The sequence below is a fragment of the Phoenix dactylifera genome, chromosome 5 (assembly GCF_051530095.1).
Source record: "Phoenix dactylifera cultivar Ajwa chromosome 5, Ajwa_hap1_PhDact_Kaust_v1.1, whole genome shotgun sequence".
NCBI classification, from domain to species: domain Eukaryota; kingdom Viridiplantae; phylum Streptophyta; class Magnoliopsida; order Arecales; family Arecaceae; genus Phoenix; species Phoenix dactylifera.
The window spans coordinates 8,240,486-8,384,664 of NC_143194.1; the positions used below are offsets into that span (position 1 = coordinate 8,240,486).

General features: G+C 38.3%; 5 protein-coding genes and 1 long non-coding RNA gene across 14 annotated transcripts in view; 4 read left to right on the forward strand and 2 right to left on the reverse strand.

The window, feature by feature from the left end:
* Positions 1 to 1,099: 1,099 nt before the first annotated feature.
* LOC103697716 (RING-H2 finger protein ATL60-like) lies at positions 1,100 to 2,679 on the forward strand. The gene has a single exon (XM_008779632.6). It carries the CDS (start codon positions 1,276 to 1,278, stop codon positions 2,212 to 2,214), a length of 939 nt encoding a protein of 312 aa, XP_008777854.4. The 5' UTR covers positions 1,100 to 1,275; the 3' UTR covers positions 2,215 to 2,679.
* A 17,102-nt stretch (positions 2,680 to 19,781) lies between these two features.
* LOC103716941 (uncharacterized) lies at positions 19,782 to 28,827 on the forward strand. 4 transcript variants are annotated; one of them, XM_008805148.5, is made up of 6 exons: positions 19,782 to 20,918; positions 26,691 to 26,788; positions 26,959 to 26,983; positions 27,147 to 27,267; positions 27,387 to 27,521; positions 28,443 to 28,827. In XM_008805148.5, exons 1-6 carry the CDS (start codon positions 20,468 to 20,470, stop codon positions 28,645 to 28,647), a joined length of 1,035 nt encoding a protein of 344 aa, XP_008803370.3. In that variant the 5' UTR covers positions 19,782 to 20,467; the 3' UTR covers positions 28,648 to 28,827. The 4 variants fall into 4 exon arrangements, with proteins under 4 accessions (XP_008803370.3, XP_008803368.3, XP_038972257.2 ...); XM_008805146.5 differs by having other exon boundaries at positions 19,790 to 20,918; positions 26,959 to 27,028; XM_039116329.2 differs by having other exon boundaries at positions 19,790 to 20,918; positions 27,457 to 27,521.
* A 5,089-nt stretch (positions 28,828 to 33,916) lies between these two features.
* LOC103716942 (lysine-ketoglutarate reductase/saccharopine dehydrogenase bifunctional enzyme) lies at positions 33,917 to 103,092 on the reverse strand. 5 transcript variants are annotated; one of them, XM_008805152.5, is made up of 27 exons: positions 102,835 to 103,092; positions 102,486 to 102,558; positions 101,718 to 101,781; positions 101,347 to 101,607; positions 101,160 to 101,246; positions 100,942 to 101,071; positions 100,576 to 100,749; positions 91,417 to 91,499; positions 88,875 to 88,991; positions 87,144 to 87,219; positions 82,483 to 82,654; positions 81,111 to 81,207; positions 80,814 to 80,977; positions 62,373 to 62,430; positions 62,084 to 62,224; positions 60,927 to 61,268; positions 60,377 to 60,457; positions 50,842 to 50,907; positions 49,411 to 49,528; positions 40,499 to 40,628; positions 36,682 to 36,761; positions 35,962 to 36,120; positions 35,635 to 35,890; positions 35,441 to 35,549; positions 34,503 to 34,664; positions 34,346 to 34,415; positions 33,917 to 34,258 (listed from the first exon to the last, which is right to left on the reverse strand). In XM_008805152.5, exons 3-27 carry the CDS (start codon positions 101,736 to 101,738, stop codon positions 34,200 to 34,202), a joined length of 3,213 nt encoding a protein of 1,070 aa, XP_008803374.1. In that variant the 5' UTR covers positions 101,739 to 101,781; positions 102,486 to 102,558; positions 102,835 to 103,092; the 3' UTR covers positions 33,917 to 34,199. The 5 variants fall into 5 exon arrangements, with proteins under 5 accessions (XP_008803374.1, XP_038972255.1, XP_088577700.1 ...); XM_039116327.2 differs by having other exon boundaries at positions 102,963 to 103,018; XM_088721574.1 differs by having other exon boundaries at positions 102,825 to 102,984.
* Positions 103,093 to 116,361: 13,269 nt separating this feature from the next.
* Positions 116,362 to 124,964, reverse strand: LOC103716943 (ubiquitin-conjugating enzyme E2 34-like). Of its 2 annotated transcripts, XM_008805159.5 has the most exons (11): positions 124,819 to 124,964; positions 124,170 to 124,223; positions 123,762 to 123,913; positions 123,275 to 123,329; positions 119,506 to 119,544; positions 119,237 to 119,300; positions 119,075 to 119,136; positions 118,956 to 118,995; positions 118,619 to 118,646; positions 117,668 to 117,759; positions 116,362 to 116,901 (listed from the first exon to the last, which is right to left on the reverse strand). In XM_008805159.5, the coding sequence occupies exons 3-11, from the start codon at positions 123,816 to 123,818 to the stop codon at positions 116,622 to 116,624; spliced, it is 717 nt and encodes a 238-aa protein (XP_008803381.1). In that variant the 5' UTR covers positions 123,819 to 123,913; positions 124,170 to 124,223; positions 124,819 to 124,964; the 3' UTR covers positions 116,362 to 116,621. The 2 variants fall into 2 exon arrangements, with proteins under 2 accessions (XP_008803381.1, XP_008803382.1); XM_008805160.6 differs by lacking the exon at positions 124,170 to 124,223 and having other exon boundaries at positions 124,819 to 124,944.
* Positions 124,965 to 125,061: 97 nt separating this feature from the next.
* LOC103716944 (uncharacterized) lies at positions 125,062 to 131,437 on the forward strand. The gene is made up of 2 exons (XR_605625.4): positions 125,062 to 125,522; positions 128,887 to 131,437. It is a non-coding gene; the product is annotated as an uncharacterized LOC103716944 (long non-coding RNA).
* Positions 131,438 to 141,588: 10,151 nt separating this feature from the next.
* The window catches only part of LOC103716945 (pectinesterase/pectinesterase inhibitor PPE8B), a 4,358-nt gene continuing 1,767 nt past the window's right edge, over positions 141,589 to 144,179 (forward strand). The window contains exon 1 of the mRNA XM_008805161.5: positions 141,589 to 142,659. Coding sequence (XP_008803383.2) covers positions 141,759 to 142,659 — 901 coding nt within the window. The 5' untranslated portion in view covers positions 141,589 to 141,758. The remainder of the gene's footprint in view (positions 142,660 to 144,179) is intronic.

Sequence of the window (144,179 nt, forward strand, 5' to 3'; positions counted from 1 at the left end):
AAGGTGGACATAATACAACATCCTCTGATGATGATGATATAAACACTACTGAAGACTGAAGACTGAAGACTGAAGAGTGAATACTGATTCACTGAATCACTGATGATTAGTAAGATTTCTTAATTTTTTATAATTGTACATTTTTATTGTATTCTGGAGGTCAGACCAAGGTCCAAACCTCGGCCCTTTCTTATTGTATTCTGGAGGTCAGACCAAGGTCCAAACCTCCCTTCATGTACCATTTTGATTTAAATTAATAAACTGGTAGGGGTCTATGCCAAACCCCCCACCAATGGTGGCTTTATATTCATAAATCCTTAGTTTTCAATATTTATTAATTTATTAAAAAAAATTTATGAAGCATTAATTTTTATCGGGCCGGGCCGGGCCCAGGCCTGGACCGTGCCAGGCCCGCGGGCCTAGACCGGGCCGTGCCGGCCCAGGCCCGAAGTGGGCCGTGCCGGGCTCGGCCCGCGGGCCAGTACCCTGTGACCCAGCACGGCCCTCTCAAATGGGCCGTGCCAGGCACGGCCCGGCACTGTAGCGGGCGGGCCGTGCCAGGCACGACCCGCTTCGTGCAGGGCCGTGCCGGGCCGTGGGCGGCCCGGCCCAGTGCCCAACTCTAGTTTCACCCTGCGAGCCGTGTCAAAGGCTCAAAATGCCCCACCAAACTCTCGTTATGGGAACTAACGAGACGAGAGAGAAAAAAAAATTATTTTAGGTGGCATATATATATATATATATATATATATATACACCGAAGGATGGACAGAATGGTAGATTGTTTCCTATGTTACGGTAGACTAGATTGTTTCCTATGTTACTTGCCACTCCGAAGAATTTATGTAGACTTGTGTCGCTAGGCTTTCTTCTCCATTGTATCATTGTATTTATTTATTTTTTTATTTTTTATTTGGTAGGCTGTACCTTCGTAAAAGCGAAATGCTGTTTAGAAAAAAATAGAAAAAAAAAAAAACCGAACGAACGAAAAGAAACTTTGAAAAATATGCCACTCGTCTCCAAGGTGGCTGCTTCGGTCGTCGCAGCCCCGTGGAACTTTGACGAGCACTACTCCTGTCACTCTCCATGGCCTCACCTTCCTCCCCGGTGCTGCCCTCCCCGATCCCTCCTAATCCCTTAAAACCCTCCATTAAGTCAGGCGTATCGTCACCTCTCCTCTATATTAAAACTCCTCTCCAACCAAACCCTTCCGCCCTCTCACCTTTATTACTTCTCTTGATCCTGTTCCAAAGAAACATCCAATTCTTGTTACCGATGTCGCAGCCGGGGCAGCCTTCGATGGGCAGCGATGGCGGCGGCCCCGTGACGATAAGCAGCGAGATCTTGGTAGCAGCGATCATCTTCCTCTTCATGGTCGTCGTCTGCGTCATCTTTCTCTATCTCTACGCCAGGCACTACTGGGGCGCCAACCCCGCCCTCCGCCGCTCCCGCGCCCACTTCATCTTCGCCCCCGCCGATGCTGGCCCCTTGCCGCACCGCGGCCTCGATCCCCAAGTGCTGAAAGCTCTCCCCGTCACCGTCTACCGGGCGGCGGACTTCAAGGAGGGCCTCGAGTGCGCCGTCTGCCTCTCCGAGCTCGCCGACGGAGAGGCGGCCCGGCTGCTGCCCAAATGTAACCACGGGTTCCATCTTAAGTGTATCGATATGTGGTTCCATTCTCACTCGACCTGCCCGCTCTGCCGGTGTCCCGTAGGCCCGGAGCCGGCGGGGCATTCGGATTCCGGTGCGGAGTTGGCCGGAATTCCGTCTCTCAACACTGCTCCGGCCGATGCCCATTCGTCGGAATCCCCGCAGTTCCCGACGAATGTTTTGTTCTGGGGAACACAGGACAGGGTTAATACTGGCGCCGCGGCGGCGGCGGCGGCCGCAGCTGGTTCGCAAGACGGGGCTTCGAGTTCTTCGAGGTCGAGGAAACCGGAGGGCATGCTGGTGATCGAGATTCCAAGCCGGGTGGTGGAGGGGTTCCCTCCGCCTATATCGCCACTGCCGTCGAGTAGTTTCCCGGTGGAGGAGATGAAATCACCGGCGTCGGCAAGGTTGAGATCACTGAGGAGGCTGCTGAGCCAGGGGAAGCGAGCGGTTGGTTCTTCTTGTAGCCCCAGGGAAGGTGACATCGAGAAGGGATTGGTAGGATGTGGAGGAGCTTCAGGAGAGGGGCGTGCTCGGACTCCGAAAACTCCAAGGAATTCATGAATTCAAGCTGTGTGACGGAGGATTAGTGTGAAAGAATTGAATTCAAGCAGATGGGTGATATCGTTCAGAATGGAATTTCAGTTGAAATGTTCAGGTTGAGTCTATAGGGATGCTAGTTTCAGCTTCCAAGATGTATTTGGTCGCTTGCCAATCATCGGAAGGTGTTTAGTTCTCAGTTTCTTGACCCATATGAAAGCAAACCAGCTGCAGCTGGTTCAGAGATGAACTTGTACAGATAGATTCTTTGTTTGTTCTATTGAGGAAATGGGAAATCTTTCATGTTCTTTAAAGTAGGTCCTTTGTTGAAAATGTTCCGAACTTGATCCTGGTCTGTTGATTCGTTAAAAAAAAAAATTGTTGCATAGGTCTGTTTTCAGAGGATGGAGAATGGATGTCCTTTGTACGTAAACATGTTTTGCTTTTGTATTTGATTCATTGAGTTAATTGAGTTATATTATTGTGAAATCTTGCTTTATTCCTGTTATACCGTGCGGCAAGATCCTAGGATATAATGTTGTTATTCAAATTTTATCTGCACAAGCTTTAAAATCTCATGCATGAGTATCAAATAACTGGTTTATGAAGGGGAAAACAAAATCTTTGCAATGGGCTGAGAGTTGTTCTTTGTTGGTGTCTTCTCTCTGTCAGCATGTTAATATTTGATGCTCTATTTTGTCTTTCTTATCCCAGCTTTAGGTTTTTGACATGCTTTTGTGAACATGCTCCTGGAAGGAAAGTTCCTCGGTTCAATTCATCATCAATGTCAAACAAATGGTCAGCCTAAACAAGTATAAGATGTTGATATTTTTATCTAAGTCCAAGAAAATCACCCAACTTGATAAGCATATAAATTAAGAAAAACCTGTTAGTTTCTGATAAGAGTGGCAATGAGAGGCACGGAATGAGAGAAGTTTTCTATATATTATTCATATAGTATGAATAGCTATATATAAAATAAAAGAAAGAGAACGAATCTCACAGAATATGCATCAAGAATGGAAAATATAGATTGAGTGTAACTATACAGAATCAAATCTATATATAGGACAATAGAAGAAAAAGAAGCTTTAGCGATGCTTTTTTTGGCTTTTATCGACGTTCATAAGCGTCGGTAATTTTCTTTCCGACACTTTTAAAAGCGTCGCCAAAGTATTGCCTATATTAGAGTGGAGTATTAAATTGCCGACGCTTTCGAAAAACGTCGGCAAAAATTAGAGCTTGGCCGACACTTTAAAGCGTCGACAAAAATAGGAGCTTTGCCGATGCTTTAAAGCGTCGTCAGAATTATTTTTTTAAAAAAAATAAAAAAACCTAATTCATTTTTTGGAGAAAAAAATTTGTAGAAAAAGATTAATAAGAAATTCGTTATCCAGTCTCCTTTTGATTCTGCTTCTTCTAATAGCACAAGATATAATAGTAAAAAGAATAAAATTAGAAAAAAATAACACAGAAACAACAGCAAATGCTCAATTTATTGATATTTTTCTTACAAATTACAATAGAAATAACATAGGAAGCATAATTACAAATTACAAATTAAAAATTACAGTAGAAATGGAAGCATCCCTTGTCCTTCATCTTCATCTTCATCTTATTTCTTTTCAATTCCATTAAATGCTAGCTCCCAGAAAATCTATCAAAAGCGAATTAAAGCCCAAAAAGAGGATATCCTGAGAGCGAGAAGATATATAGAGTCACAAAAAGGCGAAAAGAAAAACTCAGCTCGTTTTCAAAAGCTAAGAACTCACCCAAAATCCAACGGTCGATACATAAAAGTTGGAGCTTACCCTAGCCGAACACCCTCGGGAGGAGGAAAAGGCTCTCCGACGCGGGGAGGTCAGCCAGAAGGAGGAGAAAGAGGAGGAAGAGGGAGAGGAGAAGAACGAGGCTTGGAGGTGGTGGATGTTTTGGGTCTTGGTGGGGAAGGAGAAGGCGTCACGATCGCAGGCGAAGGGGAGGCATGATGCGGCAGATACCGAAGAGCTCGGCCTGGGGACGGATCTTGTCCTTGAACTCCAAGGGGCCTGGGAGAGGGCGGCGGTGGAGGGGGAAGGGGATCGAGGCGCCGTAATTGTGCCCTAGAACGCCCTTCTCAATGGTGCGAGGTTATCCTCGAAGCTCGGTGGGGGGTTTGGGGGGAGAGGGGTAGCCAAGTTGGATCAGGGAGGATGGAGGGGGGAGGGGGGTGAGGTGGGATGATGGCGGCTGGGTGAAGGGGTTAGGATTTGTTCTCCGTGCGCGTGAGAGCGAGAGAGAGAGAGGGTTGGGATCAAGGAGGAAGAGAGGGGGGGACTATTGTTCTCCGACGATGCTTTAGAAAGCGTCGTCTTAGTTCCCATTAGGCCTCCGAAGACATTTGTTAAAGTGTCGTTTATAAGGCTGCAAATGGGTCGGGTCGACCCCGACCCGAATTTTAGGACCCGCAGGTCCGATTTGGGTGCTAAAATTGAACCCGAACCATTTATTGGGTCGGGTCTGGGTTTACCGACCCGACCCGACCCAACCCGAATGGACCCGAAGAGAATGAACAAATCAGAAAGAAACCCAAACGCCGAGTTCTTAGGCTTTTGGTTTAACTTGGGACAGGTATAGCAGCAAGAAAGCCAGAGAAGCAGACCCAAGATGGTTCCTTTAATGAATGGGAGCTATCTCAGATATGTTCTTGTGCCAGAAGAAGAAGAAGACAGGAGCTCCACACAGCTGTGCTCTGCTTCAGAATCTCTTGGGCCCAGGAGAGAGAGCGAGAGAGAGAGAGAGAGGACTGCTGGTTTGAGTTGGAAAGAAGGTGTGTTGTTTAAGGACCAGAAATGATGCTAAGTAGGTGGCTTTAACAGCACTGAGTTGGTGGTAATGGAAACAGAAAAAGAGAAACGAAATCAGGATAAAGGCTGCACAAAGCCACCTAAAATCCAGCAAAAGCTCAGAGAAATGAGTTTGCTTTGTGACAACAAGCAAGAGAGTCTCTTCTTTTTTTGGTGTGGGTGGTGGTACTATTGGTCGTTTTTAAGTGAATTTATGGCGGATTTTCAAGGCAGACAGGAAGGAGATATGGGTTTCTAAGGAGCTTGTTAGCTTGCTTCCATGGCCTTATTATTCTCTAAGGGATGGGAAATGCCAGCCAATGAGGAGGAAAAGCCCTAAGGGGAGTAGGGTTCAAGTGTGGAAGGATAGCAACAAGCGTAGGTTCACAGAATCCAAAGGAACCTCGGCCCGTCAGGATTCTCTCTCGATCTATTACACTGTTGATACCTCGGGTGTCTCGGTGGCTGGCTCTTTTTTTTTTCCTTCTGTTTTTTGGTTTTTGTTTCTTTTAACTTTTGAAGGGAGAAAGTGAGGGAACACTGAACTAAATATGGGTCATGTACTCGTGCCAGTTTTCTGCAATGGTCCGATGGAATTGGATTTTGGAAGAAGGTCTGGGATTTTTTTTGTCCTCCTGAGAGGGGAGCTGGGAGACGCCAAGTTCCCTTCAATCAGTCATATAGATAAAAAGTAGTGTGATATGAAATTTGGCTTGTAGGCCGACTTACTTAGTAAGTCATGGGTCATCTGTTCTGACTGGAGGTCAATTGCAAGTCTTTCAAGCCAGAGGTCACCCGGCACCTCATAATTATGATATGACCACATTAGATTTGCCCAAATTGTTTTCCTAAAGCAGACCCGACCCGACCCAGTTGAAGGCCTAACCCGACCCGACCAATTTGCACCCCTAGTGAGGGGTAGAACTGTAGAAGTCAACATATCTAATCCATCCTAATAAGACTTGAGAGTCGTGTAGTATGTAGAGATGGATATGGTATTATACTCAAGGTACAGATGTCTCACTTCAATTTGAAGATGCAAGGATTGTCGCTTTGCGAAAAACAAGCTTCAAGATGAGGACTATCAAGACAATTAAGATTGTTGACAAGAGTTTTATTAATGGAATTAAGGATCCATGATAAAATCATGTCATTGCAATGATCCCAAGTTGGATATCAACGAGAGAGCCAGTCGGTTTGTTGAGTGTGCCATCAATGAGGCCTAGTTTGTTTTTGGCATTGAGTGCCATTTTCATAGCCTGTTTCCAAGTGGGATAATTATCTCCCTTAACTGGAGTTGAGACCAAAATAGCACCCGGGTGATTTGCTGAGTGAAGAAAATAGGGAGATGAGACATCCGTGACTAGTTAGGATGTCTTATTGAAAACAGGAGGATTGTCGGACTTGGCAGATGTGGAAGATGATGATTTGGTGTTGGACATGACAGTAGCTGGAGGATCATATACACTCTGATACTATAATAAGAGTAGTAACGAGAGGCACCAAAAGAGAGAAGTTTTCTGTATATTATTCATGCAGCATAAACAACCGTACATAATACAAAGGAAAGGGAACAAATCCCACACAATATACATCAAGAATGGAAAATACAAATGAGTATAACATTACTGAATCAAATCTATATATAGGAGCAAGATATGCGTAGTTGATGGTGTAAGGCATGATATTCGTAAGATGCCACACAATATGCATCAAGAATGGAAAATACAGATTGCATGTAATTGTACATAATCAAATCTATACATAGGAGTAAGATATGTGCAGTTAATGGTGCAAGGCTTGATATCTGTAAGAGTTTGTATCTCACCTTTGGTTAGCAGGAAAGGCTCACCTGGCTAGATCATGCTTGCTTGGTCGACCTCTCCTGATTTATCTGTCAGTAATGGAAGCATCTATGGGTTGTGTCCTTGGTTAACACGATGGAGGAGTGAGCCTAGTGCTTTGTTTGATGGAAGCATGAGGTAACGGGGACTTAATTTTTGTATTTATAACTTCTGAAAACTTTTACCACCCTGTTCTATAGTAATCTGAGTAAATTTGAGAAAAAAGTAGATGTTGATAGAAAATTTCCATTGCTTCTCACCATTAGTTTTAATTCAGATATGGGCGCATTTGCTTGTCTACTATCATTTTGTCAAATCATACCATATGGTTTTCTATTACCACAGGAAGTCTTCTAAAGATAGATAGCAACATATGTATTAAGATATTTGATTGGCTAGATTGCCAAATGAGTTTTACTACTGTCAAATTAGCACATTTGGCTTAACGAGAAACTAAAGGAAATCATTTTATGCAAGCAGATTTACAGCGACAAACAGAATGGTAGGTCATCTCTATATAGTGTATTTTGTCTGTGATGAATCTAGTCATTCTTTTGTTATCATTCTAGAAGAAGCAGAGAAAGGCAGCTTGATTAATATTAGTCATATGGTGCTCAATTAACAGGCAATAAAAATCACAGCTTTAGCACCATTTTCTGTTGCTTTGAGTGTCTGAAGGGCTTGTTTTTTATAAAAGAATCTTCTTCTTAAGAATTTATAGGCTACCATTCCACAACTTCTAAATTATCCTATCTTTGACAGTTCTTATCGATAGTTGTCCTAATCTCAATAACTGAATGATCATTAATTTTTTTTGTAGTTTATTATATCTTTAATAAGAATTTGGGAGAGGAATCTACTGGTGCCCGTAAAAATTGAGATTAGTGAGCTTCAGAATGAACAGCTGAGTTATGTGCAAGAATTCAAACTCTGTATTATCACATTCATGTGAACAATCAATACTAAGAACTTATGGTGTAAATCTTACCATTTTCATATCCAGCTAACAATCGCTCAATCTTGAAGCTTCCAAGTTCTGAGTGCTAGAAAGATGCTCAGTTTTATGAAAGTAAAACCTCTTATTTGCCAGGTCAATGTATCTTTGCTCCATATGCGTAATGAAATTAATAGGAGGGAAACTTCTGTCAACACCATGTTAGCCAGCCTGTTTCCTCTTCTCCTTTGATGCATTTATTGTAGAACTGTAAATGTAGTCACTATCTCAGCATTGCTTCAAATACAGTATCAGATCTTACTCTGGAGGCCATTGAATGTCTGAGAGGAGCATACAAGTCCACATCTAAAAATCTAATCTGAACATGTTCCTCTTTACCTCTGTATAACTTGCTTCTTTTGTATCGTTATATTAAACTTTGACCACATTATTTACAAGTTATTTACATGTTATTTTCCAAAAAAATTAATGGGTTGATAAGGGTTCAAATGGACTAGTTCTCTCTAATAGGTTACAGAGTCTAGCTAGGATAAGGTTTTCGGATCACTACAGAACCTGAAAAATAACTTTCATTGGAGAGATTTAACTGACTCTAAGCAGTCAAGCCATGACTTCAATAGCTTCTGGTTCTTTCATGAGTTAAACCTACAAGGAACCATGGTCAGCTTCACACTGGCCCAATCTGTGGGCATAGCCTGCCTGAAACCAGTCAGCAACAACTTATCTGGCTCTGATTCAAGAATGTGAAATCATGGGCCAGTTTTGGCTTTAATGTCTCAGATATTAAATGGTATGTGCAGGTAGTTGTTTCTTTTGCCTCTTGGTATCACAGTCAGCAATAACGTTCCCTTTCCTTGTATTTTTCTTATTTAATTGTAGTGATGCCTTAACCCATTAAGCCATTGATTTCTTTTGAAGTTTTTCCCCCCTTTTCCCCCTTTTGTTAAAAGTTTTCTCAAAGAGGTGACCTTGTTCCTTTGGTATGTAGGTTTGCCATGTAGGTATGTGACCTCTGGATAATGCTACGCTATAAAGATCATCATGCTAAATCTGGGTACATTTTTGCCAGAACTGATGCAGATTATGCACAAAAGTGTCATCCAGGTTGTATCTGTTGTCTGTGTGTATTGTGAATTTGTAAAATAAATTAAATAATAAATATATGAATAAATAAATCTGACCTCAAATGAAGATTCAACTATGTTAGATCAAGGCTAGTGTTTGACACTATGTCCTTAAGACAGATTTCGCCCTCCACACAGGTGCTTTGGATCTCGTGAGCGTCTGCCTCCCAGGATACAATGATCTTCACAAACAAAAGGAGCACACCAATTTGTTTGTACGGCGAACAAAAACTGAGTTTTTGTACTCTCTTTGAATGAACTCACTTATGCTCTCTAAGAACTCTAGAATGAGAGAATTAGATGAATTGAAAAAATTCCATTTTTTGAATGGTTGGAGGAAGGCTCTATTTATAGAGTTCATGGTGACTTTTCAGAATAGACACCAAGTGAAGAGACATGTCTTTTCTATTCAAATGAATAGACACATCCCTATGAATAGTTATGTCTTTCATGCTAATAGTCATGTCTTTTAAATGAAAAGATGCATCCATACAAAGATGCAATGAAAAGATGCATCCATACAAAGATGCAATGAAAAGATGCAACTCTTTTGAAGAGACATACCTCTTCTAAGAAGCACCCTTTCAAGTGGGTCATTTTGCAGCCTATTTTCTCATTCACCTATTATAGTCTAACAATCCCCCACATGAATAGAAAATTGGCTGAATGCATGTAAATGTTAATGCAGACACTTAAGAGAGTACATTGCGAAAAGATTCTGCATCGAGATAGGTAGCTTTTGGCCTTGAACCTTCTCTAGTGAAAGGCTATCGGATTTACTGGCTAAATAGTGAACAAGATGTCTTGAACTATTCAGCTGATTAAGTAAATCGAATCAAATAGACTTCACACAGTCTCTTTTCTAACACAGTTAGTTCTCATGATTGTGTTCATTTTGGCCCTGAACAACTCCTGGTATTCATGAGTGCTCTAGAGAATTCAGCCTTATAAAAAATTCTCATAGAAGCGGCCCCTTCACACTCATATAGGTGACTCTTATTAGGAATATCCTGCTATATTCCACTTAGATTTTCAAGATATAAGAGTTCATTAAAAGCGAAGCTTACCCTTAATTATAAACGTTGCAGGCAGCACTAGTTAATCTTAGGAATAGGTTGGAGATTTTGTCTCCCTAGTGCTTATGTTAAGCCACACATAATTCGGTTGTCCCTTTGAACATAGATCTTGGGATCTCCAGTCAACTAGGTTGGGTTGCCATTATGATGACTCTTTAATTATAGGCTTTAATCCCATTCCCCTCGATGTGCAATTTACTTGCTCTCTAGTTAAACCTTTAGTAAGCGGATCCGCAAGATTCTCTTTAGACTTTATATAGTCTATCGATATAATTCCATTTGAGAGCAATTGTCTTATGGTATTATGTCTTCGACGGATATGTCGAGATTTACCATTATACATATTACTCTGTGCCCTTCCTATTGCTGATTGGCTATCACAATGTATACATATTGCTGGCACAGGTTTTGGCCATATTGGAATATCCTCTAGAAAATATCGAAGCCACTCTGCTTCTTCTCCTGCTTTATCTAAAGCAATGAATTCAGATTCCATTGTGGATCTTGCAATACATGTTTGCTTAGAAGATTTCCAAGACACGGCACCACCACCAAGTGTAAATACATAACCACTTGTGGATTTTGTATCTTTGGTATCAGATATCCAGTTTCCATCACTGTATCCCTCAAGTACAGCTGGATATCTTGTATAGTGCAAACCAAAGTTTAGAGTGTATCTCAAATATCTAAGCACTCTAATAATTGCCTTCCAATGATCAACTCCAGGATTACTCGTATATCTACTCAATTTGCTAACTGAGTATGCTATATCGGGTCTAGTGCAATTCATGACATACATTAGACTACCAATTATACGAGAGTATTCCACTTGAGAAATGCACTCTCCAGTATTTTTGGCTAAATGAAGATTTATGTCAACAGGAGTTCTAGCTACATTGTTATCTTCTTTGTTGAACTTTTCAAGTATTTTCTCAATGTAGTGAGATTGAGATAATATAAGTCCATCAGATGTTTTAGAAATCTTAATTCCTAATATAACATCTGCAACACCTAAATCCTTCATGTCAAACTTATTGGATAGCATTCTCTTGGTAGTTTTAATGATTTCATTATTACTACCCAGAATGATCATATCATCCACATAGAGGCAAACAATGACATAGGCTTGGCTATCATTTTTGACATAAACACATTTATCACATTCATTGATTTTAAATCCATTTGTGATCATGTGTTTGTCAAATTTCTCATGCCATTGCTTAGGTGCTTGTTTTAATCCATACAGGGATTTAACAAGTTTGCACACTTTCTTTTCTTGTCCTGGAACAATGGTACCTTCAGGTTGTTCCATATAAATCTCCTCATTTAAATCACCATTTAGAAAAGCTGTTTTAACATCCATTTGATGTATTTCAAGGTTATACAATGCTGCAATAGCAATTAGCATACGAATGGATGTTATTCTCGTAACAGGCGAGTAGGTATCGAAATAATCAATACCTTCCTTTTGCTTGTAACCCTTTGCCACAAGTCTAGCCTTGTATTTATCAATTGATCCATCAGCTTTCATTTTTCTCTTGAAAATCCATTTACTACTCAAAGGTTTACTTCCAGGTGGAAGATCTACCAATTCCCAGGTGTGATTTTGCATAATGGATTCAATTTCACTATTAACAGCTTCTTTCCAAAAAGGTGCTTCAGGAGTGGACATTGCTTCTTTGAAGCTTTGAGGCTCATTTTCTAATAAATATGTTAGAAAATCGGGACCAAATGACTTTGCAGTCTTTGCCCTCTTACTGCGTCTAATTTCATTGCCTCTTTCTTTTTCAATGGATTCATGATCCATATCACTAGTTGCAACATCATAAGTTCTTTTATGAGAACTCGTATCACTTATATTTTTGCATGGAAAAATATTCTCAAAAAATGATGCATTTCTAGATTCAATAATTGTATTGACATGTATTTCAGAAATATTAGATTTATGCACAAGAAATCTATAAGCACTACTATTATTTGCATATCCAATAAATATGCAATCAATGGTTTTAGGTCCTATTTTGCTCTTTTTGGGAGTAGGAACTAATACCTTAGCCAAACACCCCCACACTTTTAAATATTTGTAGGAAGGTCTTCTACCTTTCCATGCTTCATAAGGGATTTTGTTTGTTTTCTTATGGGGTAACTTATTGAGTATGTAATTTGCAGAAAGCAAAGCTTCCCCCCACAAATTCTGAGGTAATCCTGAACTTATCAACATAGCATTCATCATCTCTTTTAGAGTTCTATTCTTTCTTTCAGCAACACCGTTTTGCTGAGGTGAATAAGGCACAGTAGTTTGGTGAATAATGCCATGTTCTTGACAGAACTTATTAAACGGTGCATCATATTCACCACCTCTATCACTTCTAATTGCCTTAATTCTTTTGCTAAGTTGATTTTCAACTTCATCCTTATATTGGACAAACATATCTAATGCCTCATCTTTGCTTCTAAGTAAATACACATAGCAGTACCTTGTGCAATCATCAATAAAAGTAATAAAATACTTTTTTCCTCCTCTAGTTTGAACATTTTTCAAATCACATATGTCAGTATGTATCAATTCTAAAGGTTCAGTACTCCTTTCAATTGAATGAAAAGAGGATCTTGTTAGTTTTGATTCTATACAAGTCTCACATTTATTACTAGTATTAATATCAAATTTAGGCAATAAATCTAAACTTACCAATCTACGCATAGTATCAAAGTTAACATGTCCTAATCTACCATGCCACACATTTGAGGACTCAATAATATAAGCAGAAGATAAATTCTTATTATTAATAGATGGTACAATAGTCATTATATTCATCTTAAAGAGCCCTTCGCTCATGTACCCTTTGCCTAAATAAATTCCACTTTTAGTGAGTACAAATTTGTCAGACTCAAAAACCAACTTAAAGCCATTTTTGCTCAACAATGACCCAGACACGAGGTTCTTTCTAATATCAGGCACGTGCAGCACTTCGTTTAGAGTAAGTTCTTTTTCCGAAGTCATCTTCAATATAACCTTGCCCTTGCCTTCAACTTTTGAAGTGGCAGAATTACCCATGAATAGTTTTTCACCACTAACTGTTTCATAGGAGGTGAACATGTTCTTATCAGAACATATGTGTCGAGTAGCCCCAGTGTCTACCCACCATGTCTTGGTATTGGAAACCAAATTTGCTTCAGATATGACAGCAGAAAAATTTAATTCTGCAACATTCGAAGCTAGCTTATCCGCCTCGGTTATATTAGCTTGTGGAGATTTTTTCTTGAAATTCTCGTGTGCCTTTCGGTAGCGACAATCCTTAGCACGATGGCCAGGTTTGTTGCACACATAGCAATTTCCCTTGAACCTCTTTCTATTGCCACTCTTGGTATCTTGTTGATCATTATTCTTTCTTTTTCTTTTGTTGGTCTTGTGTCCCTCTTCCACCACATGAGCCTTGGACTCCATGAAATGGTTTCCAATCTTTTTCTCAGAATTTCGATTGTCTTCTTCAATTCTCAATCTAACAATCAAGTCTTCAAGTTTCATCTCCTTGCGCTTATGCTTGAGATAATTTTTGAAATCCTTCCAAAGTGGTGGTAATTTTTCAATAATTGCAGCCACTTGAAAAGATTCACTTAGTATCATCCCTTCAGCATGAATGTCATGGATGATCACTTGGAGATCTTGAACTTGACTTATGACATCCTTGGAGTCGACCATTTTGTAGTCTAAGAATTTGCCCACAACGAACTTCTTTGTTCCAGCATCTTCCGTTTTGTACTTCTTGTCCAAGGATTCCCATAGTTCCTTTGCCGACTTGAGAGAACTATACACATTATATAATGTGTTGTCCAATCCATTGAGAATGTAGTTTTTACATAGAAAGTCAGAATGCTTCCATGCTTCTACAGCAGCCATAGTTTGAGCACTCTCTTCACCCTCGGCAAGAATAGGAGCCTCTTCACGAAGAACCTTCACAAGATTCAACGTTGTGAGATAGAACAACATTTTTTTGTTGCCATCTTTTGAAATCGTTCCCATTGAACTTTTCGGGCTTCTCTCCATGGCTCACATGTGAGGCAATGGGAATGGCGGTAGGCACCACATTGCTTGAACTTAAAGCCATCTCTAATTACTAAATAAATGAATAATCTCAAATTAGAATGAGTAATATCAAAATTTAGTTTGTCAAGTGAATGCAAACCAACAATGAACAAATTTTGCAAACAGAATTAAAAAGTGTATATATAAAACTATTTGCAAAAAATTAAATAAATACAAAATCACAATATACACAATATAAAAAGTGGAAATCTGTCTTAAGATTGTTGTCTGTGTGTATTGTGAATTTGTAAAATAAATTAAATAATAAATATATGAATAAATAAATCTGACCTCAAATGAAGATTCAACTATGTTAGATCAAGGCTAGTGTTTGACACTATGTCCTTAAGACAGATTTCGCCCTCCACACAGGTGCTTTGGATCTCGTGAGCGTCTGCCTCCCAGGATACAATGATCTTCACAAACAAAAGGAGCACACCAATTTGTTTGTACGGCGAACAAAAACTGAGTTTTTGTACTCTCTTTGAATGAACTCACTTATGCTCTCTAAGAACTCTAGAATGAGAGAATTAGATGAATTGGAAAAATTCCATTTTTTGAATGGTTGGAGGAAGGCTCTATTTATAGAGTTCATGGTGACTTTTCAGAATAGACACCAAGTGAAGAGACATGTCTTTTCTATTCAAATGAATAGACACATCCCTATGAATAGTTATGTCTTTCATGCTAATAGTCATGTCTTTTAAATGAAAAGATGCATCCATACAAAGATGCAATGAAAAGATGCATCCATACAAAGATGCAATGAAAAGATGCAACTCTTTTGAAGAGACATACCTCTTCTAAGAAGCACCCTTTCAAGTGGGTCATTTTGCAGCCTATTTTCTCATTCACCTATTATAGTCTAACAGTATCCAGTTTAAGATCATGGTTGCATCGGTGCTTTTCTTCCTCTATATAAAGCTTGTGTTGACAGAGTATATAGTCGTTCACAATAGTGAACAGAAATAAGAATTTATGAAGCTCAGCCTTTGTTTGTGGCGTATCTTGGTTATTGTACAAACTTTGTCATCATTCATGCCCATATCGTTTCACAGAAATTTATAGCACTCCATATAGTTTTTATTTAACTTTTTTATCAGACTATCTTATTGATTTTTTTTTTCTCATCTCATCTATCTGTTTCATGTTTGTGAAAAAAAAAAATCTCTTTTGGATTAGATTGAATATTTTCCAAATTTCTTCCTTCTGCTAGCTACGATTTTCATGGTATTATTTTGGCATGTGTTACTGAGGAGTATCTAGAGCTCATTAAGCTAGGAACTGATGACAAAAACTGATTGTCAACTTGTTTGTGCACATTGCCTTTGCTATTCTTCTGGAAGAGTACAAGCCATCTGAAAGGGGTTTTGGGAATTCTGTGATCAGAATGACACCATTTTTCCTTCAACTTCAACTGATAATAGGAACTCACATTGTCATTATTGTTGCATGAAATGTTATAGTGGTTTAAAAAGGAAATCATGGATGTTTTAATGCTGAATTACTGTCTGTTCCATTTTCTTCCCTAAAGAAAACATATCAACTTGGAAGTTATGCATATTAGTGAATTCTGATATATAGATAGTAAAAGTTTGCATACAATCGAAAGTGTTTCCTATATTTTTGGTTTCTTGTTATCATATTCGTTCTGTTTTTGTCCCATGTGTGATTCACTTTCTTTAAAAAAAAAAAAAATCACATCTGCCCCTTGCCTTTGACAATAGAAGGGTTTACCTCCATTGAGAAATATGCTGCATTTCTTTGTTAAGTCACCAATCTGGAGAACCATCAGCAAACTAAGCAACTATCTAATGGTATAGTGATCAAGTCATTCAATTACTTGATCAGAACTGGTTGGTCGATGCTGAACGGGATAATTTAGGTCTGGTCTCATGAAGAATTGAAAATTTGATCAGAAAGTTTCGAACAACATTTTTTGTTCCTAAACATAAAGGTTGGATGATTTAATCCATTAGCTCAATATTATTCAATTTTCAAGGCCAGGCCAGAATGCCGTGATTGCGATTGGTGGCTGTTGCAAATACCAGAATCTTCAAAATTCCAGCATATTGGCTCACAGAGCTGATAAGGTTTCTTGTTGTGTCTATGCCATGTTCAATCCTCTTCAATACTAAATCTGATCATACTCCTATTTAGCTTCTTCCCTCTCTCTCTCTCTCTCTCTCTCTCTCTCTCTCTCTCTCTCTCTCTCTCTCTCTCTCTCTATCTGTGTGTGTGTGTGTGTGTGTGTGTGTGTGTGAAACAGGGACTTGTCAAACAATGACTTGATCTGCCTGCAAGCCCAATAATGTAATAATAATTATTATTATATAAAGAGATTTCTTATCATTATTTTTGTTAAGACTTCGAAAAGATAGATTTCTTATCATTATTTTTGTTAAGCTGATATATTTCGTTGACACTTCCTATACCTATCTAATTTTTGGAACCAGTTAACATGGTATCAGAGCAAAGCTCGAGCTCGGGCGAGTTGAAACTCATGAATTTGAATCACTTCCGTGATGGCTATCATTTTACCTCCGTCATAGACTCCACATATGTGATCGAACATATCTGGTTTAATGGTGAGCAAAATGAAAATTATCTCGAGTCACCTTCCCATTAGTGCATCTTAGGCAAGTTGGTCCAAGGCAACGGTGGACTTGGCTTGACCGGATTCATTGGAGACCCAGCGCAAGCTTAACTTGAGCTCTACTGAGCCAGCAATTTTGGCTTCAACGCAGCCCAGTGTGTTATTAATGAGCTTAAGCTAAAATTTGTCTAGCCAATTATGGATTTCAATTTACAAATGATTTTTGGACGAGATAATCATTCTCTTCATGATCCAATACTAGTCCTCTCTTCGGTCGTAACACTATGTGATACCAAAAATTAGGGTTTCCTTTTTTTTCCAGTACATAGGGTTTCATTTAATTTAAAATGATACAGTGTCTCATGTATACAATTTGAAATACATGGTGCAAGTACCCTAAAATGCATATATTATGCTCTTATAAATTGAGGACCAGGCAAGGCTGGGCTATGGAGCTTCCAAATTACTGACCCAACCGGAGCCAAACCCAATTTTAAACTAATCTTGAAGCTTGTGACCCAAGATCAATACAGCTCATTAAAAATATTAGCTCAGCTCCAGGTCCAGGTCAAGCGAACCATAGGCTGCACCCCCTATCGCGCATCCCTGTAACTCCACTTTTCTTCTCTCTCTTTTTTCCATCTCCAAATAAAAGATACCTGCGGGGCCTTTTTACAAAGCTAATAGGGTTGCTTTTAAAACAAATAGTTAATTCTCTTAGGAAATTATGTGGTTACAAATAGTATACTCAAGTCAAACTAAAGCCATTCTCCTGGAGCAACCGGATACCAAACCACCAACCTTGTCTTTTCTTTATCACGAACACTGAAAGCAAAGCAAAACTATATATCGTAACGTCAAGAATGTCAACTTTGAAATGTGAATTAATGATGACGGGGGGTCAGAAGAAGATATCCTCCAGTAGTCTTGGATAATATTCCTTCATAGCTGGTGCGACGAACTATGGAACAAGAGAATATGGATTGCATATAAAATTGGAAAAAAAAAAAACAGTTGACCCTTGGGACCAGCATTGGAGTTTCAAATTTGGTATTACATTTGCCTATCGATGCACGAAGATTTAACATTAATCTGTGAAAAATCATGCATCTGTATTCTGTAATCTCACATGCTCTCTAATTATCTTATTGTCAAAAATCCAAAAGCTGAATTTGTATGGTGCACTTGATTTCTAAAATTGTACTATAGTGGCGTTTGGTGAGCCAAATAAGATCACCAAAATGATCTTAGATTCTTAATAATTATTATCCTAAGATAATTCGATCATCAATGATCTAAGATTACCGCATTTGGTTTGCTATGTTTTAGTAATTAAAAATTTCCATATATTCATAAGTAATTTATTTGGTATTCTATGGAAATCCAAAATCACTGACCATATAATATCAAAACTTCCACTAATATATTTTATAAAAATATTTTTACTAATCACATAAAATATATTATAGTAAAAATTAATATATTTCATAAAAATATATTTAGTAGTCCTATAAATTACTAGTCCTATAAAGATATATTAATTAGTATTATAGAATTAATATTTTTATTTGTATTTATAATATTTTTTTTGATATTAATGTTTATTTTGATTAAGAAAATAAGGCAAATAGAAGTAATATATTATATAATTTCATTGTGTAAATATAAAATGCAATAATATATTTCTACTATGATTTCAAATTATCATTGAATACTAATATGACAATATTATGTTTAATAATATATTATAGGATAAATTATCACTAATACAATGTATAATATCAACATAATATAATATATAATTATATATTATATATTATATATTATAGTAATATGCTATTTTTTTGCTGGAGTAAGGAATATTTTTATCCTCAAATTTCAGCCCAAGATCATCACTTTAGAATAATTTTGGATACTCGATCTCAAAAATGTGTGTCCTATCACTGGATTGGATGGTGATTTGAGAAGTAGAGATTTAGGATCAATGCTATATAAGATTATGGTAATGCAACTAAACATAGCGATCTCATTATCTACGCCTATATGACTTTTGATCTTAAAAAGATCTTCTATAACAAACACCCCCCCTGAATGTCGATTCTTTCGATTTTGCTTAAAATAAAATGTATCATCCAAATTGTACTGTGGGGATCAATAATGGCGTATATCATTTATCACACATCTTTTGTATGGCTATGACTATACAATAAAACTCGTGGGAATCTTCAACAAAAAGGCTTCCTTGAAATATCTAAAACAATGACGTGTGACTAGGGTCAAAATCTTTTCCAAAAGCAGAAACTAGATTCAAGAAATCCAAATATATTTGATTGCTAAAAAAATTATGTAAAAAGCTTAACTTTTTTGAAAATTAATAAATTAAAAAAATCTATTATAGTATTTAATATTTTCTTAATTTTTTGCTTTTTCTTTTCCATATATTTTCTTAAGTCAAATGTAAATTTCAATTTAATCTCTATAATTAAGCATTAAAGAGTATCATATCATATGCCCTTTGAACTATAAAATATACTATGTTAATGTTCTCATTTTCTCATGTGTAATGACTGATAAAATTTCGGTAGAGGTTTTTGACGGTAGGATTATGCTTGAAATATTGAATTAAAAAATTTGAAAGTTGGTATCAACCAAAGCGAAACCCAAAAAGTTTACTTTTCAAAATAATAGTCAAAAAGCTATTAGTGACATGTGGAATCTACTTGCCAGCACCGGCTAATCTAATTAGGATTTTAAAAAGTTCATTAATCAAGTATTTTTTTTGCCTTTGTCTATTTTTTTTTCTTTTACTTAATTTTATAATTCGAATTCTTATTTTTATTTTCGTGCTTTTTTTTAAAAAAAATGGTTTTTATCTAGGATTGGGATCCTTTTTGGTCTCCGCCAATTCCATGTCAATCAACAACCTGCAGGGACCACTTGAATCAGAACTGCATACCTCAGCCTCTCCGGCCGATCCTGACCGTTGGATTTGCTGTGCAGACAGGTGACCCCGTGCATCGTACGGTCTAGATCGTCCTCCAGGCGGCCCAACCATCCTCTCTCTTTCCAAAAACAAAAAAAACCACCGTCCCGGAACGAGCACAAGATCGAAATTTACGGAGAAATTCTCTCCAAAACCATTCACAAAAATAACTCCCCAAAACCCTAAAAAATAGGCAAAGATAAAGGGAGATCTCTCCGATTTCCGAACTTCTCTGGGAGCGAGAATTCTTCCTCCAGAGGAGTTGCAGCCCCTCAATTCCGCGTCTCTAACTAGAAATTTATCCTTTTCCCGTTTTTGATATTGTTTTCTTGTGATATTTTTGTTTCCGGGGTGTCTCCGGTGTTGCCACATTGTGGGATTTTGCGTTTTTACGGCACCAACCAATCCTATTTCTCTTTATATCTGTCATGGAAGAGAAGTTTTTTTTCAATTGGGTGTCGAATTTTTTCCATCGTCTGAAGCAATATTGATTCGATTCTGGCGGTGGACGGTTGGTGCTTTCAGGATAGAAATTGTGGATTTTTGAAAGGGTAGCAGGGTTTTTTTTTTTAAAAAAAAAATTTGATTCAAGCCGCCGTTTTTGATTCATACATTGTTGCTTTGCCTTTTAGGTCCCTTAGCGTTTTGATTCTTTGGTATTTTTTGCAAAAAAGTTATTGATTTTATGATGAATTGTGATTGATTTTTTGTTGGGGATTTTCTGTTCTAGAGATTTGGGCTGTAGTTATTGTTTGAAGGGTTTGGATTTCGCTGGAATGTGTGCACAGTGATGATAAAGAGAGAAGCTTTGCGATTATTCTCTTGTCAATTCCAGACTCTTTGGAGTATTCGTGGTTCTATGGCTTTAACTAAGCATCCCTTTTCTGCAACCTTCTGTGGGTTTAGTCAGTTGAGTGAATCTTACGAGCAGGGTAGATTCCGTAGTCGGGCTTGGGTTGATATGAGAATTAGTTTCAGAAAAATTTCGTCTAATACCTTGAGATTGAGAAGCTGTATGGGTCGCCATGATGATGTTTTTAGAAGAGTCGATGATGAAAGAGGAAAGGCTCATGCCGTGGCACCTTATTGCGAATCCCTTCGTAATTCTGAAGTAGTCTTTGGAGAGGAGGTGGGTGCAAAATTGGTGAATGGAAATGGAGCATGCATACATGGAAATCCCCTTGGATTTTCTGACCATTCATTGCCCGAGAAATTGGTGGTTGCTGTTGATGTTGATGAAGGTATCTGTTATAAGCCCTTAGTATGCATTAGTATATTTGCTTCTATGGCATGTGTTCGATTATTGTTATCACTGATATTATTCCTGTTTATATGAGGCTTTCATTGTACATTGTTGGTTGAGGAAGAGGGATGCGGTTGTTTTTCAATGATAAACTTTTTATTGATGGCATGTACCAATATCTGTGGAAGCTTTAGTAAGCATTAAGTATTTTATCTTTATATAAAGTTCCCTAGTTCTAGCTTGCATGCAACTTGCTATACATACAACATCTTCTTTACATATTAAGTTCTGTTTGATGCTTGGAACTTGTAAGGATTTTTAGAAAAGAATGATTCCTTGCCACATTATATATTTGCAAAAGAGATTACTGTTACCCTGTGGAGCATTATGCCCTTGTGCTGAAATAGGCTGCACCAACCTGGGATTGACTTGTTCTTGTCTTCAATTATTATTTTAGAGAATACTGTCTATAGATGCTCCAACTAGAATAGCTCTTATATACGTTCTGAAGTAGTTTCTGGTTGGTGGTGATGCACAATTAATCTTCTGAAAGCTGCAACTTTTTCTTTTTTAAATCGGATTAGTTTGGAGAGGGTAGAGACATTCATTGTTATTGTCACCATTGATTGCAATTTTATGTCTTGTGTGAGTTGTGATTATACATTGGTTTCAAAACTGCTACCAAGTTTGGGGTTTTAATGGAGGAAGACGAAAATCTAAGAGATTTTTTTTGCAGTTCATCAATGTAAAGATAACAGGAAGAAACGAAAAAGAAAAGGAAACAAAAAAAGGATAAGAAATTTAGTAGAAAGATGTTGAGTGGGATTTCCTTCACCTTATGTTGCAGCACTGGATTTTGGAATATAAAAAAATGTAGGTTTTGGGATCTTCTTGACTCAGGCATCTAATGTGGTCAATAGGATACCTTTCAGCTTATTTGAATGATTTCTTGACATCTAGAAGGTGGACCTATTTCACGGTTTCTTTTAATTGTTGTTTTCAGAAGTGGTAGTACATATGCTTTTCAGAAAGTAGGAAGCTTAACTCTAGCCTAAAATTCATCAAAACACTACTATCTCCTTACATCCTTTCAGGTGAGCAACATTTCTTCTTTTTTTTTTTTTTTGCTTAAAGCAACATTTCCTCTTTCCACTGCTTTGAAATGGCTTCAGCATTTATGTTAATATAATTAGAACTTCCACTCCTAGAGGAGGAAAAATTCTAAATGGCCAAATTCTCTTTAGCATATCGTGGCCTTGAAAATAGTGGTTGGCGTGATCATATGATATGTGGGTCGGAAGTTTGTTGCTTTAATGGCTGTAGTTCAGTCCTTGTTCTTTTTGTCATCCAAGTTTTGCTTTTTGTTTCCAATATTTCTCTCAGCTAAGCATCATTCTGTTAGGCACAATGTTGTCAAGATCGGGTTTAATTGCAAATCTTATAAGTGGTTAGATCAGACTGGATCACGGATCAAACCACTGATAGGAAGATTTCCCCCTGCTGATTTTCTTTAAGAGTACCCTAGATCACCTCATGATTTTCTTCTAGAAATTTAACAAGATAAGAGACACGTCAAAAGTAAGAATATGCTAAATTACTATCCATTAAATATAAAAATCCGTACATATAGAAAATGGACTTTCACCTGATTGAATATGTAAATAAAAATGGGTTAAGTTACATTCAATGATTAAAGGGATTGTGAGATCCATAATACTGATCTAGATATACAAAAAGGGTTGCCTGATGCACGAGGCTCTGCCACTACGGGGTTTGGGGAGGGTCATAAGATCATAATTGTTTCTGATCAAATGATGAGATCTAGATTATTTGGGGCTATTTTGATCTAGATTATAGTCATAAGATTTTGACAACACTTATTTCACAACCTTGTCTTCTTTATTTAGATCAAGTTTTTCTGTAACGAATCTACCATTCCATAACAGGCAGGCCATATCGATAGGGCATCAATAAAGTATAAGGGCTTGATACGGCATTGTACTAATTACTGATACACGGCACAACTGCTACCTCACCTCTAGCAGTATATCATGTGTTTGTAGGGCTCAAATGTACTGGTGAGGTACTAGTTTGGTGCTCAGTGTCAATGCAATAAACCTCGATTCAGATAAAACTTCTGTTTAACTTTGATGGCAACTGGATGCCAAATTACTTCAATAGGCTTTATTTACAAATAATATGGATGAAAACGATGGTCAAATAAATTATTATTGGAAAATTGACATGCATTTAAAGAGCATCAGTAGGACCTACATGGCACCACTTTAATGTGAATTTGGTTATACATATTGTTTAGAAAACTAAGATGTTAAAGACAAGCAAGAAACATTAATTTATGACTTTAAGGTTTCGTGACCCACATATTGCGCTTCAAATTGAATACTCCACCGAATGCAAACCACTTTTGGTAGATCGTATAAGGCATGCTTGCCAATAATGAAAAGAATCAAATTCATCATATGCATTATTAGTAAGTCTATAGTTATTAAACAGCTAAGGTAATCATACCATCTATCCAAATTGGTCAATGTTGATCTATATTACCGGTATATCTTTACAGACTTGGTTATGATTTTGACGCTTGGCACCTAGTTGCTAATAATAATAGTAGACCCATGACCTTTTATCTATGGATTTACTAGAGAAATGTTGTAAATGATGAACTGCAGTACACAGGTGGCCAAGGGACTGCATAGTGCTTAGGTGAGTAACTAAGTGGACTAAAAACACAAATACACACTATGGAAATATATTAGAAGGATGACATTTATTTTAGGATCTGTTTTAGTCATGACGTATCAATTTGTAGCGATGCAAATTTTTCTTGCATGTCATCCTATAGTTTTAATTGTTTGGCCTAAAAAATGCTCAAGAATTTTAGTTAATGTAGCAAGCAACTCTAACAAATAATGAATAATAAATGCAAAATTTGAAGCAAATAATTAATCAATAATTAATAAAGTTCATGAGTTGTAGCTAAGTAAGATGTTTAGGCATAGGTCATATTACCTCAAATTGCCTTACCTACTACTACATTAGTCGCCTAAAAGATAGTCTAATCCACCTTGGCTGCCTAGGCCTTGGCATGGCGCTTGGACACCCAATATGCAGCTAGCTTGCATGCAGGGAGGTCTAGGTGGTTGGCCCATAAGTTTAGTGGCTAGGAACTGTGTAAGGTCATCTATTTAGTGCTGTAAAATAAACCATCCACCTCTTTCATATCTTAGCATGCTGATGTCTTGCTCTAGATACCTGTGCTGCATCTTGCCATTTTTCTTTTTTATTTTATGGAAAAGGCCCAACTCTGTGCTTGAGCTTCTAATTGGATCCATGTATAGGTGTAAAATCTGGGTGAGATACACTTTTATAGTCGCGTACTTATGTTTGGCAATATATATAAGCATTGTCCCCCCTTCTCTGTAAGTTATAGTTGTGCAGTTAAATGATAGAATTTTTCTAGGAAAAGCTAAATGTGATTTAATGATACTTATGACAACCACGTTTTATCTTTTTTTTTTTGGGTAGGAGATGGCACAATGGTAGACCTCTTTAAAAGATGATTATCATAGATGTCGTAATGCTTGGGATCATAATCCTATTGATATTGCTTTAGCCATATGCTCTTGTAATTCTTATGTCCTTTGACGATCAGTCATGCTTTCTGGTAGGAGATGGCTAAAACTCTCATCTTGGAAGGAAGAATTCATCAAATGGCAATTTCCTGGATATGTCCTTATATGTACTTTCTGTTTAGGTTTTAACAAAATGCAGTTAGGCCCATACTCATCACTGGCTAGCATAGTACATGCAGCATGATATCAAGTAGAAGCAAAAGAAAAGAAAGGGGCAAAAAAGGAAAGGTGAGAGGGAGGGAGATAGAGGGCGTAAATACCTTTAGGCTTGGTATTCAGTAGTATGGAGTCAATTAGGGCTGGTTCAGGTCAGTTTGCCCACGAATTGCCCCAGTGAGGTAGTGGATAGTAGTTAATCGCTTGTGTACTATGTACTGACGGGTACACCTAGTATTCATATTCCTTGGTGTCTATTTACACAACATCAAGCAGTATTATCTAATGTGCTCCGAGCACTTCCCTAAATTTTCAAGTGAGGGGAGACATTTGAGTGCCTCAACAGTCCCCGATTGAGGTGACTTTACTGAATCAATCCCTAGACAAGCCCTAAGACAAAGCGAAAGGCATGCAAGTGAGTGCTTCTTCGTTGTCTATCATTATTCTTCTTTTCCCTTTTTTGTCATTCTTCTAGAACTCCGTTAGCTGTTTTAAGGGGCATCTTGTTCTAATAGAGCCCTTACACATGAGGGGTTACTTTAATATGTTCTGCAATTTATTTTTCTTTAAGTGAAAAACATCGAGTATGCTGAGTTGGGAAGTGGTACTTTATAGCCATATTTGAATTTTGAAGCTATTTAGGATTTCTAACAGGTTATTTTTGCTGCTCTTGTTTAAAAGCATGTAATTTAAACTGGTATCTTGATGTGATGTTTTCCAGGATATGGAGTGTTATATCCAATGTTAAAGATGATTATGATTTAAGATGTCAAAACTTGAGTGATTAATTTTATGATATTTGTGTTGTTTTAGATACAGATAGCATTTGCTGCTAATGAATTTATTTAACTTTTCATGAATTAGCACTTTCCTTTCTTCGAGCACCCTTTTCGCACTTAGCGCCTCAGGAGATGTGGGGTTCCATTGACATGAGGGCAACTTTTGCTTTTGACAACCTTGACATCAAGATTTAAAAAGAAAATGAATTCATGTTTTGCAGTTGTCATGTTGAGATGTGTATCCATTTTCTATGCATTGCTTTTTTTACTTTCTGTTCGCTTTGCCTTCAGTTCTTCATACTTTTGATTCTTTAGGAGGGTTAAGTTCTTTTTTAATGCATTTTTCTTGCTTATGGTGAATAAATTTTAAAAGTCCTGAAACTTTATTAGGAGCAAGGTACGATTCTTGGGAGTTCTACCTGGGTTCTCATTGTCGCGTTTGAGTTGTACGCTTAGTGTCACATTGGAGTCAGGATTGTTTGCTCAAAATAAAAACCACTACCCAAGATCTAACATCCAAGTTCTGACAAAAAATGTCAATGCCATGTGCTACAGCCTGCAAGCCATCCATGATATCTGTTAATCCCTTCTGTTACTTGGAACTGCAACCCCTGAATATAAGTTGAAGGACCTGTAAGTATTTAGGTCCAACATTAATTGCTGATGTAGCAATCACACTTGTAAGCATACGGGAAGCATGAGCTCTGAAGCTTAAGGAATAAGCCTGTAAAGTTAGACAGTCGACTCTGAGCAGTTTATGTTGGAACAGTGTCCCTTTAGTACAATTGCTGTATGCAAAATCTGGATGCATGTATGAGTTAGTTGATTGCTTATAAATTTTATGACATTATATGAAAATTCTCATCTTGCTCTCATTATGCTCGTTGGTGGATGTTGTAGATTATTGCAAATATAAAATCTGGGCACTGGTATTCTTATGAAACTTTATAGTTGATGCTTTATATTATTTAATTTGGTCTCTCAGCATTTTTTCTGTAAGCATAGGACGTAAGTTTCTCAAAAAATGAAGAAGAAATTTTTATTTGTTTTTCTGAATATCATAGTTCTGTTTGCAAATGAGGCTATGTATTAATGTCATGGTTAAATGATTGTATTCTATTATGAAACTTTTTCTGGATATATGATCTAATCTTTTGGTTCCTCTGGTTATCTTATTTTCAGTCCTCGGAAGCTTTCTCTCAGCTTTAAACCAATTTATTGCGGATCGCTACTCCTCAAATCACACAGTGACAGAGTACTATGTATACGAGTTTTTCAAGGTACTATCCAATGGCTTCACTTTCTTTATTTCTTTTTTTTTTTTGATTGGGTGGCTATATGGAAGCTTGGTTCTTGGTCTCCTTTTTTAATATAATGAATGATCTCACTTTTTCCCTTAGTTCTCTGTTGCAACTCAAATGCTTATGCATTTGTATGTGATTCTCAACAGATATGGAATTGTTCTCGAGCGGAAGGTGCCACTCAATATCCCATATACTGTACATGTTACATTTTACCTTGTAATGCAAAACTAATGAGTTATTTGATGCAGACAAGTAGAATTTTATTTATTATATTTGACAACATCTACTAGTTCTCCTTGATTATATAAAGCTCTTTTTTTGCTTATTGTGGCAGCTGATATCCGTGTTCATGAGTTCTTTAAAACTGTTTATTTCAAAGAGGGTATTCATCCTATCCCAGGTGCTCAACATGTTCTTCACAAACTGGCCACATTTTGCAATTTATCAGTGGTGACGTAAGTCTTCCTCATATGGATATTTTTGATGTGATTTTTGTTCTGAATGATGCAACTATTTATGTTTTTACTTGCCACAATTGATGCAATTTCTCTGAATAAGTTGTTGCTTTGAAAAGATCTCGGCAGCATGCAATCAAAGAAGACACACTGAAGTGGATTGAAAAGCATTATCCTGGATTGTTTCAGGAGATTCACTTTGGGAATCATTTTGCTTTGGATGGACAATCACGGCCAAAATCTGAGATTTGCAAGTAAGCCATGTTAATTGAGTTTGATGCTCTCTTTAGCTTAAAACATGATTAGTTCTATTATATGCTTTATGCTTGCATGTCTTTCATTGTTTTGAGTTAAGATTTTAAAGCTGCTAATCGGAAAATGAACCTCCTCCTAGACATTTGGATACTTGCATTTATAGATAGCTATTTTTTCTTGCATTATCAGATATTGTCAACAAGCCAAATTTTAGAAACATGCTTTTCTCCCACAACGTCTGGGCTTATTTCCTGACCACGTTCGCAGAAGCCTGACATGACGACGGATGTTAGTATTGCGATATGAATGTGCTTGATAGACTTCATAAATGCACAAGTAGAATTAAATTATTAAAGAAATTGTATATAATGTACTTATGTTACAGCATAGAGTGTTATCTTGGTGTCTTTATTTTCTTTTCATTCTTCTTGCAGACCTTTATATGTAGCATATTACAAATTTGTGTTGCTCTATCTATCAAATTTGTACATACTTGACCTGATGACCTAATGGTCATGACTTCATGAGGATTCGCTCCAACATGTGCTCAAGTTTCGTAAATAAAATACAATCAAATACAATGTTTTAATACTGGGTGTTTGGTAATTAAGTCTTTTGTCAAGTTTTATCTGATGCTTCTTTTGCCTTCTATTCCTTTTTAATAAGTTTCAGGACTTATGTCATGTACTGGTATATTCTTAAGCATTTTTTGTCCAAGCTCTTTTGCATTCCGTCCATTTTGTTAAACTAAAATACTCCTTGAATTTGACCCCAGTTCCAACCATAAAAACCAGGCTAGTTCTTGAGTTGAATTTATTCTCTCATCCGACAAGATGAGCCTTTGCTCCTTCATCCATTTCCATAAATCGCATCGAAGCTTCATATTGTTTTACACTGATATATTGAATTACTCTTCACAGGTCTTTGGGAGCCCAAGTTCTGATTGATGACAACCCCCGATACGCTCTTGAATGTGCAGATGTAGGTATCAGAGTCTTACTCTTTGACTATGAAAACTCATATCCCTGGTGCAAGACTAACTCTGCAACCTCGCACCCGCTGGTGACCAAGGTTCATAATTGGCAAGAAGTAGAGAACCAGCTGGTCTCATTGGCAGTTCCTTAGAGCTTGGCTTGGAATGCATGTGGAAAATTTTTCCTTAAACATTTTTGTGGCCTTTGATTTCAGATGGATTTAAATGGAGACTGAGTTCCTTGTCAGGAACATTTCCTAGGGAGATTTTACAGCTGTTACAGGTTCCTTGATTTCAAAAAACATATAAAGCAGGGTAATTTATTTGATCAATTGTAGATCAGCTATAGAAGGGCTGTAAGTTCATCTAAGTGCTAGGTAGCAAGTCTAGAATCAAATCAAGTTCTCTCTGTTGAACCACACTCAAATGAAAGAGGTAAGCAGTATTTCTGTGTATACAATTACAGTGACGACATTATGAAATTTAGTAAACCAACTACAAACTAGTCTCATTTAGGAAGTTGTAGCAACATTTATCAATTGAAATAGATGTCAATTGGACCAGTTTGGGAATCGTCTTTATGCTGTGTTTGTAGATCAGAACTATTGCTTGTCATAATCAAGTAGGATGTACTTTTATTCATCCGTTGCTTTTTTAGCCATTTCACAAGAATATTTTGACCATCCTACTAGGAAAACCCTAGAGAAGGTAAACTCATGGGCAGTACATTTTGGGTTGAGATTGAGGATTGAGGGGTTTCAATTACCATCTTTCCTACTTTTTTTGGTTCTATATTATCATTGCAAAGATAAATGGTCTGCATACATAAAATGTTATTATAGAGCTTTTGGAGTAGTCATCACTAGCAGTAGTGATGTTCCAGATGTCTGTAAACAAAATAATCGCCATTTTATGTCGCATGAAATTATTTTCCTTAAAAAAATGTAGTAGAAATTATGGGTTTGAAAATCAAAACTTGCACCCCGAGAGGGAGAAGAAGAGAGTTGAATCAATTCTGCGATCCCTCAGGATTACTGTTTGGTGAGCATTTAGCCATTTATCTCATGTTTCCAGATAAATTAGCCCAAAACTCTGGCCTAGATACATGATGCAAGCAGTCTCTTGGCTCTTGCAGCAGTGAAGCATAGGTCTCTGTTATGCTGTTTGGGACCTTCTCTTTCTTTTCTTCTAGTTATTGGCCCAGAAGCTTCACCATGTTTTGAATTTGGAATGCATGCAGCCCTTGTTGTCTTGTTGCAAGTACCCCACGCGAAGATGAGGTTCTTTGAAAATCTTTTCCAGAAGAGCAAGGAATATTTTCCATGTTTTCTTGCTCTTATTGCCTTCACCTGCATTTGTTGCTCTGCACCAGCTTGAGTCTGACTTTGGTTTTATGGAATAAACTAAGACTTTGGTTGCAAAGTAAAGAAAATCCATGCTGTTACGGATAACATTTCTTTTATAGCATGATTATTTTTTATTCTCAAATCCAAAGTCGACTTTACGTTTTAAGAGAAAATAAGCTAGGATTATTATAACTTCTTGGGTTTTGTAAGTTGTTTTTGCCAACAAACAGCCTAAACCGTGTGCAAGAAACAATCACAATAAGACCAATGCAGAAGAATTGATCTATAAGGTGGTGTATCAGTATTAGCAACAAATATGTGTACTTAGAAATCATTTTGGCTTGCCATTGGTAGCGAGTGCCACCTATGCATGCAATCACCCTCCAGCATGGCTGTGCATGCCACTATTGGCTTTTCTCTTTCCCAGTGCTCTTTCAGGTAAAAAAATAAATTAAATTTGCTATGATGGCACACTTGAGAAAACATAAGAGAATACTTGTCTCAGAAATAAATAAAAAGATATTAAGAAATTTTTGTGAACCAACATATCATTTTTAACAAGTATCTTCAGGAAGGGCATACCAAAAGATAATTTCCAGGCACTAGCATGAGATAAAATTTTCTTTTTTCCTTTTCTCTCATAACATAGTTTTACACACACACAAAAAAAAAACGAATATTAAACATTAAATATGTAGTCTAACTTTTTATAACATTTAAAACTATTGCCTACAAGCAAAATAAATCTGTTATAATTAGATAAATACTAAGAATAAATGAAAACTACCATTGGGAAACAAGTATGTGGACTATAATAGCCAAGCTTATTGCATTTTCCATCCTCATGTTCGGTGAAGTTGGATAGATCTCCTCCCATGTTCCTCTAGAGATGCTAGAAGCCCCCGAAACTAGCAATTGTGGATTGGGTTGGGACTCAACTAGCTGTTGGGAAACTATTAACAGTATTATATCCTCTGCTCGAACAAAATAGAAAGAATCTGATGGAAAGTGCATTTACGCAAAGAAGGAAGGCCAATATGATAATTAGCCCAAAGAAGAAGATATGTACAAGTGCATAGATTTCAAAACACAACGAAATCTAAGAAGGTCAAGATCGTTTAGGTTTCGCCATTACCTGGAAGCAATCCAGAAAAATGGTAGATGGATGGTAAAGGAGGAGAGGAAGGGTAGGAATACAAAACATCGGAGTGACTGACAAAAGAGTGAGCATACGTTCCTCTTCCTCATGAAAAATCCGTTTATGTTTGAACGGATTGAATTCGGATCGTTAGGAGATGGGAAAACCCAAAATGCCCTTGTATTTGGGATTGTGGCATTTCCGTTCTCAAACTATATTGGAGTGAGTTGATGGTTAGCTGAGGTCTCTCTTCCTATAATGTGGCCTCCATGCATAGGTGATGTATGACTAAATGCATGCTCATGTAGATTCTCGCTCCCTCCATTTAAGCTCTTGCATTTTGCCAAACCAATGGTCCAAACCTTTTTAAACCTAATCACAGGTGGTACAAATCCAATTACAAATACTACGATTAGCCTATGATCTACTCAAATGGGCCCGTATTGTATTGCCTCTTAGTCCACATAAATCATGGGCTGAATTTATACCGATACTATTTGTACCTTACTTTAAAAAAAAATTAGCCATAAAATACTATTTGAATTTCTTGGTCCTATATAACTATCCAAAATCTATCTAGTAATTGATGTGGGACTAAACGCATGCTCCCACAGGTACTCACATCATTCATGGGCCCTATTGGCTTTATTTGGTATAAGGCCTGAGCTTCAGAATATTTTTTTATTTGTTTTTGCTTATCATTTTTTTTTGAAGATCTAAGCTGAATCCCTTTTTGAATTCCAATTTTATTTGATGTCTTTAAAAGACCAGTACTTCTACATTGTTTGGAGTTTTTTATAATCATTTATATATTTTCTAGAAATGAAGAAACATTCCTATCGTTTAGAAAAATGTAGCATAATGCTTCTATTTTTTAGAAATAAATTTTGTATAAGATTGGCTAGTTTCCATTTTCCTAGCCCAATTGGCCATGTTCATATCAATATAAATAACATGTATCCAATAATCAAATTTTGCACTCTAGAATATTTATATAAGTTGGCAGCTAAATATGCACCCTTGAGGTACATATGTCGATCCACATTTTGTGTATATATCAATGATGAGTACATCCTTTAGTTTGGATATGTGTCATGCTTATAATTCCCCTGTTTGTTTGTGTCTATGTCTATAACAGATTGTGCACCTATTTATCTATATGTGCTAGAATGTTTGCAACTAATTATTTAAACATGAATAACTTATTAGACATGGTAAGTCCAAATGTGTGCACAGCCTAAACATATGTAGTGCATAACATGTGCATAAGTCCCGTTGGGTCTATGCATCACATCATATGATGACAATTGACAAGGAAGAATATGGCTAAAAAATTCAAGAAAGATCGATTGTATTAAAAAAAGGAAAATAAAAACTCTGCTTTTTGCAAATATAGAAATGTGATGGCCATTTATGCAAATATATTTTCCAATATTTAGAAACTCTTGTCATCGCATACAGTACTACGTGTTTCATCCGAAGTAGTTTTGAGAGTATGTAAGCAATATTGCACCGGTTCAAGTAGTCTAAAGTTTACACTAGTTCAATCTGCTTGCATTTCTTTCTTTTTTTCCATCTCATATAATTTATTTATTTGATAATTTATGTGTTATTAAATCCTTGAGTGAATACCATAATGCTAAAACTAGCATATGTTATGAAGATATTAGTGCATGCAGTGCCAATGTTGGTGCAAATAGAACTAGTATTAAGTATATGGTGCCACGATAGTGCAAGTAGGCATATGTGGATCTTTTCAAAGAAATATAGTGACTACATGAAAAGTCTAAAGGTTGGGGCTTTCTTGCCATTTCATACGAAAGGTGGAGATCATCATGTAAAAAGCACTTTTTGAAAAAAAAAAAAAAAAAGGTTGCAAATAAGAGCAATAAGATAGGGATACCTTTTTAACTTCCCAAACTCTGAAAATGGTGGGATTTGAACATATAACTTGTGGCATTTGAATCTAGGTCTTGTGTACAACTGTCAAGAAAATTTACTAGCAAGTTGGTAGCTCCATGAAACTTCTATATAACTCCAACATTTGTGATTTTTGACATTTTGTTGAGCTATAATGGTGCTTTAACATAAAATTAGCCAATCAAGATCGAGTTTCACATTTGGCTGTTCAGCACAGCAGGATACCTGATGCCCCTCCCTCCGAACGCTATTCTCTGCCCTACAATCTTTCATTAGCTCCCTGTAAAAAAATTCTGTGACCACAGTCTTGCAAGATTATCTTCTAATAAAACGTGGATAACCTGAAAAGCACCTCATGAATAACCATCATGCTAATAAAACAACAAAAAGAATTTCAGAAACCTGAAATCATAATTTTACCCTTTCAAACAAATTGGATGGTGTAATTGTTTCCTGATTCAACTTCAATAATCAATATGCCTGTCAATTTTATATTTGGAATGGTTTGCTGATCAAAACTGCTAACTCGCCTGATTTTACCTCTAACTGGGTCTATCGAAAGAACTAGTTAGAGTCCATTCAGAATGATTCATGGAGACGAACTCACGGCGACATATTCCCTGTGAAGGTGACGCTCAAGCCTGGCCAATTTTTGTCAAATGCAGGCCTAGCAAGCCATTCATATATAATAACTTTAAGCCATTAAACTGGGTCAGCCATGAAAATCTTCTTTCCTACCTTACTAGGAAAAGGGGAATAGCCCAATCCAAGTCTTACATGATTCCCTCAACTTATAATATGATAAAAAGAAAACTTTGAACAGGTTGATTTCTATGGGAGCTGACTGCAAAAATTTACTCTAGTAATCATTGAGCCAAGGCCATCAACGTCTCATCTATTTTATTTTTGTTACAGCTTCCTCTGATGCTTGAAACATGTCTCAAAATTAAATTATTTGAAGACCATCCAATTCATGAGGCTAATAAAAACCACCAACTGCACAAGACCAGTAGCAAATGCTGAACTTGCATGAATTAATTCTGTTCATCATTGTCTTGAGAAATTATATCACTGCTGGAATATTTTGATAGAATTTGATTTGTGAATTTACATTTCTTTTGATAAAAGCTTGTCCAGCCACCTTAAAACAGTAGTTGCTAATATTGGAGTAGCTCTTTCTTATTTATAATGATATTTATTTTCGAATTCCTTGTGTGCTTGAGACTCCTTAGAGATGTTCAAATGACATTGTGTTCAACTTTACAACATTTTCAAGGAAGCTGGTCATCTATAATTTGATTTATGAGGTCTCAATTTTCTCCATAAGCTTTATACCAGATGCTTCCAAGATATCCAGAGCTGCCAAGTCACACATAACTCATCAATATAGTGCAAGTACCAACATCCAAAGACTAGAATTTACTCCAGGAATTAATTTGATCTAACCTGGCAAGTAGACTTCTGGTTCGAGAGGTCTAATTACACCTCTCCTCTGGACATTGTTCTGAAGTAAGAGCTGCAAAAGTAAGAGCAGGGAAAATGAATAATATTTTGCTGGTTTAATTAAGCCTGCCATGTTTAGTAGCATCAAATGGAGATTTACCAGAGCTCCTATTGCTGCTGGAATCCCAACTGTAAGAGCCATTGCAGTTGTTGTTTCATCATTTTGCACCCTTCCGAATTCTAGCAGGGTAGCCTGGCGGTTTTCAGTGGGTCTGCCATCAGGAAACTCCACTTCCACTTCATGATGTAAAAGCACCATATCCTACATGATGAGGTGAAATAAGCATGGAAAATTTCAGAAACCCGTTCAAATATACTGAGGTCTGATAGCAAAATGTACCAATCCAACTTCCGCGATATATGCATACATGGAACAACATGAGTTGTAGGATGCTTATAAAAGCAACTGCAATAGTGGGAAGCAAATATGACAAATCATACAGGAACTGAAATGTACATGTTTGGAGAAGAACATTAAGCTCCATTGGCGGGTGCCATTATTAGATATTCTGAGGTGCCTCATTGTTAAAATTATTCCGAGGCGCTTTTGATTGTGTTGGGAAATCACTTATCAAACATGAACTTCTTAAAGGTGTTTACCAGATTTGCAATGTGCATTTGCAGCGGATAAGTAGGTGATTGGTTTACATGAGACACTTCACACAGGAGCAGACTAACCCTCTTTTGCTGGTGATCCACAGTTTTAATTTTCATATTGCAATATAGATCACTTCAGTTGTATGTAGAAGATTCAATATCTATGGTTATATAATTTTGTTTTGGTTCAACAAAAAGTGATCAATCAACATCTAAGATGAAAGGTCACTGCTTTTTGCTGTATTAAGATGATTGCGCCATTAAATTTTTCTAATGCTTGTATTAGGACCATCATAGTCCTATTCAACCAGCATATATGTAACGATGTTACAAAATTTCAGACAATAAAACTGAAGATAACAAACATAAACCTTACTGTATTAATAATAGTGGATGTAGAAGTGCATAGTTACTCAAAAAAGAAAAACAAAATCATTTTACCTGCTCTTTGCTGGAGTAGGCTAATCTGTGTTCCATGCGCAAGCACACAACATCAAATGCACTCAAACATGCCACCGGGATTTCCTCATCCTCATGAAGTCCCAAGAACCTGATTCATAATGGTTATAAGTTAGTGAGATGTAAAAGTGTTCAAATACTAGAAATTTCAACATGAATGAGCAGGAGCCAGTAACTTGATAGTTTTGATCGTCTTCACTGCTGTCGTCGTTTCTTTGCAGTGCCCACTCAGAATCAAGCTCTTAACCATTTCCTTTTCATCTCCAGTTGATCCTTCCGGGTTGTTACCATTCACTGGAGAAGAGTGTTTGGTGTTGAGAAGTCCATTTAGAAAGGCACTAAATGTTGGTCTTTGACCACCTTTCAACATGGGATGAGGTTCAGCATCAAAAAAACCAATTTTTGCTAGACTTGCCATTACTTCACTAAAACCTGCACGGACACCACTATAGTGAATAAATGACAAACATTGTTTCCTATAGAAAATAAAGACTATAACTTACCTTCATAGCGGAGGGTGGCCCTAAATATGGTTGATGCCTCATTGGTGATTCCGTATAAGTCCCCGTATAGTAATGAGTTCCGGTTTGGGAGGCACTCCAAAGCAAAGGCTGGAAGTTCTGGTATGCGAAATCTTGTTGCTGAGTCATAAAGTTCATTTCCTGCATGAAGTTAAAAAGAGTAGGGAAGTCGATGATTAGACAAGTTAAGATGCTTTCCACTATACCAGGTAGCTGAGTTGTATGAGCATCACTTTGAATATGGAAGACCCTTCAATTGAGTATACATGGATGTGGAAGCAGTGATGGCCTGCCTCCTAAATAAGATTTAATGAATCAATTATTTGCATGAAGTTGTCTAAAAGCACATTGTACAATTTTCTAATGCAATATGATATAGCATTTCAGATAATTCTTATTGCTCGAGTTCAATGTATATTTCATGTAATATTGGCACAAAGGAAATTATTATGGAGGTCTACTTAAAATTTTATATGGCGATTACTGCAGCCAAAAGGAGGGAATGTTGAGGTATTTTATTTCATAATGTGAATTCCCAAGAATTATACTCTGGTTTCTCAAACAAAATCTGAAGTTGATGTTCACAATTATTATGCCAGAATGATGTTCTCAGCTTTCACAATTACTAAGTTGTAACATCCTTTTGTCTAGGATATGACAGATGACATATTAATACCCTTCTTTTTGTAACCAACAACTCACCATCAACATGAACAATCTTCCCCATAGATTTGTAAGTGGCTGAGTTCCGCCCTGCACGAATTGCACCAGCTGGGCTCCAACTAAACCATGAAAGAAGAAAATCACTTACAACATTCTATCTCAATATTTGAATAGAGAATAATAATTAGTTACTATAACAAAGTTTGAACAATATCATCAAACATTAACAACACAAATCTAACATGAGGAATACTTGATATGCATGTCAAGTTGTATCTCAGGCAAGGTTCGCCGTACCGATACCGGACCTCGTACCGGTGCCACACTAGCATAGTATCGGTATGGTACAATATGAATTTTTTTTTGCGTACCAAAAATTGGTACACCATCAGTACTGGTACCAATACCAAACCGGTATGGTACGGTATGCCTGGTACCAAGATTTGCCGAACCGGTCTGTACCGGCCAATTCGGGCCATATCGGATCGGTCCGGCCTAGAACCGGTACTGGATCAGCGTGAAAACTAGTTCCAGAGATATCTCAGGCTGGAACCGATCGATACGCATGCATACCGGTGCGAATCGGCCGGTTCGCACTGGTACGGTATTTTTTTTTAATCCACAGCACCGCGCCCTGTGGATTTTTAAACCACAGCGCAGTGCTATGGTGTCAAAGTGCCCCGCGCGCGGATGCGGAAAAAAAAATCTGATTTGTACCGACTGATTCCAGTATGAACCGAAATCGTACCGGTCCAGTAGGCGACCGGTACGCCTACCGGTACCGATATAACGAACCTTGTCTAGTACCATCCGGTCCGATACGGTACGATACGACATATCATAATCTCAGGTTCAAAGGATTTTCATGATTCCATTAAGGTATGCAGAAAAGATTGCAGAAAATAATACAGTCATATGAAAAGCTAATTTATTGTGATAATATTTCTCCTGTATAAATGTTGGGAGAAGGTTTTCATATTAAATGAAAAGCTTTGGCAAAATGATAAGTCCTAAATGATATATAATTTGAGTTTATAAATGACCTTCACATTGTTAAAGAAGCTTTGGGGGACTTATTTTCCAAGGATTATATGTTACAAAAATTTTGGGAAAAATTCTGACATTATGGAAGTTCTGGAAAGAGTGGATGCATCAAAATAAAGCAGTTTTTCAAATGGAAAAGATATCCTAACAATTTTATTTTAAAACAAATCAAATATACTGAACATGATCAGTCATAGTCCTATGTAGGGATGGCGTTGGTTGTGTCTGGTCTATAGAAGCACATAACTTCCACTCAAAGTGGTGCACTTGCTATGGCATCTTTCCAAAAACTCATTTTGACACCTGCCAATTAAGCATTTCTCCAATTTTTTTAGACCTGTTTCACCATATCGACACCAAAATCTGCTCTTTGCTTGCACCCACTTTCGGTAACTAAGGTCATGTCGGGTTAGGTTTGGGATCAGGTCAGATTTGGTCAAGTTAAAGAACCCTTAGGCAATCTCAACATGTTTATAAAGCATGTTGAAACAAGTAGACCAACACCTGAATGGCCTATTTTCGATAGATTACTAAAACAAACTACGAACCACATGACAGAGAAGAGAAGGGGAGGAAAAGGGATGAAAGATAAACAAAGATTGAGGGGAGTAGAGGAAAGGGATGAGAGGTAGAGGAGAAAGGAGGAAGAGTAGATCTTTAATGGTCATTAAAAAATTCTCTTGCGACTCATCTTTGAATGGATTGAATAATCCATTGATCTAAGGTTTTCTCACTTGAAGAAATGGGTCGTTTGGGGAGGGCAAGAGAGAATGAGAGAGCCACATGACCCTATTTTTATTCAGAAAGTGTTATTGTTGACTTTGTGCAACAACTCAGGAGCTCACTAAAAAGACTAACCAGAAGGTTTTATTTAGGTTACTTGGCCTTGTATAAGTATCCAAGATCTCCCCAACACACAACTAATGTGGGACTCAATACATGCCCATACGGGCTCTCACATACTACCCTTGTTTAAGCTCTGGCACCTTCACTAGGCTAAGGGTCTAAATGTAATAAAAAATCCAACCACAAACACCAAGACCAGTCTATGGTCGAATCAAAAGGGCTCATGTTGCAATGTCCCCTAGTCTACATGGAACATGGGCCAAGTCCACTCCGATGCCATTTGTATCAATCCAAGACCTCATCTAAAAAGGCTAGCTAGAAAGTTTTATTTGAATTATTTAGCCCTATATAAATATTAAGGATCTGTCTAGTGCACAACCAATATTGGACTAAACACACGCCTGCACAAGCTCACACAACATTAGAAGTAATAGGGGTCAAAAAAATCCCAAAGGATTTCCTGCTTTGTGTGTGTATATATATAGAGAGAGGACTTACCTTCATGATTATATTCAGTTAATAGGTCAATGAGGAGCCAATATATCACATGATTATGGAAGCAAAGCAAAGAAGAGATTACAACAATTCTAGAATTATTGGGTTTTAATTATGTCAATATTGCCCAAAAATTACATCTGAAGGAAATAACCTTCATAACATGAAGAACCACGATTTGCAAGAACTAGATAGCTTAGATATAGCCTCTTTAACTATGTAGAAAATCTTAATGTACTAGTGTTTAAGAAAATGACATACGTAGGCATGAACTCCTACCAAAATCTGCAACAGATAATGGAAATACATAACATGCAACGAAACAAATTAATGAGAATTCTTGGAAATCAACTTCTTCTGTTCTGATATTCAAACCCTCAGAAAGAGGATATAGGCGGGGCTTCTTCTGAAACAAGGTGTTCAGAACTCTGCATGTAATGGAGAACAGATTGGTAGATTCCATGCTAGAGTCAACAGGCATGTGGCATGGTTGCACAACAGTGCTCCATGCCAGTGCATGCCAAGCACGTAATGACATCGGCACATGCCTATTGAAAACTTGAACTTAAATACAAAGTAATATAAATTTTCAATTGGTACACTCAACTTTGACATTTGACATTAGATACTTCTGAGTACAGGCAACTACAATATAAGTTTGACTCTATGTACACATTTAATTCTTTCAACCATAATTAAGGAGGCTCTTACCTGCAGTAGGTTGGTTGTTATATATGCTGTTTTCAAGAAAGTTATAAAGCAATCCTCTTGTTACATAGTTAAATTAACTACTCTGCAACTATCTTCACAAAATTCAAAATTTTTGGTCACCATAATTGCCAAAATAATAGCCGACCCCAACTAGTTTGGGATTAAGGCTTAGCTGAGTTGAGTATCATGAACAAAATAAATCACACTATATGACTGACACAATGATACCTATTTTCTAATGACTTGTGTCAGGTTACAGATTTGCTAGATCACCATCAGATCCCTTTTTCCCATCAAGAAGGGGTGAAATATAGAGCACATCTCTACATGGAGAAGGCTCCATGAATATGATTGAGCAGATGGCAGTCAATCTAGCATCATCCTGACACAGACTGGTGCTAAATTCCTAGCAGAGGCAATTTTAGGCAAGAGAAAGGCTACAATAACACTTAGAAGGCCAGGCAGTTGGTAAAGAGACCTGCCATATTGGCCAATGTTAATCTCATGCAACCAAAATCCAACCCTACATAGTTCAGACTTCCCCTAAACTTTGAAAGAGTCCAGGCATAAGACAAATAAGAATAAATTGTAAAATAAACTACATTTGTTTCTAAGGCACAAATTGTAAGCCAAACAATCAAAATGAAACCGTAATTCCTTAATGAATCTATTGGATTTAACAGAATCAGATTTAGTTACATTTTGTTTAACATAAGGACTTACAAAATTTACTAATGAAATAGCTAGTGCACAGTTCTACCTGAACTTGTAAGCTAGCGGATTGTTTGCAGCAGCAGGAGATGGAAGTCCACCACAGTAAGAAGTAAATGATTTTATTTTCCCCTTCCCGACATGTGCATGGTCGATCATCTTCATTGCCATCATGTGATCTGCACATGCAAAGAAACGAAAAAGATCTTAATAAAATATAACCACCATAACTTGTTCCTCCTTTGCCAACTGCCATTCTTTATAATGGTACATCCTTTGTTAAAATAGATTCTCACAAGGATCATTTATTCAAGATCTTGATAAGGGTAAATTTTGGAAAAACAGTAAACTAACTTTCATTTATCACCAAGAGTACACGACTGAATCAGTAACTTGTGCTATAACCTTTTTCATTGGTAGAAATTGTGCTATAACCAATTACAAAAAAGACATAAGAAGGCAGTTCACTCAGTTTAATGGAAGGAGAATTTAGTTAATGTATTGCATACACGAAGCCCATCTAGACTTTAGGCTTTCAAAATGAAACAAGGGAAGGAATTTATTTTTTGTCATTGTTTAACAAAAGTTAGTAAATGCTTTGTTGACTTGCTATAGTGAATTCAGCAAACCATTTGCCGACTTTAATTCAAAAAATTCAAAAGAAATAACGATTCACCCTAAAACAGTACTGTACGGACTATGGTCTGCCATACCGCCCAGTATAGGGCGTACAGTACAATATCAAGAGAAAACTGGTACGAAACTTACCTTCAAGTCAGTACCAGCCTGTACTAAGGTGCGTACCTGTCTGTACCGACCTGTATCGAGATGTACCAAGATAAAAATTAAGAAAAATTGTTAGGAAGCTATTTTAGTAGAAAGGTGTATTGTACCATAACATACCGAGCTGATAAGGTATCGATACGGTGCCCAGTACCGAGATTGCGAATCTTAGTATGGACCCATACTATACCTATCACGGTTGCTGACTGGTATAGGTCCCGGTACCAGTTCGGCGAACCTTGCTCTAATATCCTATAAATAATACACTTTTGAAAATGGGTGATCAATGCCATGAGAACTTTTACTTGTACCTTTTGAGATGAAAATTACTGAAAAAGCAAATTACATCTGTTGAAAGTGATATATCACATATCACTACAAGACTTGCATAATGTATCTTCAGTTCTCCACACTTAAAAGAATTATGCATGACCAACAAGCCTTATTCTGTTGATGCAATTACATGTCCTACATCACTTGTTACCAGAAATATATATTATATTGTCTTTCATATCTTCTTTTAGAACATACTCCCATTTCTTTTACATCTAATTTCCTCTTTATTTGAATTCACTAGTACTACGACCCCCTTCTCACCCACACCAATAGAAAAAGAGAAAAAAAGAAAAAATTAGGCACACAAATCCTCCTGACAAAAGGTCTCCATGATCTTTATTGCATGCTGTTTTACCATCTCAGATCTCTTCAATTGGTTCAACTTCTAATTTTTTTTTTAAAAAAAAAAACTCAAAGCATTGCTACTTCTGCAATATTAGCAGCACCAGTGCTAAGGAGAAAGACAATGTGGAGCTTCGCGGAGGTAATATAACTAATTAGAAAAAAAAAATGAGAACAAAATATGCCAACCATCCTTATTCAAAATTTCAAACACAGCTGGTTGTGGCACATTACCATATTGCTCAAAAAACAAAAAGAAATTTCAAACACAATTAAAATATGAGAAGATATATATTTGTAGAAGCAAAAGAAACTACTAATGTTGACCTACTCCATATCAACTGAAACTACATGGTATAACATCTGTTGATTAGTCTTTTGGACTTTGCTCCAAATTCCTATTTGAAAAGGACTTTTTTGCAAAAAGGGCATAATAAGTTATTTCTTTCACGTGGCTTTTAGCTGGGCCCTTTTAAAGTTTCTTTGGGTTCTTTGGGACTGTGGCTCCTCGGTTTCTTTTATAAGGCAGCAAGACTCTTTCTAGGGTTCAGTGAGGAAGGACCCCGATTGCCGCCCCCTGCTCTCTTGCTCTCGGTCTTCTGCTGTTGGTGTTCCAGCTTCAAAAGGCATCTTCTTCCGCTCGCTGGGGACTCTTCGTCTTCAGCCGTGACTCCTCACAGTGGGCCTCTTGTTTCCGTGAACCCCCTTTCTTCTTTGTTGTTCACAGTATATGAAATAAGGGAAGGTAAGATCTTTGATATTCCTTTGATCTACCATTGGAGCCGTAGAAAGGTTGCTTTGCATACTACACTTTTGATCTATCATTGTGGTTGCAGAAGGGTTGGTCCGATCGGTTATTTTGCCTTATATTTGGTTTATTGTTGCCTCCTCTTGTGATCATTTGGCAGTCCATATTTTGGGTATTTTATGTAGCTTTGTTTGTACCCTATTGGGATGATTGACATAGTGGATTGCTCCTCCTCCCCGTGGATGTAGGCACTTGCTGCTGAACCACGTAAATCTTGACTCTTTGTGCTTGTCTATTTATGCCTGTGATATGTTTGGTGAAATGCCTGAATGAGAATAACTGTTAATTGGTAAGCTGGATAGATTCAATTTTGTGCCTAAGTAATCCCAACAATTGGTATCAGAGTTATGGCTACTGTCGAGCAACAAAATTCATCCAGGGCTAACGATTCGGCTTCTGTTTCTCATTCCACTACCATAAGGCATGAAGTGGCTGTATTTGATGGCACAGGGGACTTCTCACTATGGAAGGTAAGGATGAAATACTTGTTGTTTAAAAAGGGTGTAGCAAAGGCCCTCAAGGGTATGGATGCAATCCCAGGAGATAATGAGACTGTCAAAGAAGAGATTAATGAGAGAGCACTAGGGACTCTGTTTTCAAGCTTGAGTGATAAAGTCCTACGAAATGTTGTGGATCTTGATACAGCTAAGGGAGTATGAGAAAAATTGGAGAGTCTATATATGGCAAAATCCCTTACTAATAGACTGTATTTAAGGGAAAAGTTGCACACATTTCGTATGGCAGAAGGGACTCCACTCAAAGATCACTTGGATGAGTATAATAAGCTCCTGCTTGATTTAGCAAATATTGGTGTTGAAGTAGATGAAGAGGACAAGGCTTTGATCTTGATCTACTCATCGCCAAAGTTCTTTGAGCATATTACTACTACTATGCTCTATGGAAAAGAGACAATAAGTCTGGAAGAGGTAGAAGCTACTTTGTTATCCAATGAGCTTAGATTGAAAGTACAGCTACAGCATTAGGTTCAGACTCCAGCTCAAGGACTTATAGTTAGGGGTAGAGATGAACAGAAGAAAGGTGGACAAGGTAGAAGCAAATCCAAAACCAGATCAAAGTTTAGGTCCAAAACATCAGGTGTTTGTCACTATTGTAAGAAGCCAAGCCACTGGAAATCAGAATGTAGACTCCTACAGTCTAAGAAAGAGAGGAAACAAAAGGATAAAGGAACCATCTCAAATTCGGCAACAGTTGCAGTTTCATCAGCAGGCCATAACAGTAATGATAATAATGCAGTATTTACAACTGCTTGCAGTGTTAGTCATCCTGATACTTAGATTGTGGACTCTGAAGCATCTTTCCACATGACACCCCATAGGGAATGGTTCTCTTCTTTTAGATCATGTGAGGGGGGCACTGTTCTTCTTGGAGATGATGGCATTTGCAAAGTGGAAGGTGTTGGTACAGTTCAAATTAAATCTAATGCAAATACTGTGGTGACTTTGGACGATGTCAGATATGTTCCTCAACTAAAGAGAAACCTTCTCTCAGTACATGCTTTCGATAGTGCAGGTTTCGAGGGCAGATGGGGTAGAGGATCAATAACTATCAATAAAGGAGTATTGACTTTATTGAAAGGAAAATTGTGTGGGACCCTTTACTATTTGGATAGTAGTACAATAGTTGGACAGGCTTCAGCAGTACAGTTTTCTATTGAGCAGTTGACACACCTGTGGCATCAGAGATTGGGCCACATCTCAGACAAAGATTTACAGGAGCTGAGCAGACATGGTTTGCTAAGTGGTCAGAAGGTTGGTGCACTTGGATTCTGTGAGCATTGTGTGTTCGGAAAACAACACAAGGTCAGCTTTTCTATAGGCATGCACAATACAGCTGGTATATTAGAATATATTCATTCTGACCTATGGGGGCCTGCCCCAATTACATCCAAGGGTAGATCTAGGTATTTACTCACTTTTATTAATGACTACTCCCGCAAAGTCTGGACATACACTATCAGAAATAAGAATGATGTGTTTGACACGTTCAAAAAGTGGAAGGCTATGGTCAAGAGGCATACTGATAGAAAGTTGAAAACCTTCCGAATTGACAATGGATTAGAATTTTGTTCTACTGAGTTTGATGACTTTTGCAAATCAGAGGGCATTGTCAGACACAGAACTACAGTGGGTACACCTCAACAGAATGGTGTGGCAGAACGCATGAACCGCACACTAATTGAGAGAGTCAGATCTGTGCTATCTAGTTCTGGATTAACTAGAGATTTTTGAGCAGAGGCCGCTCACACAGCTTGCTACATTATAAACCGATCTCCAGCATCAGCATTGGGCATGAAAACTTCGGAAGAGATGTGGACAGGAAGACCTGCAGACTACTTAGTACTCAGAGTCTTTGGGTGTCCAGCTTATGCACATGTAAGAGATGGAAAGTTGGACCCCAGGGCTAAGAAGTGCATATTTCTTGGATATGCATATGGGGTAAAAGGTCCCAAAGTTTTTTAGTCAGTAAGGATGTGACATTTCATGAGATAGCCCCTCCTTTAAGGCAGCTACAGCCTAGTTCTTCTCAGAGAGATCAGGATCAGGATCAGATGGATAGGACTGTTATGTATATTGATCAGACTATCAGATCACAACAGCAGCAGGCAAATGAAGATACTTTTATTCTGAATGAGCAGCAACAGCAGACAGATGCAGAGATACAGACTTAGGAGGAGGTTATCATGCAAGGTCAGGATCAGATTGATAGCATTGCCACTCGTAGACCCAAGCGTCAGATCAGAACACCACAAAGGTATGGCTTTGAGGATTCAGCTTGTGCTGGGTTAGTTTATTATGCTCTGAGCATTGCAGACACTATTGGTGATGAGTCGACCACATATCAGGAGGATATTAGTAGTTCACAGGCTGAACAATGGACCATGGCTATGGTTGAAGAACTACAATCTTTGAAGAAGAATCAGACTTGGGAATTAGTCAGATTACCAGAGGGCAAGAAGGTAATTGGCTGCAAATGGATCTTCAAGAAGAAAGAGGGAGCCAGTCCTCAGGATTTTAGATATAAGGCCAGGTTGGTAGCTAAGGGCTATTGTCAACGGAAGGGAATTGACTATAAGGAGATATTTTCTCCTGTAGTCAAACACTCTTCTATTCGTGTATTGCTTGCTTTAGTTGTTTCTCAGGATTTAGAGCTGGAACAGCTAGATGTTAAAACAGCTTTTCTTCACAGTGATTTAGAGGAACAGATTTATATGCAACAGCCACCTGATTTTGAGGTTTCAGACAAGGAAGATCATGTATGTTTGCTCAAAAGATCATTATATGGTCTCAAGCAGTCTCCAAGACAATGGTATCGCAAATTTGATAAGTTTATGGTCGACCATGGATACAACAGATCTCCATATGACAGTTGCGTATATCACCAGCAGTTTTTCAAATGGATCCTTTTGTTATTTATTGCTGTATGTGGATGATATGATGATAGCAGCCAAGGATATATCAGTCATCCAAAATATGAAAGCTGAGCTCAGTACTGCATTTGAGATGAAGGATCTTGGACCGGCAAAGAAAATACTTGGGATGGAGATCAGTCGTGAATCGTAATAGGCAGTTGGGTAGATTTTTTCTTACTCAGCATGGATATATTAAGAAAGTCTTGGATAGATTTGGTATGTCTACAGTCAAGCCAGTCACTACTCCTTTTGCCAGTCATTTCAAATTATCTGCCAGACTGTCCCCAGACTGAGGATGAGAGATATATGTCCAGAGTGCCATATGCAAGTGCAGTAGGCAGCATCATGTATGCAATGGTCTGCACTCGACCTGATATTTCATAGGCAGTAAGCGTAGTAAGTAGATACATGGATAAGCCTGGAAAGGCTCACTGGTCAGCTGTGAAATGGATACTTAGATATCTGAAAGGCACTTCTAATTTGGGATTGGTATTTTCTGCATAGAGTAATTGCACTGTTACAGGATTTTCTGATTCAGATTATGCCAGTGATTTGGATAGAAGGATGTCATTAACCGGATATGTATTTACTCTCTCTGGTTGTGCAGTCAATTGGAAGGCTACTTTGCAGCCTACAGTTGCTTTGTCTACTACAGAAGCAAAATATATGGCGTTAACAGAGGCAGCAAAGGAAGCTATTTGGCTAAGAGGGTTGGTACAGGATTTGGGTCTCGAGCAGAACCGTTTGGATATTCATTGTGACAGTCAGAGTGCTTTGCATCTTGCCAGAGATCAGATGTATCACGAACGCACTAAGCATGTAAATGTCAAGTATCACTTCATCAGAGACTTGATGGAGAATGGTGATGTCCGGCTTTAGAAAATTTACACTGCTCATAATCCGGCTGATATGCTCACTAAACCAATTACATCAGTTAAGTTCAGGACTTTCCTGAACTTGATTGGTGTGAGCACTTGTTAATGCCCTTCCAGGCTTGTGGTGAGGAGGTTTTGTTTTATCAATCCATAACTGATACTAGGTACATGATTTGTCGCAAGGAGGAGGATTGTTGATTAGTCTTTTGGACTTTGCTCCAAATTCCTATTTGAAAAGGACTTTTTTACAAAAAGGGCATAATAAGTTATTTCTTTCACGTGGCTTTTAGCTGGGCCCTTTTAAAGTTTCTTTGGGTTCTTTGGGACTGTGGCTCCTCGGTTTCTTTTATAAGGCAGCCAGACTCTTTCTAGGGTTCAGTGAGGAAGGACCCCGATCGCTGCCCCCTGCTCTCTTGCTCTTGGTCTTCTGCTCTCTTAGTCCTCGGTTTCTTTTATAAGGCAGCCAGACTCTTTCTAGGGTTCAGTGAGGAAGGACCCCGATCGCTGCCCCCTGCTCTCTTGCTCTTGGTCTTCTGCTCTCGGTGTTCCAGCTTCAAAAGGCATCTTCTTCCGCTCGCTGGGGACTCTTCGTCTTCAGCCGTGACTCCTCACAGTGGGCCTCTTGTTTCCGTGAACCCCCTTTCTTCTTTGTTGTTCACAGTATATGAAACAAGGGAAGGTAAGATCTTTGATATTCCTTTGATCTACCATTGGAGCCGTAGAAAGGTTGCTTTGCATACTACACTTTTGATCTATCATTGTGGCCGCAGAAAGGTTGGTCCGATCGGTTATTTTGCCTTATATTTGGTTTATTGTTGCCTCCTCTTGTGATCATTTGGCAGTCCATATTTTGGGCTTTTTATGTAGCTTTGTTTGTACCCTATTGGGACGATTGACATAGTGGATTACTCCTTCTCCCCGTGGATGTAGGCACTTGCTGCCGAACCACGTAAATCTTGACTCTTTGTGCTTGTCTATTTATGCATGTGATGTGTTTGGTAAAATGCCTGAATGAGAATAACTGTTAATTGGTAAGCCGGATAGATTCAATTTTGTGCCCAAGTAATCCCAACAACATCAAAATTGTAGCTTACCATTTTGAGCATTGATTTTGTGGCTATTTGATGCATAGGTAAGCTAGAAACATCTGTAATAAACATCTATTGGTTTCTAGATATTATAAATTCCATAGATCTACATGGCCCATCACAAAATCTACCCTCGCAGTGATAGCATTTCATCTCTAACCCTTTCTGCAGGATTTGCTTGACTTTCTTTCCCACTTTCATATATGTAAACATGTGTAATCAACCATTAACTAAATGTTTTTTGGTTGAAAGAAACACCTTAGTCTAAACTTCATCGACAAGCATGGAGTTTATTTCTTATTTTTGGTTAGATAACACAGTTTATTGAACATTAGATGACAGTTTCTTCTGGTACCTGAAAATAATTATCAAGTCCTGCCCCACCGCTCCACTATCACAACCCCAATCCCACCTATGCAACTATTCCTCCCCACCAGCATCTTCATTGTTAATACCAACGTTTTAAGACCCGAACAGGTTAAGCGGCTCAACCTATCCAAACTGTGAATGAGAAACTTATATGGGTTGGTTGATCCCAAACCTGCAAATGCTAAAAATCTATAAAATGTGCTAATGCTCGCAGTCCAACTGCTCAATCTGTTCAGGTTGATATGGTTTTCAACTCATCCAGGTCGGGCAGTTTAGAGATGCAGGAAAAGAATTAAAGAAAAAAGGAAAAGGTGTTTTTTTGCTACTTTGCCCTTTAAGATTAGGGTTCAATCTCAGCCCTGGTGAAGATTTACAATTCCAAGTTCCCACCACTCTCCATCATTATTGCCATCTCATCTTCTTTCATTCCTACCCAATTTATTTATGTTTTCAATCATATGTGTTGTGATTACATACTTGTTCAACACATTAGTTGTTTTTTAGAGTAAATTAAAAAATGAATCATTTAATTCATATTCAGATTTCAGAACATGTAATCCATGTGTTTGTTGAAGAACCTGATGCTTTATGAGACAATTGGAAATCAATAGAACACAAGATCATTTCCAGGATAAGTTTGGGAAGACATAATAATGCATCAAATATGACCCACTAACAAGAAAAAGGTTAAAAAAACAAAAAAAATAGAAAAAAAGCACAAATCCCAATGCCTGCTGAATTTAGATATCCACAGGGCTTATTGGCCTGCACCTTGTATACGCACAGGCTGGTGACTAGCAGAGATACTAGCACCAGTTTTTAGAGCCATGATTAGGATACATGTTTATATCAGGACAGCTTAGTTGTTGATGTTACAAAAGATAATAAATGATCAGAAAATGACATCCAACAACTTTAAAAAAGAATTACCTATGCCAGGATCCAGGCCCATTTCACAGAGTATTGTAACACCCGCACTTTTCGCCTTTTCATCCAACCTTGACATGGAGTCATCAACATAACTTGCAGTCACCATGTGCTTCTTGTGCTGACAAAGAAAACATGCTGGTTAAAACAGCTATTTGCTAGTATGACACACATCCATATCTAGTTGTCTAAAACAAGTTGCAATATTAAACTGCAGCTAAATATCTTATAAACTTCATTAGCTAAAAATCAAACACCAGATAGTGGACTTAAAGAGATTCAAATTATAAATTACTCATTGGTTTACATAAGTTCCAGCTAAGACCGATATATTTCATTTGAAACTGATTGCTTTCCAATGATGAGACATGCAAGCATCCTGATTTTTCAGTTTTGGTTGATTCAGATTAGCTTCTAATGAAATTGGTCAACTTCAGACAGCCCTAATTGGTTTGGTTGACTCCATTTTAACCTGATGAAACCTCCTCAAAAGAGGGCCAAACTACTTTGGGATTATTTTAACCACATTATTACTCTTTTTTCCTCCAATTTTGTAAGTAATAAGCTGCTTAAGCCTCCAAGTTAGATCTTGCAATATTACAATCAAATTCGCAACATTTAAGCATTTTAAAGGATATATAAGTGTTGCATTCACTTAGGTATTGTTATAAGCGATTTTCTCCCTCAGTTAAGGAAATTCATGAAAATTCAAAAGATTTGTATACATTAAGTGAATATCTTGCAGATCATGCTTAATTTGCATGAAACACCCAAAACTAAAGAAAAATTTTAGTAATAATTTATGCAAAATAAAATTTTTTCAGAAAAATACACAACTAGATAATTTTGCATGTGATGTCAGTCATGATCCATGCTCATATTTGTGACAATTGACCAAAATAATTCAAAACTTTTACTTCTACATGACTACATATGTATGAAGATGCTTGAGATCATATCATGGAATATCAAAAGATGGGGAATAGACATTTTCTATATAAACTACATTAGCTGTTATGATCTATTTTTTTCAAACCTAATTAAAAATTGAAAAAGACACAAATGTTTCATTTTAACATGAAGATCTTGTTGAATATCATTATATTAAGATAGTTCTGATTTTTTATCATTTTAATTTCTTGCTTTTTTTAATTTTTTAGATTAAAATAAGACATCTTGAAACAAAGTTTAGTAAGTCATAGGAATCAGAGCATGCTATACCATATGAAGATCTTGGTGAGAAGCATTGAATGCTAAATTGCCACTCAATAATAAAATAGTCAAAGAAATAAAACAATAATATGTTCATGAAGTATTAATAATTAAAATTTGATAGATTGAAGTATATCATATCTCCAAGACATCTATTTCCTTTTGAGATATGGTATACAACCCTTATGGCAGAGCAACTAAAATGAAAAGTTCAGAAAGTACCTCTATGCATGCGTTGGCTATGACTGCATGAAAACTAGGAGGGAGTAAGCTAATCACAACTTCAACCTGCAAGAGGCAAGGTATCAGACATGAACATACATCCTATGATGATATACTAGGAATAGATATTCCATGAAAACAATGAAGTCATCAATAAATGAAAAGAGGAAGTTTTAGTTGAAAAGAAGCAGAAGTGCTGTTTTCTTGACACTTGGCATAGGTACAAAGTGTCCAATTGTTCCAATGTGTTTGACAGACTCCTGAAGACCAATATAAAGATGGTTCAAAAAATAAAAGATAATACTGTAAATACATCAAAAATTTGCTACTACTTATTGCCAAATAACTTGCATCTCATACCACATACGCTAAAAGATGGAAAAGGTATACAACTTCAGTAGTTCAGTAGAATTGTTTGGCACTTAAAACTATATTATTTTAACTATTAAACTAGTTTAACTATTAAAGATTATAATTTGCATTTTAGTGTCTTTTAAGAAGCTCCAAATAATTACACCAAGTGCTAATGCTTCTAGTTGACATACGTGCAATGTCGGCGGAACCGACCCGAACTGGCCCATTTCGAACCGTATCGATGGCTCACCGGTACAGTTTTGGCTCAGAAAACTGGATGCGTTCCCGAAGTCGGAGAAGGAAAAGAAAAGAGAGCGAGCGGAAGAGGAGGGAGAGGGAGAGGGAGAGGACGCCGGCGGAGCCTAGCAGAGGCCGCGAGGGGGCCGGCGCCGAGAAAGAAGGGCCGCTTAAGCGGTCGACCCCTCGGAGAAGCAGAACAAGAGAGAAAAAGAGAGAGAGAGAGAGAGAGTCAGGAAGGGAAGCAGGGACGCCGGCGGAGGGCCGGCTGATGGGGACATCAAAGCTGATCATCCGCCCGTCTAGTCCACCATTTTTATTTTGATTCTATTTTTATTTTATTTTTGGGCTTGTTTACATTTTGATTGTTGTAGGGCTTTATTTGTGTTACTTTGGGCTTTATTGGAAATTATTTTGTGTAGGGGTTTTATGTTAATTTTTCTTATTTGGGCCCTATATATAGGGAGCCGTCATTGTGATTAGGGTTTAATTAAAGTGAATTAAAATTTCTCCCCCCATGTTCTTTCTCCCCTCTCTCTCCCTCTCCTCCTCTTTCTCCCTCCTTCCTTCTTCTCTTCCTCTCTTCCTCTCCTCTTCTTCCTCCCTCTTTCTCCTGATTTTCCTGTTTTGTCGTTACAGCAGCCTTCTCCCGTGATCGGTGTTGCATCAACCTGGTATCAGAGCCCGTGCTTTGCCTCTGTGCCAAAGCATCAAACCCTGGTGTATGGCAGAGCATCCTCCGATTCCACGTCCCTGGCTGCCGCACGAGTTCTTCACTGTACCCATCGCGCCACGAACGTTGGAGCATGTCGAAGGCCCACGCGCAACTCGCGTTGCCAAAAAGAGAGGGAGCATCACCTCCCTTCTCTCATCTCTGTCTCTCATATCTGCTGTAGTAGTCACAAATCATCAGCAGCCACCACTCCCAGAGAAGAGAGCCTATGACCACAGGCCAGAATCGGTGACCGGTCACCAGCCACCACCACAGGCCACGGAGATCTGCCCGCAGCCGCCGGCGCGAATCTCAGCGCGGCCTCCCGAAACTGTCGGGAGGTTTAAAGTTGCTAACAGGTAAGATCTAGACCCGCTAGCCCTTTTGTTCGGTTAACTCGGATCCTTATGGGAGAAAAAAAAACCCGCAAGGTCACGTGACCTGCACGTGATTGTCACACGTGCTACGCCGCACGTGAAGAAAAAAAAAATTCTGCTTACCTCTTTCTTCCTGATGAAGAGGAGCCCTAGTCCTCTTCCTGCCGCTGTTGCCGTCGCCGTCCCCGGCCGCTCCAGCCCCACTGTCGCCGTCCCCGGCCGCTTCCGCCTCTGCCGTCGCCATTCGCCGTCGCTCGCCTTCCCATCTCTACCGCCGCCCGCAAGCTGCACCCCGCGCCGCCCGGGCGCAGCCGCCTCGTACTGACACCGCCGACTAGACCCGAGGGAACCACACGCCCCCCTTCTCCGATCCGCTGCTGCCATCGCCCCTCTTCTCCGAGCCGCCGCCGCCGCCCATATTCTCCCTCCACCGCATTCTGCCTCCTCGCCGTTGCCGCTCTTTCCGATTTTCCCTCCACCAACTCCCCCATTTTCCCCCTTAGCCCGAGAACTACACCCCATCTCCCCTTCCACCTCATCACCCCTCTACCCCATCCAGGCCAAGAGGCCACACCCGATCCCAGCCACACAAGCCTGAACCACCGCACAACCCCTCCCCAACGAGCTCACACTCCCGGCTTAGCCAGGCCGCGTGCCATCTCCTTGAGCGCGGCCCAGGCCCAAGCGGCCACAGGCTTGGGCTTGGCCCTGGCCCGCGCACCAGCTCCTTTGAGCACGACCCAGGCCCAAGCGGCCGCAAGCTTGGGCTTGGCCTAGGCCCGCGCGCCAGCTCCTTTGAGCATGGCCCAGGCCCAAGCGGCCGTAGGCCCTTTCTCAGGCCCGAGCCAGCATATTGTTCAGGCCATTCCCGGAGCCCGAGAGCCCCACTTTGCCACAGATCCAGATCCCCAACTCCAGGTAGCTCTGTGCACTGCGCCCATCATCCTCTTCGCGTTCGAGACTCCACAACGGACGCTTCCGATTGACTGCATTCACAACAGGTAACAGGTTCTTCCTTCTTTTGGGCTTGTTTATCTAATTATGTTCTAATTCTCAGCATGATAGCCCCATTTTGAAAAATTTACTTTGCTATCAAACTCCAAAACCTAGAACATCAACTACCAAACCCATCCTATTTACCATTTAAATCTAAATATTAAATTAGCACACCCGAGCGACAGAACGTTTCTCAACATTTTTCGATCAGATTAGTTTAGGATTAGAACGACTGTAATACGTGCTTGCAACCTAACTTCTTATAGTGATTAATTTCATACATTAATTCCGAAGTAACTGAAGTACAAATCGGTAATATTTAATTTTAAGTTACTTTTGTGAAAGTTTGCTGATTTCTGAAATCATAGTAGGCTACATTAGTAGGTTGTTTTGCATCACATTTGGACAGTTAGGGTTCACTAGTGACATTGCATTTCACATCATCAACTAGTGTTGTCATTGCATGCCAACCCGTAGCGGTAGAGAGTACCACTTCACTCAACCTAAAGCCCCTTTAGCTACCATGGATTCCGAGGCTCTACAAGTTCTCATGGAACGGTTCGCTGCCATGCAAGCTAAAAATGAAGAATTCAAGCGAGAGGTTCGTGCACTAGTGCAACACATTAGGACTCCTGAACCATCAGCCCCAATTGCAGCCCATCCTGAATTCGATTTGGCCGCACCACCTGTAGGTCTTTCCCATCCTCCTAAGAACCAACATCCTCCCGATTAGCAGCACGAACTTGACGAAGGCTACTACGTACCGTAAGGGTAGATGTTCCCACCTTTGCTGGTCAACTAGAGCCAAGTGTATATCTTGATTGGAGAGCAGCCATGGTCAACTACTTTGAGTGGTATGATATGTCCGATGATCGAAAGGTACGATTTGCCAAAATGAAGCTTATTGGACAAGCTCACTTGTACTGGAATAATATCGAACATATGCGTGAGACCCAAAGGCTTCCTCGTATCACCACATGGAAGAATATGAAGAAAAAATTGAATGAGAAGTATCTGCCATTCTCTTACCAACAACGCCTTATGGATAGGTAGCAGAAGCTAACTCAAGGAACATCAATGGTTGCTGATTACATCGCATATTTTGAGGAGTTTCATATGAGATGCGGTGCAATATAAGAGGAGACTGTTACCCTCTCTAGGTTTCGGACGGGACTCCGTGAGGAGATCCAGAAAAAACTAATCCTCCAAAAGATTACCACCCTTAGCCAAGCATACCAGTTGGCTCAAGATATGGATAGTTTCTTATGGCCCCCTGTAGTGAGGCGTATCGACCCTCGACCCATGGCCTTAGGAGCCCGACCACTTTCCAATCCTCCTAACCCGCCCGGTCCTAGCCAAGCACCGACTAGGGCATCCCCGATGCCGATTCAGAATCCTTCAAATGATAAAGAAAAAGGCATACTAGATCCCAACCCTCCTCGAAGCCAAACCCAATGTTTCAGGTGCCAAAAATTCGGCCATATAGCATCCCAATGTAATGCCAAGACCTATCTAATGACTGAACTAGAAGTTGGGACGCAAGAGAATGAATGTGTCGAAGAAGTCTACGAACCAAATATTGAGAATTTTGTAGAAGATTTTGGAGACGAATAGGCCGAATTAGAGTTTATCCAGAGTGAACCACAAAAGGAGCTCACTGATCCAAATAACCAAAATCCTAGGCTTCATGTGGTTAGGTGTACTCTAGCTCAAACTAAGGTCGAACAAAATTGGCATAGGACCTCTCTATTCTACACTCTTATTAAGATCAATGGTAAAACGTGCAAAATCCTATTTGATAGCGGGAGTTGCATCAACGCCATTGCTTCCGGAGTTATTCCACCTCATCCTGAAATCTACCCCTCATCTCAACCCATATAAGGTAGTTTGGATAAATAAGACATCCATTTCGGTGTCGGAAAGATGCCTCGTCTCGATTCAATTCCTATCTTATAAAGACGAAATCTGGTGTGACTGCATTATGATGGATGTAGGTCAAGTCATTCTAGGAAGATCGTGGCTATACGATCTAGACGTCACACTTCATGGACGTTCGAATTCGTGTAGCTTTATATTCCAGGATCAAAAAATTATACTGAACTCATTGCCTCCTAGAGAGCCCGCCCCTGAAAAGAAGAGTGCCACTCTGCGAAAAGATGAATCACTTCACATCATTACTCCAAAAGAGGTAATGAAGGATATTGAAAGCCAATCACCTATATTTGCCCTTGTGGCTAGAGTCATCAATGTGGAGTCGAACCCTGAGCATCCACCGGCAGTAGTTCCCCTGCTGGAGGAGTTTCACTCTGTTTTCCCTAAGGATCTTCTGGATACACTTTCTCTGATGCGTGATATTAAGCACGCAATTGATCTCAGTTTCGAAGCATCTTTACCCAATCTTCCCCATCATAGGCTCAACCCAGATGAGCATGCTGAACTGAAACGTCAAGTTGACGAACTCCTCACACGAGGCTATGTTTGTGAGAGCCTGAGCCCCTATGTTGTACCTGCACTCCTCACCTCCAAGAAAGGTGGTTTTTGGAGGATGTGCGTTGATAGCCGTGCCATCAATAAAATCACGATTAAGTATCGTTTTTCCATCGCTAGGCTGGACGACCTCTTAGACTTTATGTCTGGTGCTATGGTCTTTTCCAAGATCGACCTAAAGAGTGAGTACTGCCTTTAAGACCAAAGACGGACTCTACGAATGGTTTGTTATGCCGTTCGAGTTAACAAACGCTCCCATTACTTTTATGAGGGTGATGACGCAGATCTTTCGACCTTTTTTGAATAAATTTGTCATTGTGTATTTTATTGACATCCTCATATATAGTCAAACTCAAGAGCTTCATCTCTCACATTTAAGGCAAGTCTGTGATGTCTTTAGGAGAGAAAGCTTATTTGCAAACCCCAAGAAGTGTGCCTTCTTGACCGATCACGTCACTTTCTTAGGGTTCATAGTATCTTCTAAAGGTGTTTCCGCTGATCCGGAGAAAGTTAGCGCAATAGTAGATTGGCCTGAGCCCAAGACCCTAGCAGAAGTACGTAATTTTTATGGTTTGGCTACTTTCTATTACCGCTTCATTAAGAATTTTAGTTCGATAATATCTTCCATTACGGATTGCATGAAGAAAGGAGACTTTATTTGGACTAAATCGGCATCCCAAGCATTTAATGAAATTAAGAAAAGTATGACTGAAGCTCCTGTTTTGCGCCTCTCTGATTTCACTAAGGTATTCAAGGTCGCATGTGATGCCTTTGGCGTTGGCATAGGCGACGTGTTAAGCCAAGAAGGTCACCTTATCGCATTCTTTAGCGAAAAATTAAGCGACGACAGGTTCCGTTACTCCACCTATGATAAGAAATTCTATACGGTAGTGCAAGTTTTGCGACATTGGCGACACTATTTGCTACCGCAAGAATTTGCATTGTATTCAGATCATGAAGCTTTAAAGCATCTCAACTTCCAAAAGAAACTAAACCATAGACATGGCCGATGGATTAAGTTTCTCCAAGCCTATACTTTTGTCCTGAAACATAAAGTCGGAGTTGAGAATAAAGCTGCTAATGCGCTCAGTCGATGGATCTTCCTCCTATCCGTGATGAGCACTGAAGTAATTGGTTTTGAGAGGATCAGGGAACAATATACCACTTGTCCTGACTTTAGTGAAGTATTTCTGACCCTACGAGATGGAGTAGAGAGAGAACAAAATGATTTCTTCCTACAAAATGATTACCTTTTTCACTCCGACCGATTGTGTATCCCTGGAGCCTCATTGAGAGATTTTCTAGCATGGGAAATACACGCTGAAGGACTCTCTGAGTATTTTGGGAGAGACAAAACTATTGAAATGGTGGAGAGACGTTTCTTCTAGTCGAGTCTTAAGAGAGACGTGGCCAAAATTGTTGGTCAATGTCGCACATATCATTTAGCCAAACAACGTAAGCAGAACACTGGTCTTTACACTCCACTATCCGTTCTCGAGTGTTCCTGGAAAGATGTCAGTATGGATTTTGTATTAGGGCTTCCATGTACTTCCACCAAACAATTTTATTTTTGTAGTTGTGGACCGATTTTCTAAGATGGCTCATTTTCTTTCCTGTTCTAAGACTTCTGATGCTTCTAGGATTGCGAAACTTTATTTTGACGAAGTCGTTAGACTTCATGGCCTTCCAAAATATATTGTGTTCGACAAGGATGTTAAATTCATGAGTTACTTTTGGAAGACCCTTTGGTATATAATGGGCACCTAATTGAAATTTTCTTCTGCCTATCATCCGCAAACTGACGGCCAGACAGAAGTTGTTAACCGTAGTTTAGAAAATCTTTTACGATGTCTGGTCAGTGAACATGCTAGAACTTGGGATTTCGTGTTACCGACAGCCGAGTTTGCATATAATAGTTCGGTTAATAGGTCCTTAGGCATGAGTTTCTTCGAAGTGGTGAATGGTTATAAACCTAGGCAACCCATAGACCTGATCCCCATGTCTCATCAACATAGAGTCTATGAGTCTGCACAATCATTTGCATCACACCTGCATTCATTGTATCAGGAGATCAGCAAACGCATTCACTTTAATAACTTAAAATATAAATCTCTTGCTGATTTGCACAGACGTTATAAAGAGTTGAATGTAGGAGATTATGTCATGGTGAAAATTAGACCTGAACGACTTTCTTCGGAAATGTTCAAAAAGTTGCAAGCTCGTAGTGCGGGACCGTTCAAAGTCCTAAAGAAAATCAGTTCGAATGCTTATGTTGTAGATCTTTCTGAAGACTATGGGATTAGTGCGACATTTAATATTGAAATTTAGTCCCATATAAAAGGACAACATTCATTCCTTCTGATCCCTTTGTTGATACACCCACCTTCGTTGATCACCCTGACCCATTACCTGCTATTAAGCCTCCACCAAAATTTGATACCCGCAGAGAATACATAGAACATATATTAGATGAGCATGTTATATCTACCAGAAAAGGGAGTTACCGGCGTTACCTTGTTCAGTGGAAAGGTTGATCCGAATCGGATGTGACGTGGATTTCGCGAGCCGAGTTGCAGCGCCTTGACCCTGACCTTCTGGAGCAGTACGACAGCCGGCCAGACCTACACTCGACGGGGTCGAGCTTTTCCCACCCGGAAAGAGTTGATGGGGACATCCGAGCTGATCATCCGCCTGTCTAGTCCACCATTTTTATTTTGATTCTATTTTTGTTTTGTTTTTGGGCTTATTTACATTTTGATTGTTGTAGGGCTTTATTTATGTTACTTTGGGCTTTATTGAAAATTATTTTGTGTAAGGGGTTTTATGTTAATTTTTCTTATTTGGGCCCTCATTGCGATTAGGGTTTAATGAAAGTGAATTAAAATTTTAGCCCCCAATGTTCTCTCTCCCTCTCCTCTTTCTCCCTCCTTCCTTCTTCTCCTTCTTCTCTTCCTCTCTTCCTCTCCTCTTCCTCCTCCCTTTTTCTCCTGATTTCCCTGTTCTATCGCCACAGCAGCCTTCTCCCATAATCGTGGGCTCCGCCGCCGGGGAAGAAGGCCGCTTGAGCAGCCGACCCCTGTTTCGATGGCCTTCTTTCCCGGCGCCGGCCCCCTCGCGGGCTCTGCCGGCCCTCCTCCAGTGTCCTCTTCCTCCCTCCCGTGCTCTCTCTTTTTCTTTCTCGTTTTGCCTCTCTCCTATTTGTTCGCTGTCGATACGGACCTGGCACAACACGACGTGGGCCCGTACCGAGCCATCCTGCCGGAAAACCGGTATGGGGTCTGATACCGGTTTCTCCGACCTTGCATACGTAGGATATACCATTTTTTGGTTGTATAGGAGATTCATGCCATGACATGTCAGTGTTGAAGTTGCCAGACATGTTAGCAGACTACAAATATTTAAAACTAGATTGACAAGGTAACTCTGATGAGAACAAGAGCAGAACCATGGTCTGCCGTATACGGACCGGTACCGGATCAACATGGAATCCGGTACCGGTAGTTTATTGTTGGAGAACCGGTACGGGACCGGTTCGGATCGGTATGGGATCGGTACGGGCCCGGTACGGGATCGGTTCGGACCGGTACGGGCCCGGTTCGGGACCGGTTCGTACCGGTATGGCAGACCTTCATTGTGTTTTATCTAATGGTTAGGGGGTCAATTCAATTCTTAAACATTACTTTAATTTAATTTTTTGAGCCATTGTGTAAGGGTAAAAGTATTATTTTGTAAGAATTAATAATACTTTAATGGTAGTTTAATAGCGCCGTATAAGCATACCTAATAGAGGGTGAAAGCAAGGACAAATATGCAGAACGAATTGGATCTAGGGGGAAATATGCAAGTTGCAACTTTTCTGGGCTTTGCAAGGGTAACTATGCAATTGGATATCTTTACAGAGTTATATATGCAAAAGTCTTGAGAATAAATTAGTGCTAATGTTTAACATAACATTTCCAGAATTTGGTGCCTAAATCTTTGCCAGGGCCAATAAGAAAGATCCTATATGAATTGAAAATTATGCTCAGAAAGAAGCCCCCTAGTTCTCTACTTCGACTACAGGAATCAGACAAGATCATTTCATTTGGTTATCAGACTTACACCATATAGACAAAAGTATCAAATCAATGACTGCCTTTGGTATAGAAAAAATAACTACTAATAGTAAATTTTTTAATCCTGAGAAATAAAGCAGCGGAAAGCATCAGGTTCTGAGATTTCAGCACTGATTTACAGTTATAAACATTACACTGAGAAGGAAAACCCTATGTCCTCCAAGTTGGTGAAGGTTACAAAAGGGATACTAATGCCTAGAAGATCATTAAACTTTTAAAAATCCTAGCACTCTTAAATAGCAGTGGGCAAACTGTACCTGTGATACATACTCAGACAGCCTTCCGTAATCCATAGCATCAAGTTGAATAGCTGTTGCATTTTGAATACCTTCAATAGTCTGCAAGAAATTAGTTTTGAAGATTTGTACATGTAGAAAGAATATACATTTGACAGTGTAGATATAAGTATGAAAAGCATGTAGACGGAAATTATGTAATGCATGAATTTAAGTTCTGCTGCTGCCAGACATCATGTCATAATGGCAGATGAGATAATTATATGCTCTTGCATGGATATGGTTTGGCACAAGGATTCAAGTCCTATTGGGAAATCCTGTGTGAAATCAACATGGGGCACCATCCGAAGTGTCAGGGCGGGCAGCAGCGTGTCCTTTGGCAAATCATGGCTCTATAATATCAAAAAATATTGCCAAAAGACTATCAACTGATTTTAATCAAATTAACATAACTCAACGAAAAGCCAACTGAAAAATAAAATATTTAAGTTACATTTCTGGGAAAGAACTTTGCCTGAAAGGAAATAAAAAAGAAAAAACCAAATTGGTAGAAGAAGCACTAAAGCCATACCTCTTCTGCATCCTTCAGGTAAAGAGATGCTACAATAAGTTGAAGTCCTTCAATTTCTTCAACATTAATACCCTGACATGTTTTTAAGGAGTCACTGCAGGATATGCTCCCTCCTGATGCTAAAAATTCAGCAGCTGGTCGGCAAACACGGCCTGCACCAAGAATTAAAACTGCTGGAACTTTCTTAATGCTACTTCTGACCTCCACTTTGCTTTCACTAACTTTGCCTATCTTCAAAGATAATTCTTTTTCTTTGTTGAAGACTCCATCTTTACTTGGATTTGCAATAGAAGTTAGGGAATCTATTATCTTATCAAGGATGGCAGTGTCATCAGCAGCAACCTGTAAAAACCATCCAAAATACAATACAGTTTAACAACCAACCAAGCCAGCAGAGGTATAAAATTAGTGTTTTTTAGTTAGTGAGGCACAACCAATAAATGAGGGAGATACCAGGAAGAAAATACTCTCCTTAATATGTGGAATTATGTAGGAACAGGTAGCTATGGAAACTGTAATAATGAGAAAAATTCTTTGTACTTAGACTATACGTATTTATAATAGGAGGGTGTGCATTAGAGTAAATTTAACAAAAGTAGTTGGTCATATAACATGTTTCAGAATGCTGATTGGCGTTCTTGACTACAAATTCGAAACAAGAAAACAAGCATATAGTATTTATACAAGTTAGACAATTGGTAGATAATGCTTGGTATTGCCGATTCCATGATTTAATAAGATAATTGTGAATAAGCAATGGAAAAGGTTAAACATTGTGACATATCAAATGTATCTGATGATGATAATGACTCCATATATATCAAATATTTGTTATTAATAAACATACTACTTGGACTCATGACAAGGATGTCATCTGTCAAGGGTATGAGAAGAATGTGGCATGGAAACATTAAAACACTAGACATAGCAAGACACTTGTAGCATAAAATATGTTTATAAATATGTATCAAAAGTATATGTTTAGTGAAAGAATTAAAAATTAAATTCAAAGAAAAGCTTAATTCAATGGACAAACTGATATGCTCTCACCAACATGTGGGTACCATATTAACCTCACATGTCGAGAAGGCATGGAAATGAATCTCATCAGAAAAGGCTGTATTACTCATAACTCCTTATTCATATAATTAACTTACTTCAAGTTCTGAATAGGACATGGCATTTGAACTTTGACCCACATCACATCTAACCAAGCGAAAAGATCCACCAGCAGCTTCAATAACATCCAGAGCATCATTAATTAAAAATTGATCAAACAAGTGACCACTAAGAGATACCTGTCCAATAAGAGAACAATGTTCAAGAGCATAACCTCACAGATTGTAAGCAGCTCAATTATAGACCAACATAAAATTTGTATTGATCCAAACAGAGAAATTTGTAAGGGGAACACAGAAAGAAGGTCAAGAAATAAAAAGGTCTGACCAGTGTTGTGTACTTCTTCTTGCTAGATGAATCATTTGTTTGATTTGATGATGGATCTCTGCAATTAATGCAAAAGGAAATCTAAATACCAGCATAGCTATTAAGAAACAGCTAAAACCTGATAGTATATCTAGTTTGTCAGTACTGTATCAAAGTTCAAATTTGAGCATCACTTGGAGCTATAAATCTTCAGAAGACACATATAAAGACATAGCAAATATTATCTTCAGGAAAAAATAACAGATCTGCATGTGTTGTTAGGGAATGAAATAGCAACTTCAAAACAAACAATTCTTCCATGGCACTTTTGACAAAGTAAAGCATAAAGTCAAATGATCTAATAGTCAATTGAAGCATAATAACTGTAAAATATATTTAGAAGGAAAACTTATTAACTTAGTGTCAAAATTGTGGATTGATATGTCTGTAATTACTTTTTCTCATTAAAACCTAAAACTGTTGAACACAAAGACACAGCATTTCGTTTATTTAGCACCACTGCTACCAAAATGGCATAAGACAGTCAAAAGTCACTCCTCTTAAATGAAGATTTGAAGAAGAGAAAGAATAAAGAGTAATTTATCTTCCTTTTCCATTTTTTCCGTGAAAGTTAAATGATAACTAGAGGTATCATGCTTATCTTCTTAAGCAAAAACAAAATGTCATCAGGGTTTGTTGACTAAGCTCTTGATAAACTTGCACCGCCTAAATTTTTGGAAACACATTTATTGTAAAACATTATCACTAGAAAGATTGGTGTCAGATCAGATATTTTCTGAAAGACAAACCATTCATTATTCAGCTTTCAATTCATTGCAATGCTTTAGGTTTGTTGCCAATTAAGGGTTTCAATGACCTAAAATTTATTTGATCAATTGGAATACATATCAACCAACTCAAAAAGTATAGAATAGAACATGTCTCAATCTGATGTAAGACTTTCCAACCCACCCTAACCAAAATTGATCTGATCATGCTGGTCTTTGAACAGCTTAAATAGCCTTGGCAGATCAAGTTACCTTTAAGTTTTCTGTAGTACACACTGATGCTAATAGACTCGCTGATCCAAGTCATAACAGTCTGAAATTCATATTTATAAACAAAAATTGATTTTAAGAAAACAATGTAAAATCTAACCCAACTCCTATTTAAGTGTATTTCCATCTATATCAAGTTGGCTCCACTTAAACTTAGATCAAAAAATTAAACTGAAGTTGCATCTGTTACATCGTGAATCATTTTCTGCAACAACATACAAGTAGTGGAAACTATTGAAACAAGGATCTAAATACCGGGCCTACCGGCCCATCCAGCCACACTAATCATATTAGTAAGGAGCAGGTACTTAGCACCACCTTGGGACCCATTGTGGACCAGCTCCAACAAGACCCTGCAGTACTCGATACTCCTCACTACTGTGCTCAATGGTGTTTTTACATTTTTTACACCTTTTTTCTTGTTTCTGCCTAAAGCCATGCCACCCAGTATCCAGTGTCAATGCAGTACATACTATGAAACGTACCAGCTGATACAGGCTAATGCCTCAATTCTGATCCTGTATCAAAAGCATCCATACAACAACCTTTTCTAACACAAAATTTAAAACAAACCAGTACCTTCCTATATGTTGTATTTGAACAAAATGTGATGGATGCTAACCTTCAAGATATACCACCATATCCTCCCATTCAAGTGATATGCCAACAGATGGCCTTCTATATATAAATGAATCTGTCCATTTGCACTGATATCTATAATTTAGTGATATCAGTGCTACATAATTGAATTTCTGGTATAAGATAATGGGGGTTTATTGTACAAGATTTTATTGGAAGACTTTCATCATAGAAGTCTTATGGTGCTTCATACCCTATCATTTTTGGGTGAGAAATAATTCATTTTTCAAAGATGCTAAACTATGCAATTTAATAGATTGCTTCTCTAAAAACTAATCTCTATGAATACATAACAAAATTCTAAAATATTCTTGAAAAGGTGCATCGAAACTAGTGCCCAGTGTGAATATAACACAGGACGCAGCAGACAGAAATAAGCAAACAGCAAAATATTCAAGATTATCCATACTTATTGCTGAAGAAACTTGATACTAGCAGGCTTTGGTTAGGGCTGCATAATTGAAAATGAAGTAATGAAATAAAAAATACAAAGGAGTCAGCTGAGGGAACCAATGGATGCCCTAGGATTAGGGAATGAATGGATAAGACTTGGATGAAATACTAGCAATTGTTGCCCAAGAAGACAACCCAAGAGGGGGGGTGAATTGGGTTTTAAGTAATAATTGCAAATTAAAACTTAATGAGTAACTAATTAATATTATTGCAGGCTGATTAATTAGATTACTAGTTGTAGTGAGTGGAGAGGATGGAAGAGACAATGAACCAATTACAAACACAAGAGGTTTTATAGTGGTTCGGAGCTAACCCTTGCTCCTACGTCCACTCCCCAAGCTTCACTTGGGAGTTCACTATAATCCCTAGGATTACAGCCGGTTGTTTTACAAGTTCACAACCCAACTTGTTGTTTTCACGAGATCACAACGAACTCGGTCGATTTTCACAGGCTCACCGACTAGAACCACCCAATTGTTTTTCCGGGATCACAATCGAACCCTTACACCGTTGGTTTTAACTTCGGCTCACCAACAAACCTCAACAACCTTGATTCAATCCCCTGATTGAATCAAGTAACAAGAAAACAGTTTGTAAAGAGTACAGAAAAAGCTTCTTAAAAAGCAAATATGAACAATATAAATAATGTAGAGTTAGAAGCCCTCAAACAGATTTTGGAAGAGGAAGAAGGGGCTTCTCGAACTCTGAGTCTCCTCTTTGAATGCACTGATGATTTGATGTCAGAGGAGAGCCTTGAATGCGAAGGAAACGTTTGTTGGATGGAGTTCAATGCGCTTTTTCCTTCTTTCTCTTGTATTTACTCTTGAGAGCCTTTGGTAGGTGGAAATCCCTTTTTGTTTGAATAGAATAGCTCTCTTGATGTCTACTACTGTTCACTCTGGCTATTTAAGCAGTCCACTTTGAAAACTAGCCGTTAGACAACTTTTTGTGGCCGTTCTGCACAATCTGCAACTTCTGACAGTGTATCCGTTGGGGTCGGAGTCGACTCGCTCGATCTGGAGTCGACTCGGCTGTTGCTGGAGTCGACTCACACTTTACTGGAGACGACTCGCCCACTGTTAAGGATTTGAATTAAAGTGCTGTCCCGTTCTTGAGTCGACTCGGCCAACCCTGGAGTCGACTCGCCAATGTCTGGAGATGACTCGGCCCTCCGGAGACGACTCGTTCTCAGGGTTCCAGAGATCTGTTTTTCTGTATTTCTTTCTCGAGTTGACTCGGATCATCTTGGAGTCGACTCGGCTCTCAGAGCCCGAAAACTGATCCTCTGTGTTTGGAGTTGAACTGCCTCGGAGTCGACTCGGATTTTGTTGGGGTCGACTCGGCTGACTTGGGAGTCGACTCGAGAGTACTTGAAGTCGGCTCGGCTCTCAGGATCCGAAAACTGTTTCTCTGTGTTTTGAGTTGAACTGCCTCGGAGTCGACTTGCACTTTGTTGGAGTCGACTCGGCTCTCAGAATCCGAAAACTGATCCTCTGTGTTTTGGCTTGAACTACCTTCTAGTCTTGCTTTCCTCTGAGAGTCGACTCGTACTTAACTAGGAGTCGACTCGCCAAACTTCGGAGTCGACTCGTAACCTTCCAGAGTCGACTCGGTTGCAGGGTCTAAAATACATTGTTCTTTCTTTCTTCTGTTACCCTTTGGAGTCGACTCGGAAACGTCGCGAGTCGAGTTGGCAACCATCGGAGTCGACTCGAACCCTTCTGGAGTCGACTCGCTGACAGGGTCTGAAAATCAACTTTCTGTCTTTCTGTCAGTTCTCAGTCGGAGTCGACTCGTAGTGTACCGGAGTCGACTCGAGCATGTGCCAGAGCTTCTGAAACACTTGGAGTCGACTCGTAATATTCCGGAGTCGACTCGAGCTTCAGACTTTGGTTCAAACTGAGTTCCATACTTAGCCAAAATGTATTGAACCAAAGCTACAGATACTTAAACATAAATTCACAAATATCTGGCTGAAACACTAGGTTGAATTCATTAGTATAAGATATACTCAAATGCTTTGAGCTCATCAAAATCAAATAGGGTTATAATCAATCACTCCACAATCTCCCCCTTTTTGATGATGACAAAACATTGAGTATTTGTAAAGTGAATTGCTCAACCAAAAGGAGATTTATAATAAAGTTTTGAAATGAATTCAAGTGTCTAGTCATTTAATTTATCCAAAATTGAAAGGTGTGAAACAGTAAATCCTGAACAAGGTCCGCCGTACCGGTACCGGTCGGCATACCGGTGGCCGGCCGGACCGGTACGGTACCGGTCCGGTCCGTACCGGCCGGTATCGGTGGTTTCAAAAACCACAGCGCGCGGCGCTGTGGTTCTAAAAAAAAAAAAAAAAAAATACCGGTGCGAACCGGCCGGTTCGCACCGGTACGAGGCCCGTACCGGCCGGTACGGGCTCCGAACCGGCCGGTACGGGCTCCGAACCGGCCGGTACGTACTTGTACCGGCCGGTTCGGATAAAAAACCGGGAAATACCGGTTTTTTATCCGTTCCGGTACCGGTCTAGGACCGGACCGGTACGTACCGGCCCGTACCGGCCGGTACGGGCCGGTACGGCATTCCATGATCCTGAAGTTAAAGCTCCCCCTTTCATTTGGAATTATATAAGCCTTCATGTCATGCAATCAATTGTTTGGCTTATAAGTGTTTAATGAATTTGCTTTCTTAAGATTTCAGATTCTCCCCCTCAACATATGCATTCAATTTTGTTTAGATTCTCTGAATTTTCTTTTAATGTCTTGAAGCTTTTGAGCTTAAATTTTTTGTTTTAGAGGGAAAATTTAACAATTTGTTCTTGAGTATGATTCAACTAATCTCCGAATATCCCTTGAATAGATTCTGGAGATTACTCCTTTAGGAGCCCCAACAGAGAGATAATGAGCCTCGAGGTATCGAATCCACTTAGAACAAATTACTTTTTGCTTTAAGAATTTTCTTTTTAGTGATTCCCTTTACATTTCAATTCAATATATTTTCTCCCCCTTTTTGTCATCATAGCAAAAAGGCAGAAAAGCACAGAAAAGTACAAGCACTCAAGTCACAATTTTGAAAGGAAATTTCTACTCATTGTATTAAATTCAAATTTGAGTACAAGTGTGATCACATATCAAAAGAAGTCCTCAAAGAACTGTACATCACAAAAACAGATAAAAATACACTAATTCTTCTTTGTAGTGGAGGATGTGGCTCCCTTACTTAGTCTAGTGTGTTGGATGACCATGCTTAACCCCTCATTGATGTTGCCTAGTTGTTCGAGAATCTCCGAGGTGGTTCTAGACTGAGTCGAGGAAATGTTGTTCACACTCTCCTGGAGGGTGTCAAGCTTGAAGATCAGCGCATTGGCTAGCCGCTCTGCACCCTGACTCTGGTTGCCTAGCTCATGTCTGATGCTGTCTCGCATCTCCCTTGTGTCGTCCTTGACGTCACTCATGTTCCAGTATTGAGCTTGAACTAGGCTTCGGACATTGTATATTTCCTCCTTCAGATTTGCAACCATCTCTGTCACGGCTGCTAAGGAGGGAACTAAATCTGTGGAGGGAGCAGTCTGAGAACCTCGTAGCTCTCTCAGGAGATCATCCCTCAGCTCCCTCACTATCTCCTGCCTCAACTCTCGGAGCTGCTCAGAAGATATCCGAACCTCCAGGGGCTGCTGCTGAGAAGGTGGGGCAGTGGAGGTGGAGGGCTCAGTATAGGTAGGAGCAGAGGTGGAAGGAAAGGTGGGAGGAGCTATGTCATGGTCAGGGCTAGGGGAGTGGTGAGTGGTAGGGTCAGATGGTGTGATAGTGGATGGTCTCCGTACCCAGACTCCCTCAACTCTATGAAAGCCCATACGATGGAGAGTCCCCTCAACCATGCGATCTGTATGACGCAGTGAGCGAGAGGGTTCCCCCTCAGGAATAGGAACCTCTAACTCCCTAAAGATGAGAGTGAATAGCATACCGTAAGGGAGACTCAACCTAGGCTTATCTAGGGGTTCACAGATATATTTGTAGATGAGTTTAGGAAAGTTGATAGGAGTGTCCTGGAGTATGTGGAACATCAGTGCTAGGTCTCTCTCTGAAATAAAATCAAACCTACCCGTTTTGGGGAAGAGAGTCCTAGAGATGACACTTAGGAGAAGCCGCATTTCAGCCCAAAGCTGATTTGCGAACACCTCCTCTATGGGGGACTGAGGTGGACACCCTAAGATGGCCGTAAGGGCCTCTGTCCTATCGGAGGGGTGTGTGGGAACAATCCCCTCACTCGAGAGATGGAGGACTCGAGCAATGAAGTCCTCCGAGATGAATATAGGGACACCCGCTACGGTTCCCTGGATACCACCACTACCTCGGGCTACAGTCCCATAGAATTTCCTAACTAACCCCGGGTAAGTAGGGAGGTCTAATGAACAGAATAACTCTAACCCTTGAGCCCTGAGACGATGCCCTAGGGTGAACCCTTCCCGGGAGAGGAAGTCAAAGTCGACTTTCCTCCCGGTGGACACTGCCCTCGCGGCGCACGGACGCAAGGGAACCGGCCTGGCGGGGAAGGAACCGGAGGTGGTGGCCTCGCGGGTTCGTTCCGAGCCTTTGATCGCCGCTCGGCGCCGCTCGCGGCGAGGGGTCTCTTCCGGCTTGGGACAACGACTTTCCTAGGCATTTTTGACCTAAATACGGGGGAAGAACAAGAAAAAATGGAAGAAAACTCGACGGAGATGACCTAAAATGGGTCGGAGACGAGGTCGGAGACGGCTCTAGGGCTTTTGAACAGTGGCGGCTGAAAATAGAAATGAAGAGAAAAATATTCCGCTTAGGGTTAAAAGTCGGATTCCCGACCTCGAGTCGACTCCGGTATGTCGCGAGTCGACTCGAACTCGAGTCGACTCCCAAATATGCGCGAGTCGACTCCCCCATGAGCCGACTCTAAAATGTATCCGAGTCGACTCGAACTCTGGCACACAACTAAGAATCTTGTTATTTTCGTGCCAAAAGAGAGAGTTATGGACTTATCTAGGATTTAAGAACTGATTTGATGATCATAGACAAGAAATCCTATGTCCAACATAAACTAATCCTCAAAATCAATGAACTAGAGGAGAGTATCACTAGAATGGATCAATCACTCCTAACCCTCTTCTTAGTATGCAAAATCGATCTTCACTCAAAGGTTTTGTGAAGATATCAGCAAGTTAATCATCAGTACAAACAAATTGAAGTGTCACATCACCATTCAGTACATGATCTCTTATGAAGTGATGTCTTATCTCAATGTGTTTAGTTCTTGAATGCTGAATTGGATTTTTAGTTAGATTAATGGCACTTGTATTATCACAGTTTATGGAAATTTTATCTTGTTTAATGCCATAATCTTCAAGTTGTTGTTTAATCCACAAGATTTGAGCACAACAACTCCCGGCAGCAACATATTCGGCTTCCGCCGTAGATAGTGCAACCGAGTTTTGTTTCTTGCTAAACCAAAAGATTAAATTTTCTCCTAAGAATTGACATGACCCGCTGGTGCTTTTTCTATCAAGTTTACAACCAGCAAAGTCTGAATCTGTGTACCCTATTAAGTTTATGCTAGATTTTTTAGAGTACCATAAACCTATATTTTTTGTTCCTATTAGGTTTTTAAAAATTCTCTTAACTGCAATTAAATGTGATTCCTTAGGATTAGATTGATATCTAGCACACATGCATACACTAAACATGATATCAGGTCTACTTGCTGTAAGATATAGTAAAGAGCCTATCATACCTCTATACAGCTTTTGATCTATTGATTTACCTGATTCATCCTATCTAGTTTGCATGATGAGCTCATGGGTGTGCTGATTGGCTTGTTTCCATCCATATCAAACTTCTTAAGCATCTCCTTGATGTATTTAGCTTGATTGATGAAGATCCCCTCTTTAGATTGTTTGATTTGGAGCCCGAGGAAATAGTTCAGCTCTCCCATCATGCTCATTTCAAATTCACTCTGCATTAAGTCAGCAAATTCTTCGCAGAGGTGATTATTAGTAGCACCGAAAATAATATCATCTACATAAATCTGCACTACTAACATTTCTTTGTTTTTCTTCTTTAAAAACAGTGTTGTATCAACATTTCCTCTAGAGAATTCATGGTCTAATAGAAATTTGCTAAGTCTTTCATACCATGCTCTAGGGGCTTGTTTTAGACCATAAAGTGCTTTGTTTAGTTTATATACATGATTGGGGTATTGATGATTTTCAAAATCAGGAGGTTGTTTTACATAAACCTCCTCATTAATATACCCATTCAAAAAGGCACTTTTTACATCCATTTGAAATAGTTTGAAGTCTTTAGAGCATGCAAATGCTAGTAATAATCTAATTGCTTCAAGTCTAGCCACAGGAGCAAAGGTTTCATCAAAATCTATACCTTCTTCTTGATTATAGCCCTTTGCTACTAGTCTAGCCTTGTTTCTAACCATAACTCCATTTTTATCAAGTTTGTTTTTATATATCCATTTAGTTCCTATTATTGAGTATTCAGCGGGTCTTTCTACTAAATTTCATACCTTGTTTCTAGTAAATTGGTTTAGTTCCTCTTGCATAGCATTTATCCAATTTACATCATTTTCAGCTTCTCCAATATTTTTAGGTTCTAAGTGTGAAACAAAAGTTAGGTGATTATTTAAGTTCCTAAGAGAAGCTCTAGTTCTAATAAGTTGTGATGGATCATCTAATATTAATTCTTTAGGGTGACCGTATGCATACCTCCAAGCCTTTGTAAGTCCATGATCATCAATTACCTCTTGGCTTGTTGAGGTTTCTCCACTTTGCTTCGGTTCATCCTCTTGTAATGTCATATCATCTATCTTTTTCTCAAGTATTCCTGCATCATCATCAAGAGCTACTCTCTTGCTAGAAGAGACATCATTAGTATCATCAAAAACAACATGTATAGACTCTTCAATAACAAGGGTTCTTTTGTTGAAGACTCTATAAGCTTTACTTGATGTAGAATAGCCCAAAAAGATACCTTCATCAGATTTAGAATCAAATTTACCTAAGTTATCTTTGCCATTATTATGAATGAGACATCTACACCCAAAAACATGAATAGTTTACTTTGGGCTTTCTATCTCTCCAAAGTTCATAAGGTGTTTTCTTTATAATTGGTCTCAATAAAACTCTATTTAATATATGACATGATGTGTTAATGGCTTCTCTCCAAAAATACTTAGGAAGGTTACTTTCACACAACATGGTTCTAGCCATTTTCTCTAGGGTTCTATTCTTTCTTTCCACAACTCCATTTTGTTGTGGTGTCCTAGGTGCAGAGAAATTATGAGTTATTTCTTTTTTACTACAGAATTCATCAAATAGATGATTTTCAAATTCCGTTCCATGATCACTTCTAATAGCTATGACTGAAGCATTTCTTGCATTAGTTACTTCCTTATGAAATTTCTTAAATACAGAAAATGCTTCATCTTTATGAGCTAAAAACATGACCCAAGTATATCTAGAAAAATCATCTACAATAACAAGACCATATTTGTTTCCACCAAGACTTGTGGTTCTAGTTGGTCCAAATAGATCCATGTGTAGTAGTTCAAGAGGTCTAGAGGTAGAGACACAATTTATGGATTTAAAAGAGCTCCTAGATTGTTTGCCATATTGACATGCTTCACAAATTTTATTTTTCTCAAATTTTAGTTTTGGCAAATCTATTACAGAATCTCTTTTAACTAACTTAGATATTGTATCCATACTTGCATGACCTAATTTACGGTGCCATAACCAACTTGCATCATCAACCTTAGAATCACTAGCTACTAAGCAAGGACTGTTTTTAGTAAGGTCTTCAAGATCTACTACATAGACGTTACCACGTCTAATTCCTTTAAATACTAATCCATTGTCAATTGAGTTGGTTATGATTCATAAAGATGGCTTAAACAAAACATCAAAACCTCTATCACATAATTGACTAACGCTAAGTAGGTTATGCTTAAGACCATCTACAAATCGTACATTATCAACGAAGGTTGAAGAGGTGATTTGTACTTTACCTATACCAACGATGTGACCTTGGTTATTGTCTCCAAATGTCACAGCACCTCCCTTCTTAGGCTCTAAGATGAAGAATTGCTCCTTGTCACCCGTCATGTGTCTTGAGCAGCCACTATCCAAATACCAACAGTTTTTGTCGACTTTGGCTGCAAGACACTCCTACACAAGGAAATCATACAATTTTAGGTACCCAAGTTTTCTTGGGTCCTTCAAGGTTAGTAATGTTGGTTCCTTTTGGAACCCAAACCTTTTTAATTTTTCTTTTAGCTTCTGCTTTCCTATGGTCACACACATTAGCTTTATGTCCTACTTTTCCACAGCAAAAACAGGTTATATTCTTAGTTTTACCTTCTCCTGCTTTCACAAAGAAATTTTTAAGGAGCTTTTGCTTATTATTAGGTTTATACCCTAAACCAGCTCTATTAAACACAGCTCGTTGATTGTTAAGTATCATTTCCAATTTTTCAGAACTATATGTAAACTTTTCAACAATAGGTTTGTATTTTTCAAGCTCTTGTGTTAGCTTTTGTTTTTCTATTTTTAGTATGTTTAAGTCTTTTGTGAGATTATCTTTTAAAGTTTGTTTACCGTTTTTAAGTTCTGAAATTTTCTTGGTTAGTTTTTCGTTATCTTTAATTAAGGTATTAGTTTTTTGAATTAACATTTGGTTGCTTGTTTTAAGTTCTAAATTTTCTTTAATGATAAAATTCTTGTCCTTAATTAATTTATCATACTTATGGAAGTGAGATTGATTAGTTAGTTTTAGTTCTTTATTCTTAAGATTTATTGTCTTATATTCATCCATTAGTTCATTAAAAGCATCATACAATTCATCAAAGGTAAAATCTAAATGCGTTTCAGATGTTACCTCATTTTCATTTGCCATAAAACAGAAGTTGGCATTTTCCTCTTGTTCCTCATCCGATGATGATGATGATGAATCGGAGTCTGTCAGGGTGGTGACAAGAGCTTTCTTCTTCTTGTGCTTGATGCTCTTCTTCAGTAATGGACAGTCGATTCTGTAATGTCCCGGTTTCTTGCACTCATAGCAACCGATTCCCTCACTTTTCCTTTCCTTACCTTTGTCCTTGTTGTAGAAATTTGAGGGACCTCTCCTCTGATGAAAGGACTTCTTCCGGTTGATGAACTTTCTGAACTTTCGCACGAGAAGAGCCTCATCATCATCTCCCTCATTGTCTTCTTCTTCGCTACTGCTACTGCAAGATGGATCTTTGTTAGAAGAAGTAGATTTGAGGGCTATTACCTTTTTCTTATGAGAGGATTCTTCTTCGCTGTGTTGTTTCATTGTGAGCTCATGCGTCATCAGGAATCCAAGAAGCTCCTCGAGTGGCAGCTTGTTTAAGTCCTTGGCTTCTTGGATTGCCGTTACCTTGGCTTCCCATGACCTTGGCAAAGATCGAAGAATTTTTCTGACAAGGTCACTGTTAGCATAACTTTTGCCAAGGCATTTTAGACCATTGACAATATCAGTAAATCTAGTAAACATGCAAGTGATAGTTTCATTAGAATCCATTTTAAATAGTTCATACTTATGAACTAGTATGTTTATTTTGGATTCCTTGACTTGATTCGTGCCCTCGTGGGTCACTTCAAGTCTGTCCCATATCTCTTTTGCAGAACTGCAAGTAGAGACTCTATTGAATTCATTACGGTCTAAGGCACAATAAAGCACATTCATTGCTTTGGCATTTAGTTGTGCCTTCCTTCTATCATTGTCATCCCAATCTTTTTCAAGCTTGGGAATAGTAATGTTATCTACAAAAATAGAAGAAATGTATGGTCCATTAACTATGATACTCCAAATCTCATAGTCTTGGGCTTGGGTAAATATTTTTATCCTAGCCTTCCAATATGCGTAGTCGGTTCCATTGAAGAATGGAGGCCTGTTGGTGGATTGACCCTTAATAAGTGAAGATCCAAAAGGGATTGTCATTTTGATCTTTTACTCTTTTGATAGAAGAGCTCCTGCTCTGATACCACTTGTTGCCCAAGAAGACAACCCAAGAGGGGGGGTGAATTGGGTTTTAAGTAATAATTGCAAATTAAAACTTAATGAGTAACTAATTAATATTATTGCAGGCTGATTAATTAGATTACTAGTTGTAGTGAGTGGAGAGGATGGACCAATTACAAACACAAGAGGTTTTATAGTGGTTCGGAGCTAACCCTTGCTCCTACGTCCACTCCCCAAGCTTCACTTGGGAGTTCACTATAATCCCTAGGATTACAACTGGATGTTTTACAAGTTCACAACCCAACTTGTTGTTTTCACGAGATCACAACGAACTCGGTCGATTTTCACAGGCTCACCGACTAGAACCACCCAATTGTTTTTCCGGGATCACAATCGAACCCTTACACCGTTGGTTTTAACTTCGGCTTACCAACAAACCTCAACAACCTTGATTCAATCCCCTGATTGAATCAAGTAACAAGAAAACAGTTTGTAAAGAGTACAGGAAAAGCTTCTTAAAAAGCAAATATGAACAATATAAATAATGTAGAGTTAGAAGCCCTCAAACAGATTTTGGAAGAGGAAGAAGGGGCTTCTCGAACTCTGAGTCTCCTCTTTGAATGCACTGATGATCTGATGTCAGAGGAGAGCCTTGAATGCGAAGGAAACGTTTGTTGGATGGAGTTCAATGCGCTTTTTCCTTCTTTCTCTTGTATTTACTCTTGAGAGCCTTTGGTAGGTAAAAATCCCTTTTTGTTTGAATGGAATAGCTCTCTTGATGTCTACTACTGTTCACTCTGGCTATTTAAGCAGTCCACTTTGAAAACTAGCCGTTAGACAACTTTTTGTGGCCGTTCTGCACAATCTGCAACTTCTGACAGTGTATCCGTTGGGGTCGGAGTCGACTCGCTCGATCTGGAGTCGACTCGGCTTTGCTGGAGTCGACTCACACTTTACTGGAGACGACTCGCCCACTGTTAAGGATTTGAATTAAAGTGCTGTCCCGTTCTTGAGTCGACTCGGCCAACCCTGGAGTCGACTCGCCAATGTCTGGAGATGACTCGGCCCTCCGGAGACGACTCGTTCTTAGGGTTCCAGAGATCTATTTTTCTGTATTTCTTTCTCGAGTCGACTCGGATTATCTTGGAGTCGACTCGGCTCTCAGAGCCCGAAAACTGATCCTCTGTGTTTGGAGTTGAACTGCCTCGGAGTCGACTCGGATTTTGTTGGGGTCGACTCGGCTGATTTGGGAGTCGACTCGGGAGTACTTGGAGTCGGCTCGGCTCTCAGGATCCGAAAACTGTTTCTCTGTGTTTTGAGTTGAACTGCCTCGGAGTCGACTCGCACTTTGTTGGCGTCGACTCGGCTCTCAAAATCCGAAAACTGATCCTCTGTGTTTTGGCTTGAACTGCCTTCTAGTCTTGCTTTCCTCTGAGAGTCGACTCGTACTTAACTAGGAGTCAACTCGCCAAACTTCGGAGTCGACTCGTAACCTTCTGGAGTCGACTCGGTTGCAGGATCTAAAATACATTGTTCTTTCTTTCTTCTGTTACCCTTTGGAGTCGACTCAGAAACGTCGGGAGTCGACTCGGCAACCATCGGAGTCGACTCGAACCCTTCTGGAGTCGACTCGCTGACAGGGTCTGAAAATCAACTTTCTGTCTTTCTGTCAGTTCTCAGTCGGAGTCGACTCGTAGTGTACCGGAGTCGACTCGAGCATGTGCCAGAGCTTCTGAAACACTTGGAGTCGACTCGTAATCTTCCGGAGTCGACTCGAGCTTCAGACTTTGGTTCAAACTGAGTTCCATACTTAGCCAAAATGTATTGAACCAAAGCTAGAGATACTTAAACATAAATTCACAAATATCTGGCTGAAACACTAGGTTGAATTCATTAGTATAAGATATACTCAAATGCTTTGAGCTCATCAAAATCAAATAGGGTTATAATCAATCACTCCACAGCAATTTATAGGGCTCTAATGATGAGTAAAGAACATTAACAGCAGCAGACTTTTACTTCTTCATTTCTATATGTGCACAAGATCTGATCTAAACAGATAAAGAGCTAAAATAAAGAAAAGAAGGTTTTTTATTTTTTCTTTGTTTTTTGTGCTAGGACATGTAGATCTAAGTATTGACAGGCATCTAGAAGTGTTTTTAAAGAACACATAAAGATCAATTACAGATATGTTGAGACATCAGAGCAGATCAGTTCTATTGTAACAAATAAAAGCTGTCAGTAGACAATAGAATCCCAGGAGCTGGAGGAATAGATCGGTCTGCAGTGGATAGGGACCATTACACAATCAGGTCTGCTATTAGTTGTAGCAGACAGTGATTAAAGAGCAAAACAGAGTGGGTAAAAAAAGAAATAAGGGAAGAAAAGGAAGAGAAAGAAAAGGAGAAAGGATGCATACCAACCTTAATTCTGAAACAAATTATAGTACCCCTTCAACAGCATGCACCTTCCCATTTTCAGAAGATCTAATTAGTTCCATGCTAAGCAAATGGAACCCACTGGGACTTGCATGAAAAGGAAAGGAAATAAACTTTAAGCCAGCCAGACCATCCTGTTTTATCTCTTCAATACCTTCTGAAAATAGACATAATTGCTCTTATGGGGTTGATTACTTCAACAAAAAATGACATTCTTTGTTTCTGGATGCTATGCCTATTCAGGGCCCCAGATAGGTCCAGGCCACGGCCTTTCCTGCTCCTCATTATTACATTGCATCAGTTTTCCAATAAATGTAGATGCATATCAAGAACCCATTCTATGAAGACAGTACAGAAAAGTGTATTGGAGATGGGAGATGGCTTCATATATGATCTCCACTTTATGTTAGTTTGCTGGAACTGGAGTTGTGTGCTTCTCTTTTACAAAAAATTCCAAACGTATGTTTAGGGTGTTTTGCTTTATTGCCCTTTGTCTTATAATTGTCTTATTTATGGTGCAATTTCCTATAAAAACCTTCATTCCTCTTTGTTTTGATTTTATAAAGCTCACAAATTTAGAAGGTTTCTTTCTAGATCTGAGTTTAACAGTTCAATGAAATAGTAAATTTCCTGACTTCCAAGTTTCATGTCAAGCACTTGTCAAGGTTGTACTGTCCAGAAATCTAGCACTAGCAAAGAATTGACATCAAGTTTAGACCAAATTAGATTAAGCAAATCACTGGTAATGATCTTATAGGTAATGGTGGCTGGGTAATGGGAATGGAATGATACAGAGTCCTGTGAGATGATGCTAATGGATGCTGCATTTTCATATGATTAAATATTTGAAGCTTTTGACAGATGTAAAAAACTTATCTGTTAAAAAATCTCAAAATAATAAAAGATGTTCTCGTTTTTTTTTTATTTCTGGTAGTTTCAAAATCATTATACAAGCAAATATTAGAGAAATTCTCAGAGAATCATAGATGGATTGCTCATTCTTAAATAAAAAACTTTAAATTTGTTTGCTATGACTCTTTATATGAAGATAGAAGTTTTTCATTCTAAGGCAGTTCCGACCCAAGTAGGAATTATTATGGTTTTAAGTGGGCTAGAAGTCTCTGATGGAGAATCTTCACATGTAATAAAAAATTCTGCTACTAAATGTACTATATGTCCCTGCATCCTCCTTTGTCCCAAAATAGCATACATTAACAATCCTATTTCCTTCTTTCCCATGCTTAGACGACAGTGAACATGGTAGTCCATCTGTACCATCTACTATCACTAGGAAATCATCTTTCTACTTAGCTTTATCTAATTGATATGGAAAGAAGATGAGAATGTTTTTCGAGAAATCTAGTAGGATCTTGTGCTCTCTTGTCATGTTTCTTGTTGCTAAACCTACAGCATCTATGAGTGTAAACACGGCATTCAATATTTCAAGTAAGGTTCTAGACTTCTAGAGTTCTAGTGTTTTGTAATATATTGCACTTAATACCCCATGGGCCCAATATCATCTGGAACAGGAAGCCTCATGTGCTTTCCTCAAAATTTCCAACTTCCCTTGAGGGATGTCATAACGGTCGGTACCATACCGTACCATATCGGTATCGAACCAATACGTAGTCTCGTACTACACCGACACCCGATATGCCTTGCTATCTTGTATCGTACCATGTACCAACACTGTAGTAGGATGGTACTTGTATGGAATACAATACCAAGTCGGCAAACCATGGCCTCCATTTTCTTTCTTTTTTTTTCCACTTTTCGATAAAGACAAGCCCCATCTCTCTAGGTTCACCTCCAACCAAGGTCTGCTGAACCGACCTGTACCGGTCGGTTCAGCCCGTACCGGACCGGTACCGAGCCGCACCGGTCCGGTACAGGGGTATAAAACGGTTCCGACCCAATATGGGTCGGAACCGTTTGGTTGGAGCTCGGTTCGCACCGGTATGAGCTCGAACCGGTGCCGGTTCGCACCGGTTCGCTTCTGAAAAATAGTGCCAGCGCTGTGGCACTTTAAAAATGCCACAGCGCTGGCCAGAGGCTTTAGATATTCGAGAGTGCTTTAAATGTATGTAATTGATTGTATCTTAATTTGAAAATATTTTATGTTCTTCATTTCATTATTTGAATCATTTGGAAGTAATAAGTTGCATCATCTACTTTTAACCTTAAACCTAAACATAAAAACATCAAAAATATCCAAAAGTGAAAGAACTCCAAAAAAAAAAAAAAAAAAAAACGACGATGGGGTCGAAACCAGGCCGAATGTGCCCCATCGGTACGGTATCGGTTCGGCTCGGTTCGGCACCGGTACCGTACCGTTACCGGAGCCGACCGGTACGTCGGTACCATCGGTACCGCGAACCTTGCCTCCAACTAATGTTGCAATTAGCCAAATCATCTCAATAGTCCTCCCTACCTTAATACGCTAATTTTGATGTCCTGAAGCTTTCTCTAATGAACTTCCAAAATCATCATTCCAAGTTACAATTTCACCTCATCTTCCAATGTAACTATTCTGAAAATCATTTGGAAATCATCACTCCAAGATTAGCCGCACAGTGACCTCAAATATATTCATCCCTCTTCACTAGCTTTGATTTTAAATGCCCTATTCATTTGTCATTTTTCCTATGCATGTAGTTGAGCTGGTTAAATTACAATATAATTCCTTCAAGTCTCAATGGTACATGATGATTACATAATAATGATCCATTGGCAAATCTTAACTTCAAATTCCCATTTTCCCTATTTGAGATCCTCAACTCTAATGTTGACTTGTCAACAAAAAGGTGGTAGACAATAATGTGATTTGGCTGTCACTTATATATACGACTTGGACAGCCTAGATGTTAAACATTTCATAAAGGATCTAATAATTCCAAAGCAAGGTTTGTTGTACCAGTCGGTACCATACTGTATTAGATGTACCATACCGAACCGGTATGCAATCTCGTACTGTACCGACACTTGTTATGCCTCGCCATCTCATACCGTACCGCATAATAACACTGTAATAGGATGGTACCATAGTGGTTCAGTACCAAGATGACAAACCTTGTTCCAAAGTCAATGGCAAGCCATCCAAATCAAATATTCATAGCATGGGTTTTGATCTAAATTTGTAAAAATACCCTGAAATTGAAAATCAGATCTTTTGACAATTTCTAACCTTTGCATCAAGTGGGTGCAAAATGGATGGCATCAATTATGCTAATTTTCTAAAACACATGACAAAACATTGAAATCAAAAATCCACTTTGTTGATCTCATGATCTATGCATCTTAAAACATGTATGGATTGGAAATCATTAAACTTTAACTCATGGCAACGTATTGTATTATGTGACTAAAGCCATCCACATTTACACCCACTTAATGTGTAGGTTAGACGTTAGAGACCAAAAGGGCAAATGATTTTCTGGTTTTTAAGCATTTATAGTGTAGATCATGATCAAGAGTGTGGATCTCCAATTTGGAGAGCTACTTATTTATACTCAATTGTTGAATCTTTCAAACTCTTATTTCGTAGCATAAATGAAGTGTAGAGTTATATATATCATCCCCAGAGCTGCAAACTACTATATCTTGTCCTATATATTTCTTGAAACATTTTATCTCTTCATCTTTCTTCCATATTGACAAGTCAATATCTTCTACTTCCACAAGTTTTGATATGTACAAAGATACTACATGAAAAATATTCTCTGTCGCACAGAATCGTTGATATGAAAAATAAGTCAAATGGAAACATGAAAATTGAAAAATTTAACTAAAAAATCCCATTTAGTGCATGCACTAAAGAAAAATCAGGAGTCAGGACAGAGATCAGAAGCTTACGTTGAAGTTTTTCTCATTCGAGGAATATATTCGTACAAAGAAGTAAGTGCTCCAGCATGAGCTATGCACGCTTTTCTCAAGTGAGATGGCAGCTCCATTATGCTCCTAGCTGAAGCCAATCTACCAACGAATTGAGATAGAATATCTCCAAAATGTTGAGAAGCCTTCACCAAGATTTCAAAAGTAAAAACATCAAAATAACAATTATAAGCAAGTTAGTCTCACGATTTCCTAACAGTTTAGCATAGGATAAGCACAAGGGAACTTGCAATCTGGAGACAATAACAATTGCCTTACCTCCCTGGAAAACTCTGTTGGGAGGATGTCAACAGCTAAGCAAATTACACCATCACCCTCCATGTCAGCATGGTATGAATCAGTGAATGGGTCATACCTAACAACAAAAATTCACTTGCCAAACTAAATTTCTAAAAGAATGATGAAATTATCAGTAGCTTAAAGTTAACTAGCAAGTAATCTCATGAGCAAATTTTGGTAAATATATTTTCTTTAAACTATATGAGGTATCATTTATTTATCCTATCATCAAAACACTAAGTGATAGAAAAGTCTAGCACAACATACGGGTAGCTGCATGCAACCATTATAAGCTTGTTCACTAAGACTAATTAGAGAAGAGTACTTTTAGAGGTATCATTATTCATAGGTTGTATAAGAATGCTGCTTCCCAACACCAATAATTTCTCCTCTCAGCACACCAATCACCTTTGGCAGCCTTTGGCAGTTGGGAATTGGTGCGGTATATGGGGGTAACATGAGTGACAGGTGGGCCCCATGAACCAGCCCACAATCAAAATCTGCGAACTTATTGTGCATGATCCAGTCATCAACAGCATACTGTCAACAATAATTTAATCTACCATTAACTACATGATTGTAATTTTATAGGTGAAATAGCAAAATTATTAATGGAATCTAGCCAGGTTGCATTTGCCATTTATTAGGTGGGTCTAAACATGCTAGTTGCATGATCGAAATAAAGTTCATTCTGCATTCAATAATTTGATCGTTTGTCCAATGACATAATCTGGAGACTTTATTGTCTTTCAGGTAAACAGTCTTTTGCTAGATTCCTCAACAAAGGCTTTTGAGGTGGGGCAAAGTAAGACCAAGGTCGGAGGAACCGGTACCGGGCGCCGTACTGGTTCTCCGGCGGAATGAGTCGGTACAGGCCGTGCTAGGGCCGTACTGAGAGAGGAAGCTAGCGCCCCCCCCCCCCCGGCCTCCGCCGCCGCTTCTTCTCCCTCCCTCCCCCACTCGCTCTCTCTCTCTTCTCCTTCTCCGGCTTCGGCAATGAGCCATTTTCAATGGCGGAACCGTACCAGTAAGCCACCGGTACGGCTCGAAACAGGCAGAAACTGGCCGATTCGTCTTGGTCCCACATTCCTTGAGTAAGACACAACAGGCTTGGCAACTCTTCAGTACATACAAATCACTAATGATGAAACTAATTTTGTATGTTTGTATCTCCCATTAATAATAGAAACAAGTATAACATAAATAAGTAGGATATCAGCAAATATATATATATATATATATGAGAGAGAGAGAGAGAAGAAATAATATTAGTGGTACAAAAGAATAAGAATATTGGCATGGATTAAGATCCATTGTGATGTTAAAAAGAATAGAGATGAAAAGGGCCTACCTGAAGAAAGGCCTCTCTATAAATGTAGTTTGGTTAACAAATTCAATTGAACCACCAATATCACAAGTTATATCAGAAACTCCAACAAGTGGACATCCTTTCTTCGTCAGTTCTTGCAGCTGCTTAGTAGTCAGCAACCGAGGAAATCTTTTCTCCCAATACATACAATTCACTGACCAAAAACCAAGCTGATATGTATCACTATCAGTTGCAAAATATCAAAATATTTTACATAGAATATCTATAGAGAAAAGGGACAGTATACATGTCAAGACTTCAAGCAAGGATTGGGTGAAAAGCTACAATTACATCTTGATCACGAATAAAAAAGTGTCGTTCAATTTTTTTTGTATCTTACAGAACTTTTATTTGGGTAATTTTATTTGTTTTAGAGTCCTAGTTTAAATGAAATTTGTGTAAAATAGTCTTATATTAGGTATATGTTGTGTTGGACAAGTCATGAAATCATTAGGTTTTCTATATAGGCTTATGTGCTATTCCGAATTATTTTCAGAAAATATTTTAGGATTAGTTACTTGCCTATCAAGAGTCTTAGTTTATTTGAAAAGCAAGTCATGTAAAGTCTACGAAAGAGTCTATTGGGATTGAATTAAAAAAACATCATATGTGATTTTCTTTGAATAAATGAAAGAATTTCTTTAGATCAGGTTTGGCCCTTCTTATGATCTTATCTTTCTCTCTTTCTATCCCCCTTCTCTTCTCTATTCTTTACTCTTCTTCTCTTCTTATTACTTCACATTATTTCTTCCTACTTTCTATTATTCTCTCTTATTTTTTTCTGCTGTCCTTCTTCTTTACTGGACTATTGACACTACATATTGATTTTCTACCAGATATTAAACTAGATCTGTGTTGGAATTAGCTTTAACTATTGTAACCCCTTTCTGTCCTACATCAGTTTGGTATCAGAGCTAAAAGGTCTTGCTCTGTTCTTCTATTCTTTTTCTTGATCCCTTTCTGTTTTCTTCATTTATTTCCCCTTTCACCAATATTATCAAATGAGGGGTTGAGTTTCAGAATTGATGATCTTCATGAATATGTCAAATATGAGAAGAAGATCTTTAAAAAGATGGACCATAGGTTGACATTTATCAATAATGATGTGACACAGTCAATGACTACTACACTGTGCAATTGCAGCAGTTTTAGGCATTGAAAATCTCTCTAAGGTTGAAGTATAGATCAAGAGTCAGAAGAACGAAGGAGTTAAAGAAACACTTCATGAAGAGCTTACAATCAAAGCTTCTATGTGTGAAGAGTATATATTCAAAGTTCTATCATACAATGATTCTGCAATTGAGGATTGATTGACAATGCTACAGATGATGACCTATCAAGTAAGACTGATTGAAGGTAGAAGATCGCAGTGATAAAGATTTGTAATGAAGAGCAATCATGGCAAGATCAAGTTACAACCCTAAAGGCACCTACAGAGATCAAGCAATATGAAGATCCATTCTTGACTGATTTGTCAGATTCAATGAAGATCGCCTTCAGAAGTATGAGCCAGAGCTTGTCGATTGTCAAGCAATGGATGTCAGACCAACCAATCAATGGTGTGATTGCAAGAAAATTTAAACAGGCTTTCTTCATCAGATCCTGGAGATTCACTAATGAATCAAGCTTATAAGTGACATCATGAAGATCTCAAAGTCGAGATCGTCATAGTGGAAGCAATTAATGGCATATAAAAATATGCAGTTCATTTTTTATTTTCGGAAATTTTATTCTGTTTTGAAATTGGTTTTTAGAGTCCTATTCTAAGTGAAATTTGCATACAAGAGTCTTACACGAGGGATGTGTTGGGTTGGAAAAAATTATCAAATCATTAGAATTTGATTTTTGTTTATTATAGGTGTCTTTACATAGGGTTATGCGCTATTCCGAATTTCTTTGATGAAATATTTCGGGGATTAGTTACTTGCTTACAGTCCTTTGCTTGGAAAGCAAGTCACATGAATTCCATAAAAAGGTCTACTAGCATTGAATGAAAAGGCACCGTGCATGATTTCTTTTGAATGAATGAAAGGATTTCTTTAGACCCAGTTTAGCCATTTCTTATCTTTCTCTCTTTCTATCCTTGTTCTCTTCTATATTTCTTCTTCTTCTTCTCTTATTACTTCACTTTATTTCTTTCCTACCTTCTACTATTCTCTCTTACTTCTGTTGCTTTTCTACTTTACTAAATTGTTGGCACTTTTTACATTGATTTTCTACAAGATATTAAATAAGATCTATGTTGGAATTAGCTTTTAAACTGTTTTAACCCCTTGTTGTCCTACATCACATCTAGGAAAATTAGATCACTTAAAGAAGTCAAAATATCTTTCTTCAAGTCAACTTGCCTAGCCAGCCTTCCAAGTTGATCGCAGTCGTTTAATCTAGTTAGGCAGTTCACATGCAGCAAATAGATTAAAGTTCCTAGATATGTCATACAATATGTAAGATATGCACTATACCAGCAAGTTATTGGCATGGTACAAGGGTGCAGACCTCTTTACCGCCCATGAATTTCTGTATCAAAATGATACACAATAAATCTGACTGATAGGTAGCAGTACAAGCTTGTATCTCTTTATTGATTCTACACTCATTCCCACCATCCTTAGCAGCATTGTTTTAAATTGAGACGGTAAGGAAATCTTCCTGATTACTTGTCTTTTCCTTTTCTTTAGAGGATTTGAAATCCCAAATTACAGAGTATGGACTAGACATGGTTATGACAAGTTCTACCACAACAAGCTAAAAGTCAGAAACAATGCTGGATTATACTACCAACATATGAGCATCCAAGAGCAGTTGCACAACACCTTCAATATGGTAATTATGTGTAGGCATATTCTCATGTTCCTGCACACATTTCATCATAAGTTTTGAGCTTATTTTTATTGTCAGAGGTCAAAAGGAGTGGTTTGGTGTCAGCTTGTATGACAAGTTATTACAAACTATGTATTGCATATACTAAACAACAATCAGCACATATATCTACACATGATTCACCATTCGGTTCAGTAGATCAGTTGAATATAAAAGGCAAGTGGCACCTTGCATTTTCCATCAATTAGTGCAAAACTTTAGGCTCATTTCACATTTGTGAGCCAAGTGGCACCTTGCATTTTTCCATCAATTAGTGCAGAAGAGGTCTGATAGTTTCTCAAAATGCTTCTCAAGCCCCAGGGGCCCCGACTTTAACACAAATTTCAAGGCACGTGGGCTTTTGTCCAACATTAGTATATTTCTTCATTCAAATAGAAAGTGAATAGCTCAATCAAGTAGCAGATGGACTTAGTCGTACTACCAAACTTAGTGATCAGCCTTCTTTTCAGTTTGTCAAAACCAGTTAGTGGTAATGTGGTATAGTAGTAATCATGATTCAACAGCATCTGGAAGCAACGCAAGGAAGGTCAACATGAAAAGGCATGTCTAGTAGACATGCTACTTGAAGATCCGTACAGAAGGAGACTTAGTATGGGCATATATAAAGAAAGAACATCTTTCTTGAGAAACCTATGATAACAAGAAGGTTGGACCATCCTGGATCTTTGGAAGATCAACAGCAGACAAAGTTAAACCTCCTTTAGCTTACATATAATTCCTAGTTTTAATGTTCAAGATTTGTTAACTTAAAATGACGTGAACTTCTAGACTATCTCTCTTCCACCATAAAGCAATGCGATGAATGTTTTTCTTTTACTACACATAATGTTATTTTTTGGTCATGGACCCTTAGTCTGAATCCTGGTAAAATAAAATTTATATATTTAACAAATTTATGTTTACTATATATTGATGCTTAGTTGCCAGAGCTAAGAGCAAGTTTGGGAGCAAATGCAGGGGCAGGTGAAGTACATATTTCAAAAACACTTGATTCAAGTGCATGCTTAGGAAGCCGGTGCAGGTTCAAGCTTCCAGGGAGCTTCCGAAGTGGGTATATTACCCTATTTAGGAACTGTTTGGGAAATATAACAGAATTGGACTGGAATTCCTGCTGGATTCTGGGATTAGGCAGCCCATTTAGGTAGGGCCCATATCCACCCATCACTCCCCAGCCCAAATCCTGTGGAAGGGAGAAAAACCCTCCATGGCTCTTTTGTTTCTTCCTGCAGCCCAACAGGCCCATGGACTGGGATTTAGGCTAAGACTTGGGCATGCCTTTGAAAGACTGCGAGCTAGGTAGGCCAATAGGCTCGATTCCTGCAGAATATTCCTGCAGAAAAACCCAAACACACCTTTAGAAGTTTCCTGCTACTTAGTATTGATGTCAAGAGCTTGTTGTGGTTGAGCATGTCCCCCTTGAGTTGAGGAGCCCACCATCCCCTTCCCCTCCACATAAAAAAGGTTCCTCCTTATGTTTCTTTCATCTTTGTTATGCTGTGAAATCAACTTCAAAAATATAGAAAAGAAAATTCTTGATATTTTGTATGTCATATGTTTCATTCCTTTATGCATACATGCTAAATATTTAAAAAATCCAGGCATACATTTATTAGGGGATATAAAAAATAGACTTGTAAAAAGAACAAAAGGTCAGCACCTAAAAGCAGTCACTATGTATTTTGCATGATTTAACTATGAATAAGAAGGGCCGCATTTTAGTTCAAGTGTCAGAAGAAAGAAATACAAGTGATGGAAACTCATACCGATGACAGATGCATATGGAGCGATTCTTTCATGAAAAACAGGATAATAGTGTTCTGGATGGGCATAATAATCAGCCTGCAAGGAATGACATTTAAAAAATAAAATATTATGTATACTTAGTCTTTAAGGAGAATTAAATTATTTTTACAAAGTCAAGTACATAATATTCCAATTTAAAAGCTCACCAAATGTAACAAATGAATGACAAACTTTCCCATTAATGCATTAATGTTTTGATTGGATAGCTCAAAAATTGCATAGTATATACCATAGAAGAGCAGTCCAAGATTGGAAACACTATCAAGATGGAAATAGAGCAAAGTTTTAAAATCTGATGCTGGTGTGTGTACTAGTCACCTGCCAGCATGGTATACACCATGCCATGCAGGCACCATGGCAAGTTGTGCTGAAAAAGAAATATAAAAGAATCTAAAAAATATTTATCATTAAATATTAAAAGAGGGTTAAATAGTTGCCATGCCAACCTATACGAAGTGCTGGTACTAGCAGCATAGTACATGACTGGCATCTGAATTCTTTCAATTAACAAAGAAAGTGCAAAGATGGAATGCTTTCAGTAAGACAAATTGAACATATAAGGGTAAAAGAACTAGAATCTCTTGACTAGTAAAGAGATAAAAAACAAAACATACACAATTTGAGAGAAAAGCAATTGATTGATGGTCAAGCTGTTGGATAAGGTAAGGCTAATTTGTCACTTGAAGATGTTTTAGTTTTACAAATTTAGCTTTTTAAAGTGTTAATTTCCAAAATTCTGTGTAGAAGTAATATTGTAAGTCACTGTAGAGTCCAGATAGGTTCATCTATAATTCAGTAAAAAAGTCTGCTCTGTTGGTGCAAAAGTTCTTAAACTTCCTGCTTGTGGTCTCAGCCAATGAGGGTCCTCATTTTGTCAAGTATTTCCAAAACTCCTTTCTTCTACTTTATTACAATGGATTCCAGCATCACTTCAAGAATTTAACTAGACTTTGTTTGAGAAATTTTTCTAAGATCACAGTCCATTACTAGAACAAAAAGACCTTGATGATATGAATAGATTTTAGATGCGAATCAAGTTAGAAATCTAATGTTATTTGCATTTTCTTTTTTGCATTTAATTACTGCCATAGTTTTAAATGGTTATACTTTGAGATACAAGAGGCTTTTTCAGATATGGAATATATATATATATATATATATATATATATATATATATATATATATATATTATTGGATTTAGACCAATTTATCATGAGTTGTAAGTGTTTTGAAGGGTGTCATGACTCATGAGTATTTCTTGTTGTTTTCTTTGTACATGTAGTCAATAGTTTAGGTTAAATCTAGTTTGGCTTAATAAAGCTGTAGAATTTGGATTCCATTGACATAACAAGATGCCTATAAAGTTGTCTTGATATTTTTCTTTATTTTCTATGTATCTAATGCCCCATTTGATGAGGTAGAGAAGTTAAGGAAGTAACACCTAAAATCTTCCATAGATTTTCACAATGACAGAATTCAATGAAAGACCAAACTGCTAGTCATTGTTTAAGGAAACGATCTGGAGGTCAGAAAGGTGGACATAGTAGCATACTTTAGATATTATGAATTCCACATTATATTTCATTATGTAACAAGAAGGATTGTGATGCTCATAAGAAAAGTGATGAGACAATGTACGTAATGCTACATTTAAAAAAGAAAACAGAGAAAAATATGAAAAGATGAAATACTTTATCAAAACTTTTAGTAGAATCCCGGGGTGCAACCATGTCTTGACAAGTCACAACACATCCATATACTTGAGAGACTCTCCTCATTGGTTGAGAATGTTGAGCTAAATCTCCAGCCTACAATCAAAAAGTGAACAATTAAATAACTTCCAGAATGAAAACAGCAAATTACCCAAATCAAGCATGAGAAAATCAATATGCTGAAATTAACAACCAGAAGACCTCAACCGAGATAATCCGCACTAGCATACATGACAAGTTGAGAAAATATATACTATTTATTACATGCCTTGTCCCATTATGAGAAGCTGGGTATAATTGATGCAGGAGAAGATACATTGATTTAGCTTGTACGTTTGAACATTTCTCAGAGTTAATTAAAAATCATTAGATCTAGAGATATACTTAGAGTTTGCACAGGCTTGCTTTAAGGAGATTCCTCTGAGGCATGCATATCAAATTAAAAGGTATATATTCAGATCCATTATAGTTAAGCATTGTAATCCTCAAATTTGTTCTGGAAGATTAAAGTTTCTCTCTATGGTTTAGCTTGGTTTTAGTGAAACATATGCATGTGATTATGCATCAAAATAAATTAAGATATAGAATAATGAATGAGTTATGTTAGAACTTGTAACATAAGCATATGAACATGTACATCTTATGCATGTACATGTTGTTCATGTTGTGCTTTATTTACTTTTTGTGATATTCACCATACAGGTTCATATCATGTGTGTGTGTCAAGTAATTGCAGACATATAAATACATATGGTACATTGCATTAGACTCATTAGAGTCTATACTTGCTTCTTAAATTACAATAATACAAAAACCTAGTTATAATATAGGGGTTTGCAGGAGTGCTCAGGCATGACAAAGAAGGGATAGGTAAAGTTTCTTGACAAGCCAGTTGTTGTTTCAGAAGTTTAGACTAGCCCATGGTATGCTGAACCGGCCAGTCGGTTCAGCCCGTACTAGACCGTTTCGGTTCCACAGTGAAAAACGGTATAGAACCCGTACTGAGAGAACCCAGCCGGAGCTGGGAAAGAAGAAGAGAAGGAGAGAGTGAGTGGGGGAGGGAGGGACAAGGAGAGGCCTCTGCCGCCCCCTACTTGCTCTCTCTTTCACCTCATCTTCTCTGGCTCCGGCTGGGGCTCTCGATACAAGCCTGGTACCAAAACAGTATCGAGAACGATGAACCGGTCCGGTAGGCCACCAGTACGTCTACCGGTACCGGTTCGGAATACCTTGGACTAGCCCATTTTGGATGCTTTAGATCAAGATCCGCAGTACCGAAACGGGCACCCGTGCCGGTAAGCCAATGATATGGTACAGTACAATATCATGTTGTGTTGTTCCGGTGTGAACCAACAAAGAAAAACCGGCAAAGAAGGGGGAAAGAAAGGAGAGAGGCAGAAAGAGAGAAAGAGGGAGGGAGAGGGAGGGGGAAGAAGTGAAGGAGAGAGTGGAAGAGGGTGGCAGAGAGAGAGAGAAAGAGAGGAAGAGAGAAAGAGAGGAAGAGAGAGGGAGAGGGAGGAAGGGAGGAAGAGAGAGGGAGACGACGGTTGAGAGCAAGAGCGGTGGAGGGAGGGCCAGAGAGAAGGCTTTTGAAGAAAGAGGGCTCTGCCCCTGTTCCGGAACTACGGAGGAGAAAGAGAGAGAGTTTCAAAAGCCCTTTATTCGGCCCTCCGCCTCTTTTGCTCTCTGCTGTCATCTCCCTCTTTCCCTCTCTTGGTCCCTCTCTCTCCATCCCTCTCTTTCTCTTTTCCTCTCTTTTCTTCTTCCTCTCCTCCTCCTTCGCCAGTTTGTCGATGTAAAGGCTGGAGCCATCCTGGTCTGCCTTCGGTACAGCTCGGTACGTCCCAAACCGGACAGTTCGGAATGGTAGCACCGACCTTGCTTCAGATGTTTATCCTGAGATGAGTTTGAAATTTGTTTTCTCATCATTAACCTAGCTCTAGTTCAAGCAATATGAAGCCTCTCTATCATAACCAGTAAATAATTTCAAAACTCAATCTTCAGCATCTCTTAGAATTTGCAATGTATAAACTAGTTCTTACAATACTATTGTTAATTTGTTATGGTTCACAAAATTGCCACCTGCCTTCACTCTATACGGTTTCTTGAGAAAACTACGGTAGCATATTGTTTTTTCTACATCTTCCTTTATTTACAGATGAAGAATAAAATATATAGATATCGTAGACCACATTGAACTATGAAATATTGGATGATAAGCCTAATCCTTGTTTACATTACATGGTTTACACAAATTATTGTTATAATTCATGCAAATGCTCATGTTGTGCACTGCCTAATGCTTCATGCTTGTGAATCATTTGATCCTTCCTCCATCAATCTGCTTGAATGAGAGGTTTCAAGGACATCCAAAATTTTCTTCACTAGAAAACAAAGAAAATGAGTAGTGAAGGTCCTCTAGTATCTAGTATCTAAGACATGATTCTCTTCAAACATTTACCATGCTACAAGGAAAATGTTCAAGAATGTGAGAACTTATAAAGAGAGGAGAAATGGATACCGGTCTAAAAAGTTCTGGAAGTCTGTGAGCATCCACGAAGGTATGAGGTAAGAGCTTAAATATCTCTTGTGCACCCTGAGAAACTACAGAAGCAGAAGGTTACATGATATGAATCTAACTTGAAATAAAAATGCAAGCAATAAACTCCCGTGGATCATTTTCCGCTTAAAAAAGACTGTTTAACATGTAAGCACAACTAGATGTTTAATTCATTTTTCAGATATTTATACTACAGAGATACAATTGAACTATGTTAACTCATTTATATCAACCATTGACATCAAGCATGAAACTCAGAAATGATAAAGCAAGTTTTATCTCCAAATTCTATTACTGAAACTAGAAAGCAGCATTAGTTGCACAGTTCTAGTCAGCTGGGTTTTCAGAAAGGACCTTGGATCTCTCTGTCGAAGTCTTACTCAGATCCTTCCTCACTAATTTTATGCAATTTAATCACTGAATTGCATGTCTCTGATATTTTATTTATGATCATCAGATTTTATGTAAAGCTATCTTTAAATATGACAAGTACGTTCAGAATTCAAAAAAAAAAAAAACAAGGAAAAGAAAAGACAAGAAAAATGAAATTATCATCTTTAAGTCAGCACTAAAGAAGCATAAGAATCTATCCTTCTATAAGAATAGAAGGTGTTTCTTGCAGTCTATCCATTTTAGGTCTCCCTCTCTTTTTTATCAAGGACTCATATTCGCATCTTTACTGAAAATCTACATACAGTTCTCAAGTACTATGATCCACCACTAAAACACAAAAGATAAGGAAGAGAAGGGTTAGGTAGGCACTTAAGTAGGTCATTTTTCAAGTGAAGGTGGAGAAAGAATCAAAATGATAAACGAGAAAAAATGACTGACCTATAACCTAATTAACCTGACAAAGCATATTATTGCTGAAACCAGCACAACTGTATTTAATTTTATTTCTCATCTTCTTCTTCTTCTTTATTTTTCTTCTCACAGTCTTTTTGCATCATCTTCCCCTAAATATCTCTTGGTTCCACCTTTTACACCATCCTACTTAAAACGTTAGCATTACTCAATGTCTCTTCAACCATTTTTGAGAAAATCCAGATTTCCCTTGTTTTCTAATTTTCAATGTTATCTTTCCTGGTTTGGCCATATATCTATATTAAGATCCTCATCAAATTATGCTCATTTTATGAACCATGTATTTTTACATTATCAAGCTACTTATTCATATAAATTAATCTAAGTTTTTAAAAATTAAGATCTTAGTCATCTCAGTGGGTGGCTGATACCAAGATGAACCAAGATCTCGGTTTATCTCAGTCTATGTTCGGAAGCAAAGAAGAAGAAGAGGAGGAGGAGGAGGAGGGAGAGAGCTAAGATATTCTGAGATACAGAGAGATATCAGCCAGGGTTTATCAAAATCAAGATACTAGAATACCTGCAGTTTAGTCATGTCAAAATTAATTACCTTTTACCATGTTAAGGCATTAATTTGAGTATGTAATACTTAAAAATTTAAAATATTTATTGAATGTCATGAAACAAAGATTAGAATGTCTCAGCTGATAGATGATATTGTATAGCCAAAAACTCAGAATACATTATCTTACATCAACTGAGACTTTGTATATATCTTGTCGGTGGATGCACGGTACTGATATAAACTGCAATCTCAACAAAGATGAAAACCAAATGAACCTATGCAACTGCCCTTCATTTTATTGGTATATACTCACAGGACAGAATATCAAGCACATCTCTACTTCACCCACATTGTCAGTATGCAGTAAAAAAAATCTTGTTCCATTAATATATGAATTATGAAATATAGGCAATATACCATAAACATTCACAAAGGAATATATATTGACCATCAATTTGTCTAAGCCTTGTGTAATTTATGTATTTATGGGGGAAAAGAAAAAGATAAGATTGTTCCATAACTATCAAATTACTCTAGCTTTAATATCTAGGGGTGGGTGGCAATTTATGACCCGACCTATCAACCTGACCTGTGAACGACCCGTTTTAAGAATGTTTGGCTTTGATATAAATGGGTTTGGGTTGTAAATGGATCAACCTGTCTAAACCTGTTTATTAAATGAGTTGAGTTTGGGTTTAAACCTTTAACCCGTTTAACCCATTTTGACCCATTTAATAATTAGGTTGGGTCCTAATCCGACCCGTTTAACATGTTTAACCTGTTTAAGACCTGCTTAACCTATTTTTGACCTGTTTAATCCGACGCGCTTAACATGTTTAACATGTTTAAATCCATTTAACCTGTTAAAAATCCGTCTAACCCGTTTAACCTGACTTGATCTATTTAATAAATGAGTTATATGGGTTGGGTCAGGTTAGCTGTTTAATAAACAGGTCGGATTTAGATTTGAAATTTTGACCTATTTAACAAATAGGTCCAGTTTGGATTGATGAATTTTTGACCCGACTCGCATCTGGCCCGACCCGTATCTAACCCGGCCCGACCCGAGCCGATGGGCACCCCTATTAATATCCAAAGTCTGAGTAGAAGACATGTGCCGAAAGTGTGACAAACTATTAAAAAATTTGATGAGAAGTGTATAATGAGATTCTTGATATCGAGCAATACATGCGACAAAGAAATTGTTATGATGCCAAATTTCTTGCATATTTATGAGGCGTGCAGTGATCTAAGTAGGATGTTTGTTTCTAAATACACTGACAATATAAAATAACCATTTAAAAATAGTTAGTTTCCTTCCATCAGCTATTCTTTAGCAGGAAGACCCACAGGTTTAATTTACAATTATATTCTACTGTTATTAATTTATATCAAGGTCCGTCGAACCAGTACCGAGATCCGTACCATTTAGCGGCCGGTACAGTTTGGTACCGAACCGGTACCGATATGGGTAGGGCATGCTGTTTTCGTACCGGCACGCCTATTTTTTTTAGTTTTCAAGAATAAATAGTTGGTAATCACTTTTTTTGAACAATAATTTTAAGTCTAATTTGATTTTTTTTGGGTGTTTTCTTATTTTTTTGATATTTTTTGATGTTTCTATGATTCTGATTTAACCTAAATGATGCATTTTATTATTTTAAAATGATACAAATCATAAAATAATTAATAAGATGTTGCATGCTACAAGGAACAACATAAAATATCCTCAAATCAAGTAGTGGCGTAAAAATTATAAAATAATACAATCAATTATATACATTTAAAATACAACATACATACCGATATCTAAAATCGGATCAAGCAGTGATGGCTCTCATAGATATCCAGATCATCAGCATGATCAGAAGGCACATCAACCCACCCCACTAACCAAGCGGCACTGTAGTCTTGTACGTTCATCCCATAAGGAACGCGCGCTGGGTTATAAGCAAGAAATGCTGAACCAGCCTATACCAGCTGGTTCAGCCCGTACGGAACTGGTTTGGTCTCTGACCAAATCGATTCGAGCATAGAAAACAAGTTTCGGCCCCGTAGAGGCCGAAACCGACCAATACAAGAGCGAACCGGACGGAACCGGTTCGGTTTCGTCCGATTCGGCCAGAACTAAGTGCGAACCGGCACCGAGTCCGATTCGATCTGCCACAGCGCACCACGCACGCAGCACGCGCTGTGGCATTTTGTTGAAGGGGGCTTTCGGCCCTAAGCCCCACGCCAAGCCTTCCCTTCGTTGCTCCTTAAGCACGCCAAGATGAGCTGCTACCTTGGGCCGAAGAGGAGGCAACGTCGGGTGGTAAATGCACTTCAACGGCTATGAAATTCAAGGCCAAGGACGGGACTACTGGCTGCAGCTTGTCCCGGACTTTGGCCTTGATGGAAACACTCGTTTGCAAGTGGACAATGAAAGGAAAATGGTTGAATGATTCTATTCCAAAAAGATTACAAAAGAAAGACAAAATCTCGCGAGGATTGTGGTGGATCCTTGCTAGCCCAATCCCTAGAACATGCTCTAGGGCCGATTACAAAAGCCAAACTTCCCAAGCTTTTGGCAGCCGAACACTATGCTGAATACTCTCTAAAAGTCCCCTAATCTTCCTCTCGACATTCTTTATATACCCCCCTTACAACCCTAAGAAGGGCCAATTACATAGTTGCCCTTGGAGTGCGTTAGGCGGATGAATCAAGTGGCTGAGGTGTCGGCATGGCTGCTCTCCAAGTCATGAGCCCTGGCCAAGTGAGGTTCGGTCAAGGCTGTTGAAGGTTCCACGCGGTCTGCATAGGACGCGCGTCCCAGATGCACAGGATGCGTGTCCCAATTGATCGGATCGCGCGACCCGAGAGCTCCAGTTCGGATCAAGCCGACTTCGGACCCCGCCAAAGGTCGAGCCGACCTCGGCCAGAGACCAGGCCGACCTCGGACCCCATCGAAGGCTGAGCCGACATCAGCCAGAGGCCAGGCCGAGTGCCCATTGGGTTGACGGGGCGAGGTCTGGCGCGCAGGCGGATCCCACGTGATGCCGATGTCGTGGATGAACTTCGTTGCTTCTCCCTTCGGCCGATTTCCATCCACGTTAGTTGTGCCCCAACCTCGTCCATAACCATTAGCTACTCCCTTGTCCTGCCACTCCGGCAGTGTGGCTTACGGGGGTCCTCCACCGAAGGTCGAGCCGACCTCGGACCCCGCCGAAGGCCGAGCCGACCTCGGCCAGAGGCCAGGCCGAGTGCCCTTTGGGTTGACAGGGCGAGGTCTGGCGCGCGAGCAGATCCCACGTGATGCCGATGTCATGGATGAACTTCGTTGCTCCTCCTCTCGGCTGGTCTCCATCCACATTAGTTGTGCCCCAACCTCGTCCATAACCATCAGTTGCTCCCTTGTCCTGTCGCCCCGGCGGTGTGGCTTACGGGGGTCCTTAACACTCCCCCTCTCTTGAAGAATGTCCTTGTCCTCAAGGACAAATTTTGGATACCGCCGGGTCATCTCATCATAATCCTCCCACGTCGCTTCTTCCCTTGGCACTCTATCCCAATGTATCAACAATTACCAATTTTTTCTCCTTTCTTTACCTTTCCTCCAAATGCGATATCTAATGGCTTCCTTGGGTTGAAGTAGCAACATCCCTTCTACGTCAAAAGATGGTAGCTATTGTCCGACCAAAGAAGAGTCTCCCACCGACTGTTTCAACCAAGACACATGGAACACTAGATGCAATAGTGATGTAGAAGGTAAGTCCAACCGGTAAGCTACCTCCCCAATCTCTCCCAACACTCTATAGGGTCCATAAAACTTTTGTAACAGCTTATGGCTGAACCTCTTGGACAATGATTTCTGTTGATATGGTTGTAGCTTCAAATACACAAGGTCTCCCAGTTTGAAAGACACCTCCCTCCTACCACAGTCATAGTACTTCTTCATCCTCTCTTGTGCCTTTGTGAGTTCCCTTTTGACATTGGCCAACACCTCATCCCTTGCAATCAGTTCTTGTTCCACTTCCTCATCCTTGGCCATGCCCTTCACACAGCGATGCAACCCCGAAGGTGGCCTACAATAAACTAGTTCAAACGGGCTCATTTTGATAGATGCATGGAAGGTCGTGTTGTACCAATATTCAGCCCATACAAGAAACTCTTCCCACTTCTTTTGCTGATCATGGCAAAAGCATCTCAAGTACAGCTCAAGGGTCCTGTTGACCACCTCTGTTTGCCCGTCCGTTTATGGGTGATAAGAGGAACTAGCCTTTAATGTGTTGCCTTGCAAGGTGAATAACTCCTTCCAGAAGGTGTTCATGAACACTCTATCCCTATTAGTGATAATACTTCTTGGTACCCCATGCAACTTCACCACTGTCTCTACAAAAGCTTTGGCCACTGACTTGGTCGTGTATGGGGTGTTTGAGGGGGATGAATTGTGCATATTTGCTAAGTCGGTCCACCACTACTAGTATGACCTCATAACCATCGCTCATAGGCAACCCCTCAACAAAATCCATAGTGATGTCTTCCCAAATGAGGTTCGGTATGGGTAGTGGCTGCAATAACCCCATGGGAGCCCTCGGATCATACTTGATTTTTTGACAAGTCCCACAGCCGGCCACCCATGCTTTCTCCTCGGCTTTAAGCCCTTCCCAGTGAAAAAATTGCTTCACCCTCACGTACCTGCGAAGCCATCCCGAGTGCCCACCTTCCTTACTATTGTGGAAATGATCAAGAATATCTTTCCTTAGGTTTCGCACATCCGGCACATACACCCGATTCTTGTACAAAATCAGTCCTTCTCTCAATCTGAAATTGGCCACACCTTCCGCCAAAGCTTCTATCTTCTCACTGATTTCTCGGGCTCTAGCATCAAGTTTAATGGCCTCCTTGATTCGGTCCCACACTTGCCACTCCATGCCACTCAATGCCATAGAAATCTGCTGCCCTTCTTCTCCTTCGGCCATACAAAGAATGGGGCTCCCTTCTTTCCTTGATAGCACATCCACCACCTTGTTTTTCTTGCTCGGTTGGTACACTATATCATACTCGAAGCCAAGCAATTTCACCAAAAATTTCTGCTGTTCCGGGGTAACAATTTTCTGCTGCAATAGGTGTCTTATAGCTTGTTGGTCGGTGATAATTGTGAACTTCCTCCCAAGTAAATATGGCCTCCAAACTTTCACTACATGTACCACTACTAGAAGCTCTCTTGCATAAGTCCCCCATGCCTTCTTCATGGGACCGAGGGCCTTAGAAACATAGGCCAACGGCCTCTTTTGCTGCACCAACATTGCCCCTATGCCTTCTCCACTATCATCTGTGTAAACTTCAAAGGGTTTGCTGAAATCCAGCAAGGCTAGAACCGGTGTCCGTGTCATGGCCCTCTTCAAGTTTTCAAAGGCCTCCCTCGACTCCGTGGACCACTCAAATTCACCTTTCTTCAGCATGGATGTCAAAGGCTTAGCAATCAGCCCATAATCTTATACAAACCATCAGTAGTATCCAGTTAAACCCAAGAACCCTCTCAAAGCTGAAATTTTTTTTGGTAGAGGCCAATCAACCATTGCTTCAATCTTCCGCGGATCAACTCTTACTCCTTCCCCCGAAATGATGTGGCCAAGATACTCTAACTCCGATTGGGCAAATGCACATTTGGAGGGCTTAATGTAAAAATGCTGTTACTCCAATATGCGCATCACAACTTCCAAATGTCTCATGTGTTCTTGTATGGACCGGGAATAGACTAGAATGTCATCGAAGAACACCAAAACAAACTTCCTTAGATAGGGCCGGAAGACTTCATTCATTGCCGCTTGGAAAGTGAAGGGAGCATTGCAAAGTCCAAACGGCATCACAAGGTATTCATAATGCCCGGAATGTGTTCTAAAGGCCGTCTTATGTACATCCCCCTCCCTCATTCTGATTTGGTGATATCCGGACCTCAAATCTAGCTTGGTAAACACTTGTGCCTTATGTAACTCATCCAACGTCTCATCTACTGTAGGGATGAGAAACCTATCCTTCACGGTGGCCTCATTCAATGCCCGGTAATCAGTACAAAACCTCCACATTCCATCCTTTTTCTTTACTGGCAAAACTGGTGATGAGAATGGACTTGTGCTATGGCAGATTAGGCCTTGCTTCAACATTTCTTCTGCTTGCCTTTCGATCTCCCCTTTTTGAAAGTGCGCATACCGGTAGGGTGGGACATTCACCGGCGTAGCCTCATTCTTCAAGCGGATTAGGTGATCAAAGTTCCTTCGGGGTGATAATGTGGAGGGCGTATCCAAGACACCCCAACGAGCTGCTAAGAGTTCACGAACCCTTGGGAGCAGCCCATCCAATTCCTCCTTTTGCTGCTGCATGTTGCTTGCCTCGGGCCCTTGATTGGTTATCAAAACCACAAAGCATGTAGCACCACTCTTGCATAGCCTCTCAAGTCTCAAGCATGTTGGCCTCACAATGCTTCACTCCCTTGTTGCCGGTGGCTGTCCATCTTTTCTTTTGGCCCCCCAACTTGAACTCCATGGTCATGATGTTGTAGTCGGTCAGCACCTTGCCCAAACTTCTCAACCATGCGTTGCCCAATACCACATCCAATCCAACTAGCTGCAACACATGCAAGTCTGCCTTGATCCTTACACCTTGGACGTTCATCCGGACATCTCTCACCACCTCTTCACATTTCATTTTTTTTCCACTTGCTATCCAACTAGTCCGGTGGCCGACCGGTACGTCTACCGGTACCGATTCGGCGATCCTTGATTAAAAACACTCCTAAATCTCTCGCTGAAGCTCTGGCTCTGAGAGGCGACCTCTAACTGATAATACAGCTGTGGAGGGGCCATCCGAATATGCTGGCAGCAAAAACTGATCTGTGAGATGCTCCAGACTGCGTAGAATAATACCACAGAAAGATGCCTCAGATGCACCATATCCATATTCATATCCGTATATCATAGGTTGTCTGTGGTTGCAGATAATACGATCCAGTATACGGCTCAGAACCTAATACGTCTATGGATCCTACTCCACGTGTGAGGTCATCTGCAGCTACATCATATCCTCCTGAATGACCTTGAAGAGCCCATCTTCTATATGCAATCGTATCCTCAGAGAGAGCCGCCGCTTTCAAATGCTGTTGGAAAGGCCTTTTCAGGCCTTCCCAACAACCACCTAATGCTTTAAAAGCATCAAGTGGCTCCACAGCAAGTCCACAGTGTTAACCCAGTTTGGAACTAGGTTGACTCAGTGCAAACCGGCAGGTTCGCACCGACTCTGCACCAAACCAACTGGTTCCGGCAGGTTCCGGCCAGTTCGGACACTTATCAGCCAGTTCCGGTTGGTAAGGGACTGGTTCTGGCTTGCTCAATAGGGGTTCCGGCTTGCTCAATAGGGGTTCCGGCCGGTACGGGGTTGGAACCGAAATTATTAGGCGATCCGATCCGGTTTCACACTAGGTCGGCTCGGAACTACCCGAACTGAGCGGTTCGGCCCGGTTCGGCAGACACTGATTTATATCATTATGTAATTACATAACCCAAATATGAACTAACAAAAATGAGGACTATTACTTCATTAGTATTTTGAACCTTCTATCCTTGTACATGGCAAGGATTCTATGATATATTGATCATCACACACAACTTCATACATCCATCTGCATTAATTTCATGTTAATCATATGAAATCAAAACCAATTTAACATAACTATGAAATCTACAAAAAAAAAAACTAGTTTAGTGTCATCAGAATACCATTTCCATCCCCGGTGAATACAAAGACTATAGGAGTAATTCCAGATGGCAGTCCCAGGGTGGCTATTTCTTCACCCACAGCAATGACTGCAGCTTTCGCTGCAGCAAGAGAAGAATACATATGAGATGCCCCAAGTGACAGGAAAGGTGTTGAATATCCCAGAGTCAAGTATCCTGAAATCAAGGATACTTATATCAGCAAAACATTCTTAATTCAAAAAAGAATCACCAGGTTCAAAAAGTAGCTACATATTCATGTCAATTTTCTAATTTTATATTCTCAGTAGCAGTTTTTTCTCAGATGACTGACAATAAGAAAAGAAAATGGGTGCATATGTGCTGAGGGGAATATTTTAAGATTCTTACGTTGTCCTAGCCCATGTAAGAAGTCAATCAGCCCAGCTCTACCAGCAAATTTTCCAAATGCCATAAATCTTTTCCCATTATTCCCCACAATAAGCTCATAGTCATATAAAGACACCCTTTCAGCAAGAATCTGTGGGATAAGGAATCATTTACAAGCAGATTTGTGATTAAAGAAATCAAGACAAAAGTAAACAATGGTGCACCATCAAGAATGTTACCTTATCTAAAAGAGGCATGTTTTCTTTCTGGGCCTTGTGGGTGTGGGAGAAGAAGGCATATGCTCTATCTGGAAGAACCATCTCCAACTGCATAGACATATCAGCTCCTCAACTTTTCAGAAATTAGAAAGTGAACGAAAGAACAGAACATATCATATCCAGACTGCAAGTAGATGGACATTATGACCTTTGGTTGTTTGATCCCAATAATGAGACCGCATTCAGATAGATCATCCGATATTTCACACCCAACATCCTCATACTGAGCATCGTGATGGATACGCTTTGTGCTTGGCTGCACAATGATACGTTCAACTCCAGTTTTACCCTTGCCGCCAAGTAGAAGGCGGGCACAGTGGGATGGAGTCAGTGGTGCTCTTCTCTCCCATATGTTGATAGACTCAGCAAGGATTCCAACAACTCCATTCCCCAACAAGCTGCAACTGCCCTGTAATTGAGTAACCAATGATAAATATGGTCACATATACTTAATCCTTGTACCATTAGTTTAGGATAACTAGAGGGACAAATTGAAAACAATAAGTCTTAGGCACGCACTTCATTATTTGCGGTAGACATAATAAAGTTTCCAGCAGTAATGGAGCACCCACAACTTTGTAACCTGGCAATTTTTGACCATTTAATTTAAAATACTGGGAGAAAAGCCATCAAGAATAAGCAAACTTGTCACCCTAAAACAAATTCAAAAATCTAAGCATCATCTCAAGATATGCCATTTTTTCTAACATAATGGCATAAAAAATATTTTCCCCTCTTCTAATTTGACTCTAAACTTGAGAAAATAACATACTAGAAAAATATATTAAGATAGAACAAAAATACTTGGATGCTAGAGAAACTAAGGAAGCACGGTATCTTGCAACAGCATTGGATAGTTTACTATTATTATGCAAAGTTTGCTAGCTTAGTCACTGGCCAAACAAACTGGCACCCATAAATTGCTGAGGTAACAAATCAACCCTTGTGATCCACTGAAACAGTGGCAGAATCCTTCATTTCGTCATAATGCAATGCACATAGCAAAGGTATCACAACTTGCTATCAAAATAAATGGCTAGCGAAGTATACAGAGAATTGGAGCGCAAAGAAATTAGATCAGACATAATCCAGTTATGGATAGTTCATGTTCCATTACAAAAGATTTTTTTTTTCTTTACAGATACCAAAAGGAATGACTACCATGCAAAATACCGTAATTCTGCAACAACCAGTAATCAGTTCTGAAATCCTCAAGTAGAACAACAAGACAGGATTCATTTGATCTCTGCAATGCTGAACTTTCTGAATTCACTTAAAATTATATACCTTAATCCAACAAGAACAGAAGGTGAAGGAAACAGATTGATGATAAGCTCGCTTCAGGCCAAATTGAAGTTCTCTGCACAACAAAACCTCGAGATCAAGAACTTAAACCTTCTTGAAACCTGATATTTGAATGGAAAATAGAACGGAAGAAATAGAAACATTCTGAAGGCCATTGCCTTGGAAAAAAAAAATGATACGGAGGATGAGAAAAGGGCAAAATCGTTCAAGTTACCGGATGAAAACTATGTTTAATAGCAAGAGAAAAGGAAAGAAAATTTGATCAAACGTTGAAATTATAATGGCTCGCAACGGGGGAAGAAGAAAGGGAGAGAGAGAGACGGAGATTTACGGGTGAAGCGGGACATGTTAAGACCAGCGAATGGATTGGAAAGCCGGGATGCTTCTTGTATTGCTCGAAATCCACGGAGGAAATAGTCATCAAAATAAACTCGATATAAAGAAAAGGGACTCCTGAACCTGAAAAAGGAAACACCTGCACGCTGCAGCACGGATCCGCTTCGGTAGGTAAGGTAGGCCCACGCAAATATTTTATCCGTGCCAATTTAAAAAATATAATAAAATAAGATGGTCAAGAAATTTGAGGGCCAGGATTGTTGGAGACGTTTCCATGGTTATCCCCTCGGATTTCCTTTTTTGGCCCTATGAAAAATCTCGGATGGCATGTGTCTTTCTTGCGAGATGGATACTGGACGCTGACCGCATCCTCTTTGAGAAGGACTCGGCCACAGTAATTGAGTAGATCCGAGGTCGGGATGGCTTGGGCGAGGATCTGCTCCACGATATTCGCAGGCTACTGAGGAGTGTGACTCCCATGAAGCCACGCACGTATATCGAGAGGCGAACGGTGCAGCAGATTGGGTGGCTACCTTTATGGCCCATCATTCTGAAGGTTTCACTTGGGTGGATCAAGGGACTGTGCCCAGGCCCTTTTGTTGCATTCTGTTTTCTGATTCAGTTGGCTGCATGCACACTTGCTGAATATGAGCCGTCGGTGTACCCAAAAAAAAAAATTTTAATGTGTCCTGACATAACAGCCGACAACAATACCTTGGTCCATATTTTTAGTCACTTAAAATATATTTTATATATAAAAATCAAAATATTATATTAATATAAAATAAAAGGTTATCTCAATTTTATTTTATACTGTATTTTTTTTTTCTAATTTTGGTCATCTACCATCTCAACAATCATAGATAATAGAGCTAACCATTGGATGAACCTAAACTATGTTTATTTTGGACTCATTTCGTTCACAAAAAGAGAAGAAGAAAAGGACATCAATAGAAAAATAGAAAGATATCTAATATTTGGTTAGAATTTTTAAAGAAAAAAGATATAAAAGTAAGTTTCCATAAGAATAAGATTTTCATACTTTATTAGACATGAAAAATATATATGGGATATAGAGAAATTCAATTTCTGCCGGCTGAAAATTAGAGTACTTTTTTTTCAAAATTATCTTTAAGCTTTTAGATATGATGCAATAAGATCTTTAAGACATAAAGTAGATGCTCAACTAAACATAAGCCATTTTGCAATATATTACTTTTCCATGATCAACCAAAATATTTTAATGAGAAAAATTTAACCCTCAAACAAAATAAATCTTTTTAATTAGACTTCAGATCGAACCTATTTAAAATTTGATATTTTCTGTACCCACAACTAGTTCTAATAGATAAGTCCTAATATTCATCACCAGCCAAAGCCAATAAATATCTTTCCAATTCGCGATGTCACAAATAGTAGGTAGAGAAAAACGTCACCCAATTTTAAGAGATTGTGATGGTATATATTGAATCCACAACATCCTTGGAAGTGTTAAAAGACTATCAAATGCTTCTTGACATTCAATTGTATATAATAATAACTCTGGGATAATTGAATTGATCAATAAATTTTCATTTTTATTAAAATGATACATTTATTTACGTTCATTCATTAAAAAAAAATTATTTTCCAATATTGCTTCGCATACCATATTGTGTCCTGGATAATTGCCGAATCAGGTTCTGTGTACAATAGAAGTAGTTTATTAAGATGCCTATTACCCATTTGAGATATACAATGAAGTCCACAAAGTGTTCCCTTATAAGTCATAAGTCATCAAATTAAAAAAATTTTGAAATCTACTTTCCTAATCATGTTTTAATTGTTATCTAACGGTCAAGATGTGCTGAGCATAATTTATTTCCCCACTTTGCATTTTTTGTGGCCATTTATTTTACAATCTATAGCCTATGTATATATTTATTATATGACTCTGTCTGCAAGTGGCACAACTGTTTTTTTTTTTGGTGAAAAAATAGGAGGGGAGGGGGAGGGACCAGCCCACCCGCGTAGCAGCCCCATTACTGGGCCCCCCTTCCACCAGGGAATGTTCGATACAGGTCGCAGGTTTTCGCGTGCCTTCCCCGACCCGTGGGCTCACCCCACTGGGTTCACCGCCTCACGTGTGGGTACGTCACCCCAGCGCCACCTTGGTACAAGTGGAAGGAAAGCATAACCGCCAACAAGCCAGCCGGGCGTGGGGCATCCGGTCCCCTAATTTAATCGACGCCCGCGCGTTTCGAACCCGGGCAACTTGGGCGGAATTATCGCCCCCTTACCACCAGGCTACTACCTTGGTGGCAGTGGCACAACTGTTTAGGAGGCATGGTTGTGAAATAAGCACGAGCCTACGTAAAACAAGGAATGAGTGTGTATAATTATACTCTAGGGATAAGAGAGGTAGAGAAAGAGTAACTAGAGACTGATTGCTAGGCTAAATCAAACTAAGGGCTGAAAAGCAACTTCCCCGAATCAAATGGGTCCGGTGGGGTCGGGTCATGAGTGACTCCGACCCATCCCAATTTTTTGTTCGGGTCCTAATTTTAGACTCAGACCCAACCCAATAAAAAAGCGGATCAGGTTAGATCGGATCTACCGCTACAATTTTTGACCCAATGAGTCATTCGGGACGGGTTGGGTCAATGATAATCCGGACCCAACCCAAAAAATTTAGGTCCGGTTTGGATCCGGTTTGGGTTGACCCATCCATGGCTTCAGAACTTGTTTGCACCCCTGTGGATTGCGGCCCGCAGGCCCAAATAATTTACAGATTCGGGTCAGATCGGGTCGTAAGATTAAAAATCCAAAATTATCTAAATTTCCAATAGATCGAGTCGAATCAAGTTGGATCGGATTTTAGTAAACACAGATCCGACCTGAAAAATAGAACGGGTCTAATTTTAGGATCCGATCTGACTCCACGGGTCCTCCAAAATGGGTCAGGTTTAAACGGGTCTTTTTGGATCACAGGTCAACCCAACACATTGGCAGCCTTAGTAACAACTATCTAACAGCTTTCAAATGTATTGTTTTTTGAGTATCCGCCCTAGCCCTTCCCCGACAAAGGGTTAGGATTCAATTCAATTTGGGGCCCATTTGGTTCGAAGAATGTGACATGAAAAAATAAATCTTATATTAGATTATCATATTTGGTATGAAAAGTGAATGAGAGAAATGGTAATCTCATTATTGCATTCTTGGGTGTTTGTTTGGTTAGAATAGTTAGATTATGGATAATCTGACAATTTCTAGAAATTATTATCTAAAAAAAGAATTATAGAAAAAAATAAATTTTATCATATTTGGTTAGTAGAAAAATTATCTTGAAAAATAGAATCGGAAAAAATTACTATGTTTGGTTAGAGATAATTTTATATGAAAATATTACCAAATTTCGAACAATACCTTAAATAAACAATTCAAGTAGTAATATTTTTTTCACAGTCCATTTGTTGGCCATATATGGCCTACTTATATAAACGTTGTTAATATTGGCCATTTCAAATATTAAAATATATTTGCAGGAGTTGATAAATATTTTTAATTCATTATACATATATTAAAAAATATATTTCTTACAAATAAATCTTATATTATATTTATTGATAATTTAATTTTTATTAATTATTCATTAATAATTAATATTTTTAATAAGCATATTAATATATTAAATATGTTATTATTTATAAACATTATTAATGTAATTATTATTAATTATATAATATAAATTAAGATATTTTTATCCAGTAATGATATTTTTAGATTACTCCTGTTTGATAATCCAGCATGAAAAAGTAAATATTATTTTTTGGTGGTATTTATTTTATTTTTTTCAAAAAAATAGATATTTGATTCACTATTTATTTTACCCTCTCTTATCTATTTTTTATACTAAATTAGTAATTTGGTGTAGAATTTATTTTTTATATCAGATTACAGCTAACAAAATTAACTTCTAAGTAAAAGAAAAAGTAAATATCACTAAAAGGATGCTATTAGGTTATGGGAACGTACCCCGATCAGACGATCCGTTCGGAGTCGAAATCCCTGACATTGAGATGGTATGCGATGAAAAGCTGTACGGTGATGGATAGAATAAGTAGCGTGATATGATAGCTGATAAGCAGAGAGTTGCGTCTGGGAAAAGTAGCCGCGGAGATGGCGACGTCCACGGTCTCTTTTTTTTTTCTTTTCTTTTTTTCTTTTTGGCTAAAACGACGTCCGCGGTCTTCAGTCGCCAAGTGGAAGACGCTAAACCAAGGGAGCATATCTTGCGGTATCCAACTGATTTGACAATTGGTGGCGTGTACCAACGAAGTGACGCAGCACCTACCAATTGACACGCGTCCGCCACGACGAGCCCACATCCTAAACGATAAGAACGCACCGACGTCGGAATGATGTAACAACGGACCGGCACGAGAAACACAATGGTGTTGCTTTTAAGCTGCTTCTTTTTTTTTTTCTTTTTCCCTTTTTTTTTTGGTAAAAAAAATAGGAGGAGAGAAGGAGGGACGAGCGGCCAGCCCACCCGCGTAGCAGCCCCCACTGGGCCCCCTTCCGTCAGGAAATGTTCGAGACAGGTCACAGATTTTCGCGTGCCTTCTTCGACCCGTGGGCTCACCTCACTGGGCGTACTGCCTCACGTATAGGTACGTCACCCCAGCGCCACCTTGGTATAGATGGAAAGAAAGCATATCCGCCAGCAAGCTATCCGGATGTGGGACATCCGATCTCTTAATTTAATCGACGTCCGTGCATTTCGAATCCGAACAACTTGAGTGGAATTATCGCCTCTTTACAACTAGGCTACCACCTTGGTGGCTTAAGCTGCTTCTTTGAGTAGCCATGCAATCAATACACATTGATCTATAACAAAACATAGTTATTAATTTTCCGATGGACTCAAATTTATCAAATAAAAGAACATCCATCCATCATGGGGTTTCTTCGCTTCCATTTTGGAAGGTTTAATTTCCTAAATTCAAGAAGACCTAAGTAGTACAAATACATTTGTACTGCAGTAATTGGTAGTGGGTATGATGGTCATTTCCCGATGTATGACAACTGAGATCTCGAAGTATCGGATGATGTAGCTAACAGGTAGTTTAGTTTAGTGTCAAGCCTCGAATCTAGAGCGGTATAGAAGTTGCATACCTGTAGAGCGGAATAGACGTCGCATACGTATATAGCGGACCACACAAGCATGCAAGGCTACATATCATATCAAAATAATAATAATTTCTAAAAATTTAATTAAATTAAGAACTTATTCAAATAGTTCTTATAATAGCTCTAAAGTGATAAAAGTCAATATTTACTAATTATTAACATAAATCAAATAAAATATTTTAACTAATCTGACTAAAACTCCAATAACCGAAAGTTTCTTCAAAAGAATTAGTGCACTCCCCAAGCCTCAAGTAATCATGCATCCAGATCTGAAAAATAGAGAGAACATAATAATGAGCTACACTAGCCCAGTAAACAACATAACATCCCAAAATGAGGTCAAGCATGCCAATAATTAGTCAAAAGTACAAAATATTGACTCAGAAATAAATCATTTCTCAAATAATGTATATTTCTTTTTAAAGTATATTATTATTTTTATAAAAATACCAGAAATCCGACATCAAGCCACATAACCCAGTGGCTAGGTTAGAATGCACAAAGTGCCAAACATCACTATTATTAACCATCAGCGATATGGTGTCCAAATACCATTATTCTTATCACCGGTGGTACTGTGTCGATACCAGTTTTTTACATATTACAAGTCGACAGGGTCAACGAATAATCTCCATTGGCGGGGTCAGATCATAACCGTGCTAAGAATACATACATATAAAACAAATTTCATAATTTGCCTAGTCATATTTTTTAAATTTTATAACATAACATATAATATAATTTAAAATAATTACTATCGTAGCAATAATATGCCTGACTCATTTAACCAAGTATAAAACAGGTGTCATAACCAAATTTAATATGCTAATTTATTAATTTACCAAAAATTAAATAACGCACTTTAAAGCATTAGGTTACTTACCTTTTTTCGCTTCAAAAATTCCACTTTAGTTAGACAGGTCAGGTTGACCTATTTTAATATCATTAAAATATCATTAATTTCATCATTATCCTAAAAGCCAAGCGAAATCAGAAATTAAACACTATTGCAAAACAACCTCATGCCCCTAAATTAGGTCAGTTAGGTGGCAGTGCCCGACTGCCCAGGCAGATCCAAGCAAAGAGAATTCAACTAGGGCCAAATTTCAAAAGGTCTAGCTAGGGCTGAAGTAATGGACCGGTTTACTGCCCGGGTACCAAGACGATTTAGAGTCTCCAAACTAGGTTAACTTAGATCTAAGCAACAAAGAAAGCAAGGCTTATACTGGGATTCTTGAGCCTCTCTATAGAAAGAAAGAGGGAGAGGAGAGAGAATCTCAACTCAGGTTCAATCAGGCATTTGGGTTTGGTCCGTCGATGGTATATGCCATTCTGGATCATCAATATATTTGGCCCATGAGTCAAGTAGAGAGAAACTTTGTAGACAGAAAAAAAGAGAGAGAGACAGCATGGGGAAGAGAGAGAAAAGTGGAAGATTCTCTCTCTAACCAAGAAAGAGGAAGGAAGAGGATGGCTATAGGTGATGCCCGAGGTTAGGGACCTATGGCCGGCCAATAGGCAGGCGGCAATAACTAGCGGTTAACAGCACCAAGAGCAACAAAAAAACATGGGTTCTGATCCCTTGAACTATGAAACCATTGCATTCCGGTGGCCGGCGCTCCGGCCACAACTTCTAGCCACCATGAGGGATCAAGGTAAGCCTCTGACGACAAGCATCGGCGGTGGAGATAGCCAGAATCGGAAGAAAATAGGGTCGGTTGATCAAAATAGAGGAAATGGGGCATCGCTCTTTTTCGTCAAAAATCTAATAATCGTTGACTAAAAACAAGCTTCCAAAGGTCATAGATGAGAGAGAAAGGAGTTAAATAAAGATTGCCATCTTCTTACCTAACTTTCGGTGGCATTTGGCCATGGCAACAGCATCAATAACGGCCGACGTTCGGAGAGAAAGGCTGACGAATTTCTCTGGCGATGAGCTCTGATTGAGGCCTTTCCTTTGATGGGGGAAAGAGAAGATGGGGAGGAGCTCTAAATAGAGCTTAACCGCGACTGAAATCCGGCTTAGAGTCAGATTTCATCCGACCTTCTCGGAGAGGAAGAAGACTCCAATCGGAAGTCTCTTCCATCCAGGCACATGTGCGGCACATGCCAATTTTTTTTTCTTTTTCTTTTTGGGCCAAAAAGGGCTAGGCCGGTCAAGTGGACTAAGCCCAGTCCACTGGGTCTTACATTCTCCCCCCCTAAAAAAAATTTATCCACAAAATTTTCTTTTCTTGTGCTTTCAAAAAGTCAGAAATACATAGTTCTAATCTCATCCTCAAGTTTTCAATAATTCTACTTATCAATACAACTTCATCATTGGATCTTATCAGAAGAATAAGGTCCAATACCTCTAGACTTGATTCTTTTTGTAGATGATGTAAATCAAACTTTCCTCTTATAAATGGAAATCAACGTCTTAATTCTGAATAATATGTCAAGTTTTTTCGTCAACATATCAAGTGCTCTTGATTAATCGATCTATCACAAGATTAGATCATAAACAACTCCAATCCACCCCTGTAGAATATTCATCAAGGTCGATAGATAACCTCAATCTCTTTCAATCAAATAGGGGGTTGATATTAATTGAAGAAGTACAAGCTTTAGATTTAGGAGGAAAGAGATTTATACTAAAATATTCTATATCCAAGATTAAAAATCGATGATCAATTAATTCTAGTCTCAAGATGCCAAGAATTTTTTTAGCACCACATAAAATTGGAGAACCTAAAATAGCATAGCAACATCTAAGAATCAAAATATTTTCTTTTCGTTGATCAAGAAAATCCTAGTATACAAGAAAATAGATCAAGTCTTTTGTTATTAAAACTTGCCGAATCAAAGAGATAATACTTCTGATCAACTTAGAAAAATAATTCAGGCTACTGCGTTTTTGCTGCGCACTCTGATTCAAACCACCAAAATCTATTAGATTCACTAATAACTTTTGGTCAAAATACTGCTTTATATTATAAACTAAAGAGATCCAAAATTTTAATTTCTAGGTAAAGCCCAAAAAGGAACTTTTGATTCTCGTCCCCTAATTTACCTCAAGCACATCCATCTAGATTAACCCTCGAGTCAATTGATATATTCAAAACCCTCATATAGGCTAGCTACTATAATTCAAAATGATTTGAATCTTATTTCTCTTATCAATTCAACTAGATGATTCCAAGTCAAACTCCTACAAGCAAAAATAACTAAAAGAATTTTGTTAATGCTCCACCAAATTAGAAGGCTCTAAATCAACAAAAATAAGTAAAACCGACCCAATCATCTCTTCTAGAATTTTCTTCATCGAGATCTTTAGCATTTATCAAAAACCTTCTATCATAACTAGGTAAGCTTCTAAAATTCAAATTCTTCATGCAAATCTAGATTCATCAGCAACCTCAACAATATTGACAAAATACCCTAGATGAACTTATAAATCGGAACTTTGAATTGAAGTTTCATATACGCCACATAGTCTCCAATAGATATCAATAAGATTCATTATTTGGATCCAAAGACGCTAATTAAAATTATTAATGATTCCACCAAGATGAATACTTTACAATCTCTAAAAAAATCAATTCTGTAGTAAGAAAATAGACTTGTTTGCAATATCCCCAAACATATTTTTCTTCAACATAAGAGTTTCATTTATAATCCACATACAAATTCAAACCTCGAAGAATATTCCAATTAGGTATCATAAAAATCTTAACAATTTCTTATGAATCGATCCTAACTTACCACCAAAATAATTAACTTCAAGTTAGAAGTAGGGGTGCAAATGGGTTGGGTCGGATCGGGTCGGGTCCTGAGTGACCTCGATCTGATCCGATTTTTTGTTCGGGTCCTAATTTTGGACCCAGACCCGACCCGGTTGAAGATCGGGCCGAGTCGGGTCCGGGTTCGAGTAAGATCGGGTTCGGGTTCGAATCAGATCCAATTTTTTTATGCTTTTGAAAAAGAATTTGGGCAAATCTAATTTGGTCATATCATAATTATGAGGTGCTGGGTGACCCAGACTTGCAATTGACCTCCAGTCAGAACAGATGACCCATGACTTACTAAGTCGGTCTAAGCCAAATTTCATATCGCACTATTTTTTATCTATATGACTGATTGGATCGGAACTTGGCGTCTCCTAGTTCCCCTCTCACAAGGACAAAAAAAATCCCAGACCGTCTTCCAAAATCCAATTCCATTGCAGAAAACAAACTGGCACATGACCCATATTCACAAAAACCAAAAAACAGAAGGAAAAAAAAAAGCCAGCTACCGAGACACCAGAGGTATCAACAGTGTAATAGATCGAGAGAGAATCCTGACGGGCCGAGGATCCTTTGGATTCACTTAAAAACGACCAATAGTACCACGACCCATGCATAAAAAAAAAAAAAACTCTCTTTTGCTTTTTCTCTCTCTCTTCGGGTCCATTTGGGTCGGGTCGGATCCATTTGGTAGATTCAGACCCGACCCAGAAAATGATTCGGATCTAATTTTAGGACCCAACCTGGACCTGCGGGTCCTAAAAATCAAGTTGGGTCGGGTCTATGCGGGTTGGGTCGGGTCACGGGTTAATCCGACCCATTTGCAGCCTTAGCTGGAAGTAATATCACAGTATACCCCCATATCAAAATGAACTTCCAAATTAACTAATAAACAAATAATTACATTGCACGATAATATTCCATGATCAATCCTCCTGCACTAAATTTTTGTCAAAATCTAATTAATCATAACCTGAAATATTCACCAAGAGAATTCCCAACTAGCTTATTCACACTTAGCTACTAGCATAATCAGGTAGCAATCTTACTAAAATAAGCATCACAAATAGGATTAAGATAAGATAACAAAAGTTTACCAACAACCAAAGCAAACAGACGTCTATCTCATTCCCTAATTTTTACCTAACTTTCAAACTTTCATGCGAACCCTAAGGATCCTAAAAGCTAAGTTCTGATATGACTATTTCCACCATAATTTATCACGGTCCCTAATGATCTTAAACCTAAACTCTAATACCACCAAATTTATCAGGCCCCGAATCCAGAGCAGAATAGACGCTGCATGCCTATATAGCGGACTATACAAGCATGCAAGGCTATAGATCATATCAAAGCAATAATAATTTTTAAAAATTTAATTAAAAACTTATTCAAATGGTTCTTACAATAATTCTACAGTGGCATAAGTCAACATTTACTAACTATTAACATAAATTAAATAAAATATTCTAACTAGTCTAACTAAAACTCCAATAATTAAAAATATCTTCAAAAAAACTAGTGCACTCTCCAAGCCCCGAAAAATCATGCATCCAAATCCAAAAAATAGAGAGAACATAATAATGAGCTACACTAGCCCAGTAGGCAATATAACACTCCAAAGTGAGGTCAAGAATGCCAAATAATTAATTAAAAGCATAAAATATTGGCTGAAAAATAAATTATTTCTTGAATAATGCATATTTCTTTTTGAAGTATACTATTATTTTTATAAAGAAATACTAGAAATCCAACATCAAGCTATGGGCATGTAACCCAATGGCATGGGTCAGAATGCATAAAGTGCCAAACATCACTATTATTAACTACGGGTGGTACGGTGTCCAAATACTACTATCCTTATCACCGGTGGTGCGGTGTGAACACCAATTTCTCATAGATTACAAGTCGACAAGGCCAACGAATAATCTCTACCGGCGGGGCTAGATCATTGTCATGCTAAGAATGCATGCGTATTTTTCAAATTCATAATTTGCCCAATCATATTTTTCAAATTTCATAACATAACACATAACATAATTTAAAATAATTACTATCCTAGGAATAAAATGCCTGACATGTTTAATCAAGTGTAAAATAGATATAATAATCAAATTTAATAAACTAATTTATTATTTTACCGAAAATTTGGAAAATGCACTTTGGAGCATTAGTTTACTTTGGAGCATAAGGCTGGGCCGGTCAAGTGGACCGAGCCCAGTCCACTGGGTCTTACATTTAGCATTGATGGTTTTGAAACCAGTGATATGACAGGGATAATGAGATTAAAAAATACAGTAATATATATATATATATATATATATATATATATATATAACTATAATCTTCTTTTTTTTTTCTTTGAAAAATTGGAAGAAGCAAGAGTTATTTCCACGAAGAATTCAATTAAATAATCAAAAAACTATACAAAAACATAGAAACAAAAAAGTGAAAAATACAAGAAAGAAGACAAAAAGCCTGGTCAGGAGATGGCAAGTTAGCAACAAGCCTGATCGCAAAACTTGTACTAAGCTCCTCTGAGACGAGTAGACAGCTTCGAAGTCATCAATGATTGAGAAGGAAATCACTCAAGGCTAGCTCTAGCAGCAATAGAAGAATTCATTAAGAAAACCCTAGAATTAGGCTCTTGCCATACTCTCGATAAAATGGCCAATGCCAGCATATAGCAAGAGGATCTTCCTATAATACTCTTCTCTCTCCATGTCATCCATACATGTCATCCATACACTTGATCATCGATGGTGGATGCCCCATCACTCCTATGAAAGTTTTAACTGCATGTAAACCAAATGCCCTTCGAACTCATTTGGTTTGTGAGGAGATTTTTTTTTTCTTACTGAAATATTTTTTTCTAAAAAGCCAAGTTTGGATATATAAAATCTGAAAAAATAATTTTTATATATTTGGTTGACCATAAAAAATAACACATTTCAGAATGGCTTATATTTGGTTGAGCATCTATTTTTCAAAAAAAATTATATAAAATACCTGTTATACCTTTAATAAAATAAAATATCTTATTCCATTCCATTTAAAAGCTTAAGAACATTTTTGGAAAAAAAAATTCTTGGACTTTCCAATGTTCCCATATGATTTTTTTTTTATAAAATGTAGAAATCTAAAAGCCACTTTTCTATTTCTTTTCTTTAAAAACTCTAACCATACATGAGTTATTTCTTTAATTTTTCTATTAGTCATACTTTTTCTACTCCTCTTCCTGCAAATCGAATAAGTTTTTTTAGTGTAGTGTAAAAATAAATGTCTCCCTAATTTATTAACAGCTCCGCACAGAGCACAACAAAAGTACCAGACAATCCTCTCCACTGGAATACACCTGTTGTTTGGATCCTATCCTTCTCGGCAAGCCACATAAAAATCCTTTATCTTCTCCGCTGCTGGAGAACTTCCAGAGAACCCAGTCCTATAGACACAGAACTTGCCCACAATTCAAAAACTAGCAGAACGATTTCACAAAGAAAGTTTGGCCTGCTCTCGACTTCCATAACATTTTATCTCCATATCATACAGGTCTTACCTTTCCCACAAAGCAAAGAACTTCTCAAACTTCCCATGTTCACCTCTAGGAAGCGGAAACCAGGGAGACAGCCCAACTCAGAAAAAGCCCAACTCCCTGTGGAGTCAAAGCGATAGATGGGTGTCAGAGTACCTTTCGCTAGCCGTCCGGCCGTTTAGATCTTAGTCCCATCTGCCATGAGATTTGTTGCTGCATTAGTATTACTATTAATATTGTTATTACTAGTAGCAGTAATAATAATAATATTATAATTATTATTATATTTTTATAAATTAGTAAAATACTGTACAAAATTGATATTAAAGATAGTATTACTTTTGCTATTCATTTTTTTTTTTAAAGCTTCTGATATTCATTCTTTTGATTTTTCACTCTAACCTTAATTTCTTCATTCATATCATTCACTTTGGTCCATACTTTTTTCTTGAGTTTTTGAAAACAAAAGCAATGCTACGTGGACTCTCAGTAACCTTAGAGATTCATACCAAAAATTACAAAAAAAATATGTAGACAAAAGTGGAAAATTTTCTCATTTCACCCTTAGATAGGGTTAAAATTTCTGTCAGATCGTTTCTAGAATTAATTACAATCATTCAATGCATAAAATTGAATCGAGCAACACTCCATACATATAAAATGAATTATAATTTGCTCTAAGAGAAATACCTTTTATTTAGCAACCCTCCCCCCTCTCTTTCTTGCTCTCCTGAGAAAAGAAAGAATAAACAACTCTTTAAATGCACATACAAAACCAAAAAAAAAAATTTATGCACACAAAAAAAATTTATTCCAAAGAGGCATAAAATACAGAGTTGTCGCTACCCACAGGATGGGCGGGGGAGAGCAGCAGAGAGAGGAGGGTGTTGAGGCTTGCGTCCCCCCGCTCTCCCACTCCCATGCTCCCCACCCCGCCCGCTCGTCTTCACCTATTCCACCGATTCTGGCAGGATTCCGCCTTTAGTGGGACGAAAACCACACATTTTACGTTATTTTCCCCCTGCAGGAAGCCTGTGGCAATAAAGTAAGATAAAAAGAGAACATGCTATCATGCTCATAAGCAAAGCAAAAATGCAGCAAATACAGAGGCAAAGCAGGGATCCTGCTGCTAGTCAGTAACAAACAAAATAGCTTAAAATAGTCCATGAAGAGATGTCAAAGGAGGGTTTACTAAGGATTCAACCACTCCACATCAACCAACTTTACAAAATTCTTCAGTACACAAATCTAAGACTCTTAACATTTTCTTAAGGTCAAACTTGTGTCACAATGCATTGTCTACTGATAAAGTCACAGCTGCAGCAGGGGCAACGCCATCACAATGCCGAAGACTGACACCATCAACAGCAGTAACCAGAATGGTATCTGCTTCCTCTGCTTTCTCTTCCCAGCATTTTGTACAATCTTTCTGTCTTCACCTTCAAGTCTTGCAGCTCGTTCAACCATGCCAGGAGGAGAGCTTCTATGTTCATTCATCTGCTGTCGTGATACAGATTGCTCTGGGATCTGTTGTTGTTGGTACTTCTCTACATATTCTGGGAACAGCTTCCTGAAACTTGGGCAGTTTTTGCTGTCGACAGAAAAAGAGTAGGCTTTCAGATAACCAGTACAGTGATAAAGTGATGCCAGAATCCATATACAATTATCTATAAACTGCAGAATTATAACATAGATTCCAAAAGCTCATATCAACAGCACAAATTCAATTTTCTCAACAAACAAATGCAAATTTTGTTCTCCTTTCATTGGAGACTTTGCTTACATGTGTAATGCTGCAACTTACATTAACATGCCTGCAGGTCACAATGCCAAATATGCATAAAAAGCAAGACCTAAAATGACCACAACTTCCTCGTGGAAGGGTCTTTGCTTACCCTTCTTTTAAAATGTAAAATCATTGCCAGCTTAGACGAGAGCTAGGGATTTCAGATCCAACATACTTAACTGCAACTAATCAACTCAGAAAATCAACCTTGCTCCTATTCCAACAAGTTTTACATGATTTTCATAATACAACTTACATATTATTTTGTACATCAAAACAATAAAAGGAAAACTTTCATGTTTCACTTCTAATCAGATTAAGATGTTAAGACGCTTGCTAGTCTGCCAATAATACTGACTTATTGCTCATAGGAGCCCAAAAAATCCTAAACCCTTTTTTGTTGATATATGAGACAGAATAACACATCAAAGACTGGGAACCAGACTGAAAATCTTTTCCAACTCTTAGAATACTGAATATGGCCATTCTATTGAAAATATATTTAAGAATTCGGTACTTTATAATTAAATCTCATGCATGAATTTAGCATGTGAAATCAAAGAATGTCTACCTTTCACAATTGTATGCAAGTGAAGCCTTAGCTAGTCTTCGCTTTTCATCATCTGTAGTCCTAATGCTGCCAGTTGTCTGACCATCATCCATCTGCATGCTCAAAAAGCATAAACATTGAGATCAGAAAGTTGCTAAATTGAACTAACAAAGACAGAGAACAGCAGGCTATTCTTTTGAAAGAAAAATATCTGGATTTATTAAATTTCTTGACTTCGCAGCAGGTTAGAGTTAACTAACTACAGTGAAACTGAACCAGAACATGCAAATATGACCAATCACCACTTCAAGTCTTGAAAATCTTAACCCAAAGGGCCAAAAGTACTACTAACAGACAACCAAACCCTACCTAGATCAACTGATGCCAGTCCATATCCCAGCTGGCTCAGGCCAGGATAGACATCTTTGCACCCGAAAGGCCCATTTAAACCCACTTGCAGGCCCAAGCGGACATTCACTGCCTACATATTTTTCTGATGTCATAATTAGGATGGGTTATTCCTTTAATATCAATGGTCCAGCAACCTTTCAATCAGAATTTTATTTTGTTCTTTCCCTAATGTGTCTATTTGAAACAAAATGAACAAACACGAGAGCATGAGTTTAGCACCGAAAAGCTGTTAGTTTCAGATGCTTCTCAAGAATGGAGGACAAAAAAGGCCAGCCAGCTCCCTCACACAAATCACACTTCTTGTCTTAAATGATTAAAAAGTTCCTTCTTCAAAATAATGATGAGCCCCTTAGCCACTGCCTCTATGCCATAAAGTGTGAGGCAGGAAACTTACTATGGGAATAGACCACTAAAAGGACAGACGCATCTAGAATGCTAGATTGCTTTTTTCCAACTGATGTACGGAAAGTACAAGTAATGCTTACATATATCTGCTACTTAAATATTTTGACCAACTTTGAAACATGAGTGCAGATGACAACGGACATTTGAGGAACTTACCATGAAAGACAGAAGCCCTGTGAGAATGCTGCACCCAAAAATTACAAGTCAGAGCCATATATATATATATATATATATATATCATAACTTTTATAAAGAAATGTTCTAGGTTATAGTGAAAGTAATACAAAAAAGTCAATATAAACAAATCACAAACTTTAGCTTACTAAATATTAAGATCAACTGAGAAAGTGTTGAATTTTAGTTTGATAGAATGTGTTCACATGTTACATATATGAAGACACTTAAAACAACCCTAGGAAGTTCAGTGCAAGTAAAAAAGTTCAATACTTGAGCTTAATGGAGAATTTCATCCTCATGCATTGGTTGCTCTTACCTTGATACAGACCACATTGGATTCCAAGACTCTGGATGAACTGAAATACAATAAAGTTAAATTAAAAATCACCTAATACCAAATAAAGCAATAAAAGCATTATTCATCCAAAAACTTACAGTCACTCATGGATAAACAGATCTTTTTGTGGGGGGCGAAACGTCCATTGGGAGTGATCATGCTTAACCCACAGAGACAAAGATAGGGTAAATCTTTGTGAGAACATTGGAAGCTATTAACAAAATAATCTGCATTAAAATTCATGTTAAGGACTTCATTACCTGATACTTGGAGGCTTGTATGGATAATCAGGTGGAAACTTGAGTTTTCCATAGTAATATCCACCTTCATACAAAATTAGTGTAAGAACAGACAACACAAACAGGAAAGCTTGCAACAAATGAAATAACAAGATCAAATTAACTCAAACCGTTTAAAGCAATGAGTACTGCTATAAACAGGAATGAATCAAAGTGCCAATAAATGTAAAGAAAGTGCCAACATTCTTTCTGCAGAGAAGAATAAGAAATATGAGCCAAACATCATATACCTTCAAATGGTGTGCCTTTACTTCCTTCAAGTACAAAATCTGAAGAAAAGGGAATATAGAATCATTAAGTCCACTTCAAAATAGTGAAAATAGCTAGATAGATCAAATAAGACAAATTCTAAGATCAGAACCAAAACTTTGGAAAAACTATTCAAGATCCCATCTAGATTTAATTGATTAAGGTGTGCGTAAAAGTGATGTGCAATTTGTTAAGAAAGAACCAAAGTAGGATTTGCGATAAAAAGCGTCCTCTAAGGCTTCAAGTAAAATTCAAAGTTTAAGGTGCATGAAAACAGGCAAAATGTTTTCCCCAACATTTGATTAGTGTGCACTGATAACAACTGATTTTGTTGCCCATAAAAATGAATATTTGGAAACATATTAATAAAAAGTATATCATCACAATTAAGAATGACTAGGATTATAAAAAGGGGAAGAAGAATAAATTTGAGAAGTTTGTTTGGTTGTGTGTCGGTATCACTAGCTAAGAGTTTTGAATACTTCAAGTTAAAGGTGAAGGCCAAAAGATCTCTAGTACTCATGTAATAGATGAACAGGCTGTCACATTGGAATCCAAAGTTCTTTGTTATGTCACTAGGCCACCGTGTGCATGTGTTACTATAAAGACATCCATCAGTGCATGCACGTGCAGTCATATGCACACATACAAATATATGAATACATGCACACGTACCTACCTATATACATTTATGTATGTACCTACATACATACATGCACATATTCAAGAATTGAAATCTCATGCATACCAGATGTTTATCAGTATACCAAGTGCCAATATGCAGTGGCATTTTGAGAACTGTGCACATATTTTCCTGATTTGGGGCACATTGTTGGCCCTACACCAACCACAAAATGCTTGGTACTTTTTTCCTTGCTGTGCCAATCTTTGCCAAGGAATATTGAGACATATGCCCCCGTATCCAGGATCTTACCATATCAGGCAACCATCAGAATGGTACTTATCTTCAAGATTTGAATCCCTTGATATGTCTATAAGTGTGTGTGACACACAGGCACACAGAGATAGAGATAGAGAGGGGGGGGCAGATTTGGTATGATCTCTAATAGTTCAAATGTCAATGACAGAATAATGGGTGTGGGGATCATGACCATGTCGCTCTTCAAGAGGCAAAACAATCTTTATGAAAAGGAATATAAAAAGGTGGATCTACAAAAGCAAAAGTAAACAATCTTTCTTCTAAATCATTATCAGTTTCACAACAAAGCCCTTCCATAAAAACTTAGTCTTTCTCTTCGTATTAGCAAAACAACTAAACAAAATTGTTAAGACTTGTAGTGTACACTATTTATGAAAAGTAACAATCAGAATTCACTAACTACAGAAACAAAAATAGGCACTGAGCTAAGGCAGGTGTGTAACCAAATGCAGTGAACAAGGATGGACAAACAGCCTCCTCTCATAACATTCAAATGAAAGGTCTCAGGATTTAATAACTCTTTATAGATCCATTCTAAACTATTTAATTAATAACACCCCAACCAAGACATTCATAAGGAATCTTGACACATTCTATATAAATGATAATATAAAAATAAAGATAACTACCATTCAGTGAGGAAAGAGTCCTAGAGTAAAGATGAATATAAATCTTTCCATAGTATATAATGAAAAAACTTCAAATATGTATTCTAGATCATGAGAAGAATGATAAAGAAGTTCAACAGAATGACAACACTTAAAGCACATCATTACTTCAAATACTCTCCTGTAACCATTTTTTTTGCATGTATGTGTGATTCTTTTAAATAATACACCACCTTCAAGACCTCTTTCAAGTGGTAAAGAGGAGACAACAATCATTCTACCAAGGATTTGAATTTAGTGACTTACAAAGAGACTGTGGTTGCTTTCTTCAAAGGAATTTGTTATGGCATGATTGTTTGCAATTAGGCAATAGATCAACAGAATGTGTAAGCTCTATCTTTGTATATTGAAATTTCTTTTCCAATGCCACATAACAAGGTAGAATTTTTTAAAAAATTTGTTAATTTTATGAAGTGAGAATGAGGTTGAAGACTCTTGCAGCTTCTTGAAATCATGGGAATGATTTAATTTCTGACACCAGTATAAAAGCATTTTGTGGATTAAATTGAGTGAGAGAACTATCATTTTCCTAGAATAAATATTATATGAAGTAATTTAAAAAGGCAAGATCATAGAAATATTTGAGCATGGATTATTCTATTTGGCTAAGGAACTAGTGTAAAAAACACATGTAACACCCCTCATGGCACCAATTCTTGAATGATTCTTCTAAATGAAAAGTTCTAAATATGATAAAAGGACTCCAGTGAATCTAACATATCAAATATCAAAGAATCTCACATTCTCTTAATTTTTCTCACTGCCAACATGACAACTGAAATATATTTAAGTGATTGCAGTTAAGAGAAAAGGATGGACTTGCTCAGGATTTGTACAAACTTATATTTGATCGATCATATTGTATCTGAGTATGCTTGTTTTGCATCTTATTTATGTCACTTTATGCAGAACTAGTTCTGTGTCTTGCATTTCAACATTGATATCCTCCTATTCAAAGCATACATGTAATTTACTACATTTATTACTAAAAACATCGAATATGCATATCCAACCTTCAATGTAGTTCAATGTTAAGAGCGCAAAGTGCTTCTGTAATAGAGTGGATTTAGAAAGTTATAGAAAACCTCCAATATATCCATCCCTTTTTTGTCTATAGAGCAAAAATTCAAGCACATTTGGATGAGCAAACATGTAAAATTTATACAGAAAGAAAATGATATAAGCTCCATAAAAAAATAAAGGTGAAAATGTTTATACATGTATTATTAAAACTGTTGCAATAAAGAAGTAAAACATTAAGCTTTATTTTGTGAGGGTCTAATTTCTGGGCAGAGCACTAAGGTCTGTAATCATCAAAATGGGAACTCAACGAATCTAATTTGGGAGCAAGGATAGCACACTTTCCAAAAGAAGGTAAGACAAATAATGATATCTTCTAGCTGAATATTGTTGGGTTCTCTATTAAAACCAAGGAGAGAAAAGATAAAGTGATAATAGAAGCCGCCAACAGGCTTGTCATCTTGGTAATTACTGGCCAAATCATATTGAGGAGTTAGACTAAAAGGGCATACTGAAGTAAAGATCATGGGACATAAATGGTTGGGTTAATGTTCAATCATAAAAGACATATAAAGTATAAGTTTGGAAGCATGATTACTAATATTTTATGCTTCAACTAAGCAAATGCTCTATGTAGGAGATCTGGGAAGAATTATGTAATTATTGAGGTTGGACCCCCCACATTACAATGATAGTGGTACAAAGAGGCAGCTTTCTTAATCTCCCCATAAACTCAATAGAATATTATTCTTTTATTCTTTAGAAGTTGGATACACCAGTTAGTAAAGATATATGCCACGTTTGAAGCTTTCATTAGCAGTGGGAGAAAAAGGAAAAAAGAAGAAAAAAGATAGAAGATTTCCTCGGTTATTGCACATACCACTTATACTGACTAACATAAGGAACTTATCACAGCTCTGCTCTGAACTTAATGCGGGTAAAACCCATGGCTAATATAAGTTTTAAAGTAACTTAATCTTTGTTGTGGAAAAAAATAAGCAGTGTAACAAGTTAAAGATCTTACAAATATCATGCAGCATACAAACCAAAACTAATCAATATTGTATGAAACAAACACAATATGTAAAACAACAAAGGAATAAAATAAATTAAATTACTCACGCCAGTCTAGTATATCACTGGGTGAAGGACGAGCGACAATCTGGGGTGGTGGTTCCTGCAAATATTTGCACTCATTGAAGTTAGAATTTTCAAAATAGAAAAAAGGGGAATGTAGCGTTGCTCACTATCAGAAAAAAAGAGCATGCAGTAAAAACATAATGCAAGTAAAAAAATTAAACTATACATGTTTTCCCACCAAAACCAACAGAATTTGCAATAAAAGATCCACTAAAAACAAAATTCAAGTAACTTGCAAGGTTTACCATATCATTTTAATAACAATTACATTCATCATCGAAATGATCAGTTTCTTTTCCAAAAATTCCCATAATTATAAGCCAGTGCATTGCCTTGATCAGTCTTAATTCTTTACTTTTTGATTATGTGCTGAACAGGAAGGCAGGGCAATAGCTGGAGTCTTGGAGATACAGGAAGTTCATGTACTATTCTAATCTCTATGAGAATTATGAATATAAACCTAATGTACCTTACAAATTGCATGGTATTCCTTTTGAAGGCGTTTCACACAGGCTCTCTCTGCCATCGGCAATAGCAGGTCTCACGACCGCAAAGCCGGAATAGTTCCCCTTTTAACAAAACCTCAAAGGTAATGCTCCTTAAGCAACTTGATTTGCGTCACTGCAAAGTAGATAGTATTAAACAGTTGAATTCCAATCTAAAGGAAAAATTTTGAGAATGACAAGAAGACACCAGCACACATGTAATCTTACAGAGCAGCATAAACATACTAATAGAAAAAAGCATTGTAGGTTTCACATACAAACGAATGTAATGGGTGAACAACAAGCTTTTTGTATGAAAACATGAACTAAACCTAGGGAAGCCATATTACTACCGTGTCATATTTCACGAAAACAACCCTCAGAAATCTCACCTTTCTTAAAGAAACGTCACGTCCCGGGTCAATCTCACCTGCGGAGCCTGATGTCTATTTCCAGAAAAAGAAGAGATTTCAGAATCTTTTTTTCACAAAGTTTGTCATCATAATATTGCTCTTCATATAAAATAAGCACTATCAAGATTGAAAGTATATCTATGTCCTGCGTAAAATTGAAAAGCGCAAACGGATGCTGTGATGTGAACTCAATTTTAACGCATAACGCGGTGGATAACGTCGTATGATCAAACAAATAAGCCTGTTTTGACTTCCTATCCCAACGGGTAGAGACATTGCGAGATCTATGAATTGTTAATGAATAAAATCTCGCGCTAATATATTTCACCATATATTGCAAAATTCTACAAACAGAACACACCGATACGAGAAATATCAAAAGATCGAGGCGTTAATTCACCCAAAAAAGGAAAAATCATTAGAACAAAATAACTAAAAAGCCAGGTTATGCAAGACCCGGAAAATCATGGACCCACCAAAAAATTCCGATCTCCAACAGACCGATCCCACAATTCCGCCACGAATTCAGATAAAACACTTCCCAAAAGACAACAGAAAGCGAGATCCGAGCGAGAATCGAAACAAAAAAAGAATCAACACGGAGAGAGATAGAGAGGGAGAGGGAAACCTTCGGAAGGCCAATTCCGTCGATCCTAGGGCAACAAAGGAGCAACCTTGAGATCGTCCGCGCCTATGGCAATGAGGGAATAAGCGAGGAAAGACGGCTCTTGAGATCGAAGAGAGGGAGGGTTGGGGGGGGGCGCCGCGGGGTTGTACGAGAGGGGGGTGGGCCGGCGCGTCGAATTTATTTATATAAAAATAATAATTAATTAAAAAAGGAAAGGTGGAGCTATTATCTGGACCCTTCCCCCTTCTCCATCTCCATCTCCATCTCCCATCGCGTCACGCACGATCCAACGGTTCGTATTTATCCTCTCTGGACCAGCGAAGGATCAGCTGTTTAGTTACATGTACCACACAGTCGCGTTGTGAGATTCTAGTCCGTTTCAAACATGGGACCCACAAACCATATCGTGACACCGAAACACGTAACTAGGAAATCTGTTTCCTGTTATGGAGAGACTACCAATCTAATTTTAAAGTTGCCATTTTTTTATATTCTTGTCGCTCCAAGTAAGGCTGCAAGCTGAGGCCCCTTTTTCTTGGTTGTTTCTCTCGTTCTCCATCGAACCCTTCTTCAAAATATTTATTCTTTTTCCTTTGATGTTTCGAGAATGGGTTCATATTGGGTTCAGTTCAAAAGCATGGAGACCGTTCAAGTGTTCCGCTTCTATTCTGAAAGAAGCGGTTAAAGAGGAATACAGGAGGAAGGTAAGATGCTTCTTTGCTCTTCCTGCTCTTTTGATTCGCCTTCCTTTATTGAGTGCATTAAAGCATCTTGGAATCTGATAATTACGAGACCAAAACAACTTTCTGGAATCACCTACAAGGAAAAAATGATAGAACTTTTCTCGGAAAAAATAGTTACGAATAACTTGATGATACTTGATCAGTATGTCTTTCCCCCTGATAAAGTCATCGCTATGAAAGGAACATAAACTAATTTGAATGTAAGTTGTTATATGTGGTATGCGTCACAAGTAATTGGAGTAGACAACTTGTTGGTTGGGCTTTATATGATAGTAAGTCCAAGTTGGTGCGAAATTTTTTTGATGTGAATTGGAGGAAGTAAGACACTTCCCCCAAATTTTATTCAGAAAAGAGTACTATGTACAAGAATATAGAAGGGAGATAAACATCAAAATAAGGCAGAGGATCAGGGACTGAAGAACAACAAATATCAAGGCGGCCTCATGGTGCGAATTTGAAAACAACCGGACACCCAGTTGGATATTTAATCGAAAATGAGGTGAAGTGTATAAAAATTCTAGCTGAATATTGAATTAGAGAGTTGCAAGATTAACTTCTAAGTTGACCGGAATTTTCTTCTTTCTTCTGTTTATAATGTTCAAATATTGTGCATTCTTGTATGGACTCATTTAGCATGAATAACATAACCAATCGGTTCAGAACCTCTTCAAATACTGCTTGGGTATACTTAATTCCCCTGATATTGTTTCATTTCTATAGTTACTTGGAAAGTCCTTTTCCGTTAGAGGTATTTTTCACAAACAACATGTTTAGTGTATCATTTTGATTGATTTCTTCAAACTAGGATCTGAACGGGACATTTATGGAAAACATTCTAAGAATGTACATCAAAGAGAAAGGTGCTAGGTTTTAGAGAAAGTAAGTCACCCTCGATATAAAATTTTGACTACCAAGTTTATGTAAAGAAAAATTTAATGGCTTTACTAGTTCTTTATGACTAGAGAACTAGAAGAGAGTTTCTCATCCTTTATAATGCCATGTATATTTCAGGGCATGTTTATCACCATTGTTTTCTCTTTCTCCCTGAATGAATTGAAGAAAACTAAAAGCAATCACAACAAAAGAAGCTGGATGTAACTACAACAAAAGTAGTTGGTTGCAACTACAAGAATATATTCCTATTCATACCCAAACAATAAATTAAAACATTCTATAGAACATATGCCAAACTACATTCTCTTTTTCAAGATTTAGTTAATTATCTTCACTAGTATACTGTCTCTTGCCCTTCTATAACATATATTCCTAGTAGTATCAAATTTAATTCATTAACTTTATCTTTAATGATCCTAAATTATTGCACATACATTTTTGAACAAGAAGGAATGCTAACTTGACTGTGCATATTTATTTACAATAATCAAAATCAACCTAATACATCAATCAAACCATATGACGAGTTATAGTTCAAAGTAAAAAGCCAAGTCCAACAATTTTTATTTCTCTTTAGTTGACATATCAGGATACCTGTCGCCCTGTGAAATGGATTTTCCCTGCTTTCTAATATCTAGTAGGGCACTTCCAGGTGTCCACTGTCAAACCTGTGGGATTCCTTTTTATGAGATGAAGATATGGACATGTGATGCACTTCACAGCACCTTTTATCTTCTTTTAGAGCATTATATGTGTTTTCATTTCAGTACAAGTAGTAAATCATTTAAATGTTTTAAGACTATAATAATTCTAGCGCAACTAATAAACATTTCTATTTAGAGAAAGTTTTGGGATCATTGTTATGCCAATGAAATAGGTGGTTTGCAAGGCCACTTATTAACATACACTTGAATATATACCAATATACAGGTGTACATAGTATGTACATAAATATGTCTTGTATATGTATTTATGTGTATGTTGTGCGTTTGTACATTTATATGTGAGTGACATACTTGCATATATTTATATGCATAAGCATATTGATCCAGGGCATCATTTAGAAACACAAAGGATATCTAGGTGACATGTCCCCACAGGAAATATTTTCCTAGTTTTCTGTCAGGAGCATATGTAGAACATCTGCAAGATTCATTGCTCCTGACAAGATTTTCTCAAAATTCTACGAGAAGGAAGTCTTGAGTTGCTACCACATATGGTTACTAATAGTCTGGATTTTCAGGTATGATTGTTTCCTTTCGTATTTAACCACAAGCAAGCTCAAAATTTATTTGTAATACAAATTTTTTTAACCATTAGCTGTTTCAGTTGCCAGTTTGATTCCTCTATGATTGATTTTGAGGTTATAAAGACCAATATTTATATAGGTATGACATTCAACCCCTCTGCTGGACACTTATTGTCTCTTTGTTGGCATCTCATATTTCAACTTCTAGTCCAGAATTGTCGATTCACTGGGATCAGGTTTTACTTTGGGAGTCATATTCGGGAGCTTTAGTCTATAAGTAAGTTTTGACTCCCAATGATTGTGCTTGTGTCTAGAGATTACAAATGTGCAACGATTTTTCTTCCTTATTGGGCATTCATTTTTGTGGAGACGGTTAACACTTTCCATCTTATCCAAGGTCTATGGCCGCTAGGGTCTTTCATTCTCAGATATTATGACATTCTTATCTATCAGTAAATAACTCTTGCAACTAAAAGTCTTGCTGTTAGCAGCAACCTGTCTTTTTTCTGTTAATTTACAGATAATAGGTTGAAATGGTTTCTTCGACTCTCCAACAGAGAAGATGTAAGAGCTAAAATCCATTCGCTTTTCTTAAGCACATCCTCATCTAGAGCTTTGAAGCAATGCCTTATGATGTCAGGCTTTATTTGGTGATTTGAGCACCTTTCTTTTGAAGGCTCCACCAAAGGGTTGACCATGATTTTTGTGATTATGCCATCAACTCGATGTCAATCCTCCTATACAGTCATACATTGCCAATTTTCATGGCTCATGTCATTTGACAGGTAGATGGAAGAAAGACATCAACAACTACAAGACCCAAAAACATGTGTAGCAGTATCGTGATTCTCAAACATTATATAACTAGCACAACTATGTGCACAGTACTCCAAAACACCAGCTACTTGGGTCTTCTTCATAGGATGCTTATCTACCATTTTCTTATGTCAAATGCAAACTTAATAATTACATCGAACCTCTTAAGTCTCTGCATGATACTTTTGTAGACACAATCATGAGCCTGGCTCTCCTTGCGCTTCTATCGTTATCAATGACCCCCTTTCTCACAGGGTTATCTTCTTGTGTTGCTGTAGTAGAATATCTTGTAGTTGCACCAAGCTAATTCATCATACTCGTTCTTTCTTTTTTCTAACAAGATACTAGCATGATCTCCTAATGCAGCACCTGGAGGGATGTTGGCCCATGTGGCTTATCACTATATTAACCAATTGGCAAGATTGTTTCTCTTACCTCTGTCTGGATCTGATATAAGCTGGAAGCAATCAAGGGAGGCTCTTTCATTTACTCATGCTAACGATGTTACTAGCAATTGATATAAGATCATTAAAGCTGTGCTTTGTTCCAGCTTTTGTATGTCGAAATGCTTCCTATGTATCAAGCCACTATACTCTTGTACAACTCCAAGCATATATTTAGTGCCAATGGAAAGTAAAAGAACGAGTGCTGGGGACTGTGATGGTTTTGAGGTCTGCATCAGTTCCAAGTAAAACATCAGAATCTTGAGATGAATCTAGAAGATTATATGCTCTAAACCAAAGGCCATGGACTCAAGTTTGAGACAGTTGCAGGAATCACTTACTTTGAAGCCTTCTTGGAAACTCATCCTTGCACCCATTTCCTTATTAAAAAGGAAAAAAAAAATTAAGAGACCTGCACCCACTTCCCTGTACCTACACCTGAATCTGTTCCCAAACCTGCACCCACTTATGGTAATTAAGGTTATGACTAGTCTTAGATCAGGCTTATTTGTAGTTTAGTTACAGTTATGTGCTAATCTGTCAAGTTTTATTTTATTTAAGACATATGTAAAATTTTAATGGTCTTTTACATGTTATGTGCTACTGAAGAGGGTTCGTTGCAGACCTATATCTGTGTATTACGTGCTATATTAAATTAGAATATATGATCAATCTAGTTAATCATAGATTATTTGCCTGTGCTGTCCTGCATAGACTACCAATCTAAATTTTTTCTACTACTTATATGCACAACAACCCAGAATCTCCCTGGCCCTAATAGAAGCACAGACACTAGCCACTGTTTATGAGCATTAAATCTAATTAAAACTCCTTCAGACAATTGGGCAAGTTTATTTTCTATCCAATTTATTAATTGCCACAAACGCTTGGTTTATACATACATATGTACATACATACATACGTACGTACATACATACATACATATTTGATGATAAAACTTGCATTCATGGAAATTAAAAGTTTTTTAATTAAAGATAAAGTTTCTAGGGACGAAACATAGTTCCTCCTTAAGCTTGACCACGATTGATCATTTTAATGTAGTATTCTTAATAACTCTGGGGGCACTGCCAATCATTTTAAAGATATAATATAGAAGTACACTATCAAGCACTTCTTGAAAAAACACAACTCAAAGTTTGAGCCTAGGTATTGCCCAGGTTTTAACCATGATAATATAGTTAAACCCTTTTGTCCGATAGGACTGGGGATCCAGCTATATGAGGTCAAGATGCATACGAGGAAGAAAAAAGATTAACCTAAACTAGGTCGTGGAAGTAATAGGGTCTGGATGCCTACGAGTAAGAGACAATCTAAGTTACAAAAACTACGAAGATAGATAAACTTGATAAGACCCAAACAAATCCTCTCCTACCTTAGATAGGAATTAAGATGTTCTAGAAAATTGCAAAAAAAATGTAATGTTTTTGATTTTTACAATAATATTGGAAGCAAGAAAATAAATATAATAAGAAAAAGGCTAATCTAGAACAAAAAAGTAAATAAGAAAAACTGAATTAGGATAACTAGATGGATTCTCACTAATTGATCCCCTCAAACTGACCAGAGTTGCACTAGTCTTCTTTCAAGTTTCTTATTTATTTATTGATGTTGCACTGGCTTCGCAGGATCTTCCAAAGTCAGGGGCGGCCCAATACATTTGGGGGCCTAAAGCGAATCCAATAAATGAGGCCTTTTTTTTAATCATAAAATTTTAATAAATATAAAATACTTAAAAAATGATATGAAAATAGATAGCTATTAAGTACACTATTTCAACAAAGATACATGAATCTAACAAAAATAGGCAAGAAACCTTTTTAATTTAATATAATTCTTGAATGGGAGCACAGAAAAGTAATTACCCTAAAAGAAGGGCCATGAAACTGATTAAATAACTGAGATAATGCTTGACAATACTATTTACCCTGTCAAGCAAGAGCAGAATAGGAAAAGGTCATCCCATGGCACTTCATGGCCAAGGTAAAGAAAAGAATTTGTCGAGAAAGGAGCCTCCCTATAAGAGAAAGTAGGGGCATTATGGGAAATTCACTCCATCTAATTAATAAAAGTCCCATCCCACCATCTCCCCTTCAAGTGAGTACCCAAGCAGCAACTGCAACATCACACAGCAGCCATTGAACCCTCTCCCTCCTTTTCTCTCTGTACCACCCAAGAGGGGAGAAGAAACCGATAGGAGAAAATTAAAAGAATCTCCACCCTCCAAGAAGTCCATTTCCAATCCCCCTTTCTTCCTGATGGCCCAGCTGGGTCAGGAGTAATGTGAGGGAAGGAAAACCAAGACCAAAACCAAAAAAGAGAAGGGATGAAAGATAAGAGTGGCTTCAGGCGTGTATCAAGCCAACCAAATCCCTCCTCTCTCTCTCTCTCTCTCTCTCTCCACCCAAAACAAAACTACTGTCCCCAACTTCCCAAATTGTCCCTCTGCAGGCCAGGAAACTCTCCACCTCCCTTCCATCAAGTGGGAAGACTCGTAGCCAGCTCCTGTTCCCATTTTATATGGGGCCTTTGCTTCCTTTTGGTCACGACGCAAGAAACTTCCCTCTCTCTCTGTCTCTCAATCTCTTTGCTCCCTTCGCCTCCCGGAGGCCTTCCATTGGCCCGAGGCCTTAGGCGACCGCCTCGATCGCCTAAGGCTCGGGCCGGCTTTGTGGACCAAAGTTGCACCGGAAGAAGCCTTCAAGTTGCATGAAGGTTTCTATAGAGTTATAACATGGCATGGTGAAGTCACACACTAAAGAAAACACTTGAAGATAGGATCTGCCGAACCGCTCGATTCGGGACATATTGAGCCGAACTAGTATGGGACTGGGTCGATTCTGCGGTGGTATTCAGAACCGGCCCGAACTGCTCGAAACCAGTCTGGATAAGATGGTTTCGAGCGAAAATGGTGTGAACCGCCTGATTCGTACTAGTTCGAACTAGTTCTCTCTTCCTTATCTCTTATAAAATGACGAGAAGGCCTAAGATGGCTTCCCAAGCCTTCTCAAGCATTTCTTCACCATATTTTCAACCCTCTAGGCCGAAAAATCATGCTGATTTCGACGATTCAAGAAGGAGCCAACCCAAAACAAGGCGTGTTTTTGCTTTCCTACCTCATTTTCTTTTTTTTTTCAACGCCGAAAAATGCTGAGAAACCCTCTGGGCCGAAAAACCATGCTGATTTCGACGATTCAAGAAGGAGCCAACCCAAAACAAGGCGTGTTTTTGCTTTCCTACATTTTCTTTTTTTTTTCAACGCCGAAAAATGCTGAGAAATTTCCAAAATGAGAGGACATCATGCAAAAGTTTTTGATTTTAGCATGATTTCATGATATTTTGTAGATCTATGGATGATCTACACAAACCCACTAAAATTTTTAATTTTCGGATTATATATAATTTTTTAAATTAAAATATATTTTCGGATTAAAAAATTAAAAAATTAAAATAAATTTCAAAAATGACTGTAGAATTAGAAGTTTATTTGGGGGCATGAAGGATACTCTTCAACTAAATTTTTTGTTCATATGTTCAAGTTTTGACGCGATCATGCGCATAGTGGTATAGGCCTAAATTTTATAAAAATGAGAAATAAGTAGCCTTTGATACATAGTCACAGGCTTAAAAAAATATATATAGCATTCATGGTAGAGTTCTATATGGATCTGAGCTCAAATTAATTTTCTGAAATATTTATATTTAAAAATTATTTTTAAAATTTAAAAATTAATTAAAAATATAATTAATACAAAAATTATGAAAAATTAGTTGTATGTATTAAATAATTCAGGAGTATTTTCTGAAGTAGAAAATATATTTTCTGAATTTATGGTATGATATGCATGGAGAAGGCTACTTAGTTTTTCCTTAGAGATGCTTGATCGCCGTAGTAATATCTAGTTCCACCCAAACTTGAAGAGTCTCTTGTCAATCATTAAACTCTAATTAGAAATTACCAGCATCTCTAGCATCAGGATGTTCTGTCCTTGACAAGGTGCTGCTTGGTTTAAAAACAAGAGTCTAACATGGAGTGTTCCTACTAAGTTTGACCCATACTGCTTCTAGACAGGAGCGGCTCAATACATTTGGGGGCCTAAGGCGAACTCACTAAGAGGGGTATTTTTTCTTTCCGTTTTGTCTTTGAGGCCTTCTCTGCAGTGGGCCGGCCTAAGGCGAACTCACTAAGAGGGGTCTTTTTTTCTTTCTGTTTTGTCTTTGAGGCCTTCCCTGTGATGGGCCTTTTTTGGCCGAGGCCTTAGGCAACCATCTCAGTCGCCTAAGGATTGGGCCAGCCCTTCTTCTAGAGAAATATAGGTGGAACCACTTTTCTTTGCAGCAGAAAGTTATCATTCAGTCCATTGAACTGTAGTTCCATCACTTCAAAGCCATCTTGACATATGGGATTTTCTGGGCAGTTTAAGCATCTTAGTGTTAACAATTCTGGCATTCAGGCTTTTCCAGAGAATCTACATCTGGTTTTCTGGTTCCACTGTTATACAGTGGTTTTGGCCATGTTGACATGTTTTCTTTATTATAGCTAGCATAGATGTATGACTTCTATGGCCCTGTAAAATAATAGATCAAGAAGGGACTCATAATGCCTTTGGCCTTTCACATGTTCTATCACTTTTGGCCAGCATAAATAAAATAGATGTTTAATAATGCCTCACCTGCTACAGAATTTCCTGTTTTCTAAATGGCTTAAGATGTGTAGATTGCCTTTGTATTAGTTACTCCATGTACTGAGCAATTGTAGATCAAGAAGCTGACAGCCATCGATGCAATTGCTGAACTCCAGTAGAGCTCTCCTTGGAATGTTTGACCCAATTATTTTCTGAGAAGATTCTGTTTTCAACTCAATATTTGCTTATATCAAAACTAGCATTAATGCTTCTCAGTTCATTGCACAAGTTTCTTTTTCTTTTCCTTTTTCTTGTTTCCATCTTGTTTGTAACATATAACTTAGACATAAATTTCCAGTGTTCAATCAGGTTTCCGTTGCCTTTCATGTTATTAATTGGTGAAAATATTTTAATCATTTCTTCTCAGCCAATGCTCTGCACTAGATACAGTACTTAGACTTGTAGCAGTATTTTTCTTCCTCTGTTTGCTTTGCATCTTTATTTTGTTCATGCTATGCAAAGGTCTCTCGTCGTGGATTTGTTTTTTCATTGCATGGTAATGTTTTCTATTTAATTATTGATAAGAATAAATAACATAGTTTTCTGGTCATCAATCTAAACAAATCTGGTCGAAATGTGGGTTAGAGAAGATGGCTAAAATAGTTTCTCAGCGCACTCGCTACTTGGGTATAAAGTTAGTTTCAGAAGGGGCGATGACCAAAGGACAATTGCTTGTTCTATGTCTTGGATTTTCTTTTGTAATAACTGCACTATTGAGAAGCAAAAGACAGATAATATTGCTTGTTGTTGCTTATATACTAAGGTTAAACTGCTATGAATGGTTTTAAACCAGTCTCTTTAAAGACGCCCAAGAAAATTATGCCATTGTAGAGCGAAGGGCTAACATATACAATGTGTATAGTTATAAATTCAATAATAGATTTCTTTTTAAGAGTAGAACCATGGTAGATGGTCAACCATTTGATTGATAACTGATATGATATAGAGGTGGTTGCTCACATGGGCGTGAGCAAACAAGAGCTAAAGGAAAGGGTGAAACAGGAGAAATGGTGGAGAGTAGTAGGTGATAACTCAAACCAGCATGGGCTGCCACTTTATAACCAAACAAAAGTAGACAGCAAAAGATAGCTAAGCAGTAAGAGAGTGAAAGTGAAGGCTTCCTAGCCAAAACACCACATACAGCAGAAGGAACAAACTCACCTTGGTGGCATGAACCAGATTGGCTTCATCATACTGTTTTTGGAACTCATTCTAATAGCAACTTCTATTTTTCAGAAGGTCACTCTTTTCTTTTAAAATCTCTCTCTCTCTCTCTCTCTCTCTCTCTCTCTCTCTGTCTCTCTCTCACGCGAACACTCTCACTGTCGTTAGAAAAGCATATCTTTGCCATAAGAAATAAGCTGAAGCCTATCTAGTCAACATCTGTCGTTAGAAAAGTTGAAATCTTTTCCGACAACAATCTTCGATTTCTCATTTCTTCACTAAACTGCTAAATAGCTGTCTTTTCTGTTGCTTGATGTAAAAGGGAAACCTTGGGTTCTTTATTCCAATTTACATGGACTATTCTGTGAGCTGGAGCAAAGCTCTTGGCAAGCTTTCAATGGTCATCTAAGAAGTCTCATCCTTTTTTTTTTTTTTTGTAGCAAATCATTTGCTCATTATGACTACATGCCTAAGAAGAATGAATTATGACCATATATCGAGCATCATAGAGTACCATAGATTATGAAAGCAAAAGCAAGATGCTGTGTGCACATGCGTGCATCCTATCTTCTTTGGTTTTGTAAGCTGAGCAAAGGGGCATTAAAAGTAAATTTTTAGATGCATTATCAAAATTATTTTTTTTGGAGATTGCCTATTTGAGGATTATTGTGCTGCAAAAACAAAATTGATAATTTGTAGTATCTTCCATAAGCCAAAATATATATGGTGGAATCTTGTTTCGCAACGTTGGTTTTTTCCAGGTCGATTTGGTCGGTTTGTATGTCTTTCAAGAAGGGAGGGAGAACTTTCTTTCACTATTAGGTGCATAGCATATTATGTAAAAAGTATTATTGTTGAACCAAAATATATGGAAGTATTCCTGAAAACTATGAAAAATAATTTTGTGCTGTTCTCTCTGATTGAAGTTATCATTGTAAAACTTGGACAATGAACAAATAGTAAAACATGACCCGAGTCTTGAACAACAGGTCCCTAATTTGTATTTATAATGTGATTAGATAGTTAATGTATCCCAGGTAATCTTCTTGTATGCTTTTCTTGGACTGGAACTATTTCAAAAACTAAAATGATTGGCAAGTGGTGAATCATGGCCTGGAGAGCCGACCAGCTGGTCACAATCTTCTATCTTACACACTGTTTTGATCCTATGTTTTCATGGCCAGGATGGTGGTTTCCGCCGAGTTGAATGTAGAAAGAGAAATAATAGCCAAGACCAATCACAAAAGGACCTAAGATTTTTTTTTCAAATATTTCTTTAAAAAAATGAAGAATGCTTCATGAGGTCTGTTTGAGGCCTTGACGCGGTTTTGATGCAAATATAAATAATAAAAGAGGAGTAATGGTGACTTGAGAATTCTTAATTTCTCAAAAGCAAAAAGCTACATGAATTAAAGAGCTTTGCGAAAGAGGAGCATCAAAAAGGCAGGCACCCGGACAATGGCTTTGGCATACCGGTAAGATGTTGTACTCGTTCATGTGCTAATAATAAAGGAGGTACTTTAACTTTTGCACTATTTTTTTCTTTGGTGATATAGAGACGCTACAAAGAGCCACCAAACTTTTATTAATAAAGATAATTACATTTTGGAAAGAAAAGGGGATGAATAGTAAGAGCATAATGAAAAAGAGACAATAAGAAAAAAAGATAAAGAATATTCTTTATTTTGTTTCTTTTTTTTTCGAAAGCTAATATCTTTTTTTATTACATAAAATAAATCACTCATTGCAACTACAAAGAACCAGCATAAATAATAGAAGTGGCGGAGGTTTCCACGTTAAGAAAAAAAATCCGTACATTTCTACGGTCTCATCATCCACTTGTTAGTTCCCATATCCGGTCTCAATTTTAGTTGGACTATAATCAAGTCGTGGCATAACGTATCGGAAAAAAAAGAAGCATGCATAGGCTCAGTGCACAAGTCGTGCTTCTTAAATTCGTTAAGGTCTATCCAGTACACAATGAATAAGGTTCCACCATTAAAACGACAGTGCTCAGATACCACGTCCATGACAGAACTTTGGAGGAGCCCGTGCTCGAGAATAAGAGAAGGTGATCACCCAACCACGAGCACAGAGATTCAAATGAATGAAGTATTGAAGTTTAAAGGGTGTTGGTTGGGGAGACAGATTGGCCTGTGAGGGAATTGAATGCGAGATGGACCAGAATAAATGAAGAAGAACATGGGATATTTATTCCATGGACTGACGTATGGGGCTAGGATCGATGGAATTCTAAACGGAAAGATGAAAGCATAGAGAGGGAACAGCCAAACATTTCACGTGGAACAAGTGAACATCTACTATGACGACGGGTTAAGTATATTCTAGTAGTTCATGCCAAGGTCCTTTAGCTTTCATATTCTAGTGACAGTGAATGGAGTTAGAGCGCAGGGTGTCGGCAGAATCAGAAATGGTAAAAGTTCAAATCAGCAACATATGTGGTCTGGAAGTCTTTGCAGGGTTAAGCCTTGGGCATTTATATATTAAATAATTTATCTTGACTGCCTGGTTCTCTCTTTCCTTGTTCTCTCAATAATATATGCATAAAGATAGATGTCCTAATGGTCAAAACGCTTAAATCATGAAAGTCCAAGTACCTATGACTTAAACCTACCTACATTCCTGTGAAAGTGTTCAATCTATGGTAGTATCAGATTTTTTTGCTTAGATATTGCAAGCTTAGCCAAAAAAACCAATCGACTACGTGGAATCCAGTAATTCTAACTGAGGAGTCTGCAAGTCTATTTCGGAGTTGTAACTAGATTGAGTACTAAATGTGCTCCATGACAGACTTTGAGAATTAAGCAGGTGGTCCTAGCACATTCATATAGTAGTTCTCACATGAGTACAACTTGCCTACAGAGGATGGGGTATATCTCTGATCCTGGTCCAAACTACTCCATCCGAATGTCGCCACAAAAAAAGCAACTCAGTCTGCCGCACCATTCATCGCTCGATAAACGCTTACTATCTAGAAAAAAATATATATGATGATTTGACTGCTGCATTGTCACATGGCTTGTATGGCTTAACTTAAAAAGATGGACACATTTCGCCTGGCAATGAGAGGAACTTTTGCATAAGCAGAAGTGCGACGTTTGCTAGCTAGGATAAGGGCATATTTTACGTAAAAGATGCATGCATGGCCACACACGTCCCAACCCACCTTTTATTAATGTAGGGAAGATTGCAGCTGAAGTAAAGTGCAAGACGATTGTAGTGGGTCCACACGGGATTGAATTCCGCGTACTTTCGCTCTCTAGGGTATTACGTGTCGACAGCTCAAGTGGCCAGAGTCAATATTGGCAGCGAGAGCCGACACGCGGTCGGATGTGTATCCTGGTATCTCTCTCGTTTCCTCGGTCTAATTTGGCAGCAGTGGCCTTCCCATGGACGCGTGATCTCGGATGGGATGCTAAAGTATCTTCATCAAGTGTACCTTTACAACCGGTGATGGTGACTTTCATGTCTTCATCAGAAAAGAAACCACCAAGAAAAGCATCACATGATCATGGTGGTTAATGAATAGACAAATAAATTAATAAATATTTTTAAATAAATTGATGAACGAATGTGGGCAGCACTAAAGCCGATGTACATTTGCGTGCCTCCAATTGCCCTCATTTTTGATATTTGATTTTGAATAATGTTTTCTTGTCTGGATCGCATTGGTGGATGGAAACTGCTGCAGAGGTAAAATGATTATAGTAAAATTAGGGTGTAAATGAGTTACCAAACCAATTGAAACTTCAACACTGTTGGAGTTTTAATTTTTTTAAAAAAAATATTTTAAAAAACTTAACAAATCTTATCTCCTATATTTTAGTTAATTTAAATGCTTTAATATATATATATATATATTTTTTTTGAAGAGTCATAACTCTTCGAAAGAGAATGTTGGTCTCCAAAAAATTACGGTGTTTCTGAAATATCACGTAACCTTGAAAATATAACATCTCTTCGCGTTCACTCGGACAGAGTTTATAAATGGATGCTAGATCCAGTCGGATGGAGTCCATAAATAAAATCCGGATCTAGCCTCACATCCACTCCAACCAGAGTTTATAAATAAACTTTGGAACCAACATCTAAGGATATCTGAACACAATCCAAGCACTTAACCTCACATCCACTCCAACTGGATGGAGTCTATAAATAAACTCTGAATCTAGCCGGATAGAGTCTATAAATAGGCTCTGGAATCAGCACCCTGCGATATTTGAATACAATTTGAACACTCAACCTTACATCCACTCTCTGATGCTCTGTCTCTAAGTGCGAAAGACTCTTCTTCCACTTTAAAATAAAAATATGTCACTCTCTTTTCCATCTTTTTGTTTTCTTTTTCGTAATCTTTCTTTCTAGATGGCTGAAGGTGTTATTGAGATTAAGCTGGAGATCATCACCAACCGTATGTAGAGGACGAATCACGTTCTTAGGGTAGTATACATCACACATCTCGATCCAGGCAAAATCTTTCAACTAATTGATTTTCAAGATTTTACAGATATAAAATTTTAGTTTATTTTATTATTTCAAAGCAAAAAATAGCAATTTTTATTAGTGTTGTAACATATTTATATAATAATATTTATGAAGTGATGAATTCTTAATTTTGACCTGTATATGTGTACATTTGAGTAAGTGGAACAGGGGCACAGCATGTTTCATAAGATGCAACTCGTTAGAAAAGAGAGTTCATTGTTGCAATAAATACTATCTAGTGAGGGTTCAAATTTTGCATAATTGTGAAGAGGTATTTAAGCATTAGTTCGGTGGTACATTCTCTCACATTAAAGTAAGAATTCAAAGGTTTGAGTTTGAAGTTATGCTATCACTCAAGATTTTGATCATGCTCGGGAAATTTTTGAAGTAAAAAATCCAAGCAGCATGGACAGCCCATGGACCACCTCTCTTCTTTAGGATGGCTCTTCCCTCTCTGTTCTCCAAAAAAAATATATATATCAAGAAGATCGTTTACCATAATATATATATATGAACTAGCCAACATGCAACAATTTCTCAAAATTCTTTCTTTTCAAGATGTGCACAATTTATTTGAGCCATACTGATGAATAACTATTATTCAAGTTGATTATAAGCTTAATTAACTCAAATTTGATATGTACGATTCAAGCTTGGTTCAAGTTTGAGAACTTTTAATGCAATCCAAGCCTAAACTTCTTTTTTGTCAATCAAATTAATTTGGCTAGAAAATATGTAGGTTCACTAACAGCCATCAAATTCAATTAATGGTGAAAACAAATCATAAAGCAAGGTTGGGAAAATGTTAAATTAATGTATTGATTTTTTTAAAAACTATGCTGAGAAAAAACTTTGATCAAAATCGAGGTGAGGGCAGAACTCAAACTAAGTTATCGGCACCCAACCCCCAATGACTTTACCAGAAAAAAGATTGCACCTATTGGATTAAGGTGTTGGTATCATTGTTTTGTTTAAATATACTAATAACAAATTGTTAATATTAACCAAACAATTAGTACAAAAGCTTAAATTAATAGAAAAATGATCAACAATATATATCAAATTTAAAACATGTCATTCTGTGAGGCTTGATGCACATATCTGGAGGGACCATAATGACTGCATGAGTCGAGATATATAATAACTAGATTAATTAAGCAAATTATTAGCATGAAGGAAATTTGAATTTGTGATCTCTAGCAATTCTATATTCTGATACTATGTTAACCAGCCAACTGAATCTTGAAAATTCAGCTAACAGGACAAGGGTTGATGTATATGAGGCTTAAAAGTTAGGTATATTCATTTAACTATGTGATCTTCAATTTCAGTTTTAAAATGACCTTCAGCCAATCTTGAACAAGCTTTATGCATCAAGTTGTTAGAGAAAGGTCTTTGTTTGATATGCCCAAAATTAAACTTCATCATTTTCCACAAAAAAAAAATAGGGTCAGATCTGATTAGGTAAAAAATAAGCTAAATATAATCTTCAATTTTAGATTCAAAATTAATTTCAAATCAAGCTTGATGATTCTAAGCCAAATTGATCTCAACTCAACTGGATACTTACATAATTGCCTCAGCTGGCATACTTCTACAATCTCAAATGCGAAATGAAGATATCCTAATGTTTTAAAGGAGACAAATCGGCACACCTTATGAGTAAACAAAAACTTAGGTCGGAAAAATTTTAGGTTTGCGAGGCAACGTTTGGATATATGTAAATAGAAAATGCTTGTATCTGGGATTATTTGTGGTTGTAATTGCTGCATTTACAATTACATTCTCAGTATTTGGTTTAATGGGTTTGTGGCTGTTTTTATATTTATTGTTTTTGTAAATAGGAGCTTGGTTGCACTATTAAAGTAACATAATTTATGGCTTCACCAACCACTTCTCTCTTTCCTACTTTAAAGTCTTTTTCAGTAAAATACTGCAAAGAATCTTTTAATGCAACTTGCAGGACTTTGGTCAAGATACAACGATCCAAACCCTAGAAAAGAGTACTCTCAGATTCGCAAAAACTAGTACCAAAAATCCGTAAGCCGGTGCCTTTGTTTTGGAACGGAAAGTAGCAAAACTCCAAAAATAAAAAATTATACAGGCCAAATATCAATCAGAAAAATAGCATCATAAATGGAGATTTTGGTTTGCGTCCGTTTCTTCCCTTCGTTAATTTAAAGAAGACTAAAAGAGCTTTCAATTAAAGAAAACTTTGGCAAACCCACCCTCCTCTATTAGTGTTTCTCTGAACTAAGCGTTACTCTCCCTTTCTCTCTAGCCGGCCTTCAGCTCCATAATCTCTATATAAGCATGACATACCAATTCCACACTCAAACCGAACTCCTCAACACCTTTAATTCTCCCACCACCCCTTCCCTCCACGTTAATACTCCCTCTCACTCTCTCGCTGCTATCTCAAATGGCTCATTCTCCAACCGCCGTCGCTTTTCTTCTTCTTCTCCTCCTCTTCTTCCTCTCGCCGGCGCTCTCTCTCACTTCCCCCTCCCTCCAAACGGCATCCGCCTCGTCGCCGAAGAACAACTCGACGTCGTCGGGGAGCTCCTTTGCCCTCTCGACATCCTTCCTCTCCACCCTCCGCTCTACACTCGATGAGATCCAAAAGCTCATTTCCGTCCTCTCCACCTTCTCCGACGTCCTCGGCGGCGACCTCCGCCTCTCCTCCGCCGTCTCAGACTGCCTTGACCTCCTCGACCTCTCCTCCGACGAGCTCTCCTTGACCATCTCCGCCTCCCAGCCCTCCACCACCTCCACCGCCGCCTCCGCCGCCGCCGAAGGTACCGGCAAGCGCCTCTCCGACCTCCGCTCCTGGCTGAGTGCCGCCCTCGGTAACCAGGACACCTGCAAGGAGTCCCTCGACGGGACCAGCAGCGTCGTCGGCTCCCTCGTCGGCGGCGGCCTCCAGACCGTAACCTCCCTCGTCGCCAATGGCCTTCGTCAGGTTCCCGCCGGATCCGGCCGGCGGAGGCTGATGGGGAAGGCGAGCGAGGGGTTCCCGGCATGGTTATCGGCGGGGGACCGGAGGCTGCTGCAGGCGCCGGCGGGGGTGGCGGCGGACGCGGTGGTGGCGCAGGACGGGAGCGGGCAGTACACGACGGTGGGGGCGGCGGTGGAGGCGGCGCCGACGGAGAGCACGAAGAGGTACGTGATCCACGTGAAGAGAGGAGTGTACAAGGAGAACGTGGAGATCAAGAAGAAGAAGTGGAATATAATGCTCGTCGGCGACGGCATGGGCCAGTCCATCATCTCTGCAAGCCGGAACTTCGTCGACGGCTGGACCACCTACCGGAGCGCCACCTTCGGTGAGTAACCAGAGACATCTCTGGCTTTTAATTTCTTTCTTGTTTTCCGGCGAGCATAGAAAATATTTTATATAATTGTTCTTCCACAAGGATATTATTTTTTTGGTAAAAAAATATATCTTTCTAATAAAAAAATATAATAAGCAATAAGCTACAAACCTGGAAGTAGGCATTCTCGAAATAACTCTTCATCAAATCTTGGTCTAAGCGTTATTGAGTCCCGGTCACTTGATCGAGCTGCCAGCTTGCTTCAAATACTTAATTATTTAAATGAATAATTAAAACTTGTACCCAAAAAAAAAAGAATAATCAAAACTAAAATAGAAGCACTGAGATATGGATGGCCTACTCTTTCGGTGAGATAGGGATGGCCTCCTTCATCTCATATCCACTTCGTCTTCCTTCGAGTTGAATTAATGCTGGCCAAAGCCTTTGACTGTCCTTTTAGTTTATTTATTGATATTATCTTGCCATTATACTTTAGCTATTAAATTATGCGATGTATGAATCTACATGAGATTTAGGGTTCTTGTTGCATAAAGGGTTATTGTGCAACAGTGTCTGGCCTCGTGTTTCCTTTCGATTTTGGTGTCCCATGCCTCCCTTATATATATTAGCATATACGAGGACTCTTTTGTATTTATTAGTATTTACGGGGATGCTACAACTTAAAATGCTAAAGAAGTGGGCCCTGTCACGCCAGGCTAATAGCTATGAAGGAAACACGTGCTGCAAACGTCACTCTGGAGCCTGAACAGCATCAATCTTTTGATCAAAATTATCGAATTTTTATGTTAATCATAATGGAGAAAGCGTACGTCAAGCAACTACTCATCATTCGTAGAAACTTATCATTCCTTTGAATCTAGCTGAGACTGCAACCATACATAGAAATTTCACCAAACTACAAGCTAGATTCGTTGAAATATTTAAAACTCAAGGGCCTCTTCTTATGGGTAAAGAAGTCTGAGTCGTAATTTTCATATTAGCCCAAAGCCAATTGAACCAAGCTCTGGTTCCAAAGTTAACTTGGAAATGACGTGCACGTAAGTGAAGTGACAATGATCTGACCTTTTTTTTTCCCGTTAAACACCATATCAGGATGAGCCTGTGGGGGCCAATGTACGTATATCCCGGTTGGACGGGTGCAGCTTGCAGCCTTTTTCATCGCTTTCTAAAATTCGTACCTTTTTTTTGGTTCAAAATTCGTACCTTTTTTTTGGGTTAAAAGCACAACAACCAGAACCTAGATGGTGCTGCTTGCCTGCCCCGTCCGGCACGTTGGTCCACCGACGTCCTCATATATCTCTGTCCGTCTGATCATATGAGGTCCATTCGATCCTGCTGTGATCACCCTATCACACACTCCAAAACGCGGAAAAGTTGACGTTTCTGTCGTCTTCTCTGATCTCTCCCCATCTTTTCCGTCACTTTTTCGTACCCGCTTGGTAAAAAGCCGCGCCGGGGGGGGCCGGGGGGGGGGGCCGAGTTCAGACCAACTCACTGTGGCAGTGAGGATT

What these genes read in the sequence shown, in the direction of transcription:
- LOC103697716 (XM_008779632.6), top strand. Translation starts at nt 1,276, where the DNA reads ATGTCGCAGCCGGGGCAGCCTTCGATGGGCAGCGATGGCGGCGGCCCC.
- LOC103716941 (XM_008805146.5), top strand. Translation starts at nt 20,468, where the DNA reads ATGATAAAGAGAGAAGCTTTGCGATTATTCTCTTGTCAATTCCAGACT. An exon ending in TACATGTTACATTTTACCTT is followed by an intron (nt 27,029 to 27,146) that starts GTAATGCAAAAC and finishes TTATTGTGGCAG; the next exon opens with CTGATATCCGTGTTCATGAG. An exon ending in CCAAAATCTGAGATTTGCAA is followed by an intron (nt 27,522 to 28,442) that starts GTAAGCCATGTT and finishes TACTCTTCACAG; the next exon opens with GTCTTTGGGAGCCCAAGTTC.
- LOC103716942 (XM_008805152.5), bottom strand. Translation starts at nt 101,738, where the DNA reads ATGTCTACCGCAAATAATGAA. An exon ending in CTACTAAAAGTTTTGATAAA is followed by an intron (nt 87,220 to 88,874) that starts GTATTTCATCTT and finishes CATTCCTTGCAG; the next exon opens with GCTGATTATTATGCCCATCC. An exon ending in GAAGATTGTTCATGTTGATG is followed by an intron (nt 36,121 to 36,681) that starts GTGAGTTGTTGG and finishes AACTTCATGCAG; the next exon opens with GAAATGAACTTTATGACTCA.
- LOC103716943 (XM_008805159.5), bottom strand. Translation starts at nt 123,818, where the DNA reads ATGGCAGAGAGAGCCTGTGTGAAACGCCTTCAAAAGGAATACCATGCA. An exon ending in AATACCATGCAATTTGTAAG is followed by an intron (nt 123,330 to 123,761) that starts GTACATTAGGTT and finishes AAATATTTGCAG; the next exon opens with GAACCACCACCCCAGATTGT. An exon ending in CAGTGATATACTAGACTGGC is followed by an intron (nt 119,545 to 123,274) that starts GTGAGTAATTTA and finishes CCTTTTCTTCAG; the next exon opens with ATTTTGTACTTGAAGGAAGT.